Source organism: Nicotiana tomentosiformis, chromosome 1, assembly GCF_000390325.3.
Source record: "Nicotiana tomentosiformis chromosome 1, ASM39032v3, whole genome shotgun sequence".
In the NCBI taxonomy this organism is placed as follows: domain Eukaryota; kingdom Viridiplantae; phylum Streptophyta; class Magnoliopsida; order Solanales; family Solanaceae; genus Nicotiana; species Nicotiana tomentosiformis.
This window is the reverse complement of record NC_090812.1, coordinates 50379831-50506124: the sequence shown is the minus strand read 5'-3', so window position 1 is coordinate 50506124 and position 126294 is coordinate 50379831. Positions and strand designations below refer to the sequence as shown.

Sequence of the window (126294 nt, the reverse complement as noted above, 5' to 3'; positions counted from 1 at the left end):
ATGAAGGGTAACAGACTCCTAAATGCCTTGTAGCCTCCTGCTTATGAGTGTGGTGCACAACACACCCATAAACAAGACTCTACTAGACACGGCTTGTAGATTCCCTAGGATAGAACTGCTCTGATACCAAGTTTGTCACGCCCCAAACCTGAAGAGGCGTGGCCGACACCCGGTACCATACTCGACCCGAGCGTACCACTCTGTAACTGTGAACTCTAGAGGGGTAACCCTTAACCTAGGCCGATGAGGCCATATTCTGAATCATCTGAAAATATCGTCTCTCTCATCTGAGGGGTGGTAAACATACCAAAAAACTCATATATATTTAAATATATATATCTATATATAAATGTGCAGGCTGACGAGGCCGCCATGAATATCTACTGATATACAAACTATACAAGACTTGTCTACAAGCCTCTAGAGATAGTTGAACTATATCATGGTCGGGACAAGGCCTCGACCTACCCATCAAACATGTATATATAAAACAGACTCCAAGGTCTAGACCTGGTAACTCCGGGGAAGTGGAGCTTACCAACCAAAGCTGATATTTAGCTCTGTCTACTGGGAAGGTCTATCCATCTGTCTATCAGGACCTGCAGGCATGAAATGCAGCGTCCCTAGCAAAGGGACGTCAATACAAATAATGTACTGAGTATGTAAGGCAACAAAATAACTGAAAGCTGAAACTGAACTGATGATATAATAACGGAATGTAACTGGGAGTCAAAAATAATCTGAAGATATGCTTACCTGCTAATACTGACTCAACTCTCTCCATATAGTATGTAAAATAGTTGTCCGGCCCTATATGGGTCGGTATGTGTAACTGCCCTGCCGTAATAGGCTCGCTCATAGACGCTCGTCCATACTAGGTTATGTATCTTGGCCATTCTGGGCTCACTTATAGGCGCTCGGCCACAATAGGCTCAGTATATAACTTACCATCTGATCAGAGGTTGCCCAATAAGGGCCTGCCCACCGATTATAGCTCGATGGTGGTAAACATACTGTAACACTGTATATATATACACTCTCTGCACTCTTAGCTGAAATAAGACAATACTAAACTGAATATGAAGTCCTGATAAGGGAGAATACTATAACTTCTGAGACTAGGATAATGTGAATAAATTCAGGAATACAAACTTCTCTTTATGCTTCGTTTTCAAACTCATGTAGTTACGAGATCATGCCAAAATGAAGAAAGGCTTAGCCTTACCATACCTTATCACAATCTTTTCAATCACCAACTTGAACTCGCCTCTTCTCACCTTAATCTACAATAACGATAATAATACTATCATTAAGTTACGAAAGGTACAACTAACGCACAACGAATGACAAACTTATTTTGTATTAAAACGGACAGCATCTCCCCTATAATCCTCACTTCCTCCAAATTAAAGATAACACCAACAACATCAAAAACAACAATAGCAACATATATATATTATTCTCCAACCTTATGTACACCACACAATACTACAAAATAGCCCAACACACCCCCAATCTCTTCATACACAAAACGACCACCGTAGTAGTGTCAACAACCCGAAAATATTATGACGAATGACCAGACCAACATACTGCATTTATGTGGTGTTTCTACACACCCTTCCTCCTCCAAAACTCCACAAAAATAGTAGTAAAATATGCAGCCCAACATCACCACAAAACATTCTGCTACAAGTGAATAACTCGAACTCACGGCTTTCGATCACCGTCCCTTGAGTTCTTACAAATAAAGAACGACTTACTATGCATCTACAACAGAAACAAATGGATGAAAGAGAGAAGTAAACTTACCTTATTTGTTGGATAACTCGACTCCTATCTTGGTTCTTCAAACTCTAGGCTTTACCTCCAATTAGAACTTGAAAGGGAGAGAAAATCAATTGGGGTTTGTGGGAAATTTTTGGGAGGATTTTTGCAGAGATTAAGTCTGGTTATTTTTCCCTATTATCAGCCTAATATATGAAGGGGATAGGCCTTTAAAAAGTCCTCTTTGAATTACCCGAATCGGCCCATTTATGGACGACCCAAAAAGGCCCAGTTTTGGATTCTCGTTTAAGCAAGTAGATGAAAGTCTGCGCAGTCTCGGAAAAATGCCCATACCTCTCTACTCCTATATCGTATTGACAAACAGTTTAATGCATTGGAAAATAGACTCATAGATCTTTCATTTGATGGGTGGAAAACCCCATAACTCTACGTATATTGGGAGAAAATAGCATTTATATGTGACCCAAAGTTTCAGTAAAACTTATGAACGTAACTTGTGATGACTTTCATCGACTTTTGTTCCACCACTCGCTTGACTTTAAAACATAACACACGACTATCATACGACTAACATAACTCATAACATAACCTCCTTATCAATTTAAACACCCTGGTCTCAGTCCAAAAGTACATGTTATAATATTCCTAATTTGTCTACTTTCGACGAAACATTATTGTTTTTCAATTCCTTTAGCTTCTGAACCTTCCAACCATCTTTGTACTTGTTGTTCATGATCTTCAATATTTGTAACCTTCGAGGTAATATGATTAACTTACTTTGTAAACTTTTCAAACATGATTTCATTTCTGAGCTTACATCAATTGACTTACGACGTACTCGTACGTACGAAAACATAGGTTGTAACACCTATCCTCATGGCCATTCATAAAATGGGGAATAGATATCGCCGGTCCTCTGCCATCAGCCCCAGGTAAAGCTAAGTTCATTTTATTTATGACTGACTATTTCTCTAAATGGGTTGAAGCACAGGCGTTCGTGAAAGTAAGAGAAAAAGAGGTTATAGACTATCTAGGATCATATCGTATGTCGATTCAGGATACCCGCCGAAATAGTGTGTGACAATGGGAAACAATTGGTCGGCAGCAAAGTGACGAAATTCCTCGATGACCACAAAATAAAAAGGATAATATCAATACCATATCACCCTAGTGGGAACGGACAGGCCGAATCAACGAACAAAACTATCATTCAAAACCTAAAGAAAATGTTGAACGACGCTAAGGGAAAATGGAGAGAAATCCTACCCGAAGTTCTTTGGGCATATCAAACAACATCAAAATCTAGTATGGGGGAACCCTCGTTCTCCTTAGTATATGGCTCCGAAGCCTTGATTCCAGTCGAAGTCGGGGAACCCAGTGGCAAGTTTCGATATACAATAGAAGAGTCAAATAACGAGGCTATGAACACTAGCCTCGAATTATCGGATGAAAAACGAGAAACTGCTCTCGTCCAATTGCCCGCCCAAAAGCAGTGAATCGAAAGATACTACAATTGAAGAACCAAGCTTCGCCATTTTAAACTCGGGGACTTAGTGCTAAGGAAAGTCACCCTCAGTACCCGAAATCCAAACGAAGGAAAACTAGGACCAAACTAGGAAGGACCGTATCAGGTTCTCGAAAACGTCGGAAAAGGATCATACAAGCTCGATATTATAAATGGCAAACAACTTTCAAACAACTGGAATGTGTCGCACCTAAAACGATACTACTGCTAAGATACGACCCTCCCATATTCATTTATATTTCGAAACTAACCCCTGCAGGAGTCCGATCAAGAGCTAGGATGGATCTTTTAATACAAAGCCCTAGGTCTGAAAGCAAGCGTTGCACTCTTTTTCCCTTAGACCGGTTTTATCCCAAACGGATTTTTCGGCAAGGTTTTTAATGAGGCAACAATTGATCGTGCTAACTTAGAGCAATCCAATAGTATCCAAGGCCTCTTTACAGTCAACCTCGAATACTGGCGGGGCATTACCCGGAAATATTTCAAGTGCTCGTACAAGAAAGTTACTTCATAACAACAGGGTTCCGATAGGAAATATTATAAGAGCCAAATGGTCAAAACGAACCATGCGCGTCTATGTTGCTCGATCCCTGGTACAAAACATAATCACATGTATAACGACATGAAAAGGAACTTTTTTGCCCATATCTCGTGTCTTACAACCCATCCTCTATTTCATGATCTACTATGCAAACAAGTTCAAGGACCGACCATTACCCCACAAATCGGGGATTGTTACTCGACTATTAAGCCTACGGGCTACATTACTTCGAGTTTGAGCAAGGCACTCGCTCAAATACTAAGCCTACAGGCTACTCTTATCTTGAGTTCGAGAAATCACTCACTCAATCATTAAGCCTACGAGCTGCAATACTTCAAGTTTGAGCAAGGCACTCATTCGAGTACTAAGCCTACGGGCTACTCTTATCTTGAGTTCGAGAAATCACTCACTCAATTATTAAGCCTATAGGCTACAATACTACGAGTTTGAGAAAGGCACCCACTCGAGTACTAAGCCTACGGGCTACTCTTATCTTGAGTTCGAGAAATCACTCACTCAATCATTAAGCCTACGGGCTACAATACTTCGAGTTCGAGCAAGGCACTCACTCGAGTACTAAGCCTACGGGCTACTCTTAGCTTGAGTTCGAGAAATCACTCACTCAATCATTAAGCCTATGTGCTACAATACTTCGAGTTCGAGCAAGACACTCACTCGAGTACTAAGCCTACGGGCTACTCTTATCTTGAGTTCGAGAAATCACTCACTCAATCATTAAGCATGTGGGCTACAATACTTCGAGTTCGAGCAAGACACTCACTCGAGTACTAAGCCTACGGGCTACTCTTATCTTGAGTTTGAGAAATCACTCACTCAATCATTAAGCCTACGTGCTACATTACTTCAAGTTCGAGCAAGGTACTCACTCGAGTACTAAGCCTACGGGCTACTATTATCTTGAGTTCGAGAAATCACTCACTCAATCATTAAGCCTACGGGCTACATTACTTCGAGTTCGAAATCACTCACTCGACTACTAAGCCTACGGGCTACATTACTTCGAGTTCGAAATCACTCACTCGACTACTAAGCCTACGGGCTACATTACTTCGAGTTCGAAATCACTCACTCGATTACTAAGCTTACGGGCTACATTACTTCGAGTTCGAAATCACTCACTCAACTATTAAGCCTACGGGCTACATTACTTCAAGTTCAAAATCACTCACTTGACTATTAAGCCTACGGGCTACATTACTTTAAGTTCGAAATCACTAAGCCTTCGGGCTACATTACTTCGAGTTCGAAAACGCTCACTCAGATATAAAGGCTACAAAGTCTGAATTCGATCAAATTGCCTAAAGCCTTATGAAAACATTCATAAGGCATGAGTAAAACGAAATCTTCACAAGATAAAAAATAAAACAGAGGCAAGACGGGAAAAGAAAATATATTTGTATATATTTACAAGATTATTTACATGATTGTTTGCAACATTTGAAATAGAAACTAAGGGACTAAGTTTCTTGGTTATCCCCGGGGGTAGTCTCTTCTCTATCGGGCTTATCCCTGCTCTCGGACCCACTCTTGCTCTAATCATCGTCATCATCATCATCGTCATCATCGAAAACCAAGGCTTCAGCATCGGCTTCGAGCTCTTTAGTCCTTTTTATCTCTTTAGTGAAGTCGAAACCTCGAGCATGGATCTCCTCGAGGGTCTCCCTCCGAGATCGGCAGCTCAGCAACCCAATGCGCTTGAGTGTTGGCGATCTCGATTGCCTCTCTTGCTTGTATCTGAGCAACTTCAACATCGGCCTGATAAACGGCCACGAATGCATCCGCATCGGCCTTTGCCTTTTCAGTGTCAGATTCGGCCTTATCAAGTTCAGAGGCCAACCGAGCCTCGAGCTCCTCTATTCTTCTTACTTGAACCGAGCTTTTCTCCTTCATACTTTGAAGCTGGTTTTCAACCGATGATAATTGGGCTCGATCAGCCTCTTTCTCTGCATCAAAGCGGTCCATACCATCTTTCCACTTCAAGGACTCCGCTTGTATCACATCGACCTCCTCACAGAGTTTCCCGATCATCTCAATTTTCTGCTGCAGCCGTGAGACCGAAAAATTAGCCATCGTTACGGTATCAAGCCCATAGCCTTTTAAAAGTATCATTACCTGCTCAGACAGATCGGTCTGATCTTCGTGAGCCTTGGCCAACTCAGCTTGGAGATCTTTGATTTCCTCTCCTCTCTGCCCTAAAAGGATTTTAAGGGAGTTCCTCTCCTCCGTGACCCGTTGAAGATTGGTCTCGAACCGATGCAGCTTAGCTCGAGACCGAGAACATGATTCTCGATGAACTACCACGGCCTGCGAAGAAAGAAGAAAAGAAGTTAGGAAAGAATAGCAAAAAAATAAAAATAAAGAGAGTTAAGAGCTTACCCGATTCAGAGCTAGCTGCACTTCACAGAGAAATCCAAACACATCACTAGGGCCGACAACGTCCTCAAACCCCGTAAACAGATCATGGAAAAGGTCCTCCCTTCGTGAGACCGGCTCATCTTGAGGGCCCCCAAAGCTTGGGCTTCCCGAATAGCCCCTTCGGAAAAGGCAGGGAGAGTGGGCGAATCTCCGATTACTATTGCCCTAGGCGACTCGCTTAGGGTGTTCTCCTCAGTTCGGAGAGCTTCAGGCCCGGCCCCTTCCAATGTAACCATCGTTTGTTGACTTTGGTAGGAAGCATCCTCGATCTCTAATGAATCGGGGACTTTGCCTCAACCTTCCTCCGATATCTCCCCGGTCCGAGGTAGAGCCTTATGAATCACCATCGATTCAGCCGCCTTTGGGGCATCAATGCTTTTCTTCTTTCGGGCCGCCAGCGCGGACACGTCGTTTTCTTCTTCTTCTTCTTCTTCTTCTTCTTCTTCTTCTTCTTCTTCTTCTTCCCTTAGACGCAAAACTGATTCTACAGTCAAAGGAATGGTATTCTTCTTCGGCTTACGAGCCATCCTCTTCTTCGGTTTTGGATCTTCGGGAACGGAGGCCCTTTTCCTCTTATTTTCCTTCACCGGCTTTGGAATAGAGGCCGAAGCCTCTTCCTCGACGGACGAGGGCCTCAAAATCGCATCTTTGCCCACACCTACATACGGGAAAATTTATTAAAAGTATATGGAAAGCATCTCGTTCGAACTACCAAAAAATACGAGAAAGGGGCTTATCATGATTCTTGGCCTCCCATCGACCATTTGACAAGTCATGCCATGAGCGCTCAGCGTATGTGGAAGTCGAAGCCAGATCCCGTACCCAGTTCTTGAGATCGGGAATTGCATCGGGCATCCAGGGAACCGCTGCATCACAAAAAGGGGGATATCGGTGAAGAACAGAAATGAAAAGGTAAAATAGTAAGAGATAACAGCAGAATTACACTTACGCTTCATGTTCCACTCCTCGGGAAAAGGCATCTTTTCAGTCGGAATCAGGTTCGAAGTACTTACTCGGACGAACCTGCCCATCCAGCCTCGATCCATGTCCTCGTCTATGCTCGAGAACAGAGCCTTGGTAGCTCGACGCTGAAGTTTTATTAACCCTCCTCGAAAAAGGCGAGGAAGGTACAATCAGATGAGATGATAAAGGGTGAAAGGCATCCCCTCGATTTTGTTCACGAAGTATCGGATCAAAATAACGATCCGCCAAAAAGAAGGATGAATCTAGCCTAGGGTTATTAGGTATTTACGACAAAAATCTATGATAACAGGGTTGAGGGGACCTAATGTGAAAGGGTAAGTGTACACACTTAAAAACCCTTTCACGTGAGTAGTAATATCCTCTTCGGGAGATGGTACTACCACTTCTTTGTTCCCCAAGTTACATTTTTTTATCTGCTCGATATACCCCTCGGTTATCGAACAAATATATCTCGATACGGGCTCACATCGTCCGGGAATCGGCAAACCTTTATCGAGTTTGAAATCGGAGGTAAGAACACACGCCACCGGAACGCACTCCTCAGGCCGTGGATCCACCGGTGTTTTGTCGGCAGCGAATTGGGAAGAATAAGCCTTTTCTTTTTGGGGGGACTGTTTTTGATGTCTTCACCATTTTTTGATTTAAAGAAGGTGATAAAGATTTGGTGGTTTTTAAGAAGAATTTCGCAGAAAAGAATCACCGATCTACGAATGAACTCAGAAGAGACGAAAATGGACTTAGAAAATTTAGAAGATTGAAGACGTAAAAGTGATAAATGGTGAAAGGAAGGGCTATTTATAGATTGAATCAATGGCAGTTCAATATCAGCGGTGGCCGACCACCTTTTGACACGCATTAAATGCCTTGGGAAGCTAAACCGACGGACAGCTATCACGTACGTCATGGTCGGGCTCGATGCAAACGTCAGCTTATATCTGATCGAGCCATTGTGAAATTATGTCGTTTCTCGCTACATCCTTCCCGAGAAACGAGGGGACTATCTATATACGGTAAAAATCGGTTAGTACTTCGTACGAACTGGTTTAAATGATAATACATTGGATCGGAGAAGCGTCTTCGTAGTATCGGTCGAGGTCCGAAATCAGGTCACCAAGTTTTGAGCCCGAATGACCGATCAATGTCGAGCTCGATGTTATTATCAAGCTCGAATCCAAGTCAAACTATGATGCAAAATAAAGTTATCGAGCTTATGATTCAGAGACCGACCAACACTGACCCCGAATCAATACAGGGATCCGAGTCAGAATCGAGCTCGAGTCAAGATCGAGAGCTCGAGTCAAGACCGAAAACTCGAGTCGATATCGAGCTCATAGACGAGTCGTTGCAATCCCACTAGAGGAGAGAATCCTGATAGGAATTATGGAAAAACTGATTTATCATGGGTCTCCCACTATGTATTTTTAATTATATCTAAAAGTAGGATCCTCCACTATAAAGAGGATGTCTACATTTCTGTAAAGGGCAGTTCTTTGCTTACATTGTAATTCAAGCACCATATTCTCCTATATTCAAGAGTTATTCTTTTAAGTTTCATAAATTGATTCATCTTGCTTAGTCCTAAAAATCATCTTCTTTCCATCCTTGTTTATTTTGCATTCTTTGCAATCCATCTTTGATATTTCTATTTATCCTTACGATTTGTATTAAGCTATATCACATATTCTTAAAACCACATATAAATTCAACTCTATCCGTTTTTCGGGTAAACAGACTTAATTAACCTTTTAGACTTTTTAGGCAACGAGTTAGTATAAAGAATCAGCCTATTGCATTTTACTCTTTCATCCTCAATATAAATTAAACCCATTATGATGCATTATTTGGATTAGTTGGACCCAATACAGTAAGGATGGAGGCGGAGGACTGCAAGAGGGTTCATTTGATCCTTATACTATCATGTAAATAGGACAAAAATAAATTTTTTTGCTTATTATTGGATAAAAACTTGTTTGGAATTCTCTTATTTAAATTTCTGACTGTGTTATTGGACACCAGATAAAAACCAAAAAAAAAATATATTACTCTATCTCTCATTACTCAACTCATTGAACTTTGAGAGAGTACTTTAGCATGTTACATAAAATTTGGTTAATTTAAACAACTCTAGTCCAAATATTCAGAAGCTAATTGATTTCCTTTCTTACTAATAGTATTCACGTAAAAGGGCGCAGTAATATTAGTCTGCCGACACTCTCACATGCCGACACGTTCACAACACTGTCTCCACGTTTGATCCAATACCAAATTATCCAATTTTTTCACTAACTCTCCTTCTTTCTATGTCTTCTTTCTTCCTTCATTATTTGCTTTTTAGCTAAAAAAGTTATAAAGGAACAGAGAGAATTGTACAACTAGTTTCCATTTCCTTTTTTGATTCCTTCTATTTATATAAATAAATATATTCGTTTAACAATATGGCAGAAGCAACTCCAGTACCTCAAGAACCAGCTGTTGATAATTCTCCTGCTGCCATGGCTACCAAAGCTGATGATTCTAAAGCTCTCGCTACTGTTCCTCCTCCAAGTAAATTCACTCAATTCTCTCTTCTTTTCCCCTTCATTTGGATGTTCATTATTCAGTTATTAGTACTATTTGAACGTGTAACAGGAGTATATGACCTTCTTGTGTACGTGTAACAGATATTAATAGTTAGTGGAGTATATGACTTTCTTATGAAAATTTAGAGAATGGACTTTTCCTTGGTATAATACTTACTATCTGTGGATAGAAATCTTATACTTATGACTTTCTTGTCTTCTTTTTAATGAAAATTCAGAGGATGGACTTTTCTTTCTTTTTAAAAAAAAAAAAGTTAGGTTCGTTATTCAAAATTGTTGCTATCTGTACTTGTAACAGATAATAAGATTTTTGTGACTTTTCTTTTTATGAAATCCATTGGAATATCAATGACCCTATTTGTTTTGAAGCATCTGATATGTTCTTTTTTCCTCTTCTTCTGATGAAAATATCTGTAAATATGCAAAGTTATTTTTGATGGACGCTGTTTTAATTCATTGTTATCATGCTGATATTATCCTTGCCAAACCATCAGAATCCTCTTGTTATATTTCACAAATTTGTTTTTGGGGGTTTATAAATGGAGAGTTGAAATTATAAAGATCAGATACGAACTTTAAAAAGAACTTGATGTTTTCCTTGCTTGGAAGTTACTCATATAAGTACTTCTGTACTTAAAAATCCCTAAAGATGCCTTTAGCCATCATTGCTGTTTCGTTCTTTGATGGTTAAATTTTGTGGCCTAAACCTCTATACTCTCCCTATATTTTTCCTTAACTTGAGGAAGTTTGATAGGTGCACGTTTAACTTTTATATTCTAGCGTTATTTTTACGCTGTATCACTTAAAAATATATTTAGATGTGAATTGTAATCATCCATATATAGTTAGGAAAACTCGTAACATCGAAAATAAGACAAGTTACCTAGTTAGAATACATAATGGTATAGAATACATTTAACTCAAATCCCACCAATCCACCAAAGAATAGGGGAGATTCTCAATTCTTTTTCCAGTTAGGCACTGCTTTGGCTCTAGCTTGGGGCTGAGGGGTTTTATTTTCATAACTATATATCTTGTTGGACTTGGTCATGTCTGATTCTCATGGCTTTATATGCCAACAAATTTTGAATTATTGGAAATACTTGTTCCTTGTATTATTATTTTTCTAAGATCATGATATAACGTAGGTCCACTCTCCTCCTTTACCTGAATAAATAAATAAATAAATACATTTATGATTAGGTGCCCAACTTAGTGGATGGCCACTCTGGAAATCTATTTTCTAATATCTTTATGATTAGATACCAATTGTAGTGGAGGGCAATTCCTTAGGAAGTCTAGCCGACATGATTTTTAGCTAAAGGGTAATGAAACTATGTAGTCATTTACTCACTTAAACACCAATGGATGCATTTTTCACTTTACTATCAAGATACATGGCTATGTAAAATCTTTAAGAGTTAGAGTAATCTGATAGTCATGTAATGTAAGCTGTCAACAAAAAACTATTATGCCACAGTTTTGTAGCATGTAAGCTATCTTATTTGTCAAGGTACCAATCCCGCTTTATATGAACTATAACCTGTAATTATCTTTTAAATAACCCGATAGATTAAAAACATCCCTTACATTGTCGTTGAACTCATGCTGAAATTTGTGTGGCATTTCAGACGGAATGTTCTTATGGACAACATAGCACAAACAGATCATTTGTGTTAACTTGGCTGATCGCGTACTTGAAGTTCTGTCATATTTGTATCTATTTTCTGATTGAACGGTTCAATAGAAAGCACAATTTTTAGCTGCTTGTGTCAATGAGGGAAATATTCTGTCTGATGATGTATTCTTGTTTTCTGATTTTGCAGAGACCGATTCTTCAACAAAGAGTTCAAAGGGATCCCTCGATAGAGGTATACATAAGGCCTTGATCTAATACCAGTTCTTGTTTTTAAGTTGTCAATGAAACAACTTTTCAGTTTTTTTTCAAGTCTGGCTTAGGCAACTTCAGTTTGGAGCTTGTAACGTTATGTGATAAAATACAGCAAAAAGATGCTTCTATCAGAATCAGTCACAGCTCAGAAATTAACAAAAGGCCTCTATTTCTTTTCTTTTTTTTCAGATATTGCTCTCGCGCACCTTGAAACAGAGAAAAGGAATTCTTATATCAAGGCATGGGAAGAAAGTGAAAAAAGCAAGGTGGAAAACAGGTAAGATTTTCAACTTACTATGTTGTTTAGTCATCTCAAGGTTGAGCTTCTCTTCTTTTTTTACTAAAGTTATTTGAGCACAAGAACATTGTACATACCAAAACTTTATTCCCTGAATTGCCTAAGTCATTATTCACCTTGTCTTATGCTGAATAGGGCCCAAAAGAAACTCTCTGCAGTTGGGACATGGGAGAACACCAAGAAAGCAAATCTTGAAGCTAAACTGAAGAAACTTGAGGTAACCAACCTCGAAATCTAGTATACATGCTTCTTAACACTTTTGAACATGGCATACTCGAAAACATGATGCTTTCGGGGAAAATGTCTCATTTCGAACTACTTCCACATTCTGGCTGTAAATGAGGTTGTGATCCAAGAGCTTATTATTTCCTTTAGCATTCGAGAAACCTTAGCGGTAGCTAAAGCGATAACTTAAGACATTAAAAACTGGGTTTGTGTCGTCCATTGCTGACCAAAATTTTGGCAATTCATAGGATGTGACAATCCATGTGGTTGAGTTGTTAGGTATCGTTGAGGATTCATCACATAGAGTGGTTTTGTGTCATATAGAAATTTTATGAAGTTGATAACCTTGTGGAAATTTTGCAGGAACAACTAGAGGAAAAGAAAGCAGAATATGCAGAGAAGATTAAGAATAGAGTAGCCTCAGTTCACAAGGAGGCCGATGAAAAGAGAGCTATGGTTGAAGCCAGAAAGGGAGAAGAACTTCTTAAAGCAGATGAGATGGCTGCCAAGTATCGTGCCACCGGACAAGCCCCTAAGAAGTTGCTTGGATGCCTTGGATGTTAAAGCTGTGAAATGCATCTTTCTCCTTTGTAAATTTTCATGTTTGTTGCTCTTTATTGGGTGTTTTTAAACATGTCAAGTTTCCTATTTGTGTAAGAAAAGCACTCATGAAAATTGATATTATGTATGAAAAATTTGGGAGTTCCTATGAGTGGATATGTTGTCAACTAAGTATTAATTTCACAAAAAGTCACTCAACTTTTATTTGTCACTTTAAAATAACTCAACTTATAGATTGTAACTTTAAAGTCATTTTGATGGCTTCTCCCACATATATCCATAAAAAATCTGACATGGCAACATAAAATCTGGTAATGGCTTTTTAAAAATGCCACATCAGCTAATAAAACTCATTTTTTTGATATATGGTGAAACCATCGGCTTCACCGATTTTAATGTCTGAACCGTGACCCATTATACAAATGGCTGGGTCAATATAAAACGAACCCCATCCATTCAAACCAAAAGATGCCCTGGGTTCTCATTCTTACTTGTCTTTCCTTAGACAAATTAAGCATGCTCTATTATGCATTTTAATTGTGAGTGTTGCTTATTAAGCTTATTTTTATTAAGTATTTTGACTTTAAAGAAATAGCATTTTCGCAAATGCTTCCTATTAGTTACATATTGTGCTCCTGTATTAACTATTTCAAATTGAGCAAAGGGTTCTAACGGTCAAAATTAACTACTTTTAATGAAATATTTTAATGATAAAAGTAGATAGCACAATGGAAAAGAGAAGAAGAAGTGAAAAGTTGGTTAATCGGTTGGGATTTGATTTATATAACACAATGGGTTAATGGGTAATGGGTGGGTAAATAGGGACTCGTAAATAAGAGGAAGGGTTGATATGGGATAAAATAATAAAAATGGGTCCTTATAAGTTGATGTGGCATTTTAAAAATATCCTATATTGCCATGTCAGATTTTTCATGTAAATATTTTGGAAAAATCACCAAAATGACTTTAAAGTTATAATCTATAAGTTGAGTTATTTTAAAGTGATAAATAAAAGTTGAATGACTTTTGTAAAATTAACACTTAGTTCAGTGAAATTAACCCCTGCAATGAGTCTGCTGAGGCTCGAATAGAAGAAGGGGTACTTGAACATAGGGCCGTTTCAGACCAGTGAAGATTGGAATTGAGTTGCTTAAGATTCCAATTCAAGTAGTAGTGGGTGCGAGTTCGGACGAACCCAGTGACTTTTTTCGGAACCCTGTATTTGTATTGAAATATTTACTAAATCTATATAAATATATACTGCCGAACCCAGTAACAAAAGGAGTCTTGGTTCAATAGTAAGGGCTGTGGGTTCACCGGAAAAGATGGAGGTTCGATTCCCGCTAAAAGCAGTGTTTTATTTTAAAATTAAAACCCACACACTTCAAATCCTAGCTCCGTCTCCGCAAATAAGGAATGTGTCCTGAGTTGTTAGGCACTAAGAAAACAGCATCAAGTAAAACTTACCAGGTTAGTTTGCTATTCAAGTTGGAACCATAAAAGGTCTTTAATATGCAACACGACTTGTGAAAACAAAAACATAACTGATTCTGGACATTTCAGCAAAAAATATCATGCATTATAGCACTATTGCTATTACACTAATATATAGAGGTAAGATACATGCCTTTTCCCCAGTTGGGGCTAAGATTGTCCTATTGCTATGACAGTAATATATACTCCGTAGAGTTAGAATATGTGGTTTTTCCACAGCTGGAGATACTAAAACAACCAGCAGAAAATTCTTCAGAATCCATGTTTCTGAGCCACTGATATCGGAGGAAGCAGACTGCATGTTCTGCTTTAGGCAGATCAATGAGCTTTCACTCCAAAAAAGGATACATGCTACATGAATCACTGTGTCCTAGAAAGCTCAAGTCATTGTTACTAGGGAAATCCAAAAGAAGTTGCAAAGCTGATTCAGATGAATCCTCCAACGCGTTGCAGCTAGAGGTCTCTGAACCTTGCAAGATATCTTCAGTATGTGGTTGGCCATTCTTCCACTCTGTATATTCATTTTGGTTACTCCCTGTAACTGGGGAACCAGCAACACCACCGAGCTCAACCTCAGTCGTAATGCCTGAAGCTGATCCGTATTTTGTACACGAAGATGCTTGAGAAGCTCGACTTTGAGAATCAGTCTTTTCTCGGTTCTTAAATTTCCTAAATGTCTCTCCTATCTCTGAGTTCCACATGCGCAGAAAATGGTCAGTATCAGACCTTTCTACAGACGATGGAACCAAGAGTTGGGACTCTCTGGAAAGACGAGCCTCAGCTTCGAGTCTAGCACTTTCCCATTGTGCCATGTGACGAGCTGAAGTTGATGTAGGCGGTCTTCTCAGCAGTCCATTAGAGGCAGAGGATGGTTCATGAGTGTCAGGATCAATGCCCATTGAAAGCAGGTGCTTTTTCAGGTGAGTATTCCACAGATTCTTTATCTCATTGTCTGTCCTTCCAGGTAGTTGTGAAGCAATTGCAGCCCATCTACATGAACTCAGTAATGATTATTCATAGTTATTGAAGTATAAATGATGCTAATAGGTATTCTCAATTAGGTAATGGAGTGATAAATACAGGAGATTAAGTATGCCACTACAAAAGCCAAAACAAGATCATGCAAAAGAACGCTAACCTGTTTCCAAGAAAGCCATGTAACTGAATGACAAGTTTCTGTTCATCGAGGCTAAAAGGACCTCGTTTGATGTCTGGCCTCAGATAATTTGTCCATCTAAGACGACAACTTTTCCCACAGCGAAGAAGACCTGTTATTGAAAATTGCAGAATAGATCTTCATTAACAAGCCATGAGTAACACAATGCTTTACTTATATTCCAGCAAGAGAATTCTAACTTTCCTACCAAAAGTGGAAAATAGTTCAACAAAAATCAGGTAAAGACAAACAATTATATATGAGTTTATGATATTGATTCCATAGACCAATGTTGCCATCAGATTCCCTCTATGTTGAGCATCCTAGTATTTTAAATATCATTCAACTACTAAATCAATGTCAAATCATAACACAAAAATGTACGGTGAAAAATTCCTTTTGAATGTTTGTCTACTATATTTCCTTGTGAAAAGCTAGTTTATCTACAAGCAAGTTGATTCTCCCCCATAATATGTTTGACAAAGTATATCCAAGTTTTGCACTAAGTTGTATGTGATAACTCAGCTATATAAGCAGATGGCAAGGCGATTCCAACATTTGATTAAATGGAATGGTAAAGGAGATGGAAGATGACTATTCTCAGGTGCCTCGATCGACTGCAAGGAGAAGGCAACATCTTAGGTAAAGCATAGTCCCTCCAACTTTACATAGCTGTTTTCATGTATTCCTGTAATGCTTGTCTCTTGTAGTCCAGAAAATAAATTGCATTACTCATCCTGTAAGCTCTCCCAATAATAGCATAAGCCATTAACACGACACCAACAGACCAAGCTGGTTAGTATAACTAAGGAACTATTATGTCAGCGAGACAAACTGCAACAAGGCCTAAAGCAGTGAACCAGCATTGACGCTAGTTTTCACTGGAGATGACATTCAAAATAGCCCGTGGCCACTTGCTTATTTTCACACTAAGAGGAACTATGTTGAGCCCGACATTCTTTTTTGATATCGAGAAATCCCATGTGAGCCTCTGGCTTAACTTCAGTTGGTGCACAGGTTGGAAACTCTAGGGAGACCAAACATTGGCCGCGGCAGAGTTCAAACTTGTGACGTGCACCTAAGTCGCACATCAACATATTGAGTCCTAATCACTAATCCAGAGCCCTTGGGGCATGTGTTGAGACCACATTATTAGTCTATTTCAGTAAATCATCAATGAGCTGGTTAAGGTGTATGTGGACAAATGGAAACGAGAAAGAAAAAAAGACTACAGAAAAAAGACTTTATTTTCTCAGCACAAATTCATGAACTTGAGACATCCAAATGATGACCGCAACAAGAGAATAGCAAAGAGGTCCTAAACAGAGGACAATGCCCAATAATTTGAAATCTTTACTAATGATGTAAACAGAAAAAGAGAGTATTTTAACTATGATGCATGACTAGAAGTCAAAGTAGAGCAGCACTAGAAGCCAGCGGTGAACTAAGCTCTCGCTATGCGCAGGATCAGGGGAAGAGCCGGACTATAAGGGTCAATTGTACACAGCCTTACACTACTTTTCTGCGACTGTTTCCACGGCTTGAACCCGTGACCTATACTGGTCACGTGGGAGGCAACTTTACCGATTACGCCAAGGATTCCTTCAAAGTAGAGCAGCACTAAAGATTGAAAAAAAAGGTTAAAAAGCTCAGTGAAAAAAGTTTGAAAAAATTCACCCTTTCCTTATTGGTATTACATGAAAATTGGAACGCTCATGAAAGAGTAAACAGCTTTCAGTTTTTCACTTTTCTCTCTTGTTCCCTTACTCACTAAAAGAAGGAAAGAGTCCCTCTATTTGTCTAAAACACAGAGAAAAGATACCCCTCTCTCCATTTCCCTTCTTTCTTACCACATGACATGTATGAAATCAATATGTCATTGTTGAGTTCACCAAGCCATTGGAAATACAAAATTCAGCCAAGAGGCACAACTAGACTATATTGATTAAACTACAAGAAAACATAGCCTCTGTTACTCATGCTTTGGTAGTACTTCACAGAATGAGGTCACAGGAGAAAATGACTAAGATAACATGGAACTTGAGTCTTAAAAGTGAGTTATGTACAAAAGGGTTTTAGAATAGAGCTAAAACAGAAAGAAAAGAGTGGTAAAAAAACCTGCAAGTTTTGGAAGAGAACGCCAGCTACCATGACCATTTTTCTTGATAAATTGAATGAGCTTTTCATCTTCTTCAGGTGTCCATGGTCCTTTCTTCAGACCATTCTTATCACAACATGGTATTCTCCCCATTCCTCCCTCTCTCATACACATTCACACATTCACACATTCACACAATGATAAAAAAAAATGTTGACTTTAAACAAGAAAGAATGAGTCTTTCTAGGAAGAGTGAATAGTAAACAGAAGAAAATAGACCTATCAAATGGAGTAGCCACAGTACGAGTTCTGTGTAGAGTGTAAGTACACCAGCAACTCCAAAGCCGGCTACACATTAAATGCCATGATATGATGTGCTTTGCATAAATGTATTCATAAAAAGAATAGGAGAAAAAAAATTGAATGATTGACGTAATAGAACAAGAAAGTTGCATTAAATGAATGCCTTTTTCAAATTTTTGAGGTTTTGGTTATTCAAATTTGATCATATACAGTACTACTTCTTAGTCGGCAGAATAAGCTTCCGGGGTCAAAGGCAGTGAGGAGAAAAAAAAATAGAGCATTTAAAGAAAGGAATCCCATCTTATGAATAATGTAATGTGAGCATTGAGTTGATTTGAAATCAGCACAGGAACTGAGAAATTAAAGTCAAAGAATTGGGCCACAACTAGTCCTTCCCTGTCCGACATGGACCTTTCATTCGTGATATTTTACTGGATTAACGGTCGAATTTACTATTTACTTTTTTAATTTGGTATACATAAATTATACATTAATTATGCACTAGTATACACAAATCAGGGGCGAAACTACAGTGTAGCAAGGGCGTCGGAAAATGCTGGAAAATTAACACTGTGTATATAGGTAAAATTTTGGATTTACATGCATATAATACATATTAAACACCCTTAAAACAATGAAGAATCATAGCTCAGTGGCAAATGGTGGTCAAGAGGGCCTCATGGTCTCGGGTTCGATCTTCACTCTCCATAATTTTTATTTTTCTTGTTCAAGTTTGAACACCCTTGAAATATTTTCTAGCTTCGTCACTGACACAAACTATATATAAAGTATACACATACTATACATCTACTAATTATATTTAATTTAAACGGTGGGGTGAACGACTATTTAGTTTAATTCTTCTTCATTTATTTGGATAATATATACTACTCATGTTTGAAGTATTAATACATACCCGCACCCTGTTTACATCACGCAATCTTACCTTTCCACCATACTAAAAATAATTTTTTACTTTTATTTGTCCAATTTAGAAAATTAATTATAATTTACCATCTTATACCTATTTTACCATTTATCATTTTTCAACATTTTAGATTTATAATAGTCAAAATTAGTTTTTCAATAATAATAATTAGAATTGATATAGTAAAATTATCAATGTTATTTATTGTTTGTTTCTTAAGGGATTTGTGTATGTCAAGTCAATAAAGTGAATAAGTAAACTCCGGTGAAGGGCGTAATTAATTAAAAATTGAAATGGGAATACATATCACCTAGTCATTGTTAAGTGTAATAAATATGTGTACGAAAATAGGTTATACATTTTTTTTAGTAGTGTGACAAGAACATGCGTGCTTTTAGTGGAATCTTCAAAATACAGTAATATTAGGGAATAAACAGATGAATCTACAGTGATAAAAAATAGTGAAAATTCAAATAAATCTGCATCAAATATGTACTCGTACACAAGTTCATGTAACATAACGAGACAGTCTATATGTATGAGGAACAAATGCGTAGACAACGTAATAAATAAAGCAACGTAAAATGAGAAAAACCCCATGAACAAATGCAAATTCATCACAGAATTGAGTTAAAATCAGCTTTGGAATATAATTGAGAGATCTCAGATCATAGGTGTGTGAGAGACACTTGTCAATTGAACTTTAATCCACCAAGTCAATTTCAATAAAGTTGAAGTCGTATTTCAATAATCCTTTAAAATTTATTTTAATCAAATTCCGGTAAATAATTATTTATCAAGGCAAATCCAGTTTTTCAAAGGCACAAATTTGCTAGATCTCGCACTTATTACTATTGATGAACACTCTCTTCTTCTTTTTACTTGTCATGTTCCTTTTGTACGTTCTTAATAAAATATTACTACTATTTACAAATCTAAGGGTTAATTTGATAAAATAACATTATTTATTCTTTGATTCTTTCTTAATTTCTAAAATGACAATATTTTGGAACAATTATTTTTAACAAATATGACAACTAAAACTGGAGGAGAATTTATATTGCCATGTTCCCTCACTTTAGTATCTTCTTTTTATTTTTATGCTCTCTAATAAGACTACAAAAATTACTTCCGACAAATATGGAATCACATTAAATAGAGAAATGCATTGTATGAAGAGTAAATGCGTAGACAACAAATCAAGCAAAGAATGGGTAAGATGTATATCAATATCAGCACAACAAGAATAAGATGCCATGAAACTAGTGAAGAAGAGGAGTTATTTAATGAATTCTCACACTCAGCAGCAATTCATAAATACAACTACACAAACAAACAAAAAAACCACATATTATTTACAAATAAATATGGAAACAAAGAATAAGCATTAATGAAGGTGTTTGACGGAGAACACGCAAAAGGGAAATGGTAGCAATGAAGGAAGCATCTCTTTCTTGTGATAGGTCAGAAATGGGTCCTTCATTTTCTGGGGCTATGCCCCCCCCCCCCACCCTACTAACACAAAATACTTCACTTTATTAAATAGATGAACGTACAATATATTGTTTATCAAATGTATTAAATTTTATCACTTAATTTTATATCACATATATTCTCTTTTAAGTTTTTTGATTATATTTACATAAAAAATTTCAAGCAAGCAAGCAACTCCTTTTTGCACCACGATAGTCCATAGCTCATTGACCATTAGGTCATATCCTTTGGTTCAATATACATGCATGAGTTCAAATTCCTTTGCAAGAAATCAAATCAATGCATGAAATTTATCCTACATATAAATTATTTATCACTTAACAATGGTCAGATAATATAGATTTGCATTTTAGTTTGTGACTTTCATAATTATATTATTTTGTTTGATATAAACACTTGGTATGAGTAATTTACCCCCTTTTTCTGCACAATGTTTTCTAGATATTTGCTCTCCTTGTAGATAAATAAACAAATACTATAGTGACCACAAGAATCATGCTATGTACCGTCACCGTCGATTGTCCCCATCTGCCGCCGGTGGTTGACAGGGATTTTTCTTTGGGGGGTGGGTTTTGGGGGGGTTTGGGGGGGTGGAGGGGGGGGGGGGGTGGTCTGCCTTTGAATTTTGAAGGAAGAGGTCTTATCCTAGCTAGTCTCAGTGAAATGAATGCGGTCAAATCCTTATTTTTATTTTGGTTTTCATTTACTCTATGCCGTCCTATTTTGTATTTCCCATATTTGACTCGACATTTTATTAATAAAGACTTTCAATTTTTTTCCCATTATTTAATAGCTCTTGCTTGAAGATAAATATCTTTAACAGCTTTTAAAGAATTTTAACCTATAAAGATTATCATGTGCAATACTATTTACTCCTTTCATTTCATGTGATGATGATGTTTGATCATAATTCATAACCGAAGTTTAAAATTTTGTATTTGACGTTTATAGTGGTACATTAAAAGTCAAGTTAATTACATAAAAGAACAAAATTTCCCGATAAATCCACATTTTCCGAACTATGCACCAAAAAATAACTTCATAACAAAATTCTCCTTAAAATAACTCTCGTCATGACAAATATATCCCGTAGACTTTTATATTTACAGAAAATGCATGAAAAACCAACTATATCCAAATAAGTGAAAACGGATCTAAGACAACAAATTTGTAGTATAAGGTGCAACTATATGTTGGAAAGCAATGTAGTGGCATCTCATCATACACAAAAATGATATCATAGCGGAGCATTTGAGTTTTCAAGGTTATGAACTAAGTGGGCGTTTGGATATAAGAATTGTAAATTTGTGAAAAAAAGTTAATTTTTTTTCAAATGAAAATAGTATTTGAAAATTAGAGCTGTGGTTGAACATGAATATAATTTGTATTGTTTTTGAATTTTTGTGAGTGATCCGAGTGAAAATTTTGAAAAATAACCTTTTGGAAATTAAAAAATTTACGGCCATACACTCAATTTTGCAATTCAATTTAATGCTGAAAAAGCCTAACTTCTTTTGTAACAAAGTGTTTTCTTTTTTAAGGTAGCAGGAAAACAGAATAGTATCCACAGATTTTTCCTGGATAGGAAAGAAGACAAAGCGCTACAATAAGATCATACTCGTCACAATAAGCCAAATTGACTACACCCATAAAGAAAGTAACATGGTCGATCACTTTAATTGTAGTTCGAGAAATTGAAATAAATAACTTGAAAGCTTGGAAATAAAATTTAATGTATTCATACGTCATTTTATAAAAATAACGAAATCTTGTATTAGTCCAGAAGACTTTGAAATGGGTTTTACAACTTTCCTAACGTGACTATAAAAATTAAAAGGAGATGATCTTCTTTTATTAAATTTATCGTTTTTCCTACACGTTTAATTACTTGAAAAGTTGGAAACAATCTTGCTCCACTCTTAATATCACCATAGAAGAAAATAATAAGATTTTATTAAATAAAAATATCAAATAATTAATGATCACAAGAAAATATTTAAAAATTTAAAAATTAAGTATAACTTTTTAACAGAGATGGTACTCCAATTTTCTTTATTATGGCTAATAAAAAGACTATTCCAGAGAACTCAAAATTAATTGCAACTTGAGAAATTGAATTAACAACTTCGAAATGAGATTTAATGCATTAGTAATGTCACTATACAGAAAAATAATTTTGTATTAAATAGAAGGGCCAGATAATGAATACAAGAAAATTATTTTTTTTAATAATTAATCCTAATTATAACTTTATCCAACATAAAATGCACACGAAGGATGAAAAAGCTTATTAATATTTTGTGTTAGAGTATCGTGCTTTTTACAATGTTTGTGTGTCATTTTTGTTTTCAAATAATTCTTTATTAATTGAAAATAGAGCAGCTCTTTCTTGATATGTTGATCTTAAAAATATTTTATTAATTTAATTTTGAAAGCATCTTTCACTTAAGACAAGTGTTTTTTAGAATTATTAGCATGAATACGTTATATAAGCATTTGAAAAACATCAAAAAAAAAAATTCGTATTATCTTCTGTTTGAATTTTCTCTTTAACTTTCAATTCTGCAAGTATGTTTAACCGTCATTAACGTTGTTTATTGCGTAAACAAATTTTCTTTTTTTGGTCAAATTCTCATGTCTCCTTTTTCTTAGGATTTCAATTACAATCAAGTATAAAGTATTTTATAGTAAAAATTTAGTACTTTTTTCTTTTGCTACAAACTTCAACATTTGCTAAGCGAAAATAAAATCATACTTTTCACTATTAAAAGTTTTTCAACCCTCAAGATTTTAGGATCTCAAGCAAAGACTTTACTGATTCCCCCTTGAACCGCCAAACGATGTTATCCTTTCGCATTTCAGGAACTTTTGAGAGAAAATAAGGCATATTCAACGTTTAATCATTCTCAGCAAGGGCATAACAAGGTAAAAATAGCACGGGCTAGTCAGTTTTCGGACTGGTAATTGAAAAATAGCCAGCGTTTATAAAGTCATTAAAAAATAGTCACTGTTTTGCTGCAATAAGGACCGGTCCAGCATAATATACTGGAAATTAGTGCACCTGTGTATGAACTTCCAGCTTATTATGCTGGAACTCCAACACGCGAAAAGTTCCAGCATAATATACTGGAGATTGGAGCACCTGCATATGAACTTCCATCATATTATGTTAGACCGGTATATTATACTGGAACTCCAGTATAATTCAGCATAATAATATACTTGAACTCCAACTCCAGTATATTATGCTGGAATATTTTTCGGATTTTAAACAGTGTTTTCGTTCAGGTTTATCTTTACATGAAAAGTGGCTAAATTTCGATTACTTTTGAAATTGTGACTATTTTTCAATTACCACTTGTAAATCTGGCTATTTTTTAATTTCTCCCGTAACAAGGGTAAGGAGGATAACCTTTCCCATTCACATTAAGCAGCTAAGCGAACTTTGGAGTCCCTAAGTCCGCTTACTGAGCCCATAATACCGACTTCATTTAGTTCCCAGAATATTTGTTGACATATGAAGCTACTGCTTCCAGTAAAATATCGCAAGCATGCACTAGAATAGTCGAAAGGACAAACTAAAAGGAGAGATTGTCAGATACAGAACCTCTAAAGTTGCCCCCACCTTTTATTTTGACACCCCACTAACACTTTCTAATTAGGCATTCCAACATCCACCAAAATATGCCTATTAGACACACACTGCTTGGCATAAATGTGGGTATCATACACTCTTTTGAGATGTGATTGTAAAAACTTAATGCTGAAATAGGTCCTAATACAAGATGAAAATTAAAAAGGACATAATTTTTTTTTTGTTTTCTTCTCCGTCTTGTTTCTTTGTTGTCGCCACATCCTGCCTACCTCCACCACTATCTCCACAACCTCCATCACCACCATCTCCGCCATCATCATATCCACAATGTCCACTATCTTGTTTCTCTAACTGCTCACTGGCAATATATAGCTTGATCTATCTGTGGAGGAATTTGCTTGATCTCTGTTCCTAGTTCTTGTTCAATTCTGTACCTGCAAGATACAATCGATATCATAAGAAACGACACATGAAGACTAAATGTCCTCCTATCATTAAAAAAAATGAACGTCTCATAAGTAATCAGGTTAACAGCTAAACCAAGGTGTCCAAATCTCCCTGACCGCCCAACCTGCAAAAACAATTATCAATGAGGAAATAGCACAAACAGATAGATAAGTTGATAAGCAAGACAAAGATCTGTAGCACATTCCCTGTGCAAATACGTTTCTGAGTTCTTAGGGAAATCAAAATTGATAACATTGACTGCTTGAATATCTATTCCTCTAGTAAACAAATGTGCAACCATCATGAAAGAACAGTGTTACTAAATCAATCAATTAACATAATAGATACTTTACCACACGACACATACTGATCCTGTAACAAAAAAGTCTCAATGAGATTTAGGCATGCATCATGAAAGATCAATTTCAAGATTCACCATCTAAGAACAATGCGGGGATCATTACAGAATAAAGAAATGGATGGCATACCACGTAAGAGTTAAAAGCTTAGCAACACCAAGAACATGGCAACATGGACAATGGAATAGCAACAACAACATACACAGTATTATCCCACACTGTGGGGTTTAAGGAGGTTAGTGTGTACGCAGACCTTACCCCTACCTTGTGAGGATAGAGAGGTTGTTTCCAATAGACCCTCTGCTCAAGAAAGTATAAGTATCACATTAATGAAAATATAGACAAGAAGGGACAGCACCAAAAGCCATATAAAAGCAGAATAAAGACAACAAGATAGTAAGGTGATCCACAATGAAAGAAAACAACGGTTAGTCATAAAAATCTACTACCAACAGAAAGCGAGACTGCATGCCAATAGTACTGTTATGAACACTCTAGACTATCTACTCTACTACCCTAATGCTCGACCTCCGTACCTTCCTATCAAGGGTTATGTCCTCGGTCAACTGAAGTTGCGTCATGTCTTGCCTAATCACCTCTCCCCACCTCCTCTTTGGCCTACCTCTCAACCCCACACCTTCTCACCGGGGCGTCTGTGCTCCTCCTCACATGACCAAACCACCTAAGCCGCGCTTCCCACATCTTGTCCTCAATAGGGGCCACGCGCACCTTATCCCGAATAACCTCATTTCTAATCCTATATAACCTGGTGTACCCGCATATCCATCTCAACATCCTCATCTCCGCTACCTTCATCTTTTGGACATGAACGATCTTGACTGGCCAACACTCAGCCCCATACAACATCGTCGGTCTGACCACTACTCTGTAGAACTGACCTTTAAGTTTCGGTGGCACCTACTTGTCACATAAAACACCGGAAGTGAATCTCCATTTCATCCATCCCGCCCCAATACGATGTGTGACATCTTCATCAATCTCCCCATCCCCCTGAATAATAGACCCAAGGTACTTAAAACTTCCTCTCTTAGGGATGACCTGTGAGTCCAGCCTCACCTCCCCTTCCCCTCCTTGACCAAGACAGAATGTGATGTATTTTGTCTTGGTCCTGCTCAACTTGAAACCTTTAGACTCCAGGGTCTGCTTCCATACCTCTAACTGCGCATTCACACCGCCTCGCGTCTCATCAATCAATACAATATCATCTGCAAATAGCATGCACCACGACACCTCCCCTTGGATGTGGCACGTCAGTACGTCCATCGTCAGGGAAAACAAAAAAGGGTTGAGTGCCGACCCTTGATGCAACTTCATCATAACCGGAAAATGGTCAGAGTCCCCACCCGTCGTCCTCTCGGGTCTTTGCTCCATCATACATGTCCTTAATCACCCTAATGTAGGCAACCGGTACACCTTTAGCCTCCAAACATCTCCACAAAACCTCTCTGAACTTTATCATACGTGTTTTCTAAGTCGATGAACACCATATGCATGTCCTTCTTCCTCTCCCTATACTGCTACATCAATGATCAATCTCCTAACAAGGTGGATGGCTTCTGTAGTTATACGCTCCGGCATATACCCGAACAGGTTCTCGAAAATAGACACACTCCTCCCCACCCTTAGCTCTACCACTCTTTCCCAGACTTTCATAGTATGGCTAAGCAGCTTGATACCCCGATAGTTATTACAATTTTGGATATCACCCTTGTTCTTATATACAGGAACCATCGTACTCCACCTCCACTATTCGGGCATCTTCTTCGTTCTAAAAATGACATTAAATGACAATGGAATAGATATTACTGAAAGCCACAAATTCCATTAAGGAAATGCGTAAACTCCAAATAGAATATAGTTAACCCCACAAACAAAACAAAACTCAACCAAAAGAGGTGGGATTACACCCTATTAACACCGACTAAAAAGAGACAACTCCAGTTAGCACTATTTTTTATCAGATAACAAGTATATGTTTGGTCAGATAATAAGTACATGCAATCTGACGCAACAACGGTGCACTTGCAACCAAATGAGTTACACCACAATATACCAGGCGTCAATATGTCTCATGATATTTGTCTACACGAGAACATATTATGAAGAGAATACTGAATAATAAGCCGCGCCTTTTAAGGAATTCTTATGTATTTAAAAGTACTAATCCCTAAATAAGGATGAATCCTAATATCCATATTGAACATGTGGACACATCAACAAGAATTAATAAGAAGCATATTCACCAATCACTAAGTCACATTAACAACAGAAAAGCATAGCAGGTATGAGTACGAGCAGTGTCAAGCAGATGCATTAACCATACCAGTACAAACAAGGTTCCTGCAGGCACCATTGCGGAAGTCATGAAACACCCTGTTCCTATGATCTTGAAGCATCTTGGCATGAATGTAGAAGCATGAATAGCCCAGCTCAGTAATCTTCTTGGCAAGAAGTTCCACTCGATTTACAGAGTTGCAAAAAATAATTGATTGGTTAATTTGAAGCTGCAACCAAGGAAGAACCATATAGAAACAGGTTAGCATGTGCATGTTGAGCTATTTTACACCTATACTCCAGTGTATAACTAGGACTAACCTTTGAGAAGAGAGTGCTAAGGCAGTGAACCTTCTGCCTTTCTTCAACAAAAGCATAAAATTGTGTTATACCCTTGAGTGTAAGTTCATCCATGAGGTTGATAACATATGGCTTGTTCAAATATCTATCTTTAAAGTCCTTGACAATAACACGGAATGTCGCAGAAAACATCAAGATCTGGCGATTTGCAGGTACGAAACGGATCAGCTGCTCAATGGAAGGTTGGAATTCTGGTGAGAGAAGCTTATCAGCCTGAAGGACAAAAGTAGACACAGTTAGAATTTATAATCACGTATGGTGTCTTCCCAGGAAAGGAGAATAAGAGGGTGGGAAGGGCAAGCAGAAAACAATTTATCCAATTCAAATGAAGTCATAATGTTAGAGAAGGTTGCTACAGTATATTTTGTTCTCAAAATATAAATAAAATTGCATCTAGACTTTGTAGGTTATAACTTTAGCAAACTAAATGCTGGCTCTCCCATTGGCAATGATAGTCTGATTTACTTACTCAAGAAAGGATTACCTCATCCATTATAAGCATGGAGCAATCTTTCAAAACGCACACTTCTTTTTTTGCAAGGTCAAGAATTCTTCCAGGAGTTCCAACAAGTAAATGAACTGGCTGATACAGTCTCTTTTGTTTTCGTTAACGGCATCAAGAAGATGCATAAATTATAAAAGAGTGTAGCAATTGTTAGCTCCTTACAAATGTTTATACTAGTAATAGGGAGCTAACAAAATTCAAAAAACTATCAGGGGAGTCAATAGGGGAAAGATAAGCCTAGTTATACAAATACATGAAGCATCTGGCGTTGAGTTGGTGAGGAGATGTCGATACTCCCTCGAAACACCTGCTGTTTCTTTCATTCCAAATGCTCCAAAAAATAGCTGCTGGTATCATCTTCCATACTTTCCTGATGTTGCTATCAACTTTTCAGTAACTCCAAGACTCAAAAGCATCCCTGATATTATGTGACACGACCCATCTAAGCCCAAAGAGTGATATGAACATACTCCATAAATCAGTTGCAATAGGGCATTAAAGAAAAATATGACTGTGAGTTTCTGCCTCCCTCTGACACATGTAGCATCTATTCACAATCTGAAAATTCCTCTTGGCTAAGTTGTCTTGTGTCAGACAAGCCTCACAAAGTGCAGTCCAGTTGAAACAGATGACTTTGGGTGGCAACTTGATTTTCCATATTAACTTCCAAGGCCATTGGTTAGTTATTACATTGTGAGTTCCTCCTAACTTGTAGGCTGCTTTGACTGAGTACTTTCCTCCATCTGAACTATCCCATTTGAACTGGTCCGGTACTAGAATGTTGCTTGAAAAATTATTGAGTGATGAAAGAAGTCTGAGCAGATCCTCATATTCCCAATCTTACAAGTTCCTTCTAAAAGTTATGTTCCATGCGTTGCCCTCTCTACACTGATGAACTGTTGAGTCTTGATCAATAACCATTTGAAAGATAGCAGAGTAGTCATTCCTTAGGGGTGTGTTGTCTAGCCATTTGTCCTTCCAGAATTTTATTTGTTGTCCATCTCCTACTGCGAAGTGGTGATTTTGTGAGAACTCCTCCCAGAGTTTGCATATGCTCTTCCAAACTCCAACTCCATGTGGCGCTCTAGATAGCTTGGTGCACCAGTGGCTTTGAGTTCCATGTTTGGCATTGACAACTTTCTTCCATAGGCTCTGCTCCTCTTATGTATATCTCCATAGCCATTTCATTAGTAAGCATTTGTTGTGCAAAGCTAAATCCCTGACCCCTAGTCTACCTTGGTGCTTTGGTAAGATAATTTTAGACCACTTTACCAGGTGGAACTTGTGACCTTCTTTAGTCCCTTCCCATAGAAAGTTCCCATAGAAAGTTCCTTCTGATCTTATCCAGCTGCTTCAGGACCTTACTAAGCATTGGAAAGAGTGACATCTGGTAGGTTGGGATGCTGTCTAGGACACTACTGATTAGAGTTAGTCTTCCACCCATAGACAAATACTGCAGCTGCCAAGAAGCAAGTTTCTTTTTAAATTTCTCATATAGCTTCTGACCTGAACTTTGCCCCTAGTAGAAGTCCCATGTAAGTAGTTGGTCAACATCCAGTATTGCAGCCTAAAATTCCAGCCAAATCTTCTAAATTATGCACCTCATTAACAGGGTAGATTATACTTTTGAGCATGTTAATGTGAAGACCCGAAATAGCTTCAAATATAAGAAGGGTTAGATTTAGATAGAGCACTTGACTTCTGTCTGCCCCACAGAAAATCAAGGTGTCATCTGCGTAGAGCAGATGAGAAATATTGATTGTGCTTCCTCTTCCAACATCAAAACCTTTCAACCATTGCAACTGCTTAGCTTTATCCAACATCCTACCGAGTCCTTCCATTACTAATATGAATAAGAATGGTGAGAGTGGGTCTTCCTATCTCAATCCCCTCTGTGGAGAGAAAAAACCGACTGGGCTCCTGTTGATTAGAATGGAGTACTTCACAGTGGAGATATTGAACTTGATCCATTTTAACCATCTTTCCCCAAATCCCATTTGCCTGAGAATGGAAATGAGATAGGTCCAATTTAGTTGATCAAAGGCTTTTTCTATGTCCAGCTTACATAGGATCCCTGCATCCCCTTGCTTAAACTGCCAATCGAGGACCTCGTTTGCTATTAGTGAAGCGTCTGTAATCTGCCTTCCTTGTATGAATGCATTCTGTTGATTTGAGACCAATTTTCCCATTACTTTCTTCAACCTTTCAGCTAGGACTTTGGCTATGATCTTGTACACACTGCAAATTAGACTAATTAGTCTGTAGTCCCTTAGCTCCATTGCCCCTTTCTTTTTAGGAATGAGCGCAATGAAAGATGCATTACATGACCTAACCATCCAACAGTGCTGGTGATGGTAACTCATGGCTGCAAGTATGTCATGTTTAATGAACTCCCATGAGTGCTGGTAGAAAGCCATTGTGTACCTGTCGGGTCCTGGTGCTTTGTCGGGAGCAATAGAGCTGATTGCTGCAAGAACCTCCTCTTCATTGAAAGATGCCTCCAACCCCTCCTTTTCTTCTTCGATAATGGTTGCAATTTCTTCAAAATTAGCAGATGGCCTCCAACTTTCCCGCTCAGTGTACAAGTTTTCATAAAAATTCAGTGTCTCCAGCTTTATCTGCTCCCTATCTTCTATGATCTCATCCATGATCATGAGTTCGTCTATGAAATTGCTTCTTCTATGAGAGTTGGCAATCTTCTGGAAGTATTTGGTGTTTTTGTCTCCTTCCTTTAGCCAAAGACACCTTGACTTTTGCCTCCATAAGATTTCTTCTGCTTTGGCTAATTGCCGCAATTCTATCCTTATACTGACCATTTGATTCGCCTCAGATAAAGTCAACTGTCTGTCTTCTGCAGCCTGTTCTAGCGCCATTAGCTCCTCTAGTGCCCTGTTTTTCCTGGTTTCCACTTTCCCAAGCTCTTCCCTGTTCCAGGTAGTGATATCCTTCTTTAGGCTTTTTAGCTTTTGCACAAGGATAAAATCAGCTCTACCAGTGAATGTGTAATTCTGCCACCAGCTCTTTAGTTTGCCTAGAAATCCTTCTGATTGAAGCCACATGTTTTCGAACTTAAAAAAGGAAGGGGTTGCATCCCAGTCACCACTCTCCAAAATAATTGGTCTGTGATCTGAAATCACCTTAGGCAAGGCAATCTGTCTCACAGCATTAAAAGAGTCATTCCACTCATTGGAGATAAGGAATCTGTCAATTCTCGATGCCTGCAAACAATTATCTCCCTTCGACCAGGTATATTGAGCCTCTTGTAAGGGTAAATCAATAACATCTAGGTCCTAAATAATTTCAGAGAACAACTTCATTGCCTTTGATCTGCTGGTACAGTTCAACCTCTCACTCTCAAACCTAACAACGTTGAAGTCACCTCCCACTACCCAGTGATCTTCCCAAAGTCCCGTTATTCCAGCAATCTCACTCCACATTACTTCTCTCTCTGGATTGTTGTGTGGTCCATAGATTCCTGTGAAGCACCATCTGAATACTTCTGTGGTGCTTTCTAACATACAAGAGATGTAATAAGACCCCCGGTGTGCATCTTTTGTCCACCCAATTAGCCCATCTATTCCCCCATAATTGTTGAATCATTCTAGTAGAGCAATCTTCTACCTTAGTCTCCTGCAAACACAAAATATCCACCCTCCACTTCTGAATGAGAGATTTAATGGTGCTTCTTTTCCAATCCTCATTTAACCTCCGCACATTCCAACTCAAGATTTTTAGCTTCATCCAGAACACGAATGGTATTGCCTACCCCTTAACATGCTGCCCTCTTATGTCATAATTAATCCCACATGCTAATCTTTTCCTTTCCCCCAATCCTTTATTCCTCGTCTTCTTCCTTGCCTTTTGTTTTGATTCTTGTTGTTGGATTTGGACTTCTTTTCGTTGCTCCATCCTTAGAATTATGTTCAAAAGATCATGCTCGAACCCTGTCGCATTGACCCCAAATGCCTTGCACGCCTTGACCATAGTGATTTTGGTCCATTTTGAAGTCTCGATTAGGGATGGAGTATCAATAAGTTGTGCGCTGGGACCTCCCTCATACCATGTCAGTGGGAGGGCTTCACATATTGCTTGAGAAGAAAAATTTGTGTCTAAGCTAGTTGCTGGGACCATATCTAGTATCAGCGAATGTATGCGAAGTGGCTTGTGGAGTCTCTCTTCTGGGATCCCTTCATCATCTGCGACTGAAGGGGAGTTACTTGGACTCTGGTTTACCAAAGCCATGGGGCAAAATTGTGTCGTGTTCTGTTCCTTCGAGGATAAGGGTTCAGCTGCCTGTTCTTTTAATTTTGAAGCATTTGGGTCGGGTTTAAGCCCAGTTACCCTCTACACTGCTTTCTCGTTAAAAAGCTTTGACTCCTTTGACTTCCTTGATATGGTCTTCTTACTAATTGGGCCTTTTTTGTAATATTCTTGATCTGCTCCTCGGCCCGAGTTTTGTGATTGATTTGCAAGCCCTTTACCCTTTTTATCAGAGACCAATATAGCTGGTGGCCCTTTTACCTACTGGTTTACCAGATGAACCACCATTCAAATATAAGCTTTCAACATGTCCTTCTATATGTGAGACTGTTCCTGATGCGATGTTCCTGCCAACCTGTCCTTCTACATGTGAGACTGTGTCCGATGCAGGGTTCGAGGTGCCCACTCCTGCCATCTTCTCCCTTGCTTCACCGGAAAAGTATTTTTCGGCAGGTCTGATTTTTGTGTGAGCATCTTCTAGTAACGAGATTTCAAAGCCCCAGTCCTTCGTAATCAGCTCCAGGTTTCTTGGTAATTCTTCTCTTCGATTAACCACACAGATACGTGCCCAAAAAAAGTGAACTCTATGTTTAGTGTCATCGTCAATATTGACGAAGCCACCACACTTGTCTCCGATGAACTTGAAAGTGTCCGTCGTCCATGTGTGGATAGGAATTCCAAAAGCTTTCACCCATCGATGCTCCGATTTTGCAGATTTCATATCTGCTCCGGCCACCGGAGACCACCATTTCAAGGTCAATCTTCTTCCATTCCAGAACCAGTCACCAGGTTTGACTCTGTTTGCTTCGAATCTGGAAGGGAACTCAAAAAGGAACTGGTTGTGCTCGATGGGAGTGACCTTGAGACCCGCTGTGATTTGCCATCTGCTTGTGAACCATTTTTGAATTACTTCTGCCTTTGGGCTCAAGCTAAATGGGTCATTGAACTGACCTATGAGGCATTTCGATAGGAAGTTTTCATTTCTGAGCTCTTCGTGGAGTGCTCCATGTCCAACATTGGTATTATTTGTAGTTGACCAATGTGATATATTAGCAGCTTCCTTATAAGACCTTGATTGATCTGCATAGAGATAAAATCTTGGGTCTACATATGTTCCTAGATAACCTTGTATCATACCTGCTATGTCCCCCCATCCTTTATTGTAATTGCCTTCCGCTATAATGATTGCAGATCTGTTAGCCCCTATGATAGCTTCAATTCTGACGAACCGACCATAACTGTTGAAATTTTGGACAACCTGAAACGTGTATGTTTGCACCTTCCTGCCCCATCTTTTGCAGTTGTTGCCAGTCTGGAGAGAAGCTTCGATCAAAGCTTCGCACACCCACCGGAGGTTGTTGTCATCTATTTTAATCTTGCTTGAGAATCTTCTGCTACGTTCTGTAAAAATATACCATCCCTTAGTTTCCTCTTTGATACTCCTTAATGCAAAAGTTTTGCCACTAGAATTGAAGCTGAGCATTCGATCCATTCAGTTGACAGAGGCAACTGCTGTGACTTCTCTCTTCGTCGGAAGCAATTGAATTCAACAAAATGGTGGAAGTTTAAAGGCTGATGTTGGAATGAACAGGCTACCTTAGTATGTGAAAATGAGGTCCAGAAAACCACTGCTCGCACCGGAAAACACAATTCTGGTAACTGAAAATCCACAAAATTTCGAAGGGCCGAGTCGGAAAGGATAGGCGATCGGCACAGAAGAAAAATCAGACTTGGAAGATGCCGGAAATGGCCTCACGCGCCGGCGCGTAAGCGTTACTCTCACCGGAACCCTAACTTCCGGTGGCGCGTAGCGGCGCGTGGGGGCTTGCCTACCGGAGATCTTCACTGGGGATTGGTCGCTGGGGACCGGAGGACCTTGTGGTGGTGTTGGAATTTGCATAAACCCCACTGTTTAGTCGCCATCTGATCTTCACTGTTCATTGTTCACGCAGATATTCACTGTTCACTGGAGTCCCCATTTAAGTAGCAAGAAGATAAAGCTGGTCCTGGCTGATACAGTCTTATAATGTCATCCTTTAAGCTAGTCCCCCCCGTGGTAACCATAACTTGAATTTTTAAGTGCTTTCCCAGTTCTTTACAAACTTGGGATGTTTGGAAGGCCAATTCTCGAGTTGGGACAAGAATAACAGCTGCATATGAACGCACCAAACAACAGTCAGAAATGAAACTAAAACAGCGTGAACTAATTGCGCATCTAGGGTAAATACTACACCATATTTTCCTCTTAATTTGCAGGGATGCTAAATCTATGTTCGGACCAATTATAAGCTCTATCATTAGCCCAATGTATCAAACATAGCTTGCTCGTGACCAAAATAAAAGCAAGATACTCACAGCACATCACTTCATGTGAAGCAAAGAAATGTAGCAACATAGACTATATATGATAGGAAAATGCCAGCAACATATGCTTCTTAGTTAAAACTTTCTATGGCAGGTCAACATTGACAATATAATGTAGGCATTACACTTCTAACTCTGAGTGACATAGTTGCTTCATTAATGAGGCCATGGAATGGGCACCCGTCGAAATTTGGAAATGGCTTACATTAACTTAGAACTCTGAATGAGTCAAGAAAATTGATAGAAGGGCTGAACATAGCTCACCAGTAAATAAGCCGGCCCAAGCTTAAGCTCACAACTGTAAAGATTCAACATAAAATTAAACTCAACAAGATTAAATTCAAGTCAACTACATACTGCAAAAAAATTGTTTACGAGAGCCTTTTTCCTTTTCTTTTCATGAACAAGTATTTTAGGAGCATGGGCTTGGATTTATCATTTAAGTTCAAAACTTTTTGATTTGGAAAGGAGATGTCTTTTTGGATATGGGAATTTAAATTCAAAATATTTATTTGCAAGAGCCAAAACTTCAAGAACTAATTGTATTACTTGACATTTTCTTAATTATTAAACTTCCACAATTGTAAATGAAATGCAATAAGCTCCATAGAATTGATCCAAAAAGAATTTTGTTTTAGGTGATTAAAATGTGACATGGAGATACGAAAACCATTACATTACAATTCCTCTAAAGAGAAAAATGGTAATCTACTTGAGGGCAGTGTTGTTAAAGGGTCATCTGAGACGCGCTTAAGTCCTAAATCTCGGTTAAAGCCAGGTTGTGGCTTCGCCTTGCTTAAGTACCCCTTAGTGCAGGCACTAAGGAGATAAGCTTATTTCCTTTAGCTCTGTCTCACATAGAGCAAAAATAGAGAACAAATATAGCTGGTAGACTAATACATGGATTGTTAAAAAGCATTAGGCATGTATTTTTAGTAATTTGGATTAAAAAAAGGACAACCCGGTGCACGAAGCATCCCGCTTTCACACAGGATCCAGAGAAGGGCCGCACCTAAACCATGGATAAGAAAACAAAATTTTAGCATAAAAAACTAGCTCCAAAAAATAAATTAAAAACTAGATCTTTTCATCTAAAATCAGAAATTTAAGGTGGTTTCTGACCTAGATTGATATTATTTTTACTTTACAAATTTCGCTTTATTATAGTTATTTTAAATATTTTGTCCAAATGGGTTCTTTGTGCTTGTAGTTATTTTTTTGATGCATTGCACATTTTTTTATATTTTATCTTCATATGCTTTTCTTTGTTAAAATCCACACTTTAGATCCGCTTTGTGCTTAAAGGCCCAACGGCATTTTTTTTTTTTTAGCTTTTGACTACTCTATTTGAGGAGCCTAAATGAATTTGGACCCAACTCAACTATTTGAGGAAAGGAGCTATGCCATACTATGCAAGCTTTACTAGCAATTCAATCCATGCTCAACACCAACTTTATGTAAAGCTTAGTTTACTTGCAGCCCTAGAGGCACTAGAGAGTTCACAATATAACTATAAGATTCCTAGATAAGAACCTTGAATCGCATTCTTGTCTTGATCAATTTTCTCTAAAGCAGGAATGCAGAAGGCAGCAGTCTTCCCAGTTCCATTTTTGGCCCTAGCCAAAATGTCACTTCCAATTAGAGCAATTGGAATGCTTTCCTCTTGGATTGGAGATGGTCTCTCAAAGCCCTTTTCATAAATTCCCATAAGCAGTTCATGCTTAAGAAAGTAGTCTTCAAACTCATTTCCCTTGGTTGCTGTCACACCCTTCAAGGAAAAGTAGTAGCGAAGCAACCAGTAATGCAAGTCCAAAGCAGAGAAGGATATATAAGCAGAAGGTCAAATGCCATTCGTGTATGCACAACAACCAGAAATAACCTCCTAAACAACACTACATCATCACAGAAATTTTCCTAGAGCCAAAAGAAAAAAGTCAGGGATAAAAAACCACACCAAGTAAGATGGAACGAGAACTCAACACTCAGTGAGTAAAATATCATAACTTAGATGTTACTATATTGTGCATAACATAACGTTAAAGCACGCAAAAGACTATAAATGTAGACTTACAATGCTATGCCACACATCATATGAATAGCCCCGCACTCCTCTAGCACTTGTGTGAATAATACGTGTGAGCACGTGATTTTTGTCCGACGAGAATACTCCTACAAAATTCACAAAAAAAGATTTTTATAATTATTTTATTTAGTTTTATAGAATTTTTAAGAATTTCCTATTAATTAATTGTTTACATTTAGTTGCGCATTTAACATCTTAAAATCATAGGAAAAACACCAAAAAATGTTCGATGATTCAGTGCATAGCATTTTAGACCTTAATTGCATTTAGAATTTAATTACATGAATTAATTGTATTATTAAAAGAAAAAATCACAAAAATTGTTCATTTTTACATTTTTAAACTTTTAGTGTTAAATTAGTATTTTTTTTTATTTTGTTTGTTTAAAATGATTAATTATGTAAATAGTATAAATAGATAATTAGTTTAATTTTACAAATTAGATTGATTTAGGGCTTAATTTAGGATCTTAATCAATTTAATTAGAGTTTAAAATTAAAAAAAAAACAAAGAAAAGGGGGATTTATGTGGTCTTGTTCGAAATGGGCCAAGAGCATTGGCCCAATTACTCCAAAAAACCCCATAGTAGCCCCAGCCCAAGTCAAAAATCCGACCAAACCCATTAACCTGCCCCAATTTCCCTTTTAATCTGCACCCTTTCTCCCATCTCCATCTAATCCAACAGCCCTTTTTAATTCCCACCACCATATAAAAATCCAATTATAATACCCCCAAAACCCTAAACCTAATTCCCCCATCTCCCAAACAGCGCCCCCACTCCTCCTCCACCTTCTGCCGCGCCACCACCACCCACACTCACCGGAAAATTTCCCTCTAGCCATCACGTGGTCTCTCCTCTCATTACCTTCCACGTGGCCTGACAAATAACAGATTTTGTACAAATCGAATCTTTCTCATTTTCCCTCACGCACTCATCACATCCAAAAATCAATCTGAAGACGAGATTAGGATGAATGGGAGGCGTAGGATTGAGTCTCACTCGATCTACTCCCTCCACTTGTCTTTTACTTGTTTCAAGAGATAGAATTTCGAATTTTCTAGAAAGAGAAAAAAATTTCATGACTTGGAGAGGAAGTATAGAAGATTCTAGAGCTTCTATATATTGGGGGTCGTTTATTTTTTAAGGGGAGATTTTTTTTTAGGGAAAATTTCGGAGAGAAAAAAAATAGAGATAAAGAACTAGGTTTTGGGTTTTTTCTTTTAGATTTTTCACCTTCTGATTTTGGTTCTTGTTTATTCATATATATAAAAATACAAAAAAAGAGTGAGTTTTTTTTTCCTGGTTCCATTTTTACTTCAAATCTATAAAACAAAAATCTTTGTTTCTCCATTTTAATTTTTTTTCGGATTTTGTCTAAATCAATGGAGTTCGATTGAGTTGTTGTTGGTTTCGAGTTTTTCTGGTGCCGTTTGAGGTATGATCGTGGTTCGAATCCGGGTTTGCGATCTTTGTTTGGTTCTGTTTGTACTTTATCTCTAAGATTGTACTCACAAACTTCTTCTATTGATATTAAAGATAATCTCGTTCAAACATGTTCGTGTCTTTACTATTCTATTTGTGTTAATTGCCTATTGTGAATCTAAGACAGAGGAGCTATTTCAAGGTGGGGTTGTTGGTATTTTGTGTTAATCGCTTAGATACAGAGTCATGGGCAAAAGGGTAGCGAGGGTTTGTTAATCTCATCTTGATTTAACCTACGCCATTTTGGCTGTTATTCCCATTTTTTTCTTTTCCTTTCTAAGAGTGAATTAATGCTCGACTTGTTTGGATCTCGTATTACCGTAGTGTCATTACGATGAATTTGTACTTAACTGTTTGTGGGTATTTGTTCAAGTACAATATTATTTCTTACTTACTACTTGTTCTAGCCTAACTTCATGTTGGAGATATATTTTAAGGATTTTGTTTAGTCTCATTACAGTCTTAAGGTAAGATGAAATCGTGGGCTTAGAAAGATTCAAGTGATCCATTTTGCTTGGATGTTAAAAATCAGATTAAATTTATCAATTTGCACTCTTTGGTTTCTCATGATGGAGCTGTACATAATAATTATAGCAAAAGCTCATGCTGATGATATTTTATTATATGAAACTTTGAAGCTCTTGTACGGTGTGAGTTATGTGCCTCTCGTTTACTCTGTCGGCATTGTCTTCGTCCGCTTTTTAAGTCACTAATATATATCGCTGCTCCATTAGATGTGTCTGGTGCATAATTGCATATGGAGATGGGAATTGAGAAATGGCTTTTCTAACAGCTTTGGTTCACTTCCTTTACTAATTTGTCATTTATTCTTCTGTCAATTATCTCTCTATTTAATCTCTTTCAATGATTTGAGTGTTTAATTGTTTGGATGATCATCTTATTTTGCTTCTATGGATTTTGAATGATAGATGTCGGGGTGGGTTCGGAAAGACCGAGCTCATTAGTGATTGAATTGTCTACATGCCTTGAGGCATTGAGCTTGGTTAAATACATAAAAATAAAAGTTTAAAAGGGAATGAGCATGAAAGCTCTCGGAGTGTGCTTTAGGTGCGTAAAGTAAACCATTGCGACTATGGGTATGATTCTCATGGCATAGTCATGATACGTAAACCTCAATCCGGGTGTGCATTTCATGTGACCCGACCATAACTTCGAACAATAATAAAAGTTCACACGTTGTAAATCGCGGGTACATTTCACATGGTGCGATTCGCAATATGTACAAAAACAATAGGTGTGCGACATCGCGACTTATTCAAACAAGTTCCATAAATACTAAAAGTGGTTAAAAGGTAAAAAATGCACAACAGGTCTCCAATATGTAATAAATCAGATAATTAGGCCAATTATTAATAGTTGAGCGACCGTGCTAAAACTACGAAACTCGGGAGTGCCTCACACCTTCTCCCGAGTTAACAGAATTCCTTACCCGGTCTTTTGTGTTCGCGGACCATAAATAGAGTCAAATTTTCTCAATTTGGGATTTAAAATAAATCGGTGACTTGGGACACCATAAATTATTCCAAGTGGCGACTCTGAAATTAAATAAATAATCTCATTTCAAATAATGTCACTTTAATTAGAAAAACTCCCCTATCCCCCTCGGGAAAAAAGAGGTGTGACAGCTCTAGCAACTTTGCTGGGGATTAAGAACCCAGAATCTCTGGTTCAGGGTTCAGGGTTCAGAATTCGAGCTTAGAATAACTGTTATACTTGGCTTTTGTCTATTATCTGATTTTTACGTGTTTGAACCTAATGTGTTAAACGTCGCTTTTTACCGCTTTGATATTATGTGAACTGTATATAAACTGCTACGAAACCCTTCTTCTCTCTTAGTCTTCTAAATCTTGTAGGGAGCGTGTGCTTCGCATAGTTTCTTTTCTGTTAGAGTCATACCCTAATTTTAAAATGAGGTTCGGACAAGTTGCAAAGCCGGTGAAGCTTCTGTATTCCCAGTACGCTGCCCCCTCTTGGCTCGAGTTGTTCGCTCGGGTAAGCCGGGTCTAGAACAATACACCCAGGATTCAAACTTAGAATGACATAGCCTCATGCCGGATCCCTAGTAGGTACGTTTATTTGCATCACGTGCATTTAACTTTGGGGACTCAATACAAGGGTTGGGTCTGTCTAGGACAGGTGTACCCAAAAATCAAAAGACCATCCTGATGCATTTTACGTGCTACTTGTGCATGTATTTGTTTCGGCTTGTATGTTGACCGGCTTCTAGAACAGGAAAAGAAAAATAAGAAAATCCAAGAGTGAGGTAGGATAGAAAAATACCCGATTTTGATAATTCCGGTATTCAAAAAACAAATCTCGAAACTCTGCCTAAATTTTGGAAAAAAAGAAGAAAAAAAGAAGAGAAGTCATTTCAAAATAGATCGTATTTTCCTGTTACGTCAAAATTTACTGAATTACGTGGGTTTGATTCCCACCGGACGTGGGATACGCAGGCAACCTTCATCGGGTCCAGCCCCGCTTTTGCACAAATAACCAAAAATATGAAAAATGCTGTCACTTTGTCATAAATAAGTCTAGGTGATCCCGTTTTTTGTCCAAATAGCCAGAAATGTCCCGACGGGACGTCGGAAGGCCGTTTTGGCAAGAATTGCCACCTATGGTCCATTTTTAATTTAATTTTGACTACTTAGCAAGCACAGCCCTAAAATCTTCCCTTCTGAAGTGCCGAAGGGCCGTATTTGCAAAGGTGGCCTTGAGTTGTTTTAAGTTGTACTTTGCAAAAATAATCTTTTTGGTCAATAATTAAACAAAAATTTAAATGTTTTAACCAGTCCCCCTAAAATTAAATGTGTAAGATGAGCACCGTTGAAAATATACCTTTTCGAGTCGTAGATGAGATTCCACTAAGGCTCTACATGTGGTGGGACGACTTGGGGGAGGACAACAAGCGTTCTGTGACCAAAGCTCTAGGTAGGCTCACCGGTCTTCTGAAGATTAAACCCAGGGTTGATATAATTGAAGCCTTGATACCTTTTTGGGACCCGACGCACAACATCTTCCATTTCTCTAACTTCGAATTGACCCCTACACTGGAGGAGATGGCAGGTTACACTGGTCTTGACGGGAATCTCAGGCACCAATATCCAGTAGCACCAAGGACTGTAACCCCTCATAAGTTTTTGGACCTTCTGAGCATTATTCGACAGGTTAAAGATAGAAATTTGGCCGAATGATTCTGCACATTCCACTTCTTATACAGCCGGTATGGGGACCTTCGCGGATTTGAGGCTCCGGACACTGGTTTGAGTCATCAGGGAAATAAAAACAAATGGGAAGCATGTAGAGGTTTAGCCTTCGTAGTTGCATTTTAGGCATTCTGATATGCCCCAGGAGTGGCAGACATATAGAGTTGGGACTTGCAGGAATGGTAGACTTTATGGTCAAAAAGGCCAACGACACTCTTATACCGATGATTCTCGCAGAAATCTATCGAGCTTTAACCGCCTGTCGAGCTGGGACAAACTTCTTTGAGGGTTGCAACTTGCTTTTGCAAATATGGCTGGTGGAACATCTTTGCCATTGCCCGAGGTACATGAACTACGGTCTGACCGGACTCGATTGCATTGAAGAATATGGAAATCGGGTAAACAGTCATGAGTTGCCAGAAGGTACTGAGGCATGGTTCGCGTATTTGGGTTCTTTGACCGCAAATCGAATTGAGTGGACTTTCGGTTGGCTCCCGATCGACGAAGTTATTTACATGTCTGTCGGAGTGTGCTTTCTTTTATTAATGGGTCTTTGAAGTATTCAGCCCTATGCCCCGCATCGGGTCCTACGCCAATTGGGCAGATACCAAACAGTCCCTCATGATGAAGATTTGAGTCCGCAGGTTATTGAACTATGCCCAAAAGTCACATTCCCATAAGAAAGGGTTGTAGGTTCCTGGAGCCACAGACTCAAGTACGAGATTTGTCCACGGGTGAAGTAGGATCCAACTAAGCCACATAGTATGGTAAGAGAATTCGGGTCGATCAAGAACCAGAACAGCCCACCAAAAGGTCCCATATCCAACAATTCACCGATGGAGTGCGAGAGCAATGGGTTTGGTTAGCTACAAAAAAGTAATACCGGACTACTATAAGCAAACTAGAAGAACAAATTGAAAAAATCAAATTTGATAGTAGTTTGTAGGCAGCTGAAGATGAAGGGGAAAAGAAGAGGTTGGCTAGGGAAAATGAAGCCCTTCAAGCCCAAATCCAGAGAATGAAAATAGCCGCTGAGACATCGGTAAGAAGTGAGAGAGATGAGAAAATTATAACCAACCTAAGGCGGAAAGTGCATGATTATGATTTTAACTTGACAAAGGCTGAGAAGGACTTGCTAAATGCTCAAACAAAGTTGACCAAAAGCGCAGAAGAACATGCCAGATTAGCCCATCAGTTGAAGCAGAAATATGAAAAAGAAGTAGCAACTTTGAAGAAAAAGCTGGTCGCCGTTGAGAGTGAAATGGTCCAACAAACTAAGGATTTTAAGGCAGAAAGGGAGCATTGCTATGCATTGATTTGCTGACTAGAAGAAAGCATGCAACAATTGCAAGACCAAAACAACACTGATACACAAGTGCTGGAAGCTCGGGCCCAGCAAATCAGACGGTTACTTCGAGAGAAGGGTGTCTTCAGGATGAGGATCAAAGAGATAACTTATTATGTCATAATAAAATGTCACAAATGTGAAGACATAACCAGGTCTATGTTTTTTGCTTCCGTGATGACCTTCGTTCACCAAGTGATGGTTGACCTAGACCGCCTTCAGGAAGACATTGCACGAAGGCCCGTGCAAATACAGGCTGATGTCCCGCAGGCTCCCACAGTACCAGTGGAGGCTCTCATGTACTTTTGACTTTCCAATTTTCGAGTCTGTACTTTACTGCTTTCTATAGTTTTGTTCAAAATTGTTTTGTCGTTTATTTTGAGTCTGTATGTTTTCTTTTTTAGTCCTTAGTACTTTTGTAATAGAAAACCAAAAAAAAGAAGAGAAAAGATGTTTTGTTAAAAAAAATGCGTTTTTGTTATTTCGCATTTTTCCCTGAACTACGTAATGATCAGATTAATGCGGCAGCATGATACGTAGGCAATCCACCTAGGATTCGATCATAGCCTTAAGATAATAAAAAAAGAGGTTTATTAAAAGAGAGAGAAAAGAAGAAAGAAAGAAAGTGAAAAGGCAAAAAAAAAAAAAAGAAAGAAGAGATGGCAAAGCCGGGATGAAACACATAGTCGTTGCAAAAATATTTAGAAGCGTTTAATTGTCCAGGTGCATTGCATCCCCGATATAAGATTCCATATGTGTTAAATGTCTCAAACTAACCCGGTTTGTTGTGTATGCAAATTGAGACATATCCTATTTTTAGGTGGTTGGTTTTTGTGGTAATCTGGCTTCACATCCTTACTTCACGAGATCTAAGAAAAGTATCGTCATGGCCTCAGAAAGTCATCTACCCATCATTGAGCCTGAGGATAGACCGATATCGACTATCCCCCAGTCAGAGTCAGCGGCTGCTGAGGAAAATAGAAGGCTACGATGTCGTATGCTAGAAATGTGTGTCGCATGGTCCAACGGCAGGGAACCACCCACTACTATCCCTGGATTCCCTGAATTGATCCCCAGGGGGGAGGAACTACCAATGTACCTATACCAGTAACCAACCCGTTCATCCCGTTTGGGTACCCCACCATGTCAGCCAACTTTGCCAGCATGCCTTCTGAAGTTCTCCCCCAAGCACCGTCTTCAGGAATAACATCTACAGTGTTCACAGCACCTCCACCCTCTACTATGGCATAGCCAACACTGCCTCGACAAAGCTTTGAACCATCAACTTTCACTTTCCAAGCACCCCAATTCCAATTGGACACCGCTCGGGCTACCCCAAATTCCTATCCTCAGCACCCACAAATCGAGTCTCCCATAGAACATAAGAGAGCCGTGAGGAATCCTAAACAACAGTATATAGCATGAAAAATGAAAAACATCGAGCAAAGCCTCAATAATATGCAGGGCCTGAGTGGCCAAAAGAGCGTTTCTTATGTTGATATGTGTATGTTCCCTCACGTGCATTTACCTGTTGGCTTTAAAACGCCAAATTTCGAAAGATATGATAGGCATGGAGACCCGATTACTCACTTAAAGCGATATTGTAACCAGCTGAGGGGTGCTGGTAGAAAAGAGGAGCTGTTAATGGCTTATTTCGGAGAAAGCCTCACCGGAATTGCTTCTGAGTGGTATATGGACCAAGACATCTCCCATTGGCATATATGGGATGACCTGGCCCGAGATTTTGTAAGGAAATTCCAATACAATGTTGATATAGCCCGGGACAGGAATTCTTTGACCAACCTAAAAAAGAAAGCCTCAGAAAGTTTCTGGGAATATGCTATCAATTGGCGTGAACAAGCGGCCAGGGTAAAACCCCCAATGGATGAGGCCGAGATGGTCAGTGTCTTCTTACAAGCCCAGGAGGGCGATTAATTCCAAAACATAATGTCTTCCATGGGCAAACCGTTTGCGGAGGCCATCAAAATTGGAGAAATGGTAGAAAACGGCCTGAAAACAGGCCGCATCTTAAGTCAATCAGCTTTAAGAGCCACTTCCCAAGCCATTCAGAGCGGCTCGGGAGGTTTAGCAAGCCGGAAGAAAAAATAAGAAGGAGACATGATGGCTTTAAGATTGAGAAACTCTCGTCGACCCCGGGATTATTCCGGTCCACCTTCCAGGACCCCGCAACATTATTACCCCCATCAGGATGCAGCATATTCTAAGGCCCCTCATCCTTATGCAGTAATGAATGCTCAGCCAAACACCTGGCCATAACAACATTACAATCAGAACAGAGCTCCACCTCCAAGAAACAACCCTCATCACCAAGCTCCGTATAATCCCCGTCCACCACAGAACAATTACCAATATAACACACGTCCCCGTGAACCACCCAGGAAAACTTATTTCACCCCTATTGGTGAATCTTACTCCAGCATGTTCCCAAAATTAGTCCAAATAGGTCTATTACAACCTGTACCTCCAAACAGACAGAACCCAGAATCTCCATCTTACCGGCCAGGTACTAGGTGCGCTTATCACTCAGGGACGGAAGGGCATGACACTGAAGATTGTTGGACCCTTAAGAGAGCATTCGAGAATATGATAGAACAGAAGCGGGTAGTGTTAAGGGACGAGGAAGCCCCAAATGTAACCAACAACCCGTTACCGACTCACAACAACATGCCGGTCATCGGGATGATCTATGAAGACAAAGAATTCTACCCAGAATTAAAAGCTATCATTGCCATCGTTGACTCCGAAAAGAAACCCAAAAAGGTGGCAAACCAAGTCAGGGATGAGAAAAAGATAAATTCCACTCCCCAAAATGCAGAAAAGGCCGGGGAAACAAAAACAGGGGCAACACATGCTAAAGACGCCATTCTCTACGTGCCCATGGCCTCGAGGAAGGAGCAATTCGTGCTAAGCATTCCCAAAAAATTTGAGCAAAGGAAAGCCACGCTGGAGCTGCCAAAATTGTTCGTGCCCCAAGGGACTTATGTGGTGCGGGGGCCGGTAATTTCACCAAGGCTGACTGAGCCCGTGGTTATCGGCCGCACGCCATAGGTCCCTATGAGAGACCCCACTACAACTCCTTGGAACTACAATAAGACAGTGGTCAGGTACAAAGGAAAAGAAGTTATGGGAGAAATAAATGAAATGAACCAATCTGGGAAGTATCACAACCCAGAAGAATTGAACAAAACAAAGCAGAAGCGGTTTCCACTCAAGAAGCCGGTGAGTGCTGAAGAAGCGGAGGAGTTTTTCCGGAAGATGAAAACTTCGGAGTATGCTATTATTGATCAACTTAGGAAGACTCCCTCTGAGGTTTCACTTTTGTCCCTACTCATGATCTCAAACGAACACCAGAAGGTGCTGCTAAAGACACTAAATGAAGCGTATGTTCCGATTGAAACCACGGTTGAACAATTGGAAAGATTGGCAAAGCGATTTTTTGAGGTCAACCGAATCTCTTTCGGCTGAAATGACTTGCCTTCAGAAGGAGCCGCCCACAACAAAGCCCTTCACTTAACTGTCAAGTGTGAAGGATATTATGTGAAAAGGGTTATGTTAGACGGTGGGTCCGGAGTTGACATTTGCCCACTATCAACATTACAGAGGATGGAAATCGGGACATAAAAGATCAGACCAAACAATTTCTGTGTGCGTTCTTTCGACGGTGTCAAGCGGGATACGATGGGGGAAATTGACTTAGTCCTAACCATTGGCCCCGTAGATTTTGAAGTAACATTCCAAGTTCTGGACATGGACACTTCCTATAACTTTCTTCTAGGAAGACCATGGATCCATGCCGCAGGAGCCGTGCCCTCTACTCTCCATCAAATGGTCAAATTTGAACATGAAAACCAAGAAATAGTTGTCCACGGAGAGGATGAACAGTCAATTTACAGGGACCCGTCAGTCCCATGTCTCGAGGCAAGAGAGGGAAGTGAGCACATCATCTACCAAGCTTTTGAAATTGTAGTCGCCGACCAGTGCGAAGAAGGAACCCCATGTCCTCAACCCTGTCTATCAAACGTATCAATCGTGGTTGCCAGTGAAATTATCAAACATGGGTACAAGCCTGGGAAAGGGCTCGGGGTATCCTTACAGGGCATCACAGAACTCGTCACCTTGACTGCCAATTAGATGTTCTTTGGCATAGGTTTCCAGGCTACTGGTGCCGACAAAAAATGGGCCGATGAATGTACGAAAAATGGGTGGTCCTGCCTCAGCCAGTTCCGCACCTCGACAAATCGTTTGTTAAGCCAAGGTATATAGAAGAGGAAGAAGAGGCCTTCACGGCCGAAGAAATTAAGGACATCTGTGAAGCAATGAGGCAAATGCTATACGAGGTCCACATGGTCCAACCGGGCGAAGGCTCAAGCACTGCTGAGGTGTAATACATGGGGCCCAATGCTAAACTACAAAACTGGAAGGCTACTCCATTCCCTGGAATCCCGGTAGTTCAGTCTTGCCATCTTTTCTGCATTCCGAGTTATTTCAGGTTGTAACTCGAATGTGTTTAGTTTGTTGTCTTTTAAATTTCAATGTAAACCCTCCTATCTTCAAATTCAATGGAAATAAAATCAATATTTCATCGTCTATGAATCTTTTTCTATTATTCTTTCTGATTTTGCTATTTTTCTTATCTTTCTATTTTCAGTTCTAATAATGCAGACTTAAATAACATGACATACTTGCGGACTTCATGCCCAGATCCTAAAATGATGTCTAACTGTGAAATAATGAATCAAGAACTAGAATATGATGAAGATGAGGCTTTTAGGGAAATAAACTGAGAATTGGAACAATTTGAGAATAAGCCTAAGACAAACTTAAATGAAACCGGGCCAATTAATTTGGGTAGTTCAGAAGAGTTCAGAGAAACTATGATAAGCATTCACGCTGAGGAAAGAACTAGAGATGCATTGATCCAACTTTTGTTTGAATTCAAAGACGTGTTTGCATGGTCCTACGATGATATGCCAGGACTAAGCGTCGATTTAGTGATACATAAGTTGCCGACCTATCCCGGCTATTCACCTGTCCAACAAAAGTAGAGAAACTTCAAAACAGACATCAGTGATAAGATCAAAGAAAAGGTTACAAAATAATTGAAAGCTGGTGTGATCCGAGTAGTCCGATACACCACGTGGTTGGCGAATGTGGTTCCAGTGCCAAAGAAAGATGGGAAAACCCGAGTATGTGTTGACTATAGGGATTTGAACAAAGAAAGCCCCAAGGACAACTTTCCGTTACCAAACATCCACATTCTTGTCGACAATTGTGCCAAACATGAGATACAGTCTTTTGTGGATTGTTACGCTGGGTATCACTAAGTTCTGATGGATGAGGAAGATGCAGAAAAGACAGCTTTCACCACACGGTGGGGCACCTACTGTTATAGGGTCATGCCATTCGGTCTAAAAAATGTTTGGGCAACTTACATGAGAGGCATGACCGCCATCTTCCATGATATAATGAACCAAGAAATTGAGGTGTATGTGGATGATGTGATTATTAAATCCTGAACACAAGAAGACCATGTGTGAGATCTAAGGAAATTCTTTGAGCGTCTGCGCATGTATGATTTGAAACTGAACCCAACTAAATGTGCATTCGGAGTTCCATCTGGGAAGCTTTTGGGGTTTATAGTCAATCAGAGGGGTATTGAGTTAGATCCAGCAACGATAAAATCTATTCGGGATTTACCACCTCCGAGAACCAAAAAAGAGGTCATGAGTTTGCTAGGAAGGTTGAATTACATCAGTAGATTTATCGCTCAGCTTGCTACCACATGTGAGCCCATATTTAAGATGCTAAAGAAAGACGCGGCGATTAAATGGACAGATGAGTGTCAAGAAACTTTTGATAAAATCAAAGAATATTTGTCTAATCCGCCGGTGTTGGTTCCGCCTGAGCCTGGAAGACCTTTGTTCTTGTACTTGACGGTTCTGGAGAATTCTTTTAGCTATGTTCTCGGACAACATGATGCGACCGGGAAGAAATAGCAAGCCATATACTACTTGAGCAAGAAATTTACTGGTTATGAAGCCAAGTACACTTTGCTTGAAAGAACTTGTTGTGCCTTAACTTGGGTCGCTCAAAAGCTTAGACATTATTTGTTGGCACATACCACATATCTAATAACCAGAATGACCCTCTAAAGTACATATTCCAAAAACCAATGCCCACGGGAAGGCTAGCAAAATGGCAAATCCTGCTCACTGAGTTCGACATTGTCTATGCCACCCGCACGGCCATGAAGGCCCAAGCCTTGGCCGATCACTTAGCTGAAAACCCAGTTGATGATGAATACCAACCCCTAAGCACTTATTTCCCAGACGAGGAAGTAAATTCAGTTGAAGTAATTCTAGAAGACACTAAGACTTGGAAAATGTTCTTTGATGGAGCTGTAAATGCAAAAGGTGTCGGAATTGGGTCAATTGTGATTTCGCCCACTAGTCAGCACTATCCGGTTGCATCCCGGCTTCAGTTCTTCTGTACGAACAACACTTTCGAATATGAAGCTTGCATCATGGGCATGAACATGGCAATTGATCTGGATGTGGAAGAATTATTAATCATGGGAGATTCTGATTTGATCATTCGGCAAGCCCAAGGTGAATGGGAAACTCGAGATATCAACCTTATCCCATATAGACAACATGTGGAAGATCTCAGAAAATGGTTCAAATCCGTTGAATTTAGGTATATTCCTCGATTCCACAATGAATTAGCTGATGCACTAGCTACCTTAGCTGCAATGCAGCCATATCCGGGCAATGTCCATATTGACCCGTTGGAGATTCAAATTCGAGAAAGACATCGTTATTGCAATGCAGTTGAAGTAGAATCAGATGTTCAACCATGGTACCATGATATCAAAAGGTTCTTGAAAGCAAAGGAATACCCCGAGCAGGCCAGTGGAGACCAAAAGAGAACCATTAGAAGGCTTGCCAGTAGTTTCTTCTTAAGCGGAGAAGTTCCGTACAAAAGAACTCCAGATCTAAATCTTTTGAGGTGTGTAGATGCCAAAGAAGCTGAAACGTTCATGAACGAAGTGCATTTAGAAGTATGCGCCCCCCATATGAACGGATATGTCCTTGCAAAGAAAATCCTGCGGGCAGGTTATTACTGGATGACCATGGAAAATGATTGCTTCATTTTTGTCCGGAAGTGCCATCAGTGTCAGATACACGGTGACCTGATTCATGTACCACCTTCAGAGTTGCATCCTATATCAGCACCTTGGCCATTTGTTGCTTGGGGTATGGATGTCATTGGGCAGATCAAGCCGAAAGCCTCAAATGGGCACAGATTCATCCTGGTTGCCATTGATTATTTCACAAAGTGGGTCGAAGCAGTCACTTTCAAAGCCGTCACCAAGACAACAGTGGTGGATTTCGTACATTCAAAATTATCTGTCGTTTTGGTGTTCCAAAGACTATCATTACAGACAATGCTACAAATCTGAACAGTCACCTGATGAGGGAGGTATGCGAACAGTTTAAAATTACGCATCGCAATTCTTCCCCTTATCTACCAAAAGCCAATGGCGTCGTTGAAGCAGCTAATAAAAACATCAAGAAGATCCTCAGCAAAATGATCCAAAGTTCTAGGCAATGGCATGAGAAGCTGCCTTTCACATTATTAAGATATCGCACAATCGTGCGCACTTCAGTCGGGGCTGCGCCTTACTTATTGGTTTATGGCACTGAAGCCGTAATACCTGCAGAAGTCGAAATTTCCTCTCTTCGAATCATTGTTAAAGTCGAGATCGAGGATGATGAATGGGTCAAACCCAGTTTGAACAATTAACTATGATTGATGAAAAGCGGATGGCCACGGTTTTTCACGGGCAGTTGTATCAACAAAGAATGGCTCGTGCCTACAACAAAAAAGTGCGGCCTAGAAACTTCGAAGTGGGGCAACTCGTTCTAAGACGTATTCTCCTGCATCATGAAGAAGCAAAAGGAAAGTTTGCTCTGAATTGGAAAGGTCCGTACATTATAAGAAAAATGTTGCAAAAATGGGCATTATACTTAGGAGATATAGAAGGAAATGACCCTCAAACAGTTGTCAATGCAGATGCAGTCAAAAGTTATAATGTTTAACCCCTTTTACGGTCTTGATACTCTCCGATAGGGATGACGAAGGCTTTCATTCTCGCTATCCAAACACTATCAGCTTTTGTAAACCCTTTGAGCCGATTATTCTTCTTTAATCACCCTCCTTAGAACCAAAGTTTGAAAAAAAAATCAAATCAAAAGTCAAAACAAAAACAAAACAAAAACAAAATGTTTCCTTGAACTGTGTTCGACTTGATTCCGAAAGGATACGTAGGCAGCCTCTCTCTGGGATTCAATCACACCAAAATAAAAATCCATACTTCCCCAAAAGTGAAACTGGGGCAGATGATATAATGGTTTGGCGATATTTTCGCTTGAAAGGTTCCAAAGTTGTAATTCAGTCCAAATCTTTTTTACCCAAATCCTGTTCAAGTCCTTCCGATTAATCGGCAAAGAGATTCAAAATGGGAGGATAAAATTACTTGGATCTGATACAACAAAATGAGAGAAATAAAATGAGAAAGTCTTATCGGTGAAAATCTACACAGGGACCGTGAGGCGATGGTAAGTAGAGGAATTGAAAATGAGAGAGTCTCATTAGTGAAAACTCTCAAAGAGCACTACAAGACGATGGTGAGAAGAGAAATGAGAGAGGTTAGCTGGTGAAAACCCACAAAGGGCACCACTGACCGAAAAAAAGGATAATTGGTCACTGACATGGACACAGTCCTGGGCAAGGTTTCTCAAATCTTGAGGTGTAAGCTATGATGGATTTCTGAGAGTTTGATGGTTCGCACAGATCAGGGCATCCAGTCCAAGAGGCATGTCATATTTATTGAAGTCCGCATACACTCCAGATAAGTCTTTCTTTCCTTTCCCCGAAAGGTATACCTCTTGTCTAAATTCATTCGTCCATTTCGTCGTTTGTTTTTCTTTCAATCCCTTTAGGTCTAATTCTATTCTAAATTAAGACAAAGAAAGGATGGCAAGACTAATTTACAAGGTTATCATTTGATACAAGCTAGTACGCAAAAGTGCCCAGCCTCGGCAGGTGCATCGAGTCGACCTCGACTGACCATGATGGTTGATGCTTTGAAGTCAAGAATTCCTGAAAGGAAAGGGATCAAAGTCAAAATGCCGCAAAGGCAAAATAAAGTTAAAAAAGGTTAAGGCCCGCGTGATTAACCGTCCTGATAAAGTTTTGGAAAAGTCAAGATCTCCAGGGTTAGAAATGAAACCAATCCCCAGCAAGTAAGCAAGCGGTTGAGATCTTCGTCAAAAGGACGGGCCGAGATCAAGTGACCAAAATAATCAATGCCACAAAACCAACCACCGTTTCAAATTGAAAAATTATTCTTTGTTGAAGAAAACAGGAAACACGTGCAACCCGAAAGCAACCTTGCAAAAAGCAGGGGCAACCAAAAGGAAAACCGCGCAAGGGCTGGAAACAGCTTTGCAACAACAACTTCAAAAGGGAAGTCTCCTCCAAAATTCTTTCCCGCATTCACTCACTCTCTGAAAAAATAAAGGAAGAAAAGAAGAAATAATGTTGAAAATAATTCAAAACTACGGTCTCTGATCCCAGTTGCATCATTTCCAACATAGGGTGTCCACTCCCTAATTGATGCCAGCATAACCTGATGACCTTCCAACATAGGGTTCCACTCCCTAGTTGATGCTAGCATAACCTGATGAATTTCCAACATAGGGTCTCTACTCCCTAGTTGATGCCAGCATAACCTGATGAATTTCCAACATAGGGTCTTCACTCCCCAGTTGACACCAGTATAACCTGATGAATTTCCAACATAGGGTCTCCACTCCCCAGTTGATGCCAGCATAACATGATGAATTTCCAACATAGGGTCTCCACTTCCTAGTTGGCATCATAACCTGATGATTTTCCAACATAGAGTCTCCCCTCCCTAGTTGATGCCAGCATAACTTGATGAATTTCCAACATAGGGTCTCCACTCCCTAGTTGATGCTAACATAACCTGATGATTTTCCAACATAGGGTCTCCCCTCCCTAGTTGATGCCACCATAACCTGATGAATTTCCAACATAGGGTCTCCACTCCCTAGTTGATGCTAGCATAACAAAATAATTTTCCAATATAGGGTCTTCACTCCCCAGTTGATGCCAGCATAACCTGATGAATTTCCAACATAGGGTCTCCACTCTTTAGTTGATGCCAGCATAACCTGATGCCAACATAGGGTCTCCACTCCCTAGTTGATGCCAGCATAACCTGATGCCAACATAGGGTCTCCACTCCCTAGTTGATGCCAGCATAACCTGATGATTTTCCAACATAGGGTCTCCACTCCCTAGTTGATGCCAGCATAACCTGATGCCAACATAGGGTCTCCACTTCCTAGTTGATGCCAGCATAACCTGATGCCAACATAGGGTCTCCACTCTTTAGTTGATGCCAATATAGGGTCTCCACTCCCTAGTTGATGACTTTCCAACATAAGGTCTCCAATCCCTAGTTTGATTTTACTTTTAGACATAGGGTCTCCACTCCTTAGGCTACGTTTCTTCTAGATACACCAATCCCGTCCTTTTTATTGCTTTCAATAATGAAGTAGTGTAGAGTTTTGTTACAATAACTCATGAAATTTTCCTAGTGAAAACTAGGGCAGAAAAATTTCGTTCGTTTGTTTAATGCCTGAGCAGATTATACCTCGAGGCTCAGGGTCGAGACGACCAAAAGAAGAGGTCTCAATCCAAAATAAAAGAAAGAAGAAAAATAAAAGAGTTGAACCCAAAGTGCAGAAGCAGAGAAAAGATGTGAGCTGCTCAAGACATGATTGTAGTCACAAGCACTGCATTCCCCATTTTTATCAGAAGAAGCCGTAGAAGAATGAACTAGAACCTGTAGCTAGCAAACATCCAGGTTCAAATCAAAAGTCTGCATGAAGAACCATTCAAGACTCAAGATAAAGCTTTAAAAGATTTATAGATAAGAATCTTGTAACTCGTAGCTGATAGGCTTAGTTAGTCTTTTTCATTTTTGACTTTGGTGTAATAAGGAGCTCAGCAGCAGTAACAGCAGCAACAACAGTGAAATCACAGCTTCTCGGTAGTCCCAGTTACCAAAACTTCTAGAACTACACTGACCTGATTTCTTTATAGCCAAGGATATGTAGGCAACCTCCAACGCAAGGTTCAGTCAAACTTTTCAAAATGCTTCCGAATGAAGTGTCAAACGGGCAAAATTCGCTCGTAATTGCTCACTTTATCTTTGCCTGAAAACTCTTTATGTTTCCAAGCAAAGAGGGGCAGCTGCGAGCACGTGATTTTTGCCCGACAGAAATACTCCTACAAAATTCACAAAAATAGATTTTTATAATTATTTTTTTTAGTTTTTTATAGAATTTTAAGAATTTCCTGTTAATTAATTGTTTACATTTAGTTGCATATTTAACATCTTAAAATCATAGGGAAACACTAAAAAATGTTTGATGTTTCATTGCATAACATTTTAGATCTTAATTGCATTTAGAATTTAATTACATGAATTAATTATATTATTAAAAGAAAAAATCACAAAAATTGTACATTTTTACATTTTTAAACTTTTAGTGTTAAATTAGTATTTTTTTTCTTTTGTTTGTTTAAAATGACTAATTATGTAAATAGTATAAATAGATAATTAGTTTAATTTTATAAATTAGATTGATTTAGGGCTTAATTTAGGATCTTAATCAATTTAATTAGAGTTTAAAATTAAAAAATAAATAAAGAAAAGGGGGATTTATGTGGTGTTGTTCGAAATGGGCCAAGAGCATTGGCCCTATTACTCCAAAAACCCCATAGTCGCCCCAGCCCAAGTCAAAAATCCGACCAAAGCCATTAACCTGCCCCAATTTCCCTTTTAATCTGCACCCTTTATCCCACCTAATCCAACTGCCCTTATTAATTCCCACCACCATATAAAAATCCAATTATAACACCCCCAAAACCCTAAACCTAATTGCCCTATCTCCCAAACAGCGCCCCCACTTTCTGCCGCGCCACCACCACCCACACTCACCGAAAAATTTCCCTTTAACCATCATGTGGTCTCTCCTCTCATTCCCTTCCACGTGGCCTGACAAATAACGGATTTCGTACAAATCGAATCTTTCTCATTCTCCCTCACGCGCTCATCTCATCCGAAAATCAATTTGAAGACGAGATTAGGATGAATGGGAGGCGTAGAATTGAGTCTCACTCGATCTACTCCATTCACTTGTCTTTTACTTGTTTCAAGAGATAGAATTTCGGATTTTCTAGAAAGAGAAAGATTTTTCATGACTTGGAGAGGAAGTATAGAAGATTCTAGAGCTTCTATATATTGGGGGTCATTTATTGTTTAAGGGGAGATTTGTTTTTGAGGGAAAATTTCGGAGAGAAAATTAGAGACAAAAGAACTAGGTTTTGGGTTTTTCCTTTCAGATTTTTTCACCTTCTGATTTTGGTTCTTGTTTATTCATATATATAAAAATACAAAAAGAGAGTGAGTTTTTTTTTCTCGGTTCCATTTTTATTTCAAATCTATATAAAAAAAATATATTTGTTTCTCCATTTTTATTTTTTCCGTATTTTGTCTAAATGAATGGAGTTCGATTGAGTTGTTGGTTTTGAGTTTTTCTGGTGCCGTTTTAGGTATGATCGTGGTTCGAATCCGGGTTTGCGATCTTTGTTTGGTTCTGTTTCTACTTTATCGCTAAGCTTGTACTCGCAGACTTCTTCTATTTATATTAAAGATAATCTCGTTCAAACATGTTCGTGTCTTTACTATTCTATTTGTGTTAATTGCCTATTGTGAATCTATCTATTTGTGTTAATTTCCCATTGTGAATCTAAGCCAGAGGAGCTATTTCAAGACGGGGTTGTTGGTATTTTGTTTTAGTCACTTAGATACAGAGTCATGAGCAAAAGGGTAGCGAAGGTTTGTTAATCTCATCTTGAACCTACGCCATTTTGGTTGTTATTCCCATGTTTTCTTTTCCTTTCTAAGAGTGAATTAATGCTCGACTTGTTTGGATCTCGTATTGCCGTAGTGTCATTACGATGAATTTGTACTCAACTGTTTGTGAGTATTTGTTCAAGTACAATATTATTTCTTGCTTACTACTTGTTCTAGCCTAACTTCATGTTGGAGATGTATTTTAAGGATTTTGTTTAGTCTCATTACAGTCTTAAGGTAAGATGAAATCGTGGGCTTAAATGAAAGTTTGTTCACTGTTGTTTGGATCTTTAGTTTAGCTGATAGTTTCATTTTGCACACCTCACCCACTTTTTGAGTAAAATATGATATCTAATCCCTCGACCTTAAATCATGGAATATTGCTTGTGAAAAATGGGTTAAGTTGTCTTGAAATATAAAGTTTTCCACTGTAAGTTCGCTTCGCCTTAAGCATCATCTTTTCTTGTAGCTTCAAATTTCGTCCATGTTGTGCCTGATTGAAAAACATCTTTAGTTTGTTCAAATTTTATGCTAGTTTTTTAAAAAAAAAATTATGTGTATATTAGAAAGATTCAAATGATCCATTTTGCTTGGATGTTAAAAGTCAGATTAAATTTATCAATTTGCACTCTTTGGTTTCTCATGATGGAGGTGTACATAATAATTATAACAAAAGCTCATGCTGATGATATTTTATTATATGAAACTTTGAAGCTCTGAAATTAAATAAATAATCCTATTTCGAATAATGTCACTTTAATTAGAAAAACTCCCCTATTCCCCTCGGAAAAAAGGAGGTGTGACAGCTCTGGCGACTTTGTTGGGGATTAAGAACCCAGAATCTCTAGTTCAGGGTTCAGGGTTCAGAATTCGAGCTTAGAATAACTATTATACTTGGCTTTTGTCTATTATCTGATTTTTACGTGTTTGAACCTAATGTGCTAAATGTCGCTTTTTACTGCTTTGATATTATGTGAACTGTATATAAACTGCTACGAAACCCTTCTTCTCTCTGAGTCTTCTAAATCTTCTGGGAAGCGTGTGCTTCGCGTGGCTTCTTTTCTGTTAAAGTCATACCCTAATTTTAAAACGAGGTTCGGACAAGTTGCAAAGCCGGTGAAGCTTCTGTATTCCCGGTACGCTGTCCCCTCTTGGCTCGAGTTGTTCGCTCGGGTAAGCCAGGTCTAGAACAATACACCCAGGAATCAAACTTAGAATGACATAGCCTCATGCTGGATCCCTAGTAGGTACGTTTGTTTGCATCACGTGCATTTGACTTTGGGGACTCAAAACAGGGGTTGGGTCCGTCTAGGACAGGTGTACCCAAAAATCAAAAGACCATCCTGATGCATTTTACGTGCTACTTGTGCATTTATTTGTTTCGGCTTGTATGTTGACCGACTTCTAGAACAGGGAAAGAAAAACATGAAAATCCAAGTGTGAGGTAGGATAGAAAAACACCCAGTTTTGAAAATTTCGGTATTCAAAAAAAATAAATCCCGAAACTCTGCCAAAATTTTGGAAAAAAAAAAGAAAAAAAGAAAAGAATTCATTTCAAAATAGATCGTATTTTCCTGTAACATCAAAATTTACTGAATTACGCGGGTTTGATTCCCACCGGACGTAAGATACGTAGGCAACCTTCATCGGGTCCAGCCCCGCTTTTGCAAAAATAACCAAAAATATGAAAAATGATGTCGCTTTGTCATAAATAAATCTAGGTGATGCCGTTTTTATTCCAAATATCCAAAAATGTCCCGACGGGACGTCGGAAGGCTGTTTTTGCAAGAATGACCGCCTATGGTCCATTTTTAATTTAATTTTGGCCACTTAGCAAGCACATCCCTAAAATCTTCCTTTCTGAAGTGCCGAAGGGCCGTATTTGCAAAGGTGGCCTTGAGTTGTTTTAAGTTGTACTTTGCAAAAATAATCTTTTTTGGTCAATAATAAAACAAAAATTCAAATGTTTTAACTAGTCCCCCTAAAATTAAATGTGCAGGATGAGCACCGTTGAAAATATACCTTTTCGAGTCGTAGATGAGATTTCACTAAGGCTGTACATGTGGTGGGACGACCTGGGGGAGGACAGCAAGCGTTCTGTGACCAAAGCTCTAGGTGGGCTCACCGGTCTTCTGAAGATTAAACCCAGGGTTGATATAATTGAAGCCTTGATACCTTTTTGGGAACCGACGCACAACATCTTCCATTTCTCTAACTTCGAATTGACACCTACACTGGAGGAGATGGCAGGTTTTGCTGGTCTTGACGGGAATCTCAAGCACCAATATCCAGTAGCACCAAAGACTGTAACCCCTCATAAGTTTTTGGACCTTCTGAGCATTAATCGGCAGGTTAAAGATAAAAATTTGGCCGAAAGATTCTGCACATTCCACTTCTTATACAGCCGGTATGGGGACCCTCACAGATTTGAGGCTTAGAACACTGGTTTGAGTCATCAGGGAAATAAAAACAAATGGGAAGCACGTAGAGGTTTAGCCTTCGTAGTTGCATTTTAGGCACTCTGATATGCCTAAGGAGTGAAAGATATATAGAGTTGGGACTTGCAGGAATGGCAGACTTTATGGTCAAAAAGGCCAATGGCACTGTTATACCGATGATTCTTGCAGAAATCTATCAAGCTTTATCCGCCAGTCGAGCTGGGACAAAGTTCTTTGAGGGTTGCAACTTGCTTTTGCAAATGTAGTTAGTGGAACATCTTTGCCATCGCCCAAGGTACATGAACTACGGTCTGACCGGACTCAATTACATTGAAGAATATGGAAACCGGGTAAACGGTCATGAGTTGCCAGAAGGTACTGAAGCATGGTTCGCGTATTTGGGTTCTTTGACCGCAAATTGAATTAAGTGGACTTTCGGTTGGTTCCCGATCGACGAAGTTATTTACATGTCTGCCTGAGTGTGCTTTCTTTTATTAATGGGTCTTCAAAATATTCAGCGATATGCCCCACATCGGGTCCTACGCCAATTGGGCAGATACCAAACAGTCCATCATGATGAAGATTTGAGTCCACAAGTTATTGAACTATGCCCAAAAGCCACATTCCCAGAAGAAAGGGTTCGCCAGATTTGGCACCAATGTATGTTCCTGGAGCCACAGACTCAAGTACGGGATTTGTCCACGGGTGAAGTAGGATCCAACTATGCCACATGGTATGGTAAGAGAATTTGGGTCAATCAAGAACCAGAACAGCCCGCCAAAAGGCCCCATGTCCAACAATTCACCGATGGAGCGCGAGAGCAATGGGTTTGGTTAGCTAAAGAAAAGGAATACCGGACTACTATAAGCAAACTAGAAGAACAAATTGAAAAAATCAAATTTGATAGTAGTTTGTAGGCAGCTGAAGATGAAGGGAAAAGAAGAGGTTGGCTAGGGAAAACGAAGCCCTTCGAGCCCAAATCCAGAGAATGAAAATAGCCGCCGAGACACCGGTAAGAAGTGAGAGAGATGAGAAAATTATAACCAACCTAATGCGGTAAGTGCATGATTATGGTTTTGACTTGACAAAGGCTGAGAAGGACTTGCTAAATGCTCAAACAAAGTTGACCAAAAGCGAGGAAGAACATGCCAGATTAGCCCATCAGTTGAAGCAGAAATATGAAAAAGAAGTAGCAACTTTGAAGAAAAAGCTGGTCGCCCTTGAGTGTGAAATGGTCCAATAAACAAAGGATTTTAAGGCAGAAAGGGAGCATTGCTATGCATTGATTTGCCGACTAGAAGAAAGCATGCAACAGTTGCAAGACTAAAACAATATTGATACACAAGTGTTGGAAGCTCGGGCCCAACAAATCAGATGGTTACTTCGAAAGAAGGGTGTCATCAAGATGAGGATCAAAGAGATAGCTGATTATGTCATAATGAAATGTCACGAATGTGAAGACATGACCAGGTCTATGTTTTTTGCTTCCGTGATGACCTTCGTTCACCAAGTGATGGCTGACCTAGACCGCCTTCAGGAAGACATTGCACGAAGGCCCGCACAAAGACAGGCTGATATCCCGCAGGCTCCCAGAGTACCAGTGGAGGCTCTCATGTACTTTTGACTTTCCAGTTTTTGAGTCTGTACTTTACTGCTTTCTAGAGTTTTGTTCAAAATTGTTTTGTCGTTTATTTTGAGTCTGTATGTTTTCTTTTGTAGTCGTTAGTACTTTTGTATTAGAAAACCCAAAAAAAAGAGAAAAAGATGTTTTGTTAAAAAGAAAAATGCATTTTTGTTATTCCGCATTTTTCCCTGAAATACGTACTGATCGGATTCATGCGGCGGCATGATACGTAGGCAATCCACCTAGGATTCGATCATAGCCTTAAAATAATAATAAAAAAAGAGGTTGATTAAAAGAGAGAGAAAAGAAGAAAGAAAGAAATTGAAAAAGCAAAAAAAAAAAAAGAAGAGATGGCAAAGCCGGGATGAAAAACATAGCCGTTGCAAAAATATTTAGAAGCGTTAAACTGTCCAGGTGCATTGCATCCACGATATAAGATTCCCTATGTGTTAAATGTCTCAAACTAACCCGGTTTGTTGTGTATGCAAATTGAGACAGGTCCTATTTTTAGATGGTTGGTTTTTGTGGTAATCTGGCTTCACATTCTTACTTCACGAGATCTAAGGGAAGCATCGCCATGGCCTCAGAAAGTCATCTACCCATCATTGAGCCCGAGGATAGCCCAGTATCGACTATCCCGCAGTCAGAGTCAGCAGCTGCTGAGGAAAATAGAAGGCTACGATGTTGTATGCTAGAAAAGTGGGCCGCATGGTCCAACGGCAGGGAACCACCCACTACTATCCCTGGATTCCCTGAATTGATCCCCAGGGCGGGAGGAACTACCAATGTCCCTATACCAGTAACCAACCCATTCATCCTGTTTGGGTACCCCACCATGTCAGCCAACTTGACTGGTATGCCTTCTGAGGTTCTCCCCCAGGCACCGTCTTCAGGAATAACATCTACAGTGTTCACAACACCTCCAGCCTCTACTATGGCACAACCAACACTGCCTTAACAAAGCTTTGAACCATCAACTTTCACTTTCCAAGCACCCCAATTCCAATTGGACACTGCTCGGGTTACCCCAAATTCCTATCCTCAGCACGCACAAATCGAGTCTCCCACAGAACATGAGAGAGCCGTGAGGAATCTTGAATAAGAGGAGATAGCACGAAAAATGAAAAACATCGAGCAAAACCTCAAGAATATGCAGGGCCTGAGTGGCCAAAAGAGCATTTCTTATGTTGATATGTGTATGTTCCCTCACGTGCATTTATCCGTTGGCTTTAAAAAGCCAAAGTTCGAAAGATATGACGGGCATGGAGACCCGATTGCTCACTTAAAGCGATATTGCAACCAGTTGAGGGGTGCTGGTGGAAAAGAGGAGTTGTTAATGGCCTATTTCGGAGAGAGCCTCACCGGATTTGCTTTTGAGTGGTATATGGACCAAGACATCTCCCATTGGAATATATGGGATGACCTGTCCCTGGATTTTGTAAGGAAATTCCAATACAATGTTGATATAGCCCCGGACAGGAATTCTTTGACCAACCTCAAAAAGAAAGCCTCGGAAAGTTTCCGGGAATACGCTATCAAATGGCGTAAACAAGCGGCCAGGGTAAAACCCCCGATGGATGAGGCCGAGATGGTCAGTGTCTTCTTACAAGCCCAGGAGGCCGATTAATTCCAAAATATGATGTCTGCCATGGGCAAATCATTCGCGGAGGCCATCAAAATTGGAGAAATGGTAGAAAACAGTCTGAAAACAGGCCGCATCTTAAGTCAATTAGCGTTAAGAGCCACTTACCAAGCCATTCAGAGTGGCTCGGGAGGTTTAGCAAGCCGGAAGAAAAAATAATAAGGAGCCATGATGGCTTCAAGCTTGAGAAACTCTCGTCGACCCCAGGATTATTCTGGTCCACCTTCCAAGACCCCGCAACATTATTAACCCTATCAGGATGCAGCATATTCTATGGCCCCTCATCATTATGCAGTAATGAATGCTCAGCCGTACACCCGGCCACAACAGCATTATAATCAGAACAGAGCTCCACCTCCAAGAAACAACCCTCATCACCAAGCTCCGTATAATCCCCGTCCGCCACAGAATAATTACCAATATAACACACTTCCCCGTGAACCACCCAGGAAACTGATTTAACCCCTATTGGTGAATCTTACTCCAGCCTGTTCCCAAAATTAGTCCAAATAGGTCTATTACAACTTGTACCTCCAAACAGACCGAACCCAGAATCTCCATCTTACCGGCCAGGTACCAGGTGCGCTTATCACTCAGGGTTGGAATGGCATGACACTGAAGATTGTTGGACCCTTAAGAGAGCAGTCGAGAATCTGATAGAACAGAAGCGGGTAGTGTTAAGGGACGAGGATGTCCCTAATGTAACCAACAACCGGTTACTGGCTCACAATAACGTGCCGGTCATCCTGATGATCTGTGAAGACAAATAATTCGACCGAGCATTAAAATCTATCATTGCCATCGCTGACTCCGAAAAGTAACCCAAAGCGGTGGCAAAACAATTCAGGGATGAGAAAAAGATAAATTCCACTCCCCAAAATGCAGAAAAGGCCGGGGAAACAAAGACAGGGGCAACACATTCTAAAGACGCCATTCTCTATGTGCCCAGGGCCCCCTAAGGAAGGAGAAATTCGTGCTAAGCATTCCCAAAAGATTTGAGCAAAGGAAAGCCACGCTGGAGCTGCCAAAATTGTACATGCCCAAAGGGACTTATGTGGTGTGGGGACCGGTAATTTCACTAAGGCTGACTGAGCCCGTGGTTATCGGCCGCACGCCATAGGTCCCTACGATAGACCCCATTGCAACTTCTTGGAACTACAACAAGACAGTGGTTACGTACAAAGGAAAAGAAGTTATGGGAGAAATAAATGAAATGAACCAATCTAGGAAGTATCATAACCTAGAAGAATTGAACAAAACAAAGCAGAAGCAATTTCCACTCAAGAAGCTAATGAGTGCTGAAGAAATGGAGGAGTTTTTCCGAAAGATGAAAACTTCGGAGTATGCTCTTATTGATCAACTTAGGAAGACTCCCTCTGAGGTTTCACTTTTGTCCCTACTAATGAGCTCAAACGAACACCAGAAGGTGCTGCTAAAGACACTGAATGAAGCGTATGTTCCGATTGAAACCACGGTTGAACAATTGGAAAGAATGGTAGAGTAATTATTTGAGGTCAACCGAATCTCCTTCAGCCAAAATGACTTGCCTCCAGAAAGATCAGCCCACAACAAAACCTTCACTTGACTATCAAGTGTGAAGGATATTATGTGAAAAGGGTTATGTTAGACGGTGGGTCCGGAGTTGACATTTTCCCTCTATCAACATTACAGAGGATGGAAATCGGGACAGAAAGGATCAGACCAAACAATGTCTGTGTGCGTGCTTTCGACGGTGTCAAGCGGGATACGATGGGGGAAATTGACTTGGTCCTAACCATTGGCCCCGTAGATTTTGAAGTAACATTCCAAGTTCTGGACATGGACACTTCCTATAACTTTCCTCTAGGAAGACCATGGATGTTACACCCTATATTTTCATACGTAAAAATGCGTCGTAAGCAAACTAATGTAGGACTAAAAATGAGATAATATTTAAAAGTATATAAAGTACGTTAATCATGTTACCTCTGAGGTTACAAATATTGAAGATCATGAACAACAAGTACAAAGAGGGTTGGACAGTTCAGAAGCTAAAGCAATTAAATAAAACAATGTTTCGTCGAAAGTCGACAAGTTGGGAATGTTATAACATGTACCTTTGGGGTGAGACTAGGGTGATTAACATGATAAGGAGATTATGTTATGATTTATATTAGTCGTATGACATCCGTGTGTTATGTTTTGAAGTCAAGCGAGTTGTGGAACAAAAGTCGATGAAAGTCATCACAAGTTACATTCATAAGTTTTACTGAAACTTTGGGTCAAATGTAACTGCAATTTTCTCCCAATATACTTAGAGTTATGGGGTGTTCCACCCATCAAATTAAAGATCTATGAGTCTATTTTCCAACGCATTAAACCATTTGTCAATACGACATCGGAGTAGAGAGATATGTGCATTTTTGCGATACTGCGCAAGCTGCTAGGTGACAAGTAGGTGTGTCACCTACTTGCTTAAATGAAAGCCCAAAAATGGGCCATTTCGGGTCGTCCAAAGAGGCCTTTTAAAGGCCTATTTTATTCATATATTAGAATTAAAATAGAGCATAATAACCAGACATAATCTCTGCAAAGAATCCTCCCAAATATTTCCCACAAACCCTAATTGATTTTCTCTCCCTTTCAAGTTCTAATTGGAGGTAAAACCTAGAGTTTGAAGAACCAAGATAGGAGCTGAGTTATCCAAAAAATAAGGTGAGTTTACTGATCTCTTTCATCCATTTTTTCTGCTGTAAATTCATGGTAAGTCGTTCTATACTTGTAAGAACTCACGGGACGGTGATCGGAAGCCGTGAGTTCGAGTTATTCACTTGTAGCGGACTGTTTTGTGGACTGTTTTGTGTTGCTGTTGGGCTGCGTGTTTTACTACTATTTTGTGGAGTTTTGGAGGATGAAGGGGGTGTAGAAACACCATATAAATGTAGGGTGGTTGGCTGGTCGTTCGTCATAACATTTTCGGGTCGTTTGACACTACTACGGTGGTCGTTTTGTGTATGAAGAGATTGGGGTGTGTTGGGCTGTTTTGTAGTATTTGATGGTGTATATAGGGCTGGAAAATGATGTATATATGTTGTTATTGTTCTGTTCTTGTATTGTTGGTGTTATCTTGAATTTGGAGGAAGTAAGGATTATAGGGGAGATGCTGCCTGTTTTAATACAAAATAAGTTTGTCGTTCGTTGTGCGATAGTTGTACCTTTCGTAACTTAACGATAGTATTATTATCATTCTTGTAGATTAAGGTGCAAAGAGGTGAGTTCAACTTGGTGATTGGAAAGATTGTGATAAGGTATGTTAAGGCTAAGCCCTTCCTTCATTTTGGCATGATCTCGTAGCTACATGTGTTAATAATGAGACATAAAGAGAAGTTCGTATTCATGAATTTATTCACATTATTCTAGTCTCATAAGTTACAATATTATTCCTTATCGAGACTTCATATTCAGTTTAGTTTTGTCTTTATTCAGTCAAGAGAGTAGAGGGTCTATATGTATATGTGTATATATATATATATATATAGAGGGTCTATATATATATATACACAATATTATACTATTTTCACCACCATCGAGCTATAATCGGTGGGCAGGCCCCTATTGGGCAACCTCTGATCAGATGGTAAGTTATATATACCGAGCCTACTGTGGCCGAGCGCCTATGAGCGAGCCCAGGATGGCCGAGGTACAGAGCCCAGTATGGCCGAGCGCCTATGAGCGAGCCTACTACGGCCGAGCAGTTACACGTACCGAGCCTTATAGGGCCGGACATTTATTTTACTTACTATATTGAAGGAGTTTAGTCACAATCAGCAGGTAAGTATATCTCCAGACCATCTTTGACTCCCAGTTAATTTCAGTTATCATATTATCAGTTCAGTTTTAGATTTCAGTTATTTTATTGCCTTACATACTCGGTACATTATTTCGTACTGACATCCCTTTTCTGGGGGCGCTGCATTTCATGCATGCAGGTTCAGACAGACAGACGGGTAGACCTCCTCAGTAGGTGTTTCCCGAGTTCAGCCTGATCGGTAAGCTCCACGTCTTTCGGAGTTGCCAGGTCTAGAGTTTTGTGTACATCTTATGTATATCTGTATATATGTTATGGGTAGGTCGGGGCCCTGTTCCGATCACAATATATCTATCAGTAGAGGCTTGTAGACATATCCTGTTGGTTAGTGCAGTATGTTGGGTTTGTAGGCCTGGTATGTATAATTTGGTGGTTTGTCAGCTGTAGTAGCTATGACGGCCTTTTCGGCCTAGCTTTATATTGATGTTTAGTTAGCGCTAGTTTCCATTCAGTTTTATATTTTGCTTCGCAAATTGTCTTGCAAGGTGGCCCCATGGCCAAAGTATGACATTATGTGTTCAGAGTCCCTTAGTCGCAATTTGGTACGTGAGGTTAGGTGGGGCACCGGGTGCTTGTCTCGCTCCTAGGTTCAGGGCGTGACAATGGATCCATGCCGCAGGAGCCGTTCCCTCTACTCTCCATCAAATGGTCAAATTCGAACATGAAAACTAAGATATAGTTGTCCACGGAGAGGCTGAATAGTCAATTTACAGGGACCCTTCAGTCCCATGTCTCGAGGCAAGAGAGGGAAGTGAGCACATCATCTACCAAGCCTTTGAAATTGTAGTCGCCGACCAGTGCGAAGAAGGAACCCCATGTCCTCAACCCTGTCTATCAAACACATCAATCATGGTCGCCAGTGAAATGATCAAACATGGGTACAAGCCTGGGAAAGGGCTCGGGGTATCCTTACAGGGCGTCACAGAAAACCGTCACCTTGCCTGCCAACAAGAAGTTCTTTGGCATAGGTGTCACGACCCAAACTAACCCCGGTCGTGATGGCGCCTATCGTGGAACTAGGCAAGACGACTCATTTCCAAAACAAACCGATGTTTTCATTTCAAAGATAATTTCAATATTATTTCACATACAAACTATCGTAAAGGAGTTCAAATAAAAATAAAAGTGCGGAAGGAAAAAGCCCGACATCGGGGTGTCACTAGTCATGAGCATCTACTACAATCTGTCTAACAATAACAAGACTAACTCAGCCTGGAAAATAGCTAAATACAACTAGAGAAAGATAAGAGGGAGAAGAGCAGGGGCTGCGATCGCCAAACAGCTACATTGCTATCTCCAAGAAAATCTACAACCAGAACACTCAATAACCGCTACCGTGTCCAGCTACACCTGAATCTGCACACAAGGTGCAGGGAGTAACGTGCGTACGCCAACTCAGTAAGTAACAACAATAAATAAAGACTGAGCAGTAGTGACGAGCAATAAAGCATATAACGTTCATATCATGAAATCTCAGTAAAATACCTAGTGCTTTTTAAAATCAGGATTTGAATCAAAATATCTCGTTTAAACCCAGTTCCAGTAAAATTAATCATTTAAGGTTATTTTTCAACATATTTCAAATAGAGGAAAAATGCAAAGGTGAGCAAAATGATGAAATCATAAACAACCCCTCGGGAAAAACATCACTCATAAACAGCCCCTCGGGAAAACCTCACAGTCACTCGTGCCACTCGGGCATACCTCACAATCACTCTTGCCACTCGGGCATACCTCACAATCACTCTTGCCTCCCAGTCACTCAGCACTTGACACTCGCACTCAGTAGGTACCTGCGCTCACTGGGGGTGTGTACAGACTCCAGAGGGGCTCCTTCAGCCCAAGCGCTACAATCTACACGGACAACTCACGTGCTGCAAGGACAACTAACGTGCTATAATAATAAAGTATGCTGCAGGCGGGCAGCCCCGATCCACACTCATCCTCACAAATCAGGCCCTCGGCCTCACACAGTCATAAACCTCTCAAGCCCCTCGGGCATTTCAGTAAAACAGGGCATTCGGCCCAAAATATTTATATGCATCAAAATAGAGTCATAAAACTGAGTTATGCGGTAAACAAGTATAAACATAACTGAGTATAGATTTTTCAATCGAAGACAATGAGAGGATAGTAAGAAAAGCCCCAAAGGGTCCAAACAGCACTGGCGCAAGGCCCAAACATGGCATTCAGCCCAATTTATAGAAATTCTTTCTAAAACATATAGGTATCATATAGTTTCAACAAAGTATGCAACTTTACAGTCGCTACGGGACGGACCAAGTCACAATCCCCAATAGTGCACGCCCACATGCCCGTCACCTAGCATGTGCGTCACTAAAAATAGTAGAATGATACAAAAATTCGGGGTTTCGCACCTTCAGGACTAGATTTACAATCGTTACTTACCTCAAACCGGTCAAATTTCTACCCCGCAATGCTCTTGCCTATGAACTCGGCCTCCAAATGCTCCTAACTCGGCCTCAATATACGCTAATGGAATGAATTCCACAAGAAAAGCTACAAAATTAAACCAAAACCCGAAATTGGCTCAAACCCGGCCCCGGGCCCACGTCTCGAAATCCGACAAAATTCACAAAACTAGAAATCTCATTTACTCACGAGTCTAACCATACCAAATTCATCAAAATCCAACATCATTTGGTCCTTCAAATCCTTAAATTACTCTCCACAAATTCCAAGCCCTAACCCCTCATTTTCACTAATTACAATAATTAAACAACGGGAAAATCACCATATATACGAGTATTAGGCTCAAGTAACTTACCACAATGAAACCCCCTTGATTCCCTCTTCAAATCTCTCCCAAAAGCTAAAAAACCGAATAGAAATGGTGAAGAATGCACCAAAATTCGCGAAGTGTTCCTACATACCTTCTGCCCAGGAATCTCGCACCTGCGGCCCCTTTTCTCGCACCCGCGCGACTCACCTGCGGTCCAAGGAGCCGCACTTGCGCAACTCACTTATCCGCCCAGACTCCGCATCTGCGGAAAAATCCGTCGCACCTGCGAAGGCGCATCTGCGCCTTTCCTCCGCTTCTGCGAAGCCTGCCCAGAATTGCCCTTTCTGCATCTGCGCCCCAGGTTTCGCACCTGCGGGCTTGCAGATGCGACCTCCAACTCGCACCTGCGCAACCTGCCTAGCTCAGCATTGCTCGCACATGCGCACTCCCCACGCGCACCAGCAGCCTCGCACCTGTGAGGCTTCCTTCCGCATGTGCGGAAATAGCAGAAGCATCAGCTCCAGCTGCAAATTCCAACTTCGACAACTCCATTAACCACGTGAAATCACCCCGAGGCCCTCGGGACCCCAACCACAAATACCAACAAGTCATATATCAACATACAAACTTAGTCGAACCTTCGAATCACCCAAAACAACATCCAAATACCAAATTACCCTCGGATTCAAGCCTAAGAACTTCTAAATTTTTCAAATTCGGCAACCGATGCCGAAACTAACCAAACCACGTCCGAATGACCTCAAATTTTGCACACACGTCACAAACGACACTATAAACCTACTCCAACTTCCGGAATTCCATTCTGACCCCGATATCAAAATTTCCATTGCCGACCGAAATCGCTAAATTTCCAATTTCGCCAATTCAAACCTAATTCTACCACGGACCTCCAAATCACATTTCAGACACACTCCTAAGTCCAAAATCACCTAACGGAGCTAACGGAACCATCAAAATTCAAATATGAGATTGTTTACACATTGGTCAACATCCGGTTGACTTTTCCATCTTAAGTTTCTACTTAAGAGACTAAGTGTCTCAATTCACTATGAAACCACTCCGGTCCCCAATTAACTAACCCGATATAACATAATATAGCTAAATAATACAAACGAAGTAGAAATGGGGAAAACGGGTCTATAACTCTCGAAACGACCGGCTGGGTCGTTACATCCTCCCCCTCTTAAACATCCGTTCGTCCTCGAACGGGTCTAGAAACATACCTGGAGTCTCGAATAGGCATGGATATCTGCTCAGCATCTCCCGCTCGGTCTCCCAGGTGGCCTCCTCCACAGGCTAACCTCTCCATTGCACCTTCACTGAAGCTATATCCTTTGACCTCAACCTTCAAACCTGCCGATCCAAAATAACCACCGGCTCCACATCATAAGTCATATCACCCTCCAACTTAACCGTGCTGAAATCCAAAACATGGGATGGATCTCCAACATACTTCTAGAGCATAGAAACATGAAACACTAGAGGCACACTCGACAAGATGGGTGGCAAGGCAAGCTTATAAGCTACCTCCCCAATCCTCTGAAGCACCTCAAAAGGCCCAATGAATCGGGGGCTCAACTTGCCCCTCTTCCCAAACCTCATAACATCCGTCATGGGTGATACCTTCAGCAAAACCTTCTCGCCAACCATAAAAAAAACATCACGAACCTTCCTATCCGTGTAGCTCTTCTGCCTAGACTGCACCGTGCGAAGCCGCTCCTGAATCAATTTCACTTTATCTAATGCGTCCTGGACCAAGTTTGTACCTAAGAGCCTAGCCTCACCCGACTCAAACTATCCAACCAGAGATCTACACCTCCTCCCATATAAAGCCTCGTACGGATCCATCTGAATACTCGACTGATAACTGTTGTTATATGCAAACTCCGCGAGTGGGAGAAACTGGTCCTATGAACCCCCAAAGTCAATGACACAAGCACGCAACATGTCCTCCAATATCTGAATAGTGCGCTCGGATTGCCCGTCCGCCTGAGCGTGAAAAGTTATGCTCAACTCAACCTGAGTACCCAACTCTCGCTGCACGGCTTTCCAAAACTGCGATGTAAACTGAGTACCCCTATCTGAAATGAGGGAAACTGGGACACCATGCAGGCGAACGATCTCTCGGATGTAAATCTCAGCCAACCACTCTGAAGAATAAGTAGTACCAACCGGAATGAAGTGCGCGGACTTGGTCAGTCGATCCATAATAACCCAAATAGCGTCGAACTTCCTCGAAGTCCATGGGAGCCCAACTATAAAGTCCATGGTGATCTGCTCCCACTTCCACTCTGGGATCTCTAACCTCTGAGGCAAGCCACCCGGCCTCTGATGCTCATACTTAACCTGCTGACAGTTGAGACACCGAGCCACAAACCCAACTATATCTTTCTTCATCCGCCTCCATAAATAGTGCTGCCTCAAATCCTGGTACATCTTCGAGGCACCCGGATGGATGGAATACCGCAAGCTGTGGGCCTCCTCAAGAATCAACTCTCGAAACCCATCTACATTGGGCACACATATCCGGCCCTGCATTCTCAGCACGCCGTCATCACCAATAGTCACATCCCTAGCATCACTTCTCTGAACCCTGTCCTGAAGAATGAGCAAGTGAGGGACATCATACTGACGCTCCCTGATACAGTCATAAAGAGAAGACCTGGAGACCACACAAGCCAATACCCGACTAGGCTCCGAAATATCCAATCTGACAAGCTGGCCCGCTAAGGTATGAACCTCTATTGCCAAAGGTCTCTCTGCTGCTGGAAGATATGCTAAACTCCCCAAACTCTCTGCCCGGTGATTCAAAGCATCGGCCACCACATTGGCCTTCCCCGAATGGTACAAAATAGTGATATCATAGTCCTTAAGAAGCTCCAACCATCTTCGCTGATGCAAATTAAGATCTTTCTGCTTTAACAGATACTGCAGACTCCGGTGATCTGTATAGATCTCACAATAAACCCCATACAAATAATGATGCCAAATCTTCAAGGCATGAACAATGGTTGTTAACTCAAGATCATGGACATGATTGTTCTTCTCATGGGTCTTCAACTGACGCGAGGCATAGGAAATCACCCTACCCTCCTGCATCAAAACACAGCCAATGCCTATCCTCGAGGCATCACAATACACAGTGTAAGAACCTGAAGCTGATGGTAGAACTAACACTGGAGTTGTGCTCAAAGCAGTCTTGAGCTTCTGAAAGCTGTCCTCACACTCATCCGACCACCTGAATGGAGCGCCCTTTTGGGTTAATTTGGTCAAGGGCGATGCAATAGATGAAAATCCCTCCATAAAGCGACAGAAGTAACTCGCCAAACCAAGAAAGCTCCTAATCTCCATGGCTGAGGACGGTCTAGGCCAACTCTGCACCGCCTCTATCTTCTTCGGATCCACCTGAATACCCTCGCTAGACATCACATGTCCCAACAATGCTACTAAATTGAGACAAACTCACACTTGGAGAACTTTGTATAAATCTTCTCCTCCCTCAATCACTGTAATACAATCCTCAAATGCTGAGCGTTCTTCTCCTGGCTACGAGAGTACACCAAGATGTCATCAATGAATACAACGACGAGTGAGTTCAAATAGGGCTGGAATACACTGTTCATCAAATGTATGAACGCTGCTGGGGCATTGGTCAGCCCAAAATACATTACCAAGAACTCATAATGGCCATATCGGGTCCTGAAAGCTGTCTTAAGAATATCTGAATCCTGAATCTTCAGCTGATGATAACCGGACCTCAAATAAATATTAGAGAACACCCTCGCTCCTTGAAGTTGGTCGAATAAATCATCTATAAGAGGCAAAGGATACTTGTTCTTGACTGTGACCTTGTTCAACTGCCTGTAATCAATACATATTCTCATGGAACCATCCTTCTTTTTCACAAATAGAACCGGTGCACCCCAAGGTGACACACTAGGCCGAATAAACCCGTTATCAAAGAGTTCCTGAAGTTGTTTTTTCAATTCCTTCAACTCCTCCGGTGCCATACAATACGGTGGAATAGAAATGGGTAGAGTGCCCGGCACCAAATCAATACCAAAGTTAATATCCATGCCGCCGTCTACAGGAAACACATCCGAAAAATCATGTACCACCAGAACAAAATCAATGACATGAGTCTCTGCACTAACATCCCTCACAAAAGCCAAATAAGATAGGCAATCCTTCTCAACTATGCGCTGAGCCTTCAAATATGAAATCACCCTACTTGGTCCATAATCTAAAGAACCGCTCCACTCAACCCTCAGAATTCCCGGCATAGTCAGCGTCACCGTCTTAGCGTGACAATCTAGAACAACATGACATGGAGATAAACAATCCATACCCAATATCACATTAAAGTCAACCATACTGAGCAACAATAGATCCACTCGGGTCTCCAGACCCCTAATAGTCACCACACATGATTGATATATGCGATTCACAATAATAGTATTGCCCACAGAAGTAGATACATGAACAGAAAAAACTAGAGACTCACGGGGCATATCTAGAAAATGGGCGAAATACGAGAAAACATATGAATACGTGAAACCGGGGTCAAATAATACTGAGGCATTTCTATGAAAAACTAAGACAATACCTGTAATCACAGCATCTGAAGCAATAGCATCTGGTCTGGCAGGGAGAGCATAGAAATGAGCCTGACCACCCCCTGATCTACCTCCCTATCTAGGGCAACCCCTAGCTAACTGACCTCCACCCCGAGCTGACTGGGCGGGTGGTGAGGTAACCGGTACTGCCTCCACATATGCCCAAGCTCCCCACACTCAAAACAACTCCCTGGTGCTGGCGGCGGAAACTGAAGGGAACCCCTAGCACCGGGATGACTGGTATAAGAACCTGGCATAGAAGAGCCCTAAACAGGTGGAGCACGGGACGAACTCTGAACTGGGAGGGCACTAAGTGATTAGTGGCCCTGATAAGAACTGTAAGAACCATGGCCAGATGATGCACCCCGATGAAATGGTCGAGCTGACTGAGCCTGCCTGAAATGACGACCTCTACCGTGTTGGAACTGACCCCCAAAAGGAGCACCACTGAATCCACCCTGACTACGAGTCCTCTTGGCTTCCCTCTCAACCCTCTCCTGACCGCGAACCATCTCAATCTGCCGAGCAATGTCGACAACCTCATCAAAGGTAGCACCCGAAACCCGCTCCCTGGTCATTAGCAACTGTAGCTGATAAGTGAGGCCATCAATAAACCTTATGATCCTCTCTCTGTCTGTGGGAACCAACCAGATAACATGACGGTCCAACTCAGAGAATCACATCTCGTACTGTGTCACAGACATATGACCCTAGCGAAGCCGCTCAAACTGTCTGTGCAGCTCCTCTCTGCGGGATTGAGGCACGAACATTTCCAAAAAGGCCATAGAGAACTGCTGCCAAGTAAGGGGTGCTACACCAACAGGCCTATGCCTCTCATAAGTCTCCCACCATCTGAATGAAGCCCCAGAAAACTAAAAGGTAGTGAATGAGACCCCACAAGTCTCCAAAGTACCAGCAGTACGAAGTATCCTCTAAGACCTATCCAAAAAGTCCTGAGCATCCTCTCTTTCTATGCCACTGAAAGGTGGTGGCTAAAGTCTCACAAACCTCTCCAACCCACGCCGATCATCCTCAGGAATAGCAGGAACCACATAATCCTGAGCAACTACAACCGGCTGGGCTGGTGGTGCCTCCGGTGTCTGAAGTCCTTGAACAACCTGCTCGGGTGTGCGAGCGACGGGAGTCTGAGTGCCTTCCCTGGCCTGAGAAGTGCGTGCGGCCGTCAAAATAGAGACCGCCTGAGCAAGGCCAGTACACGCTATCAGAATCTGAGCTAGGGCCTCCTGAAGGCCTGGAATCACAATAGGCACAGGTGGTGCCTGAGCTGGTACATCAATAACTGGAACCTGGTCCTGATCTGGGACAACCGGTGGATCTGCAGGTACTGCCCCAACTGTTGTATGGGCTACACCTCTGCCCCTACCACAGCCTCTACCGCGGCCTCGGCCTCTCCTGGCCCTGGCTGGTGGTACTGGTAGCTGGCCCTCCTGACCGGTAGTATGAGTCCTCACCATCTGTGAGAGAATATAATAACTAGGCTCCGAAATATCCAATCTGACAAGCTGGCCCACTAAGGTCTGAACATCTATTGCCAAAGGTCTCTCTGCTGCTGGAAGATATGCTAAACTCCCCAAACTCTCTGCTCGGTGATTCAAAGCATCGGCCACCACATTGGCCTTCCCCGGATGGTACAAAATAGTGATATCATAGTCCTTAAGAAGCTCCAACCATCTCCGCTGGTGCAAATTAAGATCCTTCTGCTTTAACAGATACTGCAGACTCCGGTGATCTGTATAGATCTCACAATGGACCCCATACAAATAATGACGCCAAATCTTCAAGGCATGAACAATGGTTGCTAACTCAAGATCATGGACATGATAGTTCTTCTCATGGGTCTTCAACTGGCGCGAGGCATAAGCAATCACCCTACCCTCCTACATCATAACACAACCAATACCTATCCTCGAGGCATCACAATACACGGTGTAAGAACCTAAAGCTGATGGTGGAACTAACACTGGAGTTGTGGTCAAAGCAGTCTTGAGCTTTTGAAAGCTATCCTCACACTCATTCGACTACCTGAATGGAGCACCTTTTTGGGTCAATTTGGTCAAGGGCGATGCAATAGATGAAAATCCCTCCACAAAATGATGGTAGTAACCCGCCAAACCAAGAAAGCTCCTAATATCCGTGGCTGAGGACGGTCTAGGCCAACTCTGCACCGCCTCTATCTTCTTCGGAGCCACCTGAATACCCTCGCTGGACATCACATGTCCCAAGAATGCTACTAAACTGAGCCAAACTCACACTTGGAGAACTTTGCATAAAGCTTCTCCTCCCTCAATTGCTATAATACAATCTTCAAATGCTGAGCGTGCTCCTCCTGGCTACGAGAGTACACCAGGATGTCATCAATGAATACAACGATGAGTGAGTTCAAATAGGGCTGGAATACACTGTTCATCAAATGCATGAATGATGCTGGGTCATTGGTCAGCCCAAAATACATCACCAAGAACTCATAATGGCCATATCGGGTCGTGAAAGCTGTCTTAAGAATATCTGAATCCCAAATCTTCAGTTGATGATAACCGAACCTCAAATCAATTTTAGAGAACACCCTCGCTCCCTGAAGCTAGTCAAATAAATCATCAATACGAGGCAAAGGATACTTGTTCTTGACTGTGACCTTGTTCAACTGCCTGTAATCAATACACATTCTCATGGAACCATCCTTCTTTTTCACAAATAGAATCGGTGCACCCCAAGGTGACACACTAGGCCGAATAAACCCCTTATCAAGGAGTTCCTGAACTTGTTCTTTTAATTCCTTCAACTCCGCTGGTGCCATTCGATACGGTGAAAGATATATGGGTTGAGTGCCCGGCACCAAATCAATACCAAAGTCAATATCCATGCCGCCGTTTGCAGGAAACACATCCGGAAAATCACGTACCATCGGAACAGAATCAATGATAGGAGTCTCTACACTAACATCCCTCACAAAAGCCAAATAAGATAGGAAACCCTTCTCAACCATGCGCTGAGCCTTCAAATATGAAATCACCCTACTTGGTACATAATCTAAAGAACCGCTCCACTCAACCCTCGGAATTCCCAGCATAGTCAACGTCACCGTCTTAGCATGACACTCTAGAACAACATGACATGGAGATAACCAATCCATACCCAATATCACATCAAAGTTAACCATACTGAGCAACAATAGATCCACTCGGGTCTCCAGACCCCCAATAGTCACCACACATGATCGATATACGCGGTCCACAATAATAGTATTGCCCACATGAGTAGATACATGAATAGAAGAAACTAGAGACTCACAGGGCATATCTAGAAAATAGGCAAAATACGAGGAAACATATAAATACGTGAAATCGAGGTCAAATAATACTGAGGCATCTCTGTGAATAACTGAAGCAATAGCATCTGGTCTAGCAGGGAGAGCATAAAAACAGGGCTGACCACCCCCGATTTGCCTCCCCCTCTAGGGCAACCCCTAGCTGACTGACCTTCACCCCGAGTTGATTGGGCGGGTGGTGATGTAACTGTTGTTGTAGTCGGAGGATGACTCCTCTGCTGAGATAGACCTCCATGACGACGAGGACACTGCCTCCACATATGCCCAAGCTCCCCACACTCAAAATAACTCCCTGGTGCTGGCAGCGGAAACTGAAGGGAACCCCTAGCACTGGGATGACTGGTATAAGAACCTGACATGGAAGAGCCCTAAACAGGTGGAGCACGGGACGAACTCTGAACTGGGAGGGCACTAAATGATGAGTGGCCCTGATGAGAACTGTGAGAACCATGGCCAGATGATGCACCCCGATGAAATGGCTGAGCTGACTGAGCCTGCCTGAAATGACGACCTCTACCGTGCTGGAACTGACCCCCAAAAGGAGCACCACTGAATCCACTTTGACCACGAGGCCTCTTGGCCTCCCTCTCAACCCTCTCCTGATCGCGAACCATCTCAATCTGTCGAGCAATGTCGACAACCTCATCAAAAGTAGCACCCGAAACCCGCTCCCTGGTCATGAGCAACTGTAGCTGATAAGTGAGGCCATCAATAAACCTCATGATCCTCTCTCTATCCGTGGGAACCAACTAGATAGCATGACGGGCCAACTCAGAGAATCACATCTCGTATTGTATCACAGATATATCACCCTGGCGAAGCCGCTCAAACTGTCTGCGCAGCTCCTCTCTGCAGGATCGAGGCACAAACTTTTCCAAAAAGACCACAGAGAACTGCTTCCAACTAAGGGGTGCTGCGCCAACAGGCCTACGCCTCTCGTAAGTCTCCCACCATCTGAGTGCAGTCCCAGAAAACTGAAAGGTAGTGAATGAGACCCCACAAGTCTCCAAAATACTAGCAGGACGGAGTATCCTCTGACACCTGTCCAAAAAGTCCTGAGCATCCTCTCTCTCTGTGCCACTGAAAGGTGGTGGCTAAAGTCTCCTAAACCTCTCCAACCTATGCTGATCATCCTCAGGCATAGTAGGAACCACATAATCCTGAGCAACTACAACCAGCTGGGCTGGTGGTGCCTCCGGTGTTTGAAGTCCCTGAATAACCTGCTCGGGTGTGTGAGCGGCGGGAGTCTGAGTGCGTCCCCTAGCCTGAGAAGTGGTTGCGGCCGTCGAAATAGAGACCGCCTGAGCAAGGCCAGTACACGCTGTCAGAATTTGAGTTAGGGCCTCCTGAAGGCCTGGAATCACAATAGGCACAGGTGGTGCCTGAGCTGGTGCATCAACAATTGGAACCTGGTCCTGATCTGGGACAACTGGTGGATCTGCAGGTACTGTCCCAGCTGGTGTACGGGCTGCACCTGTGCCCCTACCATGGCCTCTACCACGGCCTTGGCCTCGGCCTCTCGTGGCCCTGGTTGGTGGTACTGGTGGCTGGCCCTCCTGACCGGTAGTACGAGTCCTCACCATTTGTGAGAGAATGAAACAACAGATGTTTAATTACTAGAATCAACAGATTCGCACGACAAGAATTCAAGAATGTGGAAATTTTTCCTAAAGGTTCTGCAGCCTCTCGAAGATAAGTACAGACGTCTCCATACCGATCCACAAGACTCGACGAAACCCGCTCATGTCTCGTGAGACTTATGTAACCTAGGCTCTGATACCAATCTGTCATGACCCAAACTAACCCCGATCGGGATGGCGCCTATCGTGAAACTAGGCAAGCCGACTCATTTCCAAAACAAAAATATGTTTTCATTTAAAAGATAATTTCAATGTTATTTAACATAAAAACCTTCGTAAAAGGAGTTCAAATCAAAATAAAAGTGCGGAAGAAAAAAGCCCGACATCGGGGTGTCACTAGTCATGAGCATCTACTACAATCTGTCTAACAATAACAAGACTAACTCAGCCTGGAAAATAGCTAAATACAACTAGAGGAAGATAAGAGGGAGAAGAGTAGGGGCTGCGATCGCCAAACAGCTACATTGCTATCTCCAAGAAAATCTGCAACCAGAACACTCAATAACCGCTACCGTGTCCAGCTACACCTGAATCTGCACACAAGGTGCAGGGAGTAACGTGAGTACGCCAACTCAGTAAGTAACAACAATAAATAAAGACTGAGTAGTAGTGTCGAGCAATAAAGCATATAACGTTCATATCATGAAATCTCAGTAAAATACCTAGTGCTTTTTAAAATCAGGATTTGAATCAAAATATCTCGTTTAAACCCAGTTCCAGTAAAATTAATCATTTAAGGTTATTTTTCAACAGATTTCAAACAGAGGAAAAATGCAAAGGTGAGAAAAATGATGAAATCATAAACAGCCCATCGGACAAAACATCACTCAAAAACAGCCCCTCGGGCAAACCTCACAGTCACTAGTGCCACTTGGGCATACCTCATAATAATTCTTGCCACTCGGGCATACCTCACAATCACTCTTGCCTCCCAGTCATTCAGCACTCGGCACTCGCACTCAGTAGGTACCTGCGCTCACTGGGGGTGTGTACAGACTTCGGAGGGGCTCATTCAGCCCAAGCGCTATAATCTGCACGGACGACTCACGTGCTGCACGGACAACTCACGTGCTATAATAATAAAGTATGCTGCAGGCGGGCAGCCCCGATCCATACTCATCCTCACAAATCAGGCCCTCGGCCTCACTCAGTCATAAACCTCTCAAGCCCCTCGGGCATTTCAGTAAAACAGGGCATTCGGCCCAAAACATTTAAATGCATCAAAATAGAGTCATAAAACTGAGTTATGCGGTAAACAAGTATAAACATGACTGAGTATAGATTTTTCAATCGAAGACAATGAGAGGATAGTAAGAAAAGACCCTAAGGATCCAAACAGCACTAGCACATGGCCCAAACATAGCATTCAGCCCAATTTACAAAAATTCTTTCTAAAACATATAAGTATCATATAGTTTCAACAAAGTATGCAACTTTACAATCGCTATGGGACAGACCAAGTCACAATCCCCAATAGTGCATGCCCACACGTCCGTCACCTAGCATGTGCGTCACTAAAAATAGTAGAATGATACAAAAATTCGGGGTTTCGCACCCTCAGGACTAGATTTACAATCGTTACTTACCTCAAACCGGTCAAATTTCTACCCTGCAATGCTCTTGCCTCTGAACTCGGCCTCCAAATGCTCCAAATCTATTCACAATCAGTACAATACCATCAATATACGCTAATGGAATGAATTCCATAGGAAAAGCTACAAAATTAGACAAAAACTCGAAATTGGCTCAAACCCGACCCCCGGGCCCACGTCTCGAAATCCGAAAAATTCACAAAACTAAAAAGCTTATTCACTCACGAGTCTAACCATACCAAATTCATCAAATCCGACATCGTTTGGTTCTTCAAATCCTTAAATTACTCTCCAAAAATTCTAAGTCTAACCCCTCATTTTCACGAATTACAATGATTAAACAATGGAAAAATCACCATATATACGAGTATTAGGCTCAAGTAACTTACCTCAATGAAACCCCCTTGATTCCCTCTTCAAATCTCTCCCAAAAGCTCCAAAACCGAATAGAAATGGTGAAGAATGCACCAAAATTCGCGAAGTGTTCCTGTATACCTTCTGCCCAGGAATCTCGCACATGCGGCCCCTTTTCTCGCACCCGCGCGACCGCACCTGCGGTCCAAGGACCCGTACCTACGCAACTCACTTATCCACCTAGACTACGCATCTGCGGCAAAATCCGTCACACCTGCGAAGGTGCATCTGCGTGTTTCCTCTGCTTCTGCGAAGCCTGCCCAGCATTGCCCTTTTCGCATCTGCGCCCCAGGTTTCGCACCTGCGGGCTCGCAGATGCGACCTCCAACTTGCACCTGCGCAACCTGCCTAGCCCAACGTTGCCCGCACATGCGCACTCCCCATGCGCACCAGCGGCCTCACACCTGCGAGGCTTCCTTCCGCAGGTGCGGAAATTGCAGAAGCAGCAGCTCCAGCTGCAAATTCCAACTTTGACAACTCCATTAACCATGTGGAATCACCCCGAGGCCCTCGGGACCCCAACCAAAAATACCAACAAGTCATATATCAACATACAAACTTGGTCGAACCTTCGAATCACCCAAAACAACATCCAAACACCAAATTACCCTCGGATTCAAGCCTAAGAACTTCTAAATTTTCCAAATTCGGCAACCGATGCCGAAACCAACCAAACCACGTCCGAATGACCTCAAATTTTTCACACACGTCACAAATGACACTACGAACCTACTCCAACTTCCAGAATTCCATTCGGACCCCGATATCAAATTTTTCACTACCGACCGAAATCGCCAAATTTCCAATTTCGCCAATTCAAGTCTAATTCTACCACGGACCTCCAAATCATATTCCGGATGCACTCCTAAGTCCAAAATCACTTAATGTAGCTAACGGAACCATCATAATTTAAATCCGAGATCGTTTACATATAGGTCAACATCCGATTTACTTTTCCAACTTAAGTTTCTACTTAAGAGACTAAGTATCTCAATTCACTCTGAAACCACTTCGGTCCCAAACCAACTAACCCGTTATAACATAATATAGCTAAATAACATAAAAGAAGTAGAAATGGTAAAAATGGGGCTATAACTCTCGAAACGACCGGCTGGGTCGTACAATAGGTTTCCAAGATACCAATGCCGACGAAAAATGGGCCGATGAACATAAAAAAAATGGGTGGGTCCTGCCTCACCCAGTCCCGCACCTCACCAGATCATTTGTTAGGCCAAGGTATATAGAAAAGGAAGAAGAGGCCTTCACAGCCGAAGAAATTGAGGACATCTGTGAAGCAATGAGGCAAATGCTGTACGAGGTCCACATGGTCCAACCGGGCGAAGGCTCAAGCACTGCTGAGGTGTAATACATGGGGCCCAATGCTAAACTACAAAACTGGAAGGCTACTCCGTTCCCTGTCAGGCGGGAATCCTAGTAGTTCAGTCTTGCCATCTTTTCTGCATTCCGAGATATTTCAGGGTGTAACTCGAATGTGTTTAGTTTGTTGTCTTTTAAATTTCAATGTAAACCCTCATATCTTCAAATTCAATGGAAATGAAATCAATATTTCATCGTCTATGAATCTTTTTCTATTATTCGTTCTGATTTTGCTATTTTTCTTATCTTTCTCTTTTCAGTTCTAATAATGCGGACTTAAATAACATGACATGCTTGCGGACTTCATCCCATATCCTAAAATGATGTCTAACTGTGAAATAAAGAATCAAGAACCAGAATATGATGGAGATGAGGCTTTTAGGGAAATAAACCGAGAATTAGAACAATTTGAGAATAAGCCTAATCCAAACTTAAATGAAACCGAGCCAGTTAATTTGGGTAGTTCAGAAGAGATCAGAGAAACATGATAAGCATTCACTCTGAGGAAAGAACTAGAGATGCATTGATCCAACTTTTGTTTGAATTCAAAGACGTGTTTGCATGGTCTTACGATGATATGCCAGGACTAAGCGTCGATTTAGTGGTATATAAGTTGCTGACTTATCCCAGCTATTCACATGTCCAACAAAAGCAAAGAAAGTTCAAAACAGACATCAGTGATAAGATCAAAGAAGAAGTCGCCAAATAATTGAAAGCTGGTGTGATCCGAGTAGTCTGATACACCACGTGGTTGGCGAATGTGGTTCCAATGCCAAAGAAAGACGGGAAAACCCGAGTATGTGTTGACTATAGATATTTGAACAAAGCAAGCCCCAAGGACAACTTTCTGTTACCAAACATCCACATTCTTATCGACAATTGTGCCAAACATGAGATACAGTCTTTTGTGGATTGTTACGCTGGGTATCACCAAGTTCTGATGGATGAAGAAGATGCAGAAAAGACAACTTTCCCCACACCGTAGGGCACTTACTGTTACAGGGTCATGCCATTCGGTCTAAAAAATGACGGGGAAACTTACATGAGAGCCATGACCGCCATCTTCCATGATATGATGCACCAAGAAATTGAGGTGTATGTGGATGATGTGATCATTAAATCCTGAACACAAGAAGACCATGTGTGAGATCTAAGGAAATTCTTTGAGCATCTGCGCATGTATGATTTGAAACTGAACCCAGCTAAATGTGCATTCAGAGTTCCATCTGGGAAACTTTTAGGGTTTATAGTCAGTCAGAGGGGTATTGAGTTAGATCCAGCAAAGATAAAATCTATTCGGGATTTACCACCTCTGAGAACCAAAAAAGAGGTCATGAGTTTGCTAGGAAGGTTGAATTACATCAGTAGATTCATCGCTCAGCTTACTACCACATGTGAGCCCATATTTAAGCTGCTAAAGAAAGACGCGGCGATTAAATGGACGGATGAGTGTCAAGAAGCTTTTGATAAAATCAAAGAATATTTGTCAAATCCGCCGGTGTTGGTTCCGCCTGAGCCTGGAAGACCTTTGTTCTTGTACTTGACGGTTCTGGAGAATTCTTTTGGATGTGTTCTCGGATAACATGATGCGACCGGGAAGAAAGAGCAAGCCATATACTACTTGAGCAAGAAATTTACTGGTTATGAAGCCAAGTACACTTTGCTTGAAAGAACTTGTTGTGCCTTAACTTGGGTCGCTCAAAAGCTTAGACATTATTTGCTGGCCCATACTACATATCTAATAACTAGAATGGACCCTCTAAAGTACATATTCCAAAAGCTGATACCTACGGGAAGGCTAGCAAAATGGCAAATCCTACTCAATGAGTTCGACATTGTCTATGTGACCCGCACTGACATGAAGGCCCAAGCCTTGGCCGATCACTTAGCTGAGAACCCAGTTGATGATGAACCCCTAAGCACTTATTTCCTAGACGAGGAAGTAAATTCAGTTGAAGTAATTCCAGAAGACACTAAGACTTGGAAAATGTTCTTTGATGGAGCTGTAAATGCAAAAGGTGTCGGAATTGGGGCAATTGTGATTTCGCCCACTGGTCAGCACTATCCGACTGCTGCCCGGCTTCGGTTCTTCTGCACGAACAACACTGCCGAATATGAAGCTTGCATCATGGGCATGAACATGACTATTGATCTGGATGTGGAAGAATTATTAATCATGGGAGATTCTGATTTGATCATTCGGCAAGCCCAAGGTGAATGGGAAACTCAAGATATCAAGCTTATCTCATATAGACAACATATGGAAGATCTCAGCAAACGGTTCAAATACGTTGAATTCAGGTATATTCCTCGATTCCACAATGAATTAGTTGATGCACTAGCTACCTTAGCTGCAATGCTGCCATATCCGGGCAATGTCCATATTCACCCGTTGGAGATTCAAATTCAAGATAGACATGGTTATCGCAATGCAGTTGAAGTAGAATCAGATGTTCAACCATGGTACCATGATATCAAAAGGTTCTTGAAAGCAAAGGAATACCCCCAGCAGGCCAGTGGAGACCAAAAAAGAACCATTAGAAGGCTTTCCAACAGTTTCTTCTTAAGCGGAGAAGTTCTGTACAAAAGAACTCCAGATCTGAATCTTTTGAGGTGTGTAGATGCCAAAGAAGCTGAAAAGATCATGAACGAAGTGCATTCAGAAGTATGTGGCCCCCACATGAACCGATATATCCTTGCAAAGAAAATTCTACGGGCAGGTTATTACTGGATGACCATGGAAAAGGATTAGTTCAGTTTTGTCCGGAAGTGCCATCAGTGTCAGATACACGGTGACCTGATTCATGCACCACCTTCAGAGTTGCATCCTATGTCAGCACCTTGGCCATTTGTTGCTTGGTATATGGATGTCATTGGGGCGATCGAGCCGAAAGCCTCAAATGGGCATAGATTCATCCTGGTTGCCATTGATTATTTCACAAAGTGGGTCGAAATAGTCACTTTCAAATCCATCACCAAGAAAGCAGTGGTGGATTTCGTACATTCCAACATTATCTGTCGTTTTGGTATTCCAAAGACTATCATTACCGACAATGCTACAAATCTGAACAGTCACCTGATGAGAGAGATATGCGAACAGTTTAAAATTATGCATCGCAATTCTTCCCCTTATCGACCAAAAGCCAATGGCGCCGTTGAAGCGGAACACTATCAACTTTTGTAAACCCTTTGAGCCGGTTATTCTTCTTTAATCACCCTCCTTGGAACCAAAGTTTAAAAAAAAATCAAATCAAAAGTCAAAACAAAAACAAAAATAAAACAAAAACAAAATGTTTCCTTGAACTGCGTTTGACTTGATTCCGAAAGGATACGTAGGCAGTCTCTCTCTGGGGTTCAGTCACACCAAAATAAAAATCCACACTTCCCCAAAAGTGAAAGTGGGGCAGATGATATAATGGTTTGGCGATGTTTTCGCCTGAAAGTTTCCAAAGTTGTAATTTAGTCCAAATCTTTTTTACCCAAATCCTATTCAAGTCCTTCCGATCAATCGACAAAGAGATTAAAAATGGGAGGATACAGTTACTTGGATCTGATACAACAAAATGAGAGAAATAAAATGAGAGAGTCTTATCGGTGAAAATCCACACGGGCACCGTAAGGCGATGGTAAGAAGAGGAATTGAAAATGAGAGTCTTATTAGTGAAAACTCGCAAAGAGCACTACAAAACGATGGTGAGAAGAGAAATGAGAGAGATTAGCTGGTGAAAACCCGCAAAGGGCACCACTGATCGAAAAAAAAAGATAATTGGTCACTGACATGGACACAGTCCTGGGCAAGGTTTCTCAAATCTTGAGGTCTAAGCTATGATGGATTTCTGAGAGTTGGACGGTTCGTACAGATCAGGGCATCCAGTCTAAGAGGCATGTCATGTTCATTGAAGTCCGCATACACTCCAGATAAGTCTTTCTTTCCTTTCCCCGAAAGGGATACCTCTTGTCTAAATTCATTCGTCCATTCCGTCGTTTGTTTTTCTTTTAATCCCTTTAGGTCTAATTCTATTCTAAATTAAGACAAAGAAAGGATGGCAAGACTAATTTACAAGGATATCATTTGATACAAGCTAGTACGCAAAAGTGCCCAGCCTCGGCAGGTGCATCGAGTCGACCTCGACTGACCATGATGGTTGATGCTTTGAAGTCAAGAATTCCTGAAAGGAAAGGGATCAAAGTCAAAATGCCGCAAAGGCAAAAGAAAGTTAAAAAAGGTTAAGGCCCGCGTGATTAACCATCCTGATAAAGTTTTGGAAAAGTCAAGATCTCCAGGGTTAGAAATGAAACCAATCCCCAGCAAGTAAGCAAGCGGTTGAGATCTTTGTCAAAAGGACGGGCCGAGATCAAGTGACCAAAATAATCAAGGCCACAAAACCAACCACCATTTCAAATTGACAAATTGTTCTTTGTTGAAGAAAACAGGAAACACGTGCAACCCGAAAGCAACCTTGCAAAAAGCAGGGGCAACCAAAAGGAAAACCGCGCAAGGGCTGGAAACAGCTTTGCAATAACAACTTCAAAAGGGAAGTCTCCTCCAAAATTATTTCCCGCATTCACTCACTCTCTGAAAAAATAAAGGAAGAAAAGAAGGAATAATGTTGAAAATAATTCAAAACTACGGTCTCTGATCCCCAACTGCATCGTTTCCAACATAGGGTGTCCACTCCCTAGTTGATGCCAGCATAACCTGATGACCTTCCAACATAAGGTTCCACTCCCTAGTTGATGCCAGCATAACCTGATGAATTTCCAACATAGGGTCTCTACTCCCTAGTTGATGCCAGTATAACCTAATGAATTTCCAACATAGGGTCTCCACTCCCCAGTTGATACCAGCATAACCTGATGAATTTCCAACATAGGGTCTCCACTCCCTAGTTAGCATCATAACCTGATAATTTTCCAATATAGTGTCTCCCTCCCTAGTTGATGCCAGTATAACCTGATGAATTTCCAACATAGGGTCTCCACTCCCTAGTTGATGCCAACATAACCTGATGATTTTCCAACATAGGGTATCCATTCCCTAGTTGATGCCAGCATAACCTGATGAATTTCCAACATAGGTTCTCCACTCCCTAGTTTATGTTAGCATAACCTGATGATTTTCCAACATAGGGTCTTCACTCCCCAGTTGATGCCAGCATAACCTGATGAATTTCCAACAAAGAATCTCCACTCCCTAGTTGATGCCAGCATAACCTGATGCCAACCTAGGGTCTCCACTCCCTAGTTGATGCCAGTATAACCTGATGATTTTCCAACATATGGTCCCCACTCCCTAGTTGATGCCAGCATAACCTGATGCCAACATAGGGTCTTCACTCCCTAGTTGATGCCAATATAGGGTCTCCACTCCTTAATTGATGACTTTCCAACATAGGGTCTCCAATCCCTAGTTTGATTTTACTTTTAGACATAAGGTCTCCACTCCCTAGGCTACGTTTCCTCTGGATACACCACTCCCACCCTTTTTATCGCTTTCAATAATGAAGTAGTGTAGAGTTTTGTTACAATAACTCACGAAAATTTTCTAGTGAAAACTAGGGCAGGAAAAATTCGTTCATTTGTTTAATGCCTGAGCAGGTTGTACCTCGAGGTACAGGGTCGAGACGACCAAAAGAAAAGGTCTCAATCCAGAATAAAAGAAAAGAAGAAAAAGAAAAGAGTTGAACCCAAAGTGCAGAAGCGGAGAAAAGATGTGAGCTACTCAAAACATGGTTGCAGTCACAAGCACTGCATTCCCCTTTTTCATCAGAAGAAGCCATAGAAGAATAAACTAGCACCTGTAGCTAGCAAACATCAAGGTTCAAATCAAAAGTCTGCATGAAGAACCATTCAAAACTCAAGATAAAGCTTCAAAAGACTTATAGATAGAAATCTTGTAACTCGTAGCTGATAGGCTTAGTTAGTCTTTTTCATTTTTAACTTTGGTATAATAAGGAGCTCAGCAGCAGTAACAGCAGCAATAACAGTGAAATCACAACTTCTCGGTAGTCCCAGTTACCAAAACTTCCAGAACTACACTGACCCGATTCCTTTATAGCCAAGGATATGTAGGCAACCTCCAAAGCAAGGTTCGGTCAAACTTTTCAAAATGCTTTCGAATGGAGTGTCAAACGGGCAAAAATCGCTCGTAATTGCTCATTTTATCTTTGCCTGAAAACTCTTCATGTTTCCAAGCAAAGAGGGACAACTGTGAGCACGTGATTTTTGCCCGACGAAAATACTCCTACAAAATTCACAAAAATAGATTTTTATAATTATTTTTTTTAGTTTTTATAGAATTTTAAGAATTTCCTGTTAATTAATTGTTTACATTTAGTTGCACATTTAACATCTTAAAATCATAGGAAAAACACCAAAAAATGTTCGATGTTTCACTGCATATCATTTTAGATCTTAATTGCATTTAGGATTTAATTACATGAATTAATTATATTATTAAAAGAAAAAATCACAAAAATTGTTCATTTTAACATTTTTTTTAACTTTAATTGTTAAATTAGTATTTTTTTTATTTTTTTTATTTAAAATGACTAATTATGTAAATAGTATAAATAGATAATTAGTTTAATTTTATAAATTAGATTGATTTAGGGCTTAATTTAGGATCTTAATCAATTTAATTAGAGTTTAAAATTAAAAAAAAAGCAAAGAAAAGGGGGATTTATGTGGTCTTGTTCGAAATGGGCCAAGAGCATTGGCCCAATTACTCCAAAAAACCCCATAGCCACCCTAGCCCAAGTTAAAAATCCGACCAAACCCATTAACCTGCCCCAATTTCCCTTTTAATCTGCACCCTTTATCCCATCTAATCCAATAGCCCTTATTTATTCCCACCACCATATAAAAATCAAATTATAACACCCCCAAAACCCTAAACCTAATTCCCCCATCTCCCAAACGGCGCCCCCACTCCTCCTCCACCTTCTGCCGGGCCACCACCACCCACACTCACTGGAAAATTCCCCTTTAGACATCACGTGGTCTCTCCTCTCATTCCTTTCCACATGGCCTGACAAATAACGGATTTCGTACAAATCGAATCTTCCTCATTCTCCCTCACGCGCTCATCTCTTTCGAAAATCAATCTGAAGACGAGATTAGGATGAGTGGGAGGCGTAGGATTGAGTCTCACTCGATCTACTCCATCTACCTGTCTTTTACTTGTTTCAAGAGATAGAATTTCGGATTTTCTAGAAAGAGGAAGATTTTTCTTGACTTGGAGAGGAAGTATAGAAGCTTCTAGAGCTTCTATATATTGGGGTTCGTTTATCTTTTAAGGGAAGATTTATTTTTGAGGGAAAATTTTGGAGAAAAAAAATAGAGACAAAGAACTAGGTTTTGGGTTTTTCCTTTCAGATTTTTCCACCTTCTGATTTTGGTTCTTGTTTATTCATATATATAAAAATACAAAAAGAGAGTGAGTTTTTTTTCCTGGTTCCATTGTTACTTCAAATCTGTAAAAAAAAAATCTATGTTTCTCCATTTTTATTTTTTTCGGATTTTTTCTAAATCAATGGAGTTCGATTGAGTTGTTGTTGGTTTCGAGTTTTTCTGGTGCCGTTTGAGGTATGATCGTGGTTCGAATACGTGTTTGCGATCTTTGTTTGGTTCTGTTTCTACTTTCTCGCTAAGCTTGTACTCGCAGACTTGTTCTATTGATATTAAAGATAATCTCGTTCAAACATGTTCGTGTCTTTACTATTCTATTTGTGTTAATTGCCTATTGTGAATCTAAGCCAGAGGAGCTATTTCAAGGCGGGGTTGTTGGTATTTTATTTTAATCGCTTAGATACAGAGTCATGGGCAAAAGGGTAGCGAGGGTTTGTTAATCTCATCTTGATTTAACCTACGCCATTTTGGTTGTTATTCCCATTTTTTTCTTTTTCTTTCTAAGAGTGAATTAATGCTCGACTTATTTAGATCTCGTATTGCCGTAGTGTCATTACGATGAATTTGTACTTAACTGTTTGTGGGTATTTGTTCAAGTACAGTATTATTTCTTGCTTACTACTTGTTCTAGCCTAACTTCATGTTGGAGATGTATTTTAAGGATTTTGTTTAGTCTCATTACAGTCTTAAGGTAAGATGAAATCGTGGGCTTAAATGAAAGTTTGTTCACCGCTGTTTGGGTCTTTAGTTTAGCTGATAGTTTTATTTTGCACACCTCACCCACTTTTTGAGTAAAATATGGTATCTAATCACTCGACCTTAAATCATGGAATATTGCTTGTGAAAAATGGGTTAAGTTGTCTTGAAATATAAAGTTTTCCACTGTAAGTTCGCTTCGCCTTAAGCATCATCTTTTCTTGTAGCTTCAAATTTCGTCCAGGTTGTGCCTGATTGAAAAACATCTTTAGTTTGTTCAAGTTTTATGCTAGTTTTTTTTAAAAAAATTATGTGTATATTAGAAAGATTCAAGTGATCCATTTTGCTTGGATGTTAAAAGTCAGATTAAATTTATCAATTTGCACTCTTTGGTTTCTCATGATGGAGGTGTATATAATAATTATAACAAAAGCTCATGCTGATGATATTTTATTATATGAAACTTTGAAGCTCTTGTACGGTGTGAGTTATGTGCCTCTTGTTTACTCCGTCAGCATTGTCTTCGTCCGCTTTTTAAGTCACTAATATATATCGCTGCTCCATTAGATGTGTCTGGTGCATAATTGCATATGGAGATGGGAATTGAGAAATGGCTTCTCTAACGGCTTTGGTTCACTTCCTTTACTAATTTGTCATTTATTCTTCTATCAATTGTCTCTCTATTTAATCTCTTTCAATGATTTGAGTGTTTAATTGTTTGGATGATCATCTTATTTTGCTTATATGGATTTTGAATGATAGATGTCGGGGGCGGTGGGTTTGGAAAGACCGAGCTCATTAGCGATTGAATTGTCTACATGCCTTAAGAATTCAGCTTGGTTAAATACATAAAAATAAAAGTTTAAAAGGGAATGAGCATGAAAGCTCTCGGAGTGAGCTTTAGGGGCGTAAAGTAAACCATTGTGACTATGGGTACGATTCACATGGCATAGTCATGATACGTAAACCCCAATTCGGGTGTGCATTTCATGTGACCCGACCAAAACTTTGAACAATAATAAAAGTTCACACGTTGTAAATCGCGGGTGCGTTTCACATGATGTAATTCGTAATGTGTACAAAAACAATAGGTGCGCGACATCACGACTTATTCAAACAAATTCCATAAATACTAAAAGCGGTTAAAAGGTAAAAAAAAAAATGCACAACAGGTCTCCAATATGTAATAAATCAGATAATTAGGCCAATTATTAATAGTTGAGCGACCGTGCTAAAATCACGGAACTCGGGAGTGCCTCACATCTTCTTGCGGGTGAACAGAATTTCTTACCCGGTCTTTTGTGTTTGCGGACCATAAATAGAGTCAAATTTCCTCGATTTGGGATTTAAAATAAACCGGTGACTTGGAACACCATAAATTATTTCAAGTGGCGACTCTGAAATTAAATAAATAATCTCATTTTGAATAATGTCACTTTAATTGAAAAAACTCCCATATTCCCTTGGGCAAAAGGAGGTGTGACAATATGAAGGCTGTTAAAGCATTTAGAAGATTAGAAATGTCGACGTACAAATCTATGCTACATATCATATGAATAGCGCCAGAGTCTTCTAGCATTTGTGTGACTAATATGACATCTTTCAGCTGCTCTACATAAGCAAATCATTTTTGGTTTACAGTTAGCTGTCAGACCCGTTCTCCGTGCAAACATTTAGATCACTTACGTGGTCATTTAAATTAGGCACAAGAGCACTTACGTGGTCCTCAAGTGCACAACTACAGAGTTAGATCAATAATAACATGGGTGAGGAAGGCCAAAGTGGGGAAAATGACAAAACATAAGCTGAACTGCCATAACTAAGGGAAAATCTCAGCAGGAGAAATATCACAGTCTTTGACCCAAAAGATAGCCTACTTTCTTCACTAATCCATCATAATATATTGACATTGGGAAGAATGAGAACAAACATGGTCACAAGCATGTTGTCACAAAGAGAATACAATATATTGAACCGCATGAAAAGAGAACAGTTTCCAATTTACCTCCGTTCTGTATCGAGTATCAGGTGATGGTATCTTCAACCTGGCCTTCCAATCTTGTGAACTGAATAAAGGGGACAAGAGAAGAAAAGGAATTGATTTATCATTATCCCAGCTATGGTTTAAGAAATGTTCGACAGAATAACTTAATGAAATAATTCAAATTCATCACTCGTGATACATGAAAATCAAAAACGTCTAAATCTGTCAATCAAAAATGATAAGCCAATGAAACTTTTTGGGAGAACAAAAATCCTCCCTTGATATACTGTTTGCAGTTAATAAGAGAAATCATCCTTCCTTTCCTTCAGTGTTTCTCATATGGAAGCTAAAGTCTCTTCCAAATTGCAGGTGTTTGTTGGTACCTGGCTCCCTGACCCTTGAAAGTTCCAATCATAATTACTTGAGTAAGATGGGTAAACTAAGCAAGGATCTGCCCTCTGACATTCACATTGTTGCAGTCATCATAATGAGATTCACAACCATCTCTTTAAGCATAGTCCTACAGATTCATTCTTGGGAAAATCTGGTTTCACAAAATGCTAGGACATGATGTTAGCAGTTGAAGGTCTGATCTATCGAGGAAAAAAAGTTTGGGTGTCTGGACGATTGTCTCACAATGCTTCGATTTGGTGTATGCGGACGACAACGAATACAAGGAAATTATTAGGGCCAAGACAGACGAACAATATTCGTCTAGGAGGAAGTAGTTTCTAGCAATCCTATTGCTACGCATATAATACGAGAGCTCGGATCTAATAAGAATCACTGCATGTAGGAAAATTAGACTCACCAATATCTTGCTTGATCAAAAAAATAAAAAGACTCGCCAATATCTTGCATATCCAAAAATCGCCTAAAGTTCTTAACCAATAAAGCAAGTTAATGTTGTGATTACTATGAGATTTTTTATGTGCTTAATTTGGTTGAGAAACCAAAACACTGAATACTCTAGCTTGAGCATAGTCATATTCATGGTCCAAGCTTATTACAACCTGAAAATAAAATGCTCAAGCTTACCTACTATACTGGAAAAAGATATCGGGCCCAACCGTAGTTTATGTTGGTACATAGAGAGTCATGTACTCACACATGATATTGAGGTCACAAGCTCTGATCCTTAAATGCAGATTAGCTTTGACTCAAGCAATCAAGGAAATGACTCGCATGCACCCAGGGGCGGATCTATGTACATGGTTCAGGGTGGTACGCCACCCGCAAGCTTCTGCCAAAACTATATATATGTGTATATATATATAAGAAATAGTATATATATTTATGGTGCCACCCACAGAACAAAAGTGGCCAAGGTGCCAGTGGCAAAGGTCCATCTTTTCATTCTTATGGATATGAGTTCGAATCCAGCCGTAAGCAATTAATTTTTTGGCTTAATTCAGTTAAAATATTAGTACACTGACACAACACACTTTCTATTTTAAATATATGACTTTTAACTAATAAGATAAAATAATAATAAAAAACTTTACAATTAAAATAATACTCCTAGAAAGCTAAAAGTGTTCCGCCATTTTCCCCTTTCCCAAAATTATACTCCCAAGTCTCCATCAAAAGGAATCCCAATTCCCAAGTCCCCAACCCTACTTTGCTCGTCGAACTGCTTCAGTCCGTTGGCTTCTGGTTCTGCTTCACGATCTTTGCACCTCTTCAGTTCTTCTGCTTCACTTTTGTTGCTTCACGCACATTTGCTCACTGGTCATTGCTCTACAGCCACCATTGTAAAGCTTCCTCATTTCCTCTTGTTTATTTCTTAACCTTATGTGGGCTGTAGCTATTTTTTTGATTTTTTCTCCATTAAATATATATTTTTGCTCTGCTTTTTTTTTTTTTTGTATTTAGTTGGATTTTAATGTTCTTGCAAAACTATTGTCACTTTTGATTTATTTGTTATGTATTTCTTGGTTTTGTTGAAATTCCTATCCTATGCCACTTAAATGGTTTCATTGTAGAAATTAATTTCGTAGCTAAAAGGGAAAGAACATCTCCAGTATTTTTGACCAAGCAAAATTCAAAATTAACTCCATTTTTCTTGTCCTTGAAGTGATTAAATATGAAGGTTCTACCTCAAATGAGAGAAATCAAGCAAAATATCTGTTGAGTGAGATAACAACATTCAAATTTGTTTTTATGCTTCACTTGATGTTGAAAGTTTTGGCAATGTCAAATGAGTTGAACAAGATCCTTCAAAAGAGGGATCAAGATATTATTAATGCCGTGGAGTTTCTTAACATCACAAAGAAAAGATTGCAATATATGAGAGAAAATGGATGGGAATCTTTACTAGATGATGTTTACTCATTTTGTATTATGCGTGACATTTTGATTCCCAAGATGGATGAATCCTATTTCCTGGAAAGTCGAAGCACAAGTCTTCCGGTGTTTGTTATTCACACTACTTGCGTGTTGATATCTTTTATGTTATAATTGATGTGCAACTTTAAGAGTTTAATGACCATTTTGATGTAGTGAGTAGCAATTTGCTTCTTGGGATGGCTAGTTTGAATCTAGCCAATTCTTTTGCTAATTTTGATAAAGGTAGAATAATGATTTTAGCAAAATATTACCCAAATAAGTTTGATGAAGTACAAATTCGAGACTTGAGTTATCAACTTGATACTTTCATAGTTCATATGCGAGCTGGTAATCCCAAGTTCTCCAACTTACAAGGAATTAGTAATTTGGCAAAAGCATTGGTTGAGGCAAATCTTATGGAGACATATTCGTATGTTTATTTACTTGTGAAGTTGACTCTGATTTTACCTGTTGCTACCGCAACCGTGGAGAGAGCATTCTCATCCATGAAGCAGATAAAGAATGAAGAAAGGAATAGCATGGGTGACCAATATTTAAATGATTGTTTAGTCTGTTACATAGAGCGTGATGTATTCACAAATGTAAGTAATGATGTCATTATGGATCGTTTTCAAAATATGAAAACTCGTCGAGGACAATTGTAAATAGATGATGTATATTTATAAAATTAATATTATTGTTGGAAGTTTTATGGTTGCATCAATTAGTTATAGTGTCACGACCCAAAATCTCACCCGTCGTGATGGCGCCTATCTCAATACTAGGCAAGCCGAAAATCTCAATAAACCACAATTTCTCTCAAGATTGAAAATATAATATTTAAATACAATACAAACACTCCCCAAAACCTGGTGTCACTGAGTACATGAGCATTTAATATGAATACAAGTCTGGAAAATATAGTCTATAATAGTCTGAGACCAAATACGATAAACAAAGAGATAGAGAGGGAGAGACAAGGTCTGCGGAACGCGGCAGCTACCTCAAAATCTCCTGAAAATCAACCGCGCGAAAGGATCAACACCCGCTATGTCCGAGAACACCTGGATCTGCACACGAAGCGCAGGGTGTAGTATGAGTACAACCAACTCAGCAAGTAACAATAATAAATAAGGAACTGAAGATAGTAACGAGCTACACAGTTATGGTTCATTTCGAGTAATTCCAGCCAAGAATAGACATGCTATCAAATCTGGCAGATTAATGTCAAATTAATTTTTATACAGTTCATGTTCATGTAATCCGTATATCAACAATCTTTCAGAGATTTCCCAACAATGACAGATAGCAACTAAGTGGAACAACAAATGAAAATCAAGTACAACCTCTTAGGACAATAATCACTCACTGGGCTCCCAGCCCTCATCACTCCCTGGGCTCCCAACCCTCATCACTCTCTCAATGGGTACCCGCGCTCACTAGGGGTGTACAGACTCCGGAGGGGCTCCTACAGCCCAAGCGATATAATCTGCACGGACAACTCACGTGCCATAATATAAATATCTGGATCCGCACGGCCAACTCACGTGCTATAGTATAATATAAGGATCCGCACGACCAACTCACATGTTGCACGACCAACTCGCGTGCTATAGTATAATATAAGGATCCGCACGGTTAACTCACGTGCTGCACGGACAACTCACGTTCCATAGTATCAATATCTCACAATCAGGCCCTCGGCCTCACTCAGTCATAAATCTCTCCAGTCTCTCGGGCTCTCAATAATCATGAAATCAGCCCAAACAATAATGATATGATGTATCAATAATAATAACAGAGACTGAGATAAAATTTACAAGTAAAAACTTAGACTGAGCAAATATAGCATTTAGTAGGCAATTCAACAATTACACGACCTCTGTGGGTCCCAACAGTACTATCACATTGCCTAAGCATGATTTCTAACATGATTTACAGTCAAATTTTATCAACACATAGAGAGCATATAACTAACAACAAATTATTCAACTTTACGGTTTTTCGGGACGGACCAAGTCACAATCCCCTCGGCGCACGCCCACACGCCCGTCACCTCCAAAATAATCACATGATACCAAAATTCGGGGTTTAATACCCTCAGGACCAGATTTAAAATTATTACTTACTTTAAGCCGTAAAATTCTTATTCTACAATGTCCTTTCCTCGTGCGAGGTCTCCAAACACCTCGAATCTGGTCATAAATAATTTGTTTCAGTCAATAAAATTTATTGGAATTAATTCCATAAGAAAATAATGATTTTCCATAAAATCTGAAAATTAGCTCAAAAATCGCCGGTGGGGCCCACGTCTCGGAACCCGACAAAAGTTACAAAATCTGAAAGCTCATTCCACCACGAGACTAACCATACTAATTTTACCAAATTTCGACATCAACTCGACCTCCAAATCATCAAATCTTATTTCAAATCTCAAAGTTCAAAACCCCCGATTTACACATCAAAAACATGTAATCTAGTCGGATTATTCGATGATAATTCAATATTATGGAGTAAAAATGATCATAAGGGACTTATCTCAAGTTTTCCCGTGAAAACATTGCTCAAAATCGCCCAATCCGAGCTTAAAATGCCCAAAAATGGCAAAAGCTCAAAACCCCTATGTTTTTGTACTGCCCAGAGGTTTTCGCACCTGCGGCAACTTGGCCGCTTCTGCGCCAACCGCATGTGCGGAAAAAGTCCCGTATCTGTGCCTTTGCCCGCATCTGTGCGCCTATTTGCGCTTCTGCGCAAGCCGCTTCTGCGCGCGTCCCTCCGCATCTGCGCTCACGCAGGTGCAAAATTTCCCTCGCACCTGCAACCACTGCTCCACAGTCCATTTGCGCATCTGCGCTTACCAAGCTCGCTTCTGCGAGCTCGCACCTGCGATGGAATTTTCGCAGGTGCGATTGCAGCAGAGGGCAGAAACTTCAGCTATTTCTTCTAAGTTCGAATTTGATCCGTTAACCATTCGAAACTCACCCGAGGCCCCCAAGACCTCAACCAAATGTACCAACAAGTCCTAAAACATCATACGAACTTAGACAAGCCTTCAAATCACATCCAACAACGCTAAAACACGAATCACACATAGATTCAAGCCTAATTAACTTTGAAATTCTCAATTTATACAAACGACTTCGGAACCTATCAAATCACGTCCGATTGACCTCAAATTTTGCACACAAGTCATAAATGATATAACAGAGGTATTTTAATTTTCAGAATCGGATTTCGACCCCGATATCAAAAAGTCAATCCTTCGGTCAAACTTCCCAAAAATTCAACTTTTAACATTTCAAGCATAATTCCACTATGGACCTCCAAATAATATTCCGGATGCGCTCCTAAGTCCAAAATTATCATACGGAGCTATTGGAATCATCAAAATTCAAATCCGAGGTCGTTTACACATAGGCCCATATCCGGTCTATTTTTCTAACTTAAATTTTCAATTATGAGACTAAGTGTCTTATTTCATTCTGAATTCCTTTCGGACCCGAACCAACTAACCCGATAAGTCATGAATCAATTGTAAGACATAATTTTAGCAGTAAATGGGGGAACAGGGTTATAATATTCAAAATGACCGGCCGATTCGTTACATTCTCCCCCTCTTAAACAAACGTTCGTCCTCGAACGGGTTTAGAATAATACCTGGAGTCTCAAATAAGTGTGGATATTTGTTCCGCATCTCCTGCTCAGTCTCCCAAGTAGCTTCTTCGACTGGATGGCCTCTCCACTGCACCTTCACTGATGCTATGTTCTTTGACCTCAGCTTTCGAACCTGCCGATCTAAAATAGCCACCGGCTCCATATCATAAGTTAAATTACCGTCCAGCTGTACTGTATTGAAATCCAGAATGTGAGACAGATCCCCGACATACTTTCGGAGCATGGATACATGGAACACTGGATGAACACCTGATAGACTAGGTGGCAAAGCAAGTTTATAAGCCACCTCCCCAATTTTCTTAAGTATCTCAAAAGGCCCAATATACCGAGGGCTCAACTTGCCCTTTTTCCCGAACCTCAACACACCTTTCATGGGTGAAATCTTGAGCAGAACCTTCTCCCCAATCATGTGAACAACATCACGAACCTTCCTATCGGCATAACTCTTATGCCGTGTGAAGCCGTTCCTGAATCACTTTGACCTTCTCTAAAGCATCCTGAACCAAGTTAGTACCCAATAGCCTAACCTCACCCGGCTCAAACCAACCCGCCGGAGACCGACACCATCTCCCATATAAAGCTTCATACGGAGCCATCTGAATGCTTTACTAGTAGCTATTATTGTAAGCAAACTCTACGAGTGGCAGAAATTGATCCCATGAACCCCCAAAGTCAATGACACAAGCGCGTAGCATATCCTCCAATATCTAAATAGTACGCTCGGACTGTCCATCTCTGTCTGAGGGTGAAATGTTGTACTCAACTGAACCTGTGTGCCCAATTCTTGCTGCACTGCCCTCCAAAACTGTGAGGTAAACTGCGTACCCCGATCTGAAATAATGGACACTGGCACACCGTGTAGGCGAACAATCTCGCGAATATAAATCCCAGCCAACCGCTTGAAGAATAATTAGTACCGACTTAAATAAAATGTACGGACTTGGTCAACCGATCAACTATTACCCAAACAGCATCAAACTTTCTCAAAGTCCGTGGGAGTTCAACTACGAAGTCCATGGTAATACGCTCCCACTTCTGCTCCAAAATTTCAAGTCTCTGTAGCAATCCGCCCGTTCTCTGGTGCTCGTACTTTACATGTTGACAATTTAAACACTGAGATACAAACCCAACTATATATTTCTTCATCCGCCTCTACCAATAGTGTTGTCTCAAATCCTTATACATCTTCGCGGCGCCTGGATGAATAGAGTACCGCAAACTGTGAGCTTCCTGGAGAATCAGCTCACGCAACCCATCTAAATTAGGTACACATAGCCTGCCCTACATCCGTAATACACCGTCATCTCCAATAGTGACTTCCTTGGCATCACCGTGCTGAACCATGTCCTTAAGGACAAGCAGATGTGGATCATCATACTGGCACTCATTGATGCGATCATATAAAGAAGACCGAGAAACCACACAGGCCAAAACTCGATTCGGCTCGAAAACATCCAATCTAACAAACTGATTAGCCAAGGTCTGAACCTCCAAGGCTAAAGGCATATCTTCTACCGGTAAGTATGCTAAGCTGCCCAAACTCTCTGCCTTACGACTCAAGGCATCGGCCACCACATTGGCCTTTCCGGGATGATAGAGAATGGTGATATCATAATCCTTAAGCAACTCCAACCATCTTCGCTGCCGCAAGTTAAGATCCTTCTGTTTAAACAAATGTTGTAGACTCCGATGATCGGTATATACCTCACACTGGACACCGTACAAGTAATGCCGCCAAATTTTCAAGGCATGAACAATAGCTGCTAACTCAAGATCGTGGACTGGATAATTCTTCTCATGTACCTTTAACTGTCTAGACGCATAGGCAATCACCATACCGTCTTGCATAAGTACTGCGCCGAGACCAATCCGCGACGCGTCACAATACACAGTATAAGACTCTGAACCTATAGGCAACACCAATACTGGAGCTGTAGTCAAAGCTGTCTTGAGCTTCTGAAAGCTCTCTTCACATTTATCCGACCACCTGAACGGAGCACCTTTTTGGGTCAATTTAGTCATAGGCGATGCAATAGACGAGAAACCCTCCACGAAACGACGATAATAACCGGCCAAGCCGAGAAAACTCCGAATCTCAGTAACTGAGGATGGTCTGGGACAATTCAGAACTGCCTCTATTTTCTTCGGATCCACCTTAATACCTTCACTAGACACTATATGTCCCAAGAATGCCACTGAACTAAGCCAGAACTCACACTTAGAGAATTTGGCATAAAGTTTCTCCTCTCTCAGCCTCTGTAATACAATACCCAAGTGTTGTGCATGCTCCTCCTGGCTACGTGAGTACACCAGAATATCATCAATGAATACCACGACAAATAAATCAAGATATGGTTGAAATACACTATTCATCAAATGCATAAATGTTGTTGGGGCATTGGTTAGCCCAAAAGACATCACAAGAAATTCATAGTGGCCATAACAAGTCCTGAATGCCGTCTTTAGAATATCCGAATCCCGAATTTTTAATTGGTGATACCCAGACCTCAAATCAATTTTGGAAAACACCCTCGCTCCCTGAAGTTGGTCAAATAAATCATCAATACGCGGCAATGGATATTTATTCTTGATTGTAACTTTGTTTAACTGCCTATAATTAATGCACATCCGCATAGTACCATCTTTCTTTTTCACAAACAGAACTGGTGCACCCCAAGGTGACATATTAGGCCTAATAAACCCCTTTTCAAGGAGTTCCTGAAGTTGCTCTTTCAATTCTTTTAACTCAGCTGGTGCCATACGATACGGAAGAATAGAAATGGGCTGAGTGCCCTGCACCAAGTCAATACCGAAATTAATATCTCTGTTGGGTGGCATACCCGGCAGGTCTGCAGGAAATACATCCGAAAAATCTCGCACGACCGGTACTGAATCAATAATAGGAGCATCTGCATCAACATCTCTCAGAAAGGCCAAATATGACAAGCATCCCTCTCCAACCATACGTTGGGCCTTCAACTAAGAAATTACCCTGCTAGGAACAAGATCTAGAGAACCCTTCCATTCAACCTTTGGCAACCCAGGCATCGTCAACGTCACGATTTTTGCGTGATAGTCTAGAATAGCATGACATGGAGACAACCAATCCATACCCAGGATTAATCGAAATCAACCATACCGAGTAATAAGAGATCAACTCTAGTCTCCAGTTTTCCAATAGTTACCACACACGACCGATACACACGATCCACAGTAATAATATCGCCCACCGGTGTAGATACACAAACATGTGAAACTAAGGACTCACAAGACATATCCAGATAATGAGCAAAATATGATGATACATATGAATAAGTGGAACCAGGGTCAAATAATATAGAAGCCTCCCTATGACACACTGAAACAATACCTGTGATCACTGCGTCTGAGGCAACAATATCTGGCCTGGCAGGAAAAGCATAGAATCGAGCATGCCCGCTGCCTGATCCCCACCCCGAGATAGCAGGGCGGGTGGTACAACTGCTGGTGCTGGTGCCGTCGGTCGAGAACTCTGCTGTGAAACCCCACTCAACAGCCTAGGACACTCTATCTTGAAATGTCCAAATTCTCCGCACTCGAAACAACCCCTCCTCTGACGGAACTGTTGCTCCTGATAACCCGAGGAATGACCTGCAGAAGCCTGTGCGGACGAGGCATGATGAGAACTCTGCGCTGGTAGTGCACTGAATGAAGACTGGCCTGAGCGAGCACTATAAGAACCATGGCTAGCTGATGCACCACGATAAGCTGGACGACCCGTCTGAGCGTGTTTGTAAGAACGACCCCTACCTAGGCACAACTGACCCCCTGAAGGAACACCGCTGTAATCACCCGGACCACGAGGCCTCTTAGCCTCTCTCTCTCTCCACGTTCCTAGCTACGAACCATCTCTATCTGCCGAGCAATGTCCACTACCTCATCAAAAGTAGCACCAGATACTCTCTCCCTAGTCATAAGTAATCGTAGCTGATATGTGAGGCCATCAATGAACCTCCTAATCCTCTCCCTATCAGTGGGAACCAACCAGACTGCATGACGAGCCAACTCAGAAAATCTAATCTCGTACAACGTCACGGACATATCACCCTGGCGAAGCTGCTCAAACTATCTGCACAGCTCTTCTCTGCGGGACTGAGGTACGAACTTCTCCAAAAAGACCACGGAGAACTGATGCCAAGTAAGGGGTGTTGCGCCAACAGGCCTACATCTCTCGTAAGTCTCCCAACATCTGAGTGCAGACCCAAAAAACTGAAAAGTAGTGAATGAGACCCCACTAGTCTCCAGAATACCCACTGTCTGAAGCATCCGTTGACACCTATCTAGAAAATCCTGAGCATCCTCTGACTCGGTACCGCTAAATGGTGGAGGTCGAAGCCTCTCAAATCTCTCAAGCCTCCTCTGCTCATCATCTGCCATAACAGGAACTACCGGGGCCTAAGCAGCTACAGCCGGCTGGGCTGGTAGCGCTCCCGGTATCTGAAGTCCCTATCATACCTGGTCTGGAGTACGGGTAACAGGGGTGTGAGTACCTCCCCCAGCCTGAGAAGTGGCAGGTGCGGCCTGAGCCAAAACCACCTGAGCAAGACCAGTGCAGGCTGCCAATATCTGGGCCAAAGTCTCATGAATGCCTGCAATCTCAATGGGCACAGCTGGTGCCTGAGCTGATCCTGTCAGCTCAACTATATTTGGAATCTGCTCCGGAGCTGGAATAACTGGTGGTACTACAGGTGCTGTTCCAACTGTGGTACGAGCTACACCTCGACCTCTACCTCGGCTCCGGCCTCTACCACGGCCCCGGCCTCTCGCAGCCCTAAATGGTGGCACTGGTGGCTGACTGTCCGATCCGGTAGTACATGTCCTCACCATCTGTGAGAGAATAGAATAGCAGAAATTTAGTTTCCAGAATCAACAAATTCGCACGACAAAATACAAGAAAGTGAAATTTTCCTAAGGGTTCTGCAGCCTCTCGAAGATAAGTACAGAGGTCTCCGTACCGATCCGCAAGACTGTACTAAACCTGCTCATGACTCGTGAGACCTATGTAACCTAGGCTCTGATACCAACTTGTAACGACCCAAAATCTCACTCGTCGTGATGGCGCCTATCTCAATACTAGGCAAGCCAAAAATCTCAATAAACCACAATTTCTCTCAAGATTGAAAATATAATATTTAAATACAATAAAAACACTCCCCAAAACCTGGTGTCACTGAGTACATGAGCATCTAATATAAATACAAGCCTGGAAAATATAGTCTGTAATAGTCTTAGACCAAATACGGTAAACAAAGAGATAGAGAGGGAGAGACAAGGTCTGCGGAACACGGCAGCTACCTCAAAATCTCCTGAAAATCAACCGCGCGAAAGAATCAACATCCGCTATGTCCAAGAATACCTGGATCTGCACACGAAGCGTAGGGTGTAGTATGAGTACAACCAACTCAGCAAGTAACAATAATAAATAAGGAACTGAAAATAGTAACGAGCTACACAGTTATGGTTCATTTCGAGTAATTCCAGCCAAGAATAGACATGCTATCAAATCTGGCAGATTAATGTCAAATCAATTTTTATACAGTTCCTGTTCAGGTAATCCGTATATCAACAATCTTTCAGAGATTTTTCAATAATGACAGATAGCAACTAAGTGCAACAACAAATGAAAATCAAGTACAACCTCTTAGGACAACAATCACTCACTGTGCTCTCAGCCCTCATCACTCCCTGGGCTCCCAGCCCTCATCACTCTCTCAATGGGTACCCGCGCTCACTGGGGGTGTACAGACTCCAGAGGGGCTCCTACAGCCCAAGCGTTATAATCTGCACGGACAAATCACGTGCCATAATATAAATATCTGGATCCGCACGGTCAACTAGCGTGCTATAGTATAATATAAGGATCCGCACGGCCAACTCACATGTTGCACGACCAACTCACGTGCTATAGTATAATATAAGGATCTGTACGGCCAACTCACGTGCTGCACGGACAACTCACGTGCTATAGTATCAATATCTCACAATCAGGCCCTCGGCCTCACTCAGTCATAAATCTCTCCAGTCTCTCGGGCTCTCAATAATCATGAAATCAGCCCAAACAATAATGATATGATGTATCAATAATAATAACAGAGACTGAGATAAAATGTACAAGTAAAAACTGAGACTGAGCAAATATAGCATTTAGCAGGCAATTCAACAAGTACACGACCTCTGTGGGTCCCAACAGTACTATCACATAGCCTAAGCATGATTTCTAACATGATTTACAGTCAAATTTTATCAACACATAGAGAGCATATAGCTAACAACAAATTATTCAACTTTACGATTTTCCGGGACAGACCAAGTCACAATCCCCTCGGCGCCCGCCCACACGCCCGTCACCTCCAAAATAATCACATGATACCAAAATCGGGGTTTAATACCCTTAGTACCAGATTTAAAATTGTTACTTACTTCAAGCCGTAAAATTCTTATTCTGAAATGTCCTTTCCTCCTGAATTGGTCTCCAAACGCCTCGAATCTGGTCATAAATAATTCGTTTCAGTCAATAAAATTCATTGGAATTAATTCCATAAGAAAATAATGATTTTCCATAAAAATCCGAAAATTAACTCAAAAATCGCCGGTGGGGCCCACGTCTCGGAACCCGACAAAAGTTACAAAATCCAAAAGTTTATTCCACCACGAGTCTAACCATACTAATTTTACCAAAATCCGACATCAACTCGACCTCCAAATCATCAAATCTTATTTCAAATCCCAAAGTTCAAAACCCCCGATTTACACTTCAAAAACATGTAATCTAGTCGGATTATTCGATGATAATTCAATATTATGGAGTAGAAATGATCACAAAGGACTTACCTCAAGTTTTCCCGTGAAAACCTTGCTCAAAATCGCTCAACCCGAGCTTGAAATGCCCAAAAATAGCAAAAGCTCGGAACCGCTCTGTTTTTGTACTGCCCAGAGGTTTTCGCACCTGCGACAACTTGGCCGCTTCTGCGCCAGCCGCATGTGCGGAAAAAGTCCAGCATTTGCGCGCCTATTTGCGCTCCTGCGCAAGCCGCTTCTGCGCGTGTCCCTCCGCATTTGCGCTCACGCAGGTGCGAAATTTCCCTCGCACTTGCGACCACTGCCCCACAGTCCATTTGCGCATCTGCGCTTACTAGGCTCGCACCTGCGATGGAATTTTCGCAGGTGCGATTGCAGCAGAGGGCAGAAACTTCAGTTATTTCTTCTAAGTCCGAATTTGATCCGTTAACCATCCGAAACTCATCCGAGGCCCCCGGGACCGGGACCTCAACCAAATGTACCAACAAGTCCTAAAACATCATACGAGCTTAGTCGAGCCTTCAAATCGCATCCAATAACACTAAAACACGAATCACACATAGATTCAAGCCTAATGAACTTTGAAATTTTCAATTTTTACAAACGACTTCGGAACCTATCAAATCACGTTCGATTGACCTCAAATTTTGCACACAAGTCATAAATGACATAACGGAGGTATTCCAATTTTCAGAATCGAATTTCGACCCCGATATCAAAAAGTCAACCCCCCGGTCAAACTTTTCAAAAATTTAACTTTCGGCATTTCAAGCCTAATTCCACTATTGACCTCCAAATAATATTCCGGACACGCTCCTAAGTCCAAAATCACCATACAGAGCTATTGGAATCATCAAAATTCAAATCCGAGGTCGTTTACACATATGTCCATATCCGATCCATTTTTCTAACTTAAATTTTCAATTATGAGACTAAGTATCTTATTTCATTCTGAATTCCTTCTGGACCCGAACCAACTAACCTGATAAGTTATAAATCAATTGCAAGACATAATTTGAGCAGTAAATGGGAGAACGGAGTTATTATATTCAAAACGATCGGCCGGGTCGTTACATATAGTTATTATGTTTTTTCGTTTAATTGATTTGTCTATATAAATAAAAAAGATGAATAACCCGAACCGACGTCCGAGTTGATTAAATCGATTGACTTGGCACCTGAAACCTCCAATTCCTAGATTCGCCTCTGCATGCACCCCACCAAAAACCTAGTACAAAGTCGAGTACACACTCTTTTAACATAGTCCTACTAATTTATAATCTATTTCTTTCCATCCATCAACAAGTTCCCTATATTCCGGCCCTACATGATGACTCAAACTAGTTTAGATTAAAAAAAGGTGATTCAGAAAAGAAGTTTGCTAGCTTTAAGACAATGACCCGCACCACTCAAAACATCAATTATACCAATATCTCTAACTTGACCGATTTGTTCACTTACCACTTTTGTAGTTTGTACAAACAAAAATCTCTAGTTCAGTGCAATGTACCAACCATACCATACAGTAATCAACAAAAATTATCGCCTCGATCCCAACTAGGTGTCTGAATAAGTGAATCCTCTAAGTCATTGCGATACTCAATAATTTGAGTTTTAAGACAAATTAAGGGTGAACTATAAATTCTCTGAGTCTCACACGTATTCATACATTCTGTGCACGACAAAGTGAAAATAAAGGGAGAAAATAAACCCTACCTCTGGTCAACGGCTTCGGACTGTACAGTCTTTTCAATTTCGTCAGAGGTAGAATCAGCAGAAGGCAACTGATTCCTTCTGAGCCACTGCCGTGTTTGCTGGTTCTGAAAATGCTGAGGGTTAGTATTTGGATGCATACTCCCGCTGCCGCCACCTCCACGTCCCATTCCAGGCGGTTGAAATCTTGCTCTCGGATTCATCACTAATTAGGTATCTCCAAAAACTAATGAAATTATCCAATTGAAACACGCAACAATTATGCACAAAAATGTTCCTAGCTTAATTTCTGATTGTAGCTCCGTGACAAAAGTACGATCTCCGGCAACCTACGGCGATTATATGTGCGTTCTCCGGTGAGAGAAGTATTACGAAAATTCCGCTAAAAATTCGAAGTAGAAGAAAATGGAAAAAATGATTAAGGACAAGTGGGTCTAGTAGAGCATGTTTAAAAACTTAAAATTACGGCGGAATCGATGTATTTATAGCTTTTTTGCGTTTTGGCATTAAGCAATAGGGCTCTTAATTTAAATTTAGCGGAGATTTCATTGTTAGGGACAACTAGTGTTAGAACCCGCATGCGGATAATTTGATAAAATATTAATCTTATAAATTATGATTTAATATATTATATTATTTTAATAAATATTAGTTGTTATTTTATTATTTAATATAGTATATAGAAATATAAGAAAATCTATATAAAATCAAAGGATACATATTAAATGCTAATCAAATAAATTATTTGTTCTTTATTTATTCTTTATTGTTATTAAATTAGCAAGTACTTAGTACTATACATTTACTAATATAATTTTTATTAACTTGTCAATTGGCTTAATATTTGATACTCTCTTTTAATATAATATCAGTCTCTATATTCGTGCGATGCACGAATATTTTATGTCAAATATTATCAAACACATTTCAAAAGTAATGTAAAAATCAATAATCAATTTCTTAAAATTTTAATATATAATTCAAACCAACTCATTAATAATATTTTGATATAATCAAAGGACAAATTGAAACTAAAAATTCAGGAATCACAATAAATTAAAGTTGTATGATTTACTTTAATTTAGTGAAGCCTCAATGATCCGAGTACATAAAAGTCATATTTGTTTAGATTAAAATACATCAATAACGAAGAAAATAAACATAAAAAGTCATCTAATCATTATTCTAATCTCTAGATTCAACTAGAATTCTGTTAATTCAACACCAATCCTATGTCTCTTCCACGAGTATGCTTGTTCATGCATGAAATAGTTCATTGTGTCCAAATATCGATCATCACTTGTATACATATATGTGTTCTTTTTCTTTTTCCTTAAAATAATTGACGTGATTGTTCATTACTTGGAGTGTATTCTAGCATTTTATTTACTTGTAATATATTTTATTATATCTTTTATTAGTGTTTGTTCAAGATCTTAATGGATAAAGTTTTAAATATTACGATTCACCAAACATAAAACTATCTTGTTGAAGAGATATATAATTTAGCTTTTGAAGAGCATAAAATTCAGCCTACACAACATATGATTGTCTTGACGGTTGAATGCTACTTTATTTAATTTTTTACTCAGTATTTGATACTCGTTTTCGGTCCGAAATAATTCATATGTGCTTAGGAATGTCCCACTTTAAGGTTTAAAACTCCTTATCAAAGATAGTTTCATTTCGAAATGTCAAACATGAGATCTCTAGTTAATGATGAAGAGAACATGCCATCCTAACTTCTGATGATGGTTCAGTGTTACTCTATTTGAGTGTCCAAAGTATTTTTGTAGTTTGAAAAACTATTTCGAAATCAAGTGAATCCCTAACAGATTAAATGAATTAAAGAAACTGGACGGAAGGGACTTGCCTGTGTCTATGAATCTTGCACCTTGCATGTAACGTTTTTGGAAAATTTTATATCTTAGTAGTAGGGTAGTCAGTTGTTTACCCGAAAAATGAATAGAGTTGAATTTATACGTAGTTCTAAGAATACGTGGTATAAATTAAAAAAATAAGTAGAAATATATCGAATATTGACTTGTAAAAAAGGAATGAATACAAACCCAATTTGAGTAAAGAATTATTGATAAATGAACAAGATGAATCAATATCTGAAGCCCAAAAAGGATAAGATTTGCTATATGTGTGTTAATCTCAATAATATGTGAATGTGAGAGTGTATAAATGTATGAATGAATACCCCTTTAACAAATGATAGCCATTCTTAATATAGTGGAGGAATCCTACTTTGGATATAATTAAAAATACACAGTGGAGATCCCATGATAGATTAGTTAATTAGCTTTTCCTTGATTTCCGCCGAGATTCTCTTCCCTAGTGCGGCTACAACTGCTCTTTGTCTCTTGGCTCGATTTCGATCTTGGTTGGTCTCGGTATTGGTCGGTATCTGGATCTCGAGTTTGATATTGACTCGAGCTCGATCGGTCTCTGGGACTCGAGCTTGATATTGACTCGAGCTCGATATTGATTCGAGCTCGATATTAATTGGTCTCTAGGTCTCGATCTCGATATTGACTCGAATTCGGCATTGATCAGTCCCTGGATTTTGAGCTCGATAACCCAACTTCACATCACAGCTCGATATTATAATGACGACATCGGTCCATCATGCTCCAATCTTGACTAATTACACGAAGGGCAAACTCGGTTTTGACCATGTACAGATAGTCCTCTCGTTTCTCGGAAAGAAGGTGGCGAGAAACGATATGATTTTTCAATCTTTGACTAAACACATACTGACGTCTGCGTCGAGCCCAATTGTGACATATGTGATAAATGTCCCGTCGGTCCAGTTACCAAGGCATTAAATGCGCGTCAGTCAATGGTCGGCCACTGCCAATTTTGAACCGTCACTGTGAAATCTATAAATAGCCCCCTTCTTCATCATTTCAAACTTTTACCTTCAAATCTCTTTTTATTCCAATCTTCACAGTTCTTCGTCTTCTCCAAAGCTCTCTATTTCCAGGTTTTGGAATTTCTTTGCTTGCTCTTCTCAAAACACCAAATACTTCACTCTCCCTTTTTCTTTGTTCATAAAAATTTAGATGGCAAAAATATCTAAATCTGTTTTGCAGAAAGAGGCTGCTTCCTCATCTCGACCGGTCGGTGAGAAAACAGTGATGGAGCCACGCCTTGAAGAACTTGTTCTCGGGGGGTACGTTATTGATTCCGATTTTAAGGTCGAGAAACCCTCATCGGTTGTTGGTCGATGCGAGCCGGTATCAAGATATATATGCTCGATACCAAAAAGTCTTCTTGACCTGGTGAAAAAAAATTGTAATTGGGAATATAAAGAGGTCGTGATACCGGCACCGGAGGAAGCGATCACTACCCACGTGGAAGAGTACCTGAGTGTTTACACTTATCCTTTCACGCTGGGTCCCCTTGATTCAGTCATCGTCGATTTTTGCAAGAAGTACCAGGTGACCCTCGGTAAAATTCACCCTTCTTTCTGGAGGATTGTGATACTACTTCGTTTCTTTGTGAGCAAAATCAACGGGCTTCCCTTTACCCTCGACCACCTCATAAGATTATATAGCCCTCGTCTTTACCGAGGTGGGCTGATAAAGCTTCAACGCCAGGCCACCAAGGCGTTCACCTCGAGCGTAGATAAAGACAAATATCGAGGTTGGATGAGTCGGTTCGTTCGAGTGAAGACCTCGGACCTAATCCCGGCTGAGAGTATGCCATTTCCCGAGAAATAGAATATGAACCGTAAATGTGATTCCATTTTTAGTTTTTGTTGTTCTTACTTCATCTTTCCTTATCAGTGTTTTTCTTGACGCATCCGTTGCTTGGATGTCGGGTGCGGTTCCCCATCTCGAGAACTGGTTCAGGAGCCTGGCTTCGACGTCAACATACGCCGAGCGCGCATGGCGCGATTTGTCAAAGGGCCAGTGAGAGGCTCGTACTCATGGTAAACCTTCCTCTTGGCTCACCGATTTGCTTACCGTTCAAGCATTTTTCCAGACATAAGTTTTACTTACTTTTCTTTCTTTGTAAGTCTCGGAAAAGATGTGATTATGAGACCCCCATTAGGTGATGAAGAAGCTTTACCGCCTATCGCAAAACCGGAGAAGGTGAATAAGAGAAAAAAGGCCTCGGACTCCGAGGGTCAAAAACCCAAGAAGAGAGCGGCTCGTAAACCCAAGGTGAACACAATCCCTTTGACTATGGAGTCGGTCCGAGTCTGAGGGATGAAGAAGAAGAAGAAGAAGAAAGTGATTCCGGGCTGGTGACCCGTGCACGGGCTAGCACCGATACTCAAAATACTTCGGTATCGGTGGGAGTTGATACTACTCTGTCCAGGCTTGATGAGGTCGAGGAGGAGACTTTGACCCAAGTTCTCGAGCCGAGGGGGACCGAGGATGTTTTACCTCGGGGCAAAGAGACCGTCGAAGAAGTCGTGGACGCCGGTGTGTGAACCGAGCTTGAGGCTCCCCAAGACGGAGGCGGCGCCCAAAGAGACTTACTCGGGGCAATAAAGATCAAGGATTCCCCCTCTTTCCCTTCAGTTTCCCAGTCGATGATACGTGGCGCTCAAGCTATGGAGACTTGTCACGAGGAGGGAGCCCACAGAGAGGAGAATCCTTTCTGTGGTTATTTTATCGGGGTAGAAGGTGTCACAGGTCCGAGTGACTTGGAGGCTATGAAGAAGAGCTCGAGCGAGGTGGGAGTGCCTTGCCTTTTCAACAAAGCCCAACAAGCCCTAAATCGGGTAAGTTCATACTTTCTTTGCCAATTTTCATACTTGTGTTTTTTCTTTCCTTGTATAATTCCTTTTTTCTATTCTTGTAGGCTTCTGCGCTTTATCATGAAGCGTTCCTCCGATCCTGAGGGGAGCTAAGCCGGTATGAAGCCGAAATCTGAAGTCTCACCGAGGATAGAGATGCTTTCAAGCTTCTCAGTGAGTAGAGAGACGGAGGGGCAAAGGGACTTCGGGCTGAGCTAGAAGCAGCTCGGAAAGAGCAAGCTGATTTGTCCGAGCAGGTAACAAGAATCTTTGAAGTTAATGACACTACCTCGGGCGTGATGGCTAACAGTTCGGTTCCACAGGTCCAGTAAAAGTCTGACGTGATCAGGCAAATTCGTGTTGAAGTGGACGCAGTGAGGGCGGAGGCCGAAGAGTGGAAAAAGAACATGGATCACCTTGCCTCAGAAAAGGAGGTCGCCTGGGCTCAACTGGCATCAGCTGAGACCTAACTCCGAAGTTTAAAAGAGAAAACCTTGGTGCAGGCCAATAAAATTGAGGAGTTCCAGTCTCGATTGGTCTCAGCAATTTCTCATCGGGAGAGACTGGCCACAGAACTTACAGCGGCCAAATCGGAGGTCGAGATAGCCACTGCTAATGCTGATGCAATGGTGGCCGTCTACCGGTCCGATGCTGAAGCTGCTCAGGTTCGAGCAAAAGAGGTTGCCAAGGCTGCTCAGGCTCGAGCAAACTGGTTGTCGAGCATGCTAAATGCCAGTCTCGGAGGGAGACTCTAGAGGAGATCCACGCTCGTGGCTTCGATCTTATGGCCGAGATCGAGAAAGCTAAGGAGCTTGAAGCTGAAACCAGAGTGTTGGATTTTACCGATGATGATGATACCGGGAGTACGAGCGGATCTGAAAGTGAAGGGGGCCTCGAGGGAAAAGATGCTGCTCCCGAAGAGGACTAAGTCCTTTAGTATTTTTTGTGTTTCTTATAAGACCATTTTGGTCTTTTGTAGAGAAATTTAATCGGGACATGCTGCTTTTGTAAATGATTTTTGGCATGTATAAAAACTTTCTTCCTTTGTGCCTTATAGAATTGTGAAGTTATATTCTAAGGTAGGAGTTCAAATAACTTGATCAAAATCGAACTAGTGTAGCCCTTAGGCCTTTTGATCGAGTGAGTGCTTGGTTTTTTAGTTGAGCGAGGGCAGTCTCTTGAACTCAAACCAGAAAATAGCCCTTAGGTTTTATGGTCGAGTGAGTGTTTGCTCGAACTCGAAGTAAAAAACAACTCTTAGGATTTATGGTCGATTGAGTGTTTGCTCGAACTCGAAGTAAAAAATAGCCCTTAGGCTTTATGTTCGAGTGAGTGTTTGCTCGAACTCGAAGTAAAAAATAGCCCTTAGGCTTTATGGTCGATTGAGTGTTTGCTCGAACTCGAAGTAAAAAATAGCCCTTAGGCTTTATGGTCGAGTGAGTGTTTGCTCGAACTCGAAGTAAAAAATAGCCCTTAGGCTTTATGGTCGAGTGAATGTTGCTCTCACTCGAAGTAAAAACACCCCTTAGTCTTTATGGTCGAGTGAGTGTTTGCTCAAACTCGAAGTAAAAACAGCCCTTAGGCTTTATGATCGAGTGAGTGTTTGTTCGAACTCGAAGTGAAAAGATATCCCTTAGGCTTTATGTTCGAGTGAGAATGATTTATCGAACTTGAATTAAGATAGCCCTTAGGCTTTATATAATTTGATCTCGTTGATTTTTCGGATGGCAGTCCCCGATTTATGGGGTAATCATTCGAACTCCGGTCATGGTCGGCCCTTAAGACTATTTACATAATAGATCGAGAATATGAAGCAGAAGAACCTTTCTGAGGTATGAGATATCGGTAAAGAAGAAATTTCTCTTTATATGGCATCATACCTGTGTACATATTTTGTGCTAGGGCTCGAGCAAACTATGAGGGCATGGTTCGTTTGACCATTTGGCTCTTACAAATTTTTCCTATCGAGACCTTGTTGCCATGAAGTAATTTCCTTGTATCGAACTTGATATATTCAGTACTTGATATATTCGAGGGCAATGCCCCCCAGTATTCGAGGTTGATTGTAAAGAGGCCTCGGATACTGTTGAATTGCTCTAAGTTAGCACGATCAATGGTTGCCTCATTAAAAACCTCGCCGAAAAACCTATTTGGGACAAAACCGGTCTAAGGGAAAAAGAGTGCAACGCGTGCTTTCAGACCTAAAGGCTTCGAGTTGAAGAATCCATTCCTGTTTCTGGTCGAACACCTTCAAGGGTTAGTTTCGAAATACAAATGAACATGGGAGGGTCGTACCTTAGCAGTAGTATCTCTTTAGGTGCGATACATTCCAATTGCTCGGTAGTCGTTTGCCGTTTATCATAGCGAGCTTGTAGGATCCTTTTTCGACGATTTCGAGAACCTGATACGGTCTTTCCCAGTTCGGACCCAGTTTCCCTTCATTCGTATTTCGGGTGTTGAGGGTGACTTTTCTTAGCACCAAGCCCCCGATTTTAAAGTGTTGAAGATTGGTCCTTCGATTATAGTACCTCTCGATTCGCTATTTTTGGGCGGCCAATCGGACGAGAGTGGCTTCTCGTCTTTCGTCCAACAATTCTAGGCTCGTGTTCATGGTCTCATTATTCAACTCCTCTGTTGCATATCGAAACCTGATGCTAGGTTCTCCAACCTTGACCGAGATCAGGGCTTCGGCACCATAAACCAACGAGAATGGTATTGCTCCGGTACTGGATTTCGATGTTGTGCGGTATGCCCATAGGTTCTCGGGTAGTATTTCTCTCCATTTTTCTTTGGCGTCGGTCAATTTCTTCTTAAGATTTTGGATGATGGTTTTGTTGGTCGATTCGGCTTATCCGTTCCTATTGGGATGATACGGTGTTGATAGGATCCTTTTGATCTTGTGATCCTTGAGAAATTTAGTTACTTTGCTGCCGATGAATTTTTTTCCATTATCACATACAATCTCGGATGGCATCCCGAATCGACATATGATGTGGTCCCAAATAGGTCTATTACTTCTTTTTCTCTGACTTTCTCGAAAGCCTGTGCTTCAACCCATTTAGAGAAATAATCAGTCATAAACAAAATAAACTAAGCCTTACCTGGGGCCGATAGGAGGGGGCCAACAATGTCCATTCCCCATTTCATGAAAGGCCATGGAGATAGGACCGAGTGGAGCATCTCCCCGGGTTGATGAATCATGGGTGCATGTATTTGACATTTGTCGCATTTTCGAACAAATTCCCTTGCATCCTTGCCCATATCGGTCCAATAATATCCTACTATGATTACTTTGTGGACCAACGAATCGGCACCGGAATGGTTTCCAGAAGCGCCCTCGTGAATTTCCTGTAGGATGTAATCGGTATCTCCTGGTCCCAAACATATTGCCAATGGTCCATCGAACGTCCTTCTAAACAGCGTTCCGTCTTCGGACAAGGTGAACCGTGTTTCCTTTATGCACAGAGCTCTCGATTCCTTTGGATATGATGGAAGCTTCCCGTTCTTGAAGTACTCTATATATTTGTTTCTCCAATCCCGGGTTAAACTTGTGGAGTTTATCTCGGTGTGACCTTCTTCGATTACCGATCTCACGAGTTGTACGACTGTCCCAGAGTTGAGTTCGTCATCTTCGACCGATGAACCTAAGTTTGCAAGAACGTCGGCCTCGCTGTTCTGTTCTCGGGGTACATGTTTCAAAGTCCATTCCTTAAAATCGATGTAGAGTTACCTATAGTTTATCTAAGTACCTCTACATTCGATCTTCTCGGACTTCGAAAGTCCTGTTAACTTGGTTTACCACGAGAAGGGAATCACACTTAGCCTCTACGACTTCCGCTCCCAAGCTCCTAACTAGTTTGAGACCTGCAATCATGGCCTCATATTCGACCTCATTGTTAGTCAATTTTGTAGTTCTGATAGACTGTCTAACTACATTACCTGTGGGTGGTTTTAGTACAATACCTAGTCCGGACCCCTTCGCGTTCGAGGCACCGTCCGTAAAGAGGGTCCAGACTCCCGAAGAGGTACCCGATTTTATCAATAGCTCTTTTTCAACCTCGGGTACGAAGGCCGGTGAAAAGACAGCCACGAAGTCTGCCAAGATTTGAGATTTGATAGCGGCTCGGGGTTGTTACTCAATATCGTACCAGCCGATTTCTTTGGCACATTTGGCCAACCGACCCGAAAGCTCGGGTTTGTGCAAAATGTTTCAAAGAGGATAAGTTTTTATAACATGTATCGGATGACACTGAAAATATGGTTTTAGTTTCCTAGAGGCGCTTATTAAAGCAAGCGCTAATTTTTCTAAGTGTGCATATCTAGTTTCGGCTTTGCCTAAGGTTCGACTGACATAATAAACAGGAAATTGCATACCTCGTTCTTCTCGAACCAGAACTCCACTTATCGCTATCTCCGAGACAGCTAAGTACAGGTAAAGTTGTTCGTCCACTTTTGGGGTATGAAGCAGCGGCGGGCTCAATAAATATCGCTTTAGTTCTTCAAAAGCCTGCTGGCATTCCGGAGTCCATGCAAAGTTGCTTTTCTTCTTCAGCAGTGAGAAAAATTGGTGGCTCCTATCTGAGAATCTCGAAATGAATCGTCCTAGGGCGGCTATCCGCCCCGTTAGCCTCTGCATGACCTTTACATTATCTACTACCGTGATGTCCTCGATAGCTTTGATTTTATCGGGGTTGATCTCGATTCCTCGATTGGACATCATGAAACCAAGAAACTTGCCCGAGCTAACCCCGAATGTATATTTTTCGGGGTTGAGCTTCATATTGTATTCCTTTAGTATGTCGAAAGTTTCCTACAAACTCTTTAAATGGTCCTCTGCTCGCAGGGACTTAACTAACATGTCATCAATATAAACTTCCATTGATTTTCCTATTTGTTTTTCGAACATTCGATTTACTAGACGTTGATAAGTTGCACCAACATTTTTTAGACCGAATGACATTACACTATAACAGTAGGAATCGTACTTAGTGATAAACGAGGTTTTTTCCTGATCCGTCGGGTTCATCTATATCTGGTTGTACCCGGAGTAAGCATCGAGAAAACTGAGAGTCTCGTGGTTGGTCGTGGCATCGATCAAACGATCGATATTAGGCAAAGGAAAAGAATCCTTAGGGCATGCTTTATTCAGATCTTTATAATCTATACACATTCTAAGTTTGTTTCCCTTCTTAGGGAATACCACCACATTTGCTACCCATTCGGGGTATTTTACTTCTCGAATGGATCCTATTTTAAGAAGTTTGGTTACCTCATCCGTGATGAAGGCATGTTTGACCTCGGACCGGGGCCTTCTTTTTTGCTTTACCGGATGGAATTTCGGATCCAAGCTTAGTCTATGAGTGGTTATTTCCAGACGGATCCCTGTCATGTCAAGATGGGACCAAGCGAAACAATTCATGTTAGCTATAAGAAATTGAATAAGCTTTTTCCTGAGTTCGGGATCTAACCTTATGCCCAGGTATACCTTTCGCTCGGGCAGATGTTCGATTAGCGTGATTTGCTCCAGTTCTTCGACCGTTGATTTGGTAGCGTCAGAATCATCGGGGACCACAAAGGATTGAGGGACCCCATAGTCATCATCTCCGTCAGTCTTCTGATTCTCTAGTTGGGTCGAGGCTGACGTTTGTGATTGCTATTTGGTATCTCGTTCTTCCTTCGAATCTGATCCCTTTGTCGATGATAGTGAAGATATCGGAACCACTTCATCGACGACAAGCATTTCCTTTGCGGTCGGTTGCTCCCCGTAGACCATTTTGATTCTCTTCGATATTGGGAATTTCAGAACCTGGTGAAGGATCGATGACACTGCTCTCATGTTGTGGATCCATGGCCTCCCGAACAGGGCGTTATATCTCATATCGCCCTCGATCACATGGAAGTTCATTTTCTTAGATGGTCCCAGCCACGTTTACTGGCAAAATTATCTCGCCCTTAGTAGTTTAACACGCCATATTGAATCAATTTAGTACCAGGGTTACGGGCACGACCTGGTCCTGTAGACCGAGTTGCTCTACAACCCTTGATCGAATAAGTTTGTCTGAACTACCTGGGTCAATTAACACGCGCTTAACTTGAGTTTTATTCATAAGTACAGATATTACCAGTGCATCGTTATGGGATTGCATGATTCCATCCGCGTCTTCGTCACTAAAGGACAAGGTTCCTTTAGGTGTGTAATCCTGAGTCCGACATCGCTTCTCTCTTACAATCGACATCTTAGTGCGTTTAAGCACCGGACCCTGGGGGACATCGATCCCTCCGATGATCATGTGGATGATGTGTTGTGGCTCTTCTTGTTCGTTTTGTCTATTGAAATCTCTGTTTTTGAAATGGGTTTGGCCCGGTCACTTAAAAATTCTCAAAGGTTCCCTTCATTAAATAACCGGGCTACCTCCTCTCTTAATTGCCTGCAGTCTTCAGTTCTGTGGCCATGGGTGCCATGATTGGATTTCTCTGAGCTGGATCGGACTGCAGAGGTCGAGGCCACTTAGTATCTTTGATGCATCTGATAGCCGACACGATGGCTGATGCGTCGATGTTGAAGTTATATTCTGATAAGCGTGGTGCTTCCTAAGGTCCAGTATGCCTGTCGAACCCATTCTTGTCCATCAACCCCAAGACCCTTGGCCTCGATCACTTCTCTTTTCGCCTCGTACGGAGTTGCGTGCAGATTCGCTACCCCTACGATCTCTGTTATACGACCGATATCGATCCTTGTTCGACCTTGGTTCTCAGTTGATGTCCCTTTAAATAACAGACCCAGAATCTAACTGGTCGTCTTCGACCCTAATCTTCGATTGATATTGATTGTGTACATCGGCCCAGGTAACAACCGGGTACTCGATCAAGTTCTGCTTCAACTGTCGTGAAGCCATCGAGCTTCGTTCGTTCAGTCCTTGAGTGAAAACTTGAACAACCCAATCATCTGTGACCGGTGGTAGATCCATTTGTTCTGTTTGGAAATGAGATACGAACTCTATTAGCATCTCGTTATCTTTTTGCCTTACCTTGAAAAGGTCTGACTTCTTGGTCTCGACCTTTATGGCTCCGGCATATGGTTTTATGAAAGAATCTGCAAGCATAGCAAAAGAATCGATAGAGTTAGGCGGTAAATTATGATACCATATCATTGCCCCCTTTGACAGGGTTTCCCCGAACTTCTTCAATAATACAGATTCGATCTCGTAGTCTTCTAGATCGTTCCCTTTAATGGCACATATATAAGACATGACATGTTTATTGGGGTCGGTCGTCCCATTATATTTAAGAATTTCGGGCATGCAGAACTTCTTGGGGATCGGTTTGGGAGCCGCGTTTGAGGGAAAGGGTTTTGTACAAATTTTTTGGAATCCAAGCCTTTCAATACTGGTGGTGCCCCCGGGATCTGATCGACCCTGGAGTTATAAGTTTCTACTTTTTTGTCGTTTGCTTGGATCCTCTTTTCTTCTGACTCAATTCGTTTTGTCAGTTCCTGGAGCATCCTAATAATTTCAGGATTAGACCCCGATTCTTGTTCATTTGACCTTACTACTGTTGGCCCCGTTTTGTGGGTGACCTCTCGGGGTGGACCGGGCTCGGCCCTGCTCGGTGCCTGGGTTTGGCTCTGCAACTGAGCTATTGCTACCTGTTGAGCTTGCAAGATTTTGAAAATCATACGCAGGTTGATCCCATCTTCTCCAACATTTTGGGTATTTTAAACTACAGATTGAGTTCTACCATGAATGTTATTTTTGGGGTCGGAACGTTGGTTCGCCTCGATAGCCACATGTGAATTAACGTCAATTGGATCTACGGCCTGAGCTCCAATAGGATCGATGAGTGGCCTTTCATCCCCGGTCGTCAGGTTGTTTGTTCTCATCTTGAAGGCCAGCTTCGTTGTCGATAGGTAAGGCCATTAATTGAGAGTTCGTCGTTTTTAACCTAAAATCAAAGACACTTCCAAGAGCAAGTGTAAAATGGTGTATTTTGCAGAGATTCGTACCAAATAATCATTGTTATCTTTAACCCCACGGTGGGCGCCAAACTATTTACCCAAAAAACGGATAGAGTTGAATTTATAGGTAGTTCTAAGGATACGTGGTATAAATTGGTACAAATTGGAAAAATAAGTAGAAATATATTGAATATTGACTTATAAAAAATGGAATGAATACAAACTCAATTTGAGTAAATAATGATTGATAAATGAACAAGATGAATCAATATCCAAAGCCCAAAAAGGATAAGATTTGCTATGTGTGTGTAAATCTCAATAATCTGTGAATGAGAGAGTGTATGAATGAATCCCTCTTTTACAAATGATAGCCATTCTTAATATAGTGGAGGAATGCTACTTCGGATATAATTAAAAATACATAGTGGAGATCCCATGATAGATTAGTTAATTAACTTTTCCTTGATTTCCGCCGAGATTCTCTTCCCTAGTGCGGCTACAATGGCTCTTTATCTCTTGGCTCGATCACAATCTTGGTTGGTCTCGGTATTGGTCAGTCTCTGGGTATCGAGTTTGATATTGACTCGAGCTCGATCGGTCTCTGTGACTTGAGCTCGATATTGACTCGAGCTCGATATTAATCGGTCTCAGGGTCTCGATCTTGATATTGACTCGAGCTCGGTATTGATCGGTCCTTGGGTCTCGAGCTTGATATTGAATCGAGCTCGATCGGTCTCTGGGACTCGAGCTCGATATTGACTTGAGCTCAATATTGATTCGAGCTCGATATTAATCAGTCTCTGGGTCTCGATCTCGATATTGACTCGAGCTCGATATTGATTCGAGCTCGATATTAATCAGTCTCTGGGTCTCGATCTCGATATTGACTCGAGCTCGGTATTGATCGGTCCCTAGATCTTGATCTCGATAACCCAACTTCACATCACAACTCGATATTATAATGACGACCCTCGGTCCATCATGCTCCAATCTTAACTAATTACACGAAGGAAAAACTCGGTTTTGACCGTATACAGTAGTAAAGAGTGTTCATAACAATAGTATTGGCGCGTAGTCTCGCTTTCTATTGGTAGTAGATTTTTATGACTATCCGTTATTTTTTTCATTGTTGATCACCTTACTATCTTGTTATTTTTATTCTACTTTTATATGGCTTTTTGGTACTGTCCATTCTTGTCTATATTTTCATTAATGTGGTGCTTATGCTTTCTTGAGCCGATGGTTTATTGGAAATAACATCTCTATCCTCACAAGGTAGGGGTAAGGTTTGCGTATACATTACCCTCCCCAGACCCACGGTGTGGGATAATAGTGGGTATGTTGTTGTTATTGTTGTTGTTAGTAATTTGCACATATATTCTTGGGCCACATTGACTTTGTTCCTCTTCAATGCCTCTGAATTAAAATTGAACATCTCTTTGTCTTCCATTTAAATTAAGAGGATATGACTTATAAATTGAAGTGTACAATATAATATTAACCACAACTGCGAGAAAAAAAAGAGTGATTAAAATAGTTTATTAATTGATAGATTTTCTTAATATTAAGGAAGTTGAAAAGGATCACCAAGTTAGTTGTGTACTTTAGCAGGTTGCTGGAACAAAGATTTTCCTCAAGTTTTTTTAAGTAAATCTATTTTAGGGGTCACTATTGTCTATGCAAGAGTAACGTAGTTTCAATTTCAAAAGATATAAAATAGTATCATCGATGAAAGTAGGACAAGTGAGAGAAGTAGGAGAGAGGAATTTAATCAAAGTTGTAATTAATGCCTGATTGAAATTTTAACTAGGATAAAATAGCCCGAGGTTATAAGTCACACTATTTATCTTTCAAGAGAGAGAACATATGTGTAGTCAATTTTGTTAGAGTTGTCGTTAATAACTTATTGTAATTTTCAAGGGAGAGAAAATAGTAATAGATAATTTAATTAAATTTATAATAAATGTCTTCTAGTATTTATTTTAATTTTAAAGTATTTACTACATTAAGACTACATACTATCCAAATAGAGTTATCCATTAAAATATATTGTACAGTACTCTCGGAATAAAGTTACTCAATAAAAGAAAAAAAGAAAAAAAATTCAAAAGTAATTACGTAAAGTATATTTTTAGAATATCAGAAAAAACACAAGTCTTATTTTGTACGTGAAAGTAAGCAAAAAGTAACTTTTTTACTCTTCTATGATAACCCAATTTTTTTATGTTGCCACTAATGAGAAAAAACATATGGCCGGCTCTCTGTTAGTGTTTCTTAAAGTTAAACTTTAAAAAAAATTAAATCCAGAAATTTGTTTTACTTGTATGTATCTATACTATATGCCAAAGATTGTAATGCTGGCTTGGACTTGGATTCCATATTTGATTTGGATGCTACAGCTAATAAACTAATTTTATGTTTTTATAAATTAATATTATAAAATTCAATTAACATTTTAAGGCTATTTTGGTCTTCCAACATTATATTCGTAATTTTATAATAATACTAGTTTTTAGGCACGTGCGTTATTATTATTATTATTATTATTATTATTATTATTATTATTATTGAATTTTATTAATAATAATAATAATAAACAACAACAACAATAATTGTTAATAAATAATTTATTATTAATTATATTTTATTAACAACAACAACAACAACAACAACAATAATAATAATAATAATAATAATAATAATAATAATAATAATAATAATAATAATAATAACAGGAATAGAGGTAAGACATGTAAGTCATATCAACATTTGAGGTCAATTCAACAGTCACAACTAACTATTTCTTTTATTATTCTGTTGTGGCGTGCAACCCGTTCCCACAATAAAATCCTTCAATTAAATTCCATTGTGACGTGCAACCCGATCCATCAATATAAACTTAAAATAAAATCTGTTGCGGCATGCAACCCGATCCAACAATATAATCTTTTAAATAAATTATGTTGCAGCGTGCAACCCGATCTAACAATATACATTAATAACACTTATACGTAAGACTACTTCAATAAATGCCACAATTAATATGAAACTATTAAGCAACAAGGTATACAACAATTATAAATTATTTAGGAAATAAATAGGGGCAAGTAACAAATAAGTGTAGAATCAGGTAGGAGATAGGCAATTTAATATATGAAATGCTAATTATCAAGTAGCAATTATGGCACAAAAATCAAATAAGCAGGTAGCAATTAAGGCATGAAATCACGCATAATAGTAGGCAATGAAAATAAGAGAATCAGTTAATTCACGAAATGAGGAAATTAGTGGAATATGTCGAAACATGAAAACAAGCAATTTGACGACATATAGACACCCGTCACCTCGTCTATATATCGCTACACATGAAATTCACATAACACATAGTTCAAGAGTTCTATTCTCTCAAGTCAAGATTAACCACGACACTTACTTTGCTTCGCAATTCAAGTGATCATTCTAACATGGCTTTTCTTTTCGAATTAGTCTCCAAACCAATAAAACCTAGCAATTTACTTACCAACAATTCAATTTGAGTTTTAGAAATTATTCACAATTCAGCGTGAGCCCACTTTTCGGAACCCGACGAAAATTTACGAAATCTGAACACTCATCCCATTACGAGTTCAACCATACCAAAATTACTCAAATTAGACCACAACTCAGCCTTCAAATCCTCAATTGAAATCTATGAAATTTTCTACCATTTTCAACCCAAAACACTAATTTGTTGATAAAAACAACAATACATTCGTGTAATTTAACCAAAATTGAGTTAGAAACTCTTACCCTAATGTTTTTCTTGAAATCTCCCAAAAATTGTCTCTCCCCGAGCTCCAAATCGTCAAAAATAGAAAATTTTCAGAACTTAAGTTCTACTGCCCAGAACATTTTTAGTCTATGCGATCGTGACCATTTCCCCGCGATCGCGAAGCACAAACTTCTATTACTCTTCCCAAATTCTTCTCAGACAGCATATAGTATACTGGTTATAACTTTTCGTAAAAAACTCCAAATGACAAAGTGTTTGATTTTCTGAACCTAGACATCAAGGGTTACACCTTTTATTTTTGGATCATCTCCAAATTCCTTATAGATTGCAAGATATAACCTTTCAAAGTCGGGTCAACGGCAATAGGATTTTTCTCTACGCGATCGCGAAAGGCCTTCTGCGATCGCGATTCACTGGCCAATATTTCCCATTTAAATCATTGCGATCGGGGCCAATTTCACATGATCGCACTGCACACTGCTGTAGCGAAAACCAGCAGCTAAATATGGCCTAGAAATGGTCCGAAAACCCCGAAACACACCCGAACCACTCAGAACCCCGTCCAAATATACCAAGCATTCCTATAACATAACGCGGACCTACTTGAGGTCTCAAATCACGTCAAACACCTTCGATACTATGGATCGCACTTCGATACAGACTTATGAGTTTATGAAATTTATAATTCTATAACTCGCGTCGAAATATGTCAAATCAATCCGGAATAACCTCAAATTTTGTACGTAAGTTCAAAATGACATAACAGAGCTATTCCAACTCTCGGAATCTCAATCCGAGTCTGATATCGATAAAGTCAAATCTACGATCAAACTTTGGAAATCTTTAACCTTTAAATTTTTAATTTTCGTCAAATGGCGATAATTTGAGCTAAGGACTTCCGAATTTGATTCTGGACATACACCCAAGTCCCAAATCATGATACGGACCCATCGGGACCGTTAAAATACTGATCCGGATCCATTTACTCAAAACTTTGACCGAAGTCAACTTAAATGAGTTTTAAAGCACTATTTCACATTTTTATCATTTTTCACATAAAATCTTTTTAAAAAATTATACGGACTGCGCACGCAAGTCGAGGAATTTTGAATGGTGCTATTCAAGGTCTTAGAGCATGAAATTGAATGTTAAATTTAAAGATGACTCATCGGATCATCACATTCTCCACCTCTAAATTAAACGTTCGTCCTCGAACGAAATTAGAAAAGTACCTGAGCTGGTGAAAAGGTGTGGATATCTACTCTGCATGTCTGACTCGGACTCCCAGGTAGATGCTTCAACTGGTTGACCTCTCCATTGTACTCGAACTGATGGATAACCTTTGGACATCAACTGTTGGATCTGCCGGGCTAGAATAACTACCGGCTCTTCCTCAAAAGTTAAATCTTTGTCTAGCAGAACTGAGCTGAAATTTAACACATGGGACGGATCACCATGATATTTTCGGAGCATAAACACATGGAACACCGGATGAACTGCTGATAAACTAGGTGGTAGTGCAAGCATGTAGGCTACTTCACCCACCCTTTCAAGAATTTCAAAGAGTCCGATATACCTAGGGCTCAACTTGACCTTCTTTACGAACCTCATTATACCTTTCATAGGTGAAACCCAGAGCAATACTCTTTCTTCAACCATGAATGCAACATCACGAACTTTACGGTCGGCATAACTCTTTTGCCTAGACTGAGTTATGCGAAGTCGATCCTGAATAATCTTGACCTTATCCAAGGCATCCTGTACCAAATCAGTACCCAACAACCGAGCCTCTCCCGGTTCAAACTAACCAATTGGCGAATGACATCGCCTCCCGTATAATGCTTCATATGGAGCCATCTGAATGCTTGACTGGTAGCTGTTATTATAGGCAAACTCCGCAAGCGATAATAATCGATCCCAAGAACCTCCGAAATCCATAACACAAGCGCGAAGCATATCTTCCAATATTTGAATAGTGCGCTCGAATTGTCCGTTCGTCTGAGGATGAAATGATATACTCAACTCAACCCTCACGTCTAACTTATGTTGTATAGTCCTCTAGAAGTACAAGGTGAACTGCGTACCTCGATCAGAACCGATTAGAAATGATAGACACGGGCACACCGTGAAGGTGGACAATCTCGCGGATGTAAATCTCCGCTGACCGCTCTGAAGAATAGGTAACTGCTACTGGAATTAAATGTTCTGGCTGGTCAACCTGTCCACAATGACCCATATTGCGTCGAACTTTCTCTGAATCCATGGGAGCCCAACAACAAAATCCATAGTGATACGCTCCCACTTCCACTCAGGAATTTCTAACTTCTGAAGCAAACCACCATGTCTCTGATGCTCGTACTTGACTTGCTGACAATTTAAATACTAAGCTACATATACAACTATATACTTCTTCATTCTCCTCCACCAATAATGTTGCCGCAAATCTTGATACATTTTTGTGGCACCCAGATGAATAGAATACCGGGAGCTGTGGGCCTCCTCAAGAATTAATTCACGAAGCCCATCCACATTAGGCACACAAATACGACCATGCATCCTCAGAACTCCATCTTCCCCCACATCAACCTGCTTGGCACCACTGTACCGCACTGTGTCCTTAAGGACAACCAAATGAGGATTATCATACTGTCGCTCTCTGATGCGCTCATACAAGGAAGACTGACCGACTGTGCAAGCTAGAACCCGACTGGACTCTGAAACATCTAACCTCACAAACTGATTGGCCAAAGTCTGAACATCTGCAGCTAATGACATCTCACCAACCGGAATATACGCAAGGCTGTCCATACTCACAGCCTTTCTACTCAAAGCATCGGCCACCACATTGGCCTTTCCGGGATGATACAAAATGGTGATATCATAGTCTTTCAATAGCTCCAACCATCTTCTCTGCCTCAAATTGAGATCTTTTTGTTTGAACATATATTATAGACTACAATGATCAATGAATACCTCATACGAAACACCATAAAGGTAGTGGCTCCAAATCTTCAGCGCATGGACAATGGCAATTCTAAGTCATGAACATGGTAACTCTTCTCATGAACTTTCAACTGTTGCGACGCATATGCAATCACTCTACCAACTTGCATTAATATTGCACCAAACCCAATGCGAGATGCATTACAATACACCATATAAGTGCTGAAGTTGTGGCAATACCAACACTAGCGTCATAGTCAAAGCAGTCTTGAGCATCTGAAAGCTCAACTCTCACTCGTCTGACCATCTGAATGGGGAATTCTTCTGGGTCAATTTGGTCAATGGGGCTGCTATAGATGAAAATCCTTCTACGAACCGGCGATAATAACCTGCCAAACCTAGAAAACTCCGGATCTCTGTAGTAGAAGTAGGTCTAGGCCAATTCTGAACTGCCTCAATCTTCTTAGGATCCACTTTTATGCCTTCTTCCGATACCACATTCCCCAAAAAAGCAATTCAGTCTAACCAAAATTCGCATTTTGAAAATTTGGCATATAACTAATTATTCTTCAAAGTCTGAAGCACAATCCGAAGATGTTGCTCATGCTCCTCTCGACTACTGGAGTAAGTCAAGATATCATCAATGAATACAACTACAAAAGAATCCAAATAGGTTTTGAACACACGGTTCATCAAATCCATAAATGCTGCTAGGGCATTTGTCAGCCCAAATGATATTACTAGGAATTTATAATGCTCATACCGAGCTCGAAAAGTTGTCTTAGGGACATTGGATGCCCTAATCTTCAACTGATGATAACCATACCTCAAATCAATCTTTGAAAACACCTTGACACCCTGAAGATGATCGAATAAGTCATCAATTATTGTCAACGAATACTTGTTCTTGATAGTAGCCTTGCTCAACTGTCGATAATCTATACACATCCGCATTGAACCATCTTTCTTCTTTACAAATAACACTGGTGTACCCAGGGCGAGATGTTAGGTCTAATGAATCCTTGGTCAACCAAGTCTTGTAACTGGTCCTTCAATTCTTTTAGCTCCGGTGGGGCCATACGGTATGGTGGAATAGAAATGGGCTGGGTGCCCGGAGCTAAATCAATACAGAAGTTAACGTCTCTGTCGGGTGGCATCCCCGGCAAATCTACAGGAAATACATCTGGAAACTCACGGACAACTGGGACCAAATTCATAGAAGCAGCATCCGCACTGGGATCGCGAATATAAGCCAAATAA

General features: G+C 40.6%; 3 protein-coding genes across 6 annotated transcripts; 1 reads left to right on the top strand and 2 right to left on the bottom strand.

Moving 5' to 3' along the window:
- The first annotated feature begins 9572 nt into the window (after positions 1–9572).
- On the top strand, positions 9573–12979 carry LOC104085068 (remorin-like). Its single transcript, XM_009589021.4, has 5 exons — positions 9573–9818; positions 11680–11724; positions 11934–12021; positions 12178–12259; positions 12631–12979. Exons 1-5 carry the CDS (start codon positions 9710–9712, stop codon positions 12829–12831), a joined length of 525 nt encoding a protein of 174 aa, XP_009587316.1. The 5' UTR covers positions 9573–9709; the 3' UTR covers positions 12832–12979.
- A 1408-nt stretch (positions 12980–14387) lies between these two features.
- LOC104085070 (transcription factor MYB17-like) lies at positions 14388–17869 on the bottom strand. The gene is made up of 3 exons (XM_009589022.4): positions 17597–17869; positions 15461–15590; positions 14388–15312 (listed from the first exon to the last, which is right to left on the bottom strand). Exons 1-3 carry the CDS (start codon positions 17748–17750, stop codon positions 14652–14654), a joined length of 945 nt encoding a protein of 314 aa, XP_009587317.1. The 5' UTR covers positions 17751–17869; the 3' UTR covers positions 14388–14651.
- A 5962-nt stretch (positions 17870–23831) lies between these two features.
- LOC104085071 (DEAD-box ATP-dependent RNA helicase 8-like) lies at positions 23832–106027 on the bottom strand. Of its 4 annotated transcripts, none has more exons than XM_070182482.1 (9): positions 105610–106027; positions 91075–91135; positions 36020–36254; positions 34146–34272; positions 27842–27953; positions 27319–27570; positions 27047–27227; positions 24437–24634; positions 23832–24330 (listed from the first exon to the last, which is right to left on the bottom strand). In XM_070182482.1, the coding sequence occupies exons 1-8, from the start codon at positions 105807–105809 to the stop codon at positions 24483–24485; spliced, it is 1320 nt and encodes a 439-aa protein (XP_070038583.1). In that variant the 5' UTR covers positions 105810–106027; the 3' UTR covers positions 23832–24330; positions 24437–24482. The 4 variants fall into 4 exon arrangements, with proteins under 4 accessions (XP_070038583.1, XP_070038589.1, XP_070038586.1 ...); XM_070182488.1 differs by having other exon boundaries at positions 23832–24467; positions 24543–24634; XM_070182485.1 differs by having other exon boundaries at positions 24437–24467; positions 105610–106026.
- Between the last annotated feature and the right edge of the window lie 20267 nt (positions 106028–126294).

Coding starts and splice junctions, on each gene's coding strand:
- LOC104085068 (XM_009589021.4), top strand. CDS start 9,710: ATGGCAGAAGCAACTCCAGTACCTCAAGAACCAGCTGTTGATAATTCT. Junction 9,819..11,679: donor CGCTACTGTTCCTCCTCCAA/GTAAATTCACTC, acceptor CTGATTTTGCAG/AGACCGATTCTTCAACAAAG. Junction 11,725..11,933: donor AAAGGGATCCCTCGATAGAG/GTATACATAAGG, acceptor CTTTTTTTTCAG/ATATTGCTCTCGCGCACCTT.
- LOC104085071 (XM_070182488.1), bottom strand. CDS start 105,809: ATGAATCCGAGAGCAAGATTTCAACCGCCTGGAATGGGACGTGGAGGT. Junction 36,255..91,074: donor ATACTCGATACAGAACGGAG/GTAAATTGGAAA, acceptor TTTTCCTTGAAG/GGTGTGACAGCAACCAAGGG. Junction 24,468..24,542: donor CGTATTTGCACAGGGAATGT/GCTACAGATCTT, acceptor TTGTTTTTGCAG/GTTGGGCGGTCAGGGAGATT.
- LOC104085070 (XM_009589022.4), bottom strand. CDS start 17,750: ATGTGTATGAGAGAGGGAGGAATGGGGAGAATACCATGTTGTGATAAG. Junction 15,591..17,596: donor TTCTCTTCCAAAACTTGCAG/GTTTTTTTACCA, acceptor TTTCAATAACAG/GTCTTCTTCGCTGTGGGAAA. Junction 15,313..15,460: donor CATGGCTTTCTTGGAAACAG/GTTAGCGTTCTT, acceptor GAGTTCATGTAG/ATGGGCTGCAATTGCTTCAC.